This window comes from Budorcas taxicolor, chromosome 19, assembly GCF_023091745.1.
Source record: "Budorcas taxicolor isolate Tak-1 chromosome 19, Takin1.1, whole genome shotgun sequence".
NCBI lineage: Eukaryota > Metazoa > Chordata > Mammalia > Artiodactyla > Bovidae > Budorcas > Budorcas taxicolor.
The window spans coordinates 32,692,578-32,834,932 of record NC_068928.1 but is presented as its reverse complement, the minus strand read 5'-3'; the positions used below and the strand labels follow the sequence as shown (position 1 = coordinate 32,834,932).

The following is a 142,355-nucleotide window of genomic DNA, read 5'->3' as shown; positions in this document are numbered from 1 at the left end:
TTCTTTTGCCTCAGTTCCACGGTTTTGATGCCCAAAGGCCATATTTCCACATTGGGTCACACAGAATCCTCAAAGTTTCTAGAGCAGCTTCCCTCAATGATGAGACTGTTAACTCTAATACCACCTCCGCCCCCCGCCCCTTTTTTCCCTAACAGTTTCTGGCATCTTAGCTCCCCTACCAGGGCTTGAACCCTGGGCCCACGGTATTTAATCTTGGAGTCCTTCTGGTGACTGTTTTTCATGAAATGGAAATAAGATTGCAAAGTCTTATAATTTGTATTATTTGCCTTAATTACAAAATGTATTCAAGTATTGAAGTATAACATACAGCAAAAAGGACAGAAATCATAACTCTACTGCTTAGTGATTTATTACCAAGTGATGAAATTAAAAGGCTTACTCCTTGGAAGGCAAGTTATGACCAGCCTAGATAGCATATTGAAAAGCAGAGACATTACTTTGCTAACAAAGGTCCGTCTAGTCAAGGCTATGGTTTTTCCTGTGGTCATGTATGGATGTGAGAGTTGGACTGTGAAGAAAGCTGAGCACCGAAGAACTGATGCTTTTGAACTGTGGTGTTGGAGAAGACTCTTGAGAGACTCTTGGACTGCAAGGAGATCCAACCAGTCCATTCTAAAGGAGATCAGTCCTGAGTGTTCATTGGAAGGACTGATGTTGAAGCTGAAACTCGAATCCTTTGGCCACCTGATGCGAAGAGCTGACTCATTTGAGAAGACCCTGATGCTAGGAAAGATTGAGGGAAGGAGGAGAAGGGGATGACAGATGATGAGATGATTGGATGGCATCACCAACTCAGTGGACATGCATTTGGGTAGACTCTGGGAGTTGGTGATGGACAAGGAGGTCTGCACAAGGTGTTCTTTGGAAGAAATGATGCTAAAGCTGAAACTCCAGTACTCTGGCCAACTCATGCGAAGAGCTGACTCCTTGGAAAAGACTCTGATGCTGGGAGGGATTGGGGGCAGGAGGAGAAAGGGACGACAGCGGATGAGATGGCTGGATGGCATTACCAACTCGATGGATGTGAGTTTGAGTGAACTCCGGGAGTTGGTGATGGATAGGGAGGCCTGGCATGCTGCAATTCATGGGGTCTCAAAGAGTCGGACACTGAGCGACTGAACATGTTTGTAACTACAACACAGTGTAAGAAAATAGAATAAAACTAGCAACTCAGAGGCTTCTCTCCTCAACCTCCATAAACACTACCCATTCTGTCCTGCCAAAGCTAAGGATCATCTAGTTTCCAACCCTACAGATTAGTATCCTGTGTGTCATAAACGTGTGCATTTAGTATGTATGGATTATTCTGTGTCTGGCCCAACAATGTATTTGGCTTAGTTTTAGTTGTACTTTTTACATGAAGTCCTTCCCTCCCTGGTCTCCCCATCACTCTGAAGTGAGGGATATACTTGGCCTGAGCACGACTTGGTAGGAATAATCTTCCTCGGCTCTTTCACCTTCTCTAGAATAGAGGTTATTAAGCCTAGATGAACAATTAGAAATGCAATTGGTTTCCTGAATGATGTGGAGATATTTTATAGTTGGTCTTTACCTCTCAAAACACGCTTAAGTGAGAATTTAAAAGCATTTTACAAAAGTTTCTGACAACAAATATACAAACGATATCTTTATTGACAGTGGGCCAATAAGAACAATCAAATTTAGTTTACAGATTATCAAAAACATTTGAAAAGCAGGACACTAAAACTTCCGAGATTCCTGTGGAAGTACAAACACGCAGTCAGATTAAACTCTTAAGCATAAAAGGAACAAATACTGATATGAAAAGGGCCAGAGCTCTTAGTAAAACTATCTTAAAGTAAGTCCCTTGATGCTAAACTGCAGTTAGAAGACATACAGGACAGCTCCTGGTTATGTGATACTTACAAGGAAAAAAGACAGATTCCACGAGATCTCCAGGAGGCTGTGTGGGATGGAGCAAGAGCAGAGAGCTGTGAAGCCCTTCTCTACCGTGTGCTGGGAGCAGGGTGGTTACATCCAGATCAATAAACAAAGGGTATGGAAAACACACTAACTTCTGATTGATGCTCAGCCACTTGTTAATAGACAGAATGATTGTGTCCCCACCCCCACCCCCCAATTCACGATGAAACCTAATCCCCAAAGTGCTGGTATTTGGAAGCGGGACCTTTAGGAGGTGATGAGGTCATAAGGGCGGTCCTCACAAACAGAACTCATGAAACATGGACTCACAAACAGGCCCTCATGAAGGAGGCCCCAGAGAGCTCCCCAGCCCTTCCACCGTGGAAGGACACAGCAAACAGATGGCCATCTGTGGACCAGGAAGGGGCCTCATCAGACATCCTACCAGGGTCCTGACCCTGGACTTTCCAGTCTCCAGAACTGTGAGACAGTTGTTTATAAACAAATCACTTAGTGACATTTCGTTACAGCAGACTAAACTGACTCACCACTTCATTAAAATGTTGTCAATCCTTCCTTGAATAGCACAGGTTTGAACTTCACAGGTCCACTTACATGCGTGTTTTTAATAAATACAACCTGCCCTCTGTATTTTGTTTTGCATCAGCAGATTCAACCAACCGTGGATGAAAATTTCCATCCACGGTTGGTTGAGTCTGAGAATGCAAAAGCCTCAGAAACAGAGGGCCAACTGTACTAGATCACTTTCTGTAAGGAACTTAAGCATCCGTGGATTTTAGCTTATGTGGGGGCTCCTGGAAACTCATGAGAGAAAAGAATAATTGTGTGCCAGTTTCTCTACCTGCAATCTTATCCTCACAACAGCCTTGAGAGAGGGATGACCTGTTTCCATTTTACAGATAAGGCTGGGGCTCAGAAAGAAGTAGCTTTTTAAAGTCACATAATTAATTGCCAAGTGGAGGTGACAGAATTCAAGCCCACTAATCTTGTGTTAGCCAAGTATTGGCCGCCAAATGATGAATGAACTTCTCACTCAAACACCTGGAATGTTGAGAAACAGCAAGCGTTTTAGGCTTTCTGGGACATGAAATCTCTGCCTTAACTACTTAACTCCACTATTTTAGTACAAAAACAGCTATACATGACATGTAAATAATGAGTGAGGCCCAGTTCCAATTAAACACTATTTACAGAACAAGGTGGTGGGTCCAGGCCAGTTTGTCAATTCCTGCTTTAGGTTGTTAATCCGAGTATCAAGTGATGAGGGCTGAGCTCCTTTTTATTTTGTCCTATGTCAGCCATTCTCCTAGTATCATCTCTCGAGTTCCAGCTTTTTTTTTTTTTTAATTCTTTTCAAAGCCTCTCCTTAGTCCTTTACACTCTATTTCCTATTGTTTTGGTTTCCATTATTGCTGGGTTTAGACCTGCCCTTGATCTCTATTACCCCACTTTAAACTCTTCCTCTCCTTTTCCTCAACGATAGAACTAAGGTATACGGAGGGAACAATGAGAACTGTAAGGAGTAATGGGGATAACGTGGAGGGGAAAAGCGTGCGCTGGCTGTTGAGTGTTCATCAAGGACAGGATTTAGGAGAGAGAGGAAATCTGCAAATATTTCCTCTTTCTTTTCTATAATCTTCTTTTCACAGTCTCTGTAACAATAAATAAAAAGTCTGTAACAAGACATTTTTGTGGTGTCCTGCTAAATATTTATTTGAACTCTTGCTTTTGTTTCCATCCCACTACTAGGTCTTTGGTCACCCATGTAACTTATGTCAAGATCAGGGTGGCTCTGTGCCTTTTCTACCTTCTCCAGGGCTCTGGGATACGACAAAGACCAATACACAGAAGAACGACGACAAAAAATGTGCATCATGTGAGGTCTGAAGATATATTTCTTGTGCCTCGGAGCTGCTCCAGGTCTTCTTCTTGCCTGGGACTCTAAATGGAACAGCACACTGAATCAGTCAACTTTCTAGACTCTCCATATCCCAGGGGCTTTTTCTCAAAGTGACAAAACTTACTTTACAAACAGCAGAATGAGGTAAAGGAGTGAAATCTCCCTAATTCTGTAGTACAGAAAACCAAGGATTCACTCAATGTCAAAGATAAGGAAAGAGGGACCTGAAACAAAACTACAGTTAAGGTTCCAACTCTTTATCTCAAGGTCACTTCCAAGAAGTGTGAAGTGAGGATGTATCCAGCAGAGGGGTAATAACTATCTAAGTGTCAGCCTAATCCATGTGGGCATAACTCAAACCCCATTGTTCATCAACTGAGACAGCAGCCTTTGGGGCTGGGAGGGAAGCCAGAGTGTATTTCAACTCTAATCTTTAAATTTTTATAGTTAATGTAAAAGAAACAACATTCTCCAGATAGCTGGGTGTCCACTTTGGATTTGAAAATAAACAGCTCTGTGTCTTCCTGATAATTGAGGATATGAACCCTCAGCCTCACCTACAAGGATGTTCTTACACAGTGAGATGCAGTAACAAGCTTTGGTGTGACAAAGAGGGGGAATTGGACTTCACAATGACTGTATTGCTACCCACTCTCAAGGACTTTCTGAATTTCTACAAAAGAGCATTATGGGTAGTGGGATGGTGGTTTAGGGATCAACCTTTGAGATTTCTGGCTGGAAGCACTCAGAATCATCAAATCAATGGATAGAAGAAACATTCTGTTTATGGCTCAAAACTATTGTGTTATGTGAGTAGAATTAGATGCACACAGAACTGTTTCTCAGGCAGCATTTTTTGGGTCTTCCTCCTAAACCACTCAGGTATTTAACACAGTGATAACACCAACTTACATTCCTTAGCACTCAAGTCATTTTTCAGGGCTGCTCTTCCATGTGAATCCTTTGATGTCTGATGAGGGATGAACTGCACTTAAAGCTCTTCCCACACTCGTTACATCTGTAGGGTTTCTCACCAGTATGAGTTCTCTGGTGTTGAATAAGGGCTGACGAATGAATGAAGGCTTTGCTACACTCATTACATTTGTATGGTTTCTTGCCAATATGAATTCTTTGATGTTTAGCGAAATTGGAGCTCCGGCTGAAGGTTTTCCCACACTCATGACACTCGTAGGGTTTCTCTCCTGTGTGAATCCTTTGATGCTGGACAAGGTGTGTGCTCTGACTGAAAGTCTTCCCACATTCGCTGCACTCATAGGGTTTCTCTCCGGTGTGAACCCTCTGATGTTTGGTAAGTGACGAGCAGTGGCTAAAGGCTTTCCCACACTCCTGGCATTTGTAAGGTTTCTCTCCAGTGTGAGTTCTTTGATGTTTAATGAGTGCTGAGGAATGAATGAAGGCTTTATCACACTCGTTACATTCATAGGGCTTCACCCCTGTGTGGATCAGCTGGTGCTGCACAAGATGGGTGCTTCGATTAAAGCCTTTCCCACACTCACCACACTCATACGGTCTTTCTCCAATGTGAATCCTCTGATGAATGGCAAGGGATGCACTTTCGGTGAAGGCTTTTTTGCACTCACTGCACTCGAAGAGAATTCTTGTGTGAGTTCTCTGATGTTTGGTTAAATTAGCCCGGTGGCTGAAAGATTTCCCACAGTCTGCACAGCTGTAGGGCTTCTCCCCCGTATGGACCCTCTGGTGTCGAATGAGCACTGAGTGGTAAGTGAAGAGTTCACCACAGTCATTGCATTTATGAGGTTTCTTTTCCTTATAGGTCCTCTGCTTTTTCATTAAGGTAGATTTCTGCTTCAGTCTTTTTTCAAGGGTGTGGAAAGCATAGGGTCCTTTGGGAATTCTGTCTTGAGTGAGAAGGACTGACTTCTGGCCTAGGGTTTTCCAGTAAACGTCGTGCTCAGGGGCTCTCTCTTCTGGGAGTGAATTCATGTGGGTGAACATTCCTCTCCAGTGTCTCTCCTGACTTCCCTGCTGATTCTCCAACCAGTCTTTACAGTCAAGAGTTGTTTCTGTGCTGGAGATACAGACACTGTCCCTTGTCAGCCTGTCTATGATTGCAACCTGGCATGATTCTTCTTTGCAAAAATCTTGCACTGAAGTTGAATCCTTGCTTCTGGGACTAGTCTCTGAGTCTGAAAGAAATTGGAAATGTAAATTTCTTTCGTCTTCTGAGTTTGACAAAATGGTAGTTCTGTAATGGGTCAGAGTTAATGAAGGTGAAAAGCATGGCTTCAATGAGGAAGTGGATTTGACTCGTGGAAGATGATTTGCAAAGAGAAAATGCAGGGGAACGAATGTACAGAGCTATGCAGATAAATCCGTACACAATCTGACCCAGGAGGCAGAATAAGGCAAAAGATGACCAAAAAGACAAGAAGAGGGATGGAGAGGAAATGCTATATTGCTGGCTGAGCAGGAAATGAGTATCCCAGATCAGGACAGGGGAGGAACAACCTCTAACAGAACATCAACTGCTGTCAATCAGGTACAGCCAGGCAGTCACCACTTTGGTGCAGGCACAGTGATGACTTCTAAGTTTCCAGTCACCCAGCCTTACTCAATCCTACTATGCACTCCATTTTCAGTTTAAAATCTCTCCTAAGAATGCATTTATAATGTCCCTATTCAAAAATCTATGACCTCCCTAAGATATAATGGCAAATATAAAAGACTCTGATGATGGGAGGGACTGGGGGCAGGAGAAGGGGACGACCGAGGATGAGATGGCTGGATGGCATCACTGACTTGATGGACATGAGTCTGAGTGAACTCTGGGAGTTGGTGATGGACAGGGAGGCCTGGCGTGCTGCAATTCACGGGGTCGCAAAGAGTCGGACACGACTAAGCGACTGAACTGAACTGAACTGATACCTGCACAAGGCTAAACATTACAACACTAATTGAGGTAGCAAAACTGGTAACATCTCAAATATTCTACTATAGAGAACTGATTAAATCATGGTGTATATACACAATGGAGTATGTGGAACTTAAAAAATAGTACATTGATCACTTAAATAGACTTAAAAAACCCCAGCTCAGGATGGGGAACACATGTACACTCATGGCAGATTCAAGTCAATGTATGGCAAAACCAATACAATATTTAAAGTGAAATAAACAAAACAAAACAAAACAAAACAAAAAACTCCAGCAAACTGGAAAGGAGTGTGTTTGGTTTGCTACTTTGAGAGATATAGATATTATCGACATATTTGGTTACATTTTCCAAAATCAAGGACAGATACATGAAATACTAGAAAAAAGATTACTTAGAGAGAGAGCACCAGAATACAAGAGAGCAGGGACAGTAGCCAACCTCTCTGAATATTATCTACTATATATCTATTAGAATTTTTATGTTCAATATGAAATTATAAAGCCAAAATAATTTATAAAGACTATAGTTCCAAAGAATAAATAAATAGTTCAGTGAAATCCATTTGACCAGATAAATTCTTGGTTGCCTAAAAAAAGGTCTGGCAGAAAAAGTCTGATTGCTTGATAGGTGGACTTCCCAGGTGGCTCAGTGGTGAAGAATCTGTCTGAAATGAAGGAGACACGGGTTCAATCCCTGGGTTGGGAAGATCTCCTGGAGGAGTAAATGGCAACCCACTCCAGTATTCTTGCCTGGGAAAGCCCATGGACAGAGAAGCCTGGTGGGTTAGTGGGGTCGCAAAACAGATATGATTTAGCAACTAAACAACAACAAACAACAAAAAATGAAACAGAAGAGCAATTCAGAAACAAAATCAAGTATATAAAGGAATTAAGGACAGTACAAAGGTGGAATTTCAGTCAGTGAACTAAAGATAATTGGTTTTTAAAGGAAATGGTCCTGTGACTTATTAAACATTCAGAAGACAAGTTAGACCTGTCCCTCATTCCACACAGCCAGATGAACTTTGTTCATTTATTTACTCGTCTATCCATTTATTCAATGATTATCTAGTGGATATGCTAGGCTCTGGGGAAAAACAAACAGTCCCTATGTACACAAGGGGAGAAAAAAATTTAGTCTGACATCCATGAATACATATAAAAAATGCACCTTAGTAAGAAATAAAAGGCAAATGATGCTGTGAAAGATTATAAGGGGAATCCAGGGGCATGGGGGGTGGGGTCCTCCCTGAGAAGGTATATCACTGAGCTGAAATCCAAGTAGGGCTGGGGTCCGGGTGAGTGTTCCAGGTAATAGGTACAGATGAAAAGGTGAGCCTTCCAGGTAGAGGAAATGATATGTATAGAAGCCCCAAGGTGAGAGGCAGCACTTAGGAAGAGCACAGTGGTTGACAGCATGGACTCTGAAATCAGAACGCATGAATTTAAAACCAGCTTTGTCACTTCCAGCCATGTGACCTGGCCCAAGTTATTTAACTTTCTACTTTAGCTTCCTTATCTGTAAGATGGGGCAAAAACAATACCTGCTTCATGAAGAATAAAAACAACACCTACCTCAAGGAGCATTAAATGAGGATATTTATAAAACACTGAGGACCCTAATACAGCATAGGTGCTACATAAGTTGTTTGTAAAATATAAATTGATATAAGGCTAGTATGGGCAGTGATTTCAAAGTGTGGTCTGTGGACCTCTGGGAGTCTCTAGGTTCAAAACTGTTTTCAAAATAATACTTGGATCTTATTGGCCTTTTTCACTGTCTTGAAATTTGCATTTATGTTGCACAGTAATGGTGGTGAAACTGCCCACACCTTAGGCACAAATCAGGACAAAACACCAGATGTACCAGTAGCTGTTACATTTCCCCCTGCTGTGTACTCTCAGTTAAGGGGAGGGGGGAGCCAGTTTCACCTAAAAATGTCTATGGAAACAACAGGAAACATTATTAATTTAATAAATTAATTTTAATCTATTAAACTTTGACTACACGCCTTTTTAACATTCTAGATGATGAAATAGGAAACATTTATAATGCAAGTCCACTTATATAAAAATATGGTGCTTGTCTTGAGGAAAACCATCCATTGTGGAATCAGTCATTTTTTCCTCTTTAAATAGACTAGCACTTTTACTTGGAAGAATGACTGACAAACTATGTTATCTATGTTGGGTATCTGGCACATATTCTCTCAAAACTGAAAAAAAGATGAGCCTACCATTTCAACGAAAACAACTGACAGTATTTGAAAAAATGTGAGCTTTTAGGCAGAGATTAGAATTTTGGAAAACTTTTACCTCCCACTGAGAGCTTCATAGTTTCCTAATACTTAAAGGCTTTTCTGATAAGGTCAGTGGTGATACTGAAAATTGTGCTTTTAACATATTCCACAATGTGTCAATATTTGGAAGATCTGCCTAACTCAGTAAACAAGATTTTCCAAAAGATCAATAGATTTTAAGAGTATGAAAAGTTCATGGATATGGTTTCAGATGCACCTTGCACCTAACCCTTTAGGAAACTACTACTTGCCCCACTTTGGTGTATAATCAGGAGAAAAGCCAAAATTATCTCAAAAGGCTATAAAATACTCCTACTTCTTCCAACTAAATATTGGCATGAGGCAATATTCTTCATACAGGCCAACCAAAACAATGCATCACATCAAGCTGCATTCAGAAGCAGATATAATTATAAAGCTGTCCTCTATTAGCCATATACAAAAAGACCTGCAAAAATGTAAAACAATGCCATTCTTTTCAATAAATTTTTGTTGTAGAGAAATAATTTTTATTTAAATTGTGTTATTTGCATTAACATGTAATGGGTTTATAATTGTTATTTCTAAATTTATCATACAATAGTTTAAAATCTTTCTCACTTTTAATTTCTAATATGGTAACTACTGGTAGATATAACCCACATAAACAAAAGCATGCTAAGATTCTCAACAATTTTGGGAGTTAAATAGGTTCAATGACGCTAAAACCATTTAGAGTTGCTAAGATAAGGTACAAAATCAGAGGGAAAGTAGGTATGAAGCAGGGCTGGATATTATGAGTAAGGGTCAGATTTTACAAGCGTCTATAGGCCTCTAGGATTTTGGCGGTCATCCTAAGAGCAACAGGAAGCCACGGACAAGCCCTAAGCAAAAGGGTGATGCCATCAGACTTGCATTTTGAAAATATCACTCACTGCCACATAAAGAATGGAGTTTATAGGGGTAAGGGTGGAGTCAGGGAGATGACCTCAGATGAAAGGGAGACAGAGAGATGTTAATGATGAGGAAATACTTAGAAGTGATCAGATAAACACAAGGATGAACTGGATAAAGGCAAAGAGGTTATGTAAAGATTGTTCAGATTTCTGACATGTACAATTTGATAAGCAGCAAGTGCCTTAATACAATTATTGGAAGAGGATCCTGTTAGGGGGATGAAGAATTTGGGCACATACCAGGCATTCAGTTTTCGACATGTTGTACTGTAGCATCTCTGACATAAACAAGTAGAGATAGCATGCGGGATCTTAGTATCTTGACTAGTGACTGGACCCATGGCTCCTGCATTGTAAGCAAGGAGTCTTAACTACTGGACCACCAGATGCTAAAGAAGTCCTGACTTCTTTAGCATCCCATGGGATTGTTCTTTCTGGAGACCCCCATCTATCTGACTCACCTGAGCAGCTGCTTTTGGGGGCTTTTCTCTCAAGCAGTAGTGGTTCTTTTCCATTCTCCAAACTGTGGTTCTCAGGTTTGGAAACTGGAAGCCCTGCTCATTAGAAAAATTAAAAAAAAAAAAAAAAAAAAGGAACTTAGCTCTTGGTGATGGGTATAAAGCTGTGTCCCAGAGCACAGTCCCAACCCCTGGATCCACAAAGACAAGACACCATAGGAAGTTCTGGAATAAGGGAGGTAGAAGCCTATAAATGAAGCTTAAAACATGTGTAGCAAGAGTCTGGGCACAGTAAGGAGTCACACACATTTGAGAAGACAAACATTTAGCCTGTAAAAAATGGAAAGAAAAAAAAAAAAGATTTTCTCACTTGTTTATTACGGGAGTCCCAGGGAGACACTGCTCATCAATCCTCAGCTCAGGGAAAGAGCTGGGTGAAGTGGGACCCCTGCAGCAGCACCATGAGCCTGGGGGTCTATGACTAGTTGTTTCTGATGTTTTCCTTTCTTTTTTCTTCAGTTACTAGAACCCACTTTCTTACTGAATTTATTACATGAGATTTGGGAGGAGCTAAGATAGTTCCTTCCACTACTCATACAAACACATACATGTACATGCATGTGTGTGCATGCACACACTTGCACACAAACACACCACACAGAGGTGGACACAGGATCCAAACTGGCCAGAGTGTTCTCTATTTCCCTGGCTTGAGTAACTGTCTCATGATGGACACATGAGCTTATCTGCTGAAACTCCCAGGACAGAAGCCCTCTTTCTTTCCTCAGCTCTGTAACTGGAAGGACGTAACACTAGAGGGGCTAAAGGCCATCTCTGCCCACAGGGAGATTCGGGAAAACCTATGGCACGTCATTAAAAAATAAGCAGGTAAAAGAAACTCCTGACACCGTATCTGATTCCCTTCCAAGCTAGTGTGAATTCAGTTCTGAATCCAAAGACTCCTAATAAAAGAAAACAAGCCTAGACCTTTCACCAAGACCCTAGAGCATGTACAGATTCTCTCTGGGCCCAAAGGGACCAATACTTTTTCTGGCTTTGTTAAGCTACTTCACCGTCAATAAAACAATGAGGTCCCCATAAGCAGGTCAGGAGTCACAACGAGAGTCTGTCCTTACAGAGTGAGACCAGGTTCCTGTAGTTCTCCAGCATCACGTCCCTCTGGGCGGGATCCAGCCTCCCCCACTCCTCTGGGGTAAAGTCCATGGCCACATCCTTGAAGGTCACTGATGCCTAAGACACAAAACATACTTCTGTTTACCATCCGTCTCTTCGCAGTCTCCCTATCACCTCTCAGTTTCTGCTGGTCCTGGAGTAAGTGCGTAGATGTATTCAACAGGGGGAATGATTGCAGTAAGAGACAACCATTCTTATGTGTCCTGGACTTTCCATGTAAAGTCGCTGGGTAACAATTACGTGCCAGGCACACTGTCCAAGATCCAACATGGGAATCAAAAGAAGACCATGGTTTCTGCACTGAGAGACTATCATTTTTTCTGGGGAATAAAGAATTAAAACAGGAACCAATGAATCAACAAAACAGTTTGGCAAAGTAAATGAAATATAGGCAGAGACAAAAAGCACATCTGTATAATTCTCCTTGGGAGTCCTCAATAAAAAATTTGAAAGATAATTTACACAGAACTTGTGACTGGACAAGCTCAGTGAAGCATGGAATCAATTCAAAGCAAGAAGCATTAAACTGGAAAATGACAGCAACAGATTAAGAAAGGGTACAGATATAAAATGTAAATGTTCATATGTAAACACCTTAGGACTGAATTAATCTAACACACAAAATACAAAAACTCATTAGAAAAAGACATATACCAGTACTGAAGGTTTCTCTTTAAGCGATAGAGAATGGTGGTAATATTCCACATTGTTGAAATAAATATACCAAATGCTATAACTTGATAGAAAACGACTTCTATTTAAATATCCATAAAGCATTTGCAAAAGTAACGAAGTAAATGTTAATAAATTCCAAAAGAGAAATGAAAAAGCAATAACTGATGGTAATTGAAAAAATTAATTACAAAAATATTAAAATTTCAAAATAATGAAATAAAAGGCAAAAATCAATGTCATAAGGCTAAAATTGTACTCAGAAGAAACACTTCCATTTCATTAAAAAAAATTAGTAGAATTAAGTGAACAAAGCATACAAGTCAAATTAGAGACAGAATGAGGGAAAACAGAAGGAATTACAGGATAAAAGCAGAAATTAAGGGGAAGAAAATCAAGAAAAATAAGGGACTGGGAAACATGAATAAGAGCAGTACGTTATAGTACTATAACAACATCAACTTCCTGATTCTGGAAAAAGAAAGTAATAAATGAAGTGAAATGTTAAATCCTGGAGAATCTGAATGGAGTACATATATGAGAAATCTTTCTACCACTTGCTACATAAGTCTCAAATTATTTCAAATAAAGTTTCCCAAAATGGAACTAACCTTAGAGACTTAAAAAAAATAGGAATCATCCTTAGAAAATATAAAAATCATTAATCAGCTACTAAGTAGACAAGATACTATGAGAAAAAATGACTTTGATCTTCCAATCTGCCTATCTGTAGCTAAACTGACAGTGGAAATTAACTTCCAAACCATTAAAAAAAAAAAATCAGAAAACCAAACAAACAAAAAAATCAGAAAAACAAAATGCAAACTACTGCACAAAAGGCAGAAAAAATATAGAAGGAGAAAGCACAGTAAACAGAATTACAAAAATCACACAGCAACAAAAATGTGAAACACACAAGCAATTATATTAATATGAATAAATTCACTTCCCTTATAAAAAGGTTTCTTAAAACAGACACATCCTCTTTACAGAAAAAGAGATCCAGACAAAACCCCCAAAGTTGGGGACTGGGTGGGTGGCTGGGGAAATGGAAGGAAACATAGTATACTACATGTCTGAATATAGTAGTTCAAGTCCAACAAAAACATATGGAAAAATATACACCAAACTGTTATCCTCAGTAGGGAGAGGTAGCAAACAATTTGGTGAGGTTAGTATGCATACTATACTTTTATATTTATACATGTCTGTGCCTTTCACCTGGTTACTGTGAGCAAAATTTTAAAACATTAAAAAAAAAAAATCTGATAAGTAAAAGATCCACAGCCCAGGCAAATTTTAATAAGAAAGACAGTTGCAATATTAGCATCAAACAAAATCTAATTCAATACAAAAAGGACACACGGAGAATTTTCAAAATTTCCATAAAAGGTTTAATCCATCCTGAAGCTGTAACAACTCTCGAAACTAGTCTCTTGTTGAAATGTATTAAGCGTTCACCCTTCTTCTGGTCCTTTATACCCTGACTGTCCTCTGGCTGCCATGCCTAGCCACGTTTAGTCCACACAGTTCAGGCAGTCCTAGCTCACCTCTAACACACGGGTGGGATACAGGTTTACATGTGTGTGCTCAGGTCTATACTCTGATCATCACACTCAGATTTGGTGAATAATGGTCCAAGGAAGGGTATAATACCCATTAGAGTTAACTTTCAGTACTTCTGGAATCTGGAACGACTAGAAAGGAAGATGTTCTTTTCCTCTGATTTTCAACATGGGAAGATGTAAGGCTAAATTTGTTAGGGGCCAGTCTGCACTAGAAGAAAAGACTGAGTGCAAAACACAGAGAAAGGAAAAGGTGACTGAAATGGAGAAAACAGGTTCTAATGTCACTGTCTGAACTTAATTTTAGCCAGACCTGGATTTTCCCTTATAACTGTCAATAAACTTGCTTAGGCCTGTTTGAATTGAGTTTTCATTAGCTGCAACTTAAAAAGCTTCTTGAGTGATAAAATCTTCAATATTCATATAAGATATTCAAGAAACCAACGGACACCACCAAGTACACAAGGATTCTGAGAAATCACTTTGCTAAACGGTAGGAACGTGCCAGGCCCACTTTTCACACTCTGGATTAAAGCAGCCAAGAGAGAGGCTAGTGGAGGAATCTTTGGGTTGTGGTATGACACACATCAGGGAGAACTCTTTTCTCCTACCCAAGTTTAATAAAAATTAAAAATTTTTGGACATGCAAAGAAAGTTGAAAGACTATTATACCAATCACCCATATATTACAACTATCACTTATATCCAACAATTCTAACATATATATATATATTTGGCCACACCACAGGGCATGAGGGATCTCAGTTCACTGGCCAGGGATTGAACTCGAGCCTCCTGTAGTGGAAGCAGTCTCAACCACTGGACTGTCAGTGAAGTCCCAAATTAACAATTCTTAATATCAGCCCTTGGGGAAGGGAGAGATTGGAAAGTGAGCTGCAACTTGATAACACTTCACCTCTAAAATACCTGAGCATTCATCATCTTGGAGGGCTGATTAGAATCTTCTATAGGCTTCCTCTTCCGGTATTTCTTTGAACTATCTGAGTAATTATGTTCATAATTCACTCCAGCACTTACGGTGCTTTCTTAAATTCCTACTTAACAGTCACGTATATGCTGTTTCCCTCTACTGAAACATACATTTTAAGAAGAGTGCACCACACTATCTTTTAAAATCATTTCCAAATACCAGGCACAGAAATTAGCCGCTACATTCAAGAAGGGCAAAGCTCCTTCCATGCCTGCTGAGTGATCAAACTAGATGCACAAGATACTGTCAAGAAGTAGAAAACATTTCTCACCGAATCCACTAGTCACTCGAGCCATCTCTTAGAATCAGTACTCAGCTCTCCAAATGGGCTCTAGCGGGACACAGAAACTCCACTTCAAACAGAAGAGAGTGTGTCCAAGATCTGAGAGATCAGGTGAATTTCAATAATCAGCAGAGATTTCCACTCACCTGCGACCTGGCCATGAGGCGCAAAGCTGCCACTTCTCCCTCTTCTGTGCAGTTTTCTTGGGAAAAGGGAGAATCCTGGGGAGGCAGAGCTAAAGGCAAGAAAGCAGTCATGATAGGACCCAAATATATCTCGTGATGCAGATCTGCAAGTTTAAAACTCCTGCCTTTGTACTACTGGTGCTCCTTACAGACACTGCTACTGAAGGGATCCCAATCTGGAAATAACTCAGGAACGCTGCTCTTCGGGGCTTCAGTTCATTCAGCTGCTGTTACCCTAACAGATCCTGGAAGACAGCATCCTCTGAGCCTGGAAATTAAAAGTCCCAGCCGCACCGACCCCCCCACCCCCGCCCCAGGCTTGATCTACATTAAATTAATATAGGAAAAACAGGCTCAACAGCTCTGAAAGAAATCACTCTGCAACCTTAGTCCAAAGGTAGACTGCTGGATCCCACCTCCAAATAATTATTATTACTTGAGACTGGGGTAGAACTTAGAAATCCAACAAGCAGGGGTGGGGGAGGAGTGTAGATTTGATGTAGGTCACAGAGAAAACTTCAAGAAAGCCTTGATTTAGGAGAACTGGAAGCCAGTCACTGACTCCTATACCTCGTGTCTCCTCTGTAAGACAAAGGATCTGCTCTACCGAAATCAAAGAGTTTTTGTGCAAAGTGGAAAAATAGGTGTGGAAAATGCATGCGTGCTCAGTCGTGTCCGACTCTCTGCGATCGCATGGACTGTAGCCCGTCAGGCTCCTCTGTCTATTGGATTTCCCAGACAAGAATACTGAAGTGGGTTGCTATTTCCTTCCCCAGGGGATCTTCAAGACTCAGGGATCGAGCTTTTCTCTCCTGTGTCTCCTGCATTAGCAGGCGGGTTCTTTACCATTGAGCCAACTGGGAAGATGTGGAAGATACTTTTGTTAACCAAAAAGCTAAACCGTCGGACCCACTGATGAAGCTAGGATGGTATAACCACCCAGGAGAAGAAGAAGGTGTGACACTAAGTGAGAGGCTATGCCCAAGCCTCAGCAGCAATTAATAACATTTCGCTCACATTTTGAGGGAGGCTTTGGAGGGTCTCCTGTGCACCCAGCTGGAGTGGGAAGAGAGGGGATCCCACAGCAAGCTCTCCACTCTCATTCGAAGAGCCCGTCCGTCCCCAGACAAAGGAGCCAGACAACACTGACTCCCGTTCATCAGGAAGGATTCGGCCCGGCCCCCAGCACAAGTTCAACACCAGCCCCTCTCACCTCTCTTCCCGGGCGTTTCGGCCACATTAGTTTCCATGGCCACCGCCTCCTCCCGGCCGCGAAGGTTCTGCTCTCGCCCCAGCGCAGCCCGCTCGGGGCGGAGGGGCGGGAAGCCCCGCGGCCTCGTGGTCCTCCTTCCCGCCGCCCCTCGGGGGGCTCCTCCAAAAGGCTTCGCTCCGTCCCGAGCCGGCTCGGCCCTCGAAGCTGGCACCTGGAAAGCCGGGACAAGCATCCCTGAGGCCGGGCGCTAGCGCCTCGCGCTGCCGCTCCGGGACCGCGCGGCCGGAGCACCAGCGCCCGGGCCGCCGCGGAGGGGCCGCCGCGCAGACCAAGCCCCCCACCCGCCAGCCCGTCCCGCGCCCCCGGGCCTCGTTCCTGCCGTCGACGTCCCTTCCTCCAGCGCGCACTCCAGCCCTGATCGGTGCAGACAGCTGCCCAAGGGGCACCGCCGAGGCCGAGTGAGAGAAGCGGTACCTGAGCGACAACTCACCTCCCACCACGGCCTCACAAAGGCTACGAACTTCTCGGGCCAGCGGGACTGCGCATGCGCAAGAGCAGGGGGTTAGGCTGGCGGGCCTCGTTCGGTCCCGGAACTACGCTTCCCAGAAGGCCCCGGGCGCGGCCAGACTCCCGCTCCTTAGCAGGTGGGAGCACGCGTGGCGCGGTTGGGGGAATCCTAGGAGCCGCGGGCTGCCTCCGTCTCGCGAGAGTAGCGGGCGCTTAGCTCATGCGGGATCCCGCGGACAAGCAAAAGAGCAAACGGCAGAACCGAGATATTGCAAGTCCCGCGCTGTGCCTCCACGTGGCGCTGCTGAGGCGTCCCACTTAAGACACTCCAATGTAAGATGTTCAGAGTACTTGGCTTTCCCCACATTCGTCTCCTTTCTCCCAAACTCATCCTTTGCCGTCAAACAGTGTGAAAGGTGTATTTGCAGACCGATGTGTATGCGTTCGTAGACTACTTGTAATACTGAAAATTCACACATGTGAGATGGGTGAGTTGAAAAGATTCAACCAGTTTCAACTGGCTCAACAGATTTGAGCAACAGGTTCTCTGCAAGCATAAAAATTAACTTTATCAAAGGAGGTGTTCCCTCAAGGGAGCACGATTAGTCTCTGTTAATGGGCTTCCCTATAGCTCAGTTGATAAAGAATCCGCCTGCCATGCGGGAGACCTGGGTTCGGTCCCTGGATTGGGACAATCCCCTGGAGAAGGGAAAGGCTACCCACTCTAGTATTCTGGCCTAGAGAATTCCATGGACTACAGGGTCATATGGAGAAGGCAATGGCACCCCACTCCAGTACTCTTGCCTGGAAAATCCCATGGACGGAGGAGCCTGGTAGGCTGCAGTCCATGGGGTCGCCAAGAGTTGGACACGACTGAGCGACTTCACTTTCACGCATTGGAGAAGGAAATGGCAACCCACTCCAGTGTTCCTGCCTGGAGAATCCCAGGGACGGGGGAGCCTGGTGGGCTGCCGCCTATGGGGTCGCACAGAGTTGGACACTAGTATTGTCCGCTTGGGACTGAAGCGACTTAGCAGCAGCAGCAGCAGGAGGGTCATAAAGAGTTGGATGTAACTGAGCAACTTTCACTTTCTGTTATTGGACAAACCTAGGCACTTCAAACTTTTGTCTACACTGTCCCTCTTCTCAGTGAATAATATCACTGCTTACAAATCATTTGCAAAAGCCAGAACCTGAATATCCTCAACTCTCACTGTTTATTCATCACCAAGTCCTATTCACTGTGTTCTTTAAATCATTCTCCAGTTTGTTCATGTTTCTCTTTTCCCTTCAGTATTACCTTAGTGTAATAGTGGAGTGGGTATCCATTCCCTTCTCCAGCGGATCTTCCTGACCCAGGGATCAAACCTGGGTCTCCTGCATTGCAGGCGGTTTCTTTAATGTCTGAGCCACCATGGAAGCCCTATTACCTTAGTTCTAGACACCGATGTTTCTCTGGTGTTAAGGTACCAGCCTCCCTAGCTGATTTCTGTAAGTCAGGTTTGCTTTCCCACCAGTCTGTTAGCCACATGTTCTGGCCGGTGATCATTCTAAAGTTAAGAATAAGATGTTACGTTCCTGCTTAAAACCCTTCAATGGTTTTCAAAAACTTTTGGGGAAAAGATTTTTAGTTCCTACCATAAGGCACTCCCTGGGATTTCCCTGACAGTCCAGTGGTTAAGACTCCTCACCTCCATTGCAGTGAGCGCAGAATCAGTCCCTGGTAGGGGGAGTAAGATCCTGCAATCCACAAGACACGGCAAAAAGAAGAAGAAGGTACTCCTTATCCAGTTCCCATTTTCCAAAGTGGTTCCCATGATCTGAGCCTCATGGGATTCACACCTTTGTGTTATCCGCTCTGTGACCTTGAGTGTGAGTAGGAGTTCTGACTTACTTTTAACCTATAAAACGGAACAAAGGTGACACGATTCTAATGCTTGTTTTGCTAGGAGAATCCTCCTTGCTGGCATTGGTGAAACAAGTATGATATTGGGGAAATCTGCAAGACAAGAAACTGTCAGCCCAGAAAGACAGATGAGAGCTAACGCCTGCCAACAACCCCCAGATGCTTGGAAGTGGATCAACCCTAGTAGAGTCTTCACATGAGAAACCAGTCTTGGCTGATACCTTGACAGCCCACTGCAAGGACCCAGCTAAGCTGTTCCTGGACCTTCATCCACAGATATTGTGAGATAACAAATGTGTGCCATTTTCAGCCACTAAGTATGTAGTAATATTGTTAGATAGAAAATGGTAACTAACATAGCATCCCAATGTACATGGCTAGATCCTTGTCCCAAACCCAACCTGGGTGCCTCTGGAAGGAGGGAGGTTGTTGAATTAAGAAATGAATGAGAAATGGATTGGAGACCCTCTGGGAGACAGATGGCTACAGTCTGCCCTAGGGTGTGTGTGTGGCGTGTCTAGATGGGGATGGAATGGTAGCAGTGATGAAAAGCTCCAGATGCCACGAGGGGACTCAGGGATGTGCTCTGGGAGTGGGGGTGCTTTCTGATGTCTTGTGTGCTCCTTTCTACTCTCTCTGACATCACTCTGGGGAAATCTTTGTCCACTCACCATAGCACAGGGTAACCTTATAGCTGGACTAGGAGAGGAGTAGATACTAACAGATACAAGCAGCTCCACTTCCAAAGGTTTTATTCACCTTTGTCCCACCCTGATCCACATGAACACCCAAATACGTACGCACATGCAGGAACATACATGCAGTCAGCCAGATGATTACTGCAAAACAGAAGTGAAAATAGATTTATTATTATATAAGATCATCTGGTAGGAAGAGGGTAATAAACGGGGAGTGGTCTTGACCATATTTTAATACCATGGATTCTCTGCTTTGAAAATAACTCAAATTCCTTTGATTTCCCTGATGGCTCAGCTAGTAAAGAACACACCTACCAGCGCAGGAGATGCAAGACACACAAATTTGATTCCTGAGTGGAGAAGATCCCCTGGAGAAGGAACTGGCAATCCATTCCAGTATTCTTGCTTGGGAAACCCCATGGACAGAGGAGCCTGACAGTCCACGGGGTGGTGAAGAGTTGGATACAACTAGCATTGGAGAAGGAAATGGCAACCCACTCCAGATTTCTTGCCTGGAGAATCCCAGAGACAGGGGAGCCTGGTGGGCTGCTGTCTACGGGGTTGCACAGAGTCGGACACGACTGAAGCGACTTGGCAGCAGCAGCAGCAGCAGCAACTAAACAACAGCTCTTGGGTCAACCAATGGTCACATCCTCTTGTTGAAGTCCTCTAACAATAAATAACAAAGAAGAACTTCTGACAACCTCCAAAGACTAAACATGGATCACTTACAAGACAAAAAAAAAAAAAAAACCCCAGTGTCAAAAGCAGTGCCTGGGACTTCCCTGATGGTCCAGTGGTTAAGACTCCATCTGCCGATGTAGGGGACAGTGGTTTGATGTCTGGTCTGGGAAGATTCCACATGCCTGCAGGACAGGTGCTACAACTCCTGAAGCCTGTGCTCCGGAGCCCGTGCTCCACAGTAGAAGCCACCCCAATGAGATGCCCACACACAACGACAGAGTAGCTTCCTCTCATCACAACTAAAGAAAAGCCTGTGGGCAACAATGAAGACCCAGCACAGCCAAAATTAAATTTAAAAAATTAAAAAAAAAAACCAGTTCCTGGCATTTTGTGGTCCCTCAGTGAATAACTGACTGGGTAAATCTGACTTGTCAGTAGCACTGACTACAAAAAGAAAAGGATCTTTTCAAATTGTAAAAGATAAAGCTTTCAATCTAGGCTTTTACGTGTTACTTTCATGTAACTGAGGGTGCTATTTAAAACTTCTGCTTTAGGGCATCGTCACCCTGTTTATAGTAGGTCTCGGTGTAGTTTTGTGGACCGTGGTTTCAATGGCAGTTTAATTTTCAGAGCCTTTGTGGTACTATTTTGGTCAGCTTGGTTGATCTGGTGCTGCTGGAGCTCTACCTGGTCCCTGCCAATGCTGCCTGAGTGGGTGGAAAGGGAATGCAACTGGATGGGTAGGGGATCGTCTGCCCGTGAGGAAGAGGAACTTCCTGGGGAGAGTGCTTTGTTTGGTGGCACCTCCCTGCCAGTACCAGTAGCACCCAGCCATCTGGTGTCTCTAGGGGTGTTTGTGTATGTGTGTGTGTTCGGGGGGCAGTGGGGACTCCCAGGACCGTCTGGGACAGAGTGTACTTCCTGGACCTCTGCCAGTGCCACCTGGAGCCTGGTTTCTCTCTGTGGGTTAGTGGAGTCTCAGGTTTGCGGGGGACAAAGAGGGTTCTCAAGTAGGATCCCCCACTTCACCCTGACTTCAGCTCTAGGTGGGGGAGAGGAGACTCAAGTCCAAGGGGTAAAGCAGCTTTCTGTCTGGGTGAGGTGGCAGTCGCTGGCTCAAGTGCCGTGATGAGGCCGCAGCGTGGTCCGCTGTGAGTTCCCACCGGAGGTCTGAGCTGAGTGTGGGGCGTGTGTGTGCCAGGAGTCACCATGCTTGTTATTTCTGCCTGAGGCAGGTGGGGAGTCACTGGATAAGAATGGATTTTCTTGTTCCCGAATTTAAAGCTCAGAATCTCGCAAAGCTGTGAGAAGCATTCTGTGTGTGAGTGACCCTGGCCAAGAGCTCACTCCTTCCAGCTGACATTAGGAACAAAAGCCTTTGCCCAACGTGAGCTGTTCCTAAGTGAATGAACAAACAGTTTAGTTATTTACTTTGCATTCACGAGACTCAGGTTCTCAGCCAGGAGTGGTTTTGCCCCCAGAGGGGACAATTGCCAGTGTCTGGAGACATTTTTGCTGTCACCACTTGGGAAGAGAGTGTCACTGGTTTCCAGAAGGTGCTGGTTTCCATGGGGTGCTGCTGAGCCTCCCATAGCGTGCACAAAACAGCCCCCTACCCCCTCACAATGGCAACAGTGCAAGGCTGAGAAACCCTCATGTTGGTGGCATGCCATGGCAGCACATGACCACCAGGTGGCAGTCATGCCTGCTGCTAAGATGTTAGATCACAGGCGCTCGCCAGCCCCAGGTGCATTCTCCTGGGGCTCAGTTGTGTCTGACTCTTTGCAACCCCATGGACTGTATAGTCCACCAGGCTTCTCTGTCCATGGAGTTCTCCAGACAAGAATACTGGAGTGTGTTGCCATGCCCTCCTCCAGGGGATCTTAAAGTACAATATAAGGGTTCCTCTGTTCCCCTACAAGGCTTACCCTTAAAGAAAGGAGTTTGGGACTTCCTTGGTGGCCCTAAGGGCTTCCCTGGTGGTGCAGAGGTTAAAGCGTCTGCCTGCAATGTGGGAGACCTGGGTTCGATCCCCGGGTCGGAAAGATCCCCTGGAGAAGGAAATGGCACCCCACTCCAGTACTCTTGCCTGGAGAATCCCATGGACGGAGGAGCCTGGTAGGCTGCAGTCCATGGGGTCCCGAAGAGTCACGCACGACTGAGCGACTTCACTTTCACTTGGTGGTCCAGGGGTTAAGAATCCAGCTGCCAGCGTGGGGGGACACAGGTTCTATCCCTGGTCTGGGAAGATCTCAGCCGCGGGGCAACTAAACTCATGCTCTGCAACAAGAGAAGTCACTGCACTGAGAAGCCTGCACACCACAATTAGAGACTAGCCCTTGCTCACCACAACTAGAGAAAGCCTGCGCACAGCAACGAAGGTAAAAATAAAATAGAACAGCCGAAAATAAAAAAGAATTGAGTTTGAATCTGTGTACCTATTCAGAATCTTTCCTCATGTATGTGTGTCTGTGTATGTATACATGTGTATGTACACACACATGTCACCAGTATTGTACTGTTTCTTTTTACAACTCATTTTTCTCTCAACATATTATTATATATTATATATAAAATTATATTATAAATACTATGATTATATATATTCTTATTGATGGGCACTTGAGTTCTTACCAGTTTTTTTTTTTCCTTTCTTCCAAATGCAAGCAATTCTGTGATTATCCTGCTATTGCTGCAGGATAGGTTTCCAGAAATGTGATGAGTCAGAGTGCATGAAAGGTAGAATCTTGATGACTCAGAAGCACTGATTTGTGCTCCAAAGTGCCAGAGAGAATCCATTTCCCCATAGTCTCACCTATATTGGTATCCATTAGTATCTAATATCTGTATTGAATACTGTCTTTTTTTTTTTTTTTTAAATTTTTAGCTGTGCTGTGTGACATATGGCCTCTTAGTTCCCTGACCTGGAATGGAACCTGAGCCTGCTGCATTGGAAGTGCAGAATCTTAACCCCCTGGACTGCCATGGAAGTCCTCAATATTTGATTATCTTTAATTCATATTTTATTGTATTATTCTTATGAGGTTGGATTTTTTTTCATATCTTTTAAAATATTTTCTAATGTTTATCAGTACATTTCCCAATTTTCTATTCAATTTAGAAAAATCAATTTGAAGTAGCTCTTTATATGTTTTGCTTATTATTGCTTTGTCTGAATTTTGATTTTGAGTAAGTGGTGATCAGTTCAGTTCAGTTCAGTCACTCAGTCATGTTCAACTCTTTGAGACCCCATGAACGGCAGCATGCCAGGCCTCCCTGTCCATCACCAACTCCCAGAGTTTACCCAAACTCATGTCCATTGAGTAGGTGATGCCATCCAACCATCTCATCCTCTGTCATCCCCTTCTCCTCCTGCCCTCAATCTTTCCCAACATCAGGGGCTTTTCAAATGAGTCAGCTCTTCACATCAGGTGGCCGAAGTATTGGAGTTTCAGCTTCAACATCAGTCCTTCCAATGCACACCCAGGACTGATCTCCTTTAGGATGGACTGGTTAGATCTCCTTGCAGTCCAAGGGACTCTCAAGAGTCTTCTCCAACACCACAGATCAAAAGCATCAATTCTTCTGCACTCAGCTTTCTTTGTAATCCAACTCTCACATCCATACATGACTGCTGGAAGAACCATAGCCTTGACTAAATGGACCTTTGTTGACAAAGTGATGTCTCTGCTTTTTAATATGCTGTCTAGGTTGGTCATAACTTTCCTTCCACGAAGTAAGTGTCTTTTAATTTCATGGCTGCAGTCACCATCTGGAGTGATTTTGGAGCCCCCCCCAAATAAAGTCAGCCACTGTTTCTACTGTTTCCCCATCTGATTGCCATATTTGCCATGAACTGATGGGACCGGATGCCATGATCTTAGTTTTCTGAATGTTGAGCTTTAAGAAATGGTATGGACCTAACAGAAACAGAAGATATTAAGAAGAGGTGGCAAGAATACGTAGAAGAACTATACAAAAATGATCTTCATGACCCAGATAATCAACGATGGTGTGATCACTCACCTAGAGCCAGACATCCTGGAATGTGTAGTCAAGTGGGCCTTAGAAAGTATCACTACTGGAGAAGGAAATGGCAACCCACTACAGTATTCTTGCCTGGAGAATCCCAGGGATGGGGAGCCCGGTGGGCTACCGTCTATGGGGTCGCACAGAGACGGACACGACTGAAGCGACTTAGCAGCAGCAGCAGACCCCACCCCCAGGAAAGCCACTGCTAACCCCTTTCTGGAGTTATGATCCACTTTGAGAAAGAGAGAGAGCTAATTGAAAAGCTCTACCTAAAGTGGCAGATTCATAATTGATTAAATACTCTTAATCCTCATTTTGGGGATCTTTTGTAAAGGTATGGATATTATTAATGAGGAAAGACAAGAATTTAACAAAAATATTTTAGTTTCTAAAGTAGCCACACATGCAGCCTTTTCATTGGTATGTGCATATTTTTCTATTTCTCTTCACATTGGAATAAGAGCAGACATTCTTAATTCTTCTAGAATTTGAGTTTTTAACATAATGAAAACTTTACATTGCATTAGTTCAACTGCAAATTTATGCCTGTATGCAGACAGTGTTTGTAATTTCTAGTGTTAAAAATAAAAGTATCTGAGACTGAAAAAAAAAAAAAAGAAAGTATCACTACGAACAAAGCTAGTGGAGGTGATGGAATTCCAGTTGAGCTATTTCAAATCCTAAAAGATGATGCTGGGAAAGTGCTGTACTCAATATGTCAGCAAATTTGGAAAACTCAACAGTGGCAACAGGACTGGAAAAGGTCAGTTTTCATTCCAGTCCCAAAGAAAGGCAATGCCAAAGAATGCTCAAACCGCCGCATAGTTGCACTCATCTCACAAGCTGGCAAAGTAATGCTCAGAATTCTCCAAGCCAGGCTTCAGCAATACGTGAAGCGTGAACTTCCAGATGTTCAAGCTGATTTTAGGAAAGGCAGAGAAACCAGAGATCAAATTGCCAACATTTGCTGGATCATCAAAAAAGCAAGAGAGTTCCAGAAAAACATCTATTTCTGCTTTATTGACTATGCCAAAGCCTTTGACTGGACCACAATAAACTGTGGAAAATTCTGAAAGAGATGGGAATACCAGACCACCTGACCTGCCTGTTGAGAAATCTGTATGCAGGTCAGGAAGCAACAGTTAGAATTGGACATGGAACAACAGACTGGTTCCAAATAGGAAAAGGAGTACGTCAAGGCTGTATATTGTCACCCTGCTTATTTAACTTCTATGCAGAGTACATCATGAGAAACTCTGGGCTGGAAGAAGCACAAGCTGGAATCAAAATTGCCGGGAGAAATATTAATAACCTCAGATATGCAGATGACACCACCCTTATGGCAGAAAGTGAAGAGGAACTAAAGAGCCTCTTGATGAAAGTGAAAGAGGAGAGTGAAAAAGTTAGCTTAAAGCTCAACATTCAGAAAACTAAGATCATGGCATCTGGTCCCATCACTTCATGGCAAATAGATGGGGAAACAGTGGCTGACTTTATTTTTTAGGCCTCAAAAATCACTGCAGATGGTGATTGCAGCCATGAAATGAAAAGACACTTACTCCTTGGAAGGAAAGTTAAGACCAACCTAGACAGCATATTAAAAAGCAGGGACATTACTTTGTCAAGAAAGGTCCATCTAGTCAAGGCTATGGTTTTCCCTGTAGTCAAGTATGGATGTGAGAGTTGGACTATAAAGAAAGCTGAGTGCAGAAGAATTGATGCTTTTGATCTGTGGTGTTGGAGAAGACTCTTGAGAGTCCCTTGGACTGCAAGGAGATCCAACCAGTCCATCCTAAAGGAAATCAGCCCTGGGTGTGCATTGGAAGGACTGATGTTGAAGCTGAAACTCCGATACTTTGGCCACCTGATGTGAAGAGCTGACTCATTTGAAAAGCCCCTGATGTTGGGAAAGATTGAGGGCGGGAGGAGAAGGGGATGACAGAGGATGAGATGGTTGGATGGCATCACCTACTCAATGGACATGAGTTTGGGTAAACTCTGGGAGTTGGTGATGGATAGGGAGGCCTGGCGTGCTACGATTCATGGGGTCTCAAAGAGTTGGACACGACTGAGTGACTGAACTAAACTGAGCTTTAAGCCAACTTTTTCACTCTTCTCATTCACTTTCATCAAGAGGCTCTTTAGTTCTTCATCACTTTCTGCCATTAGGGTGGTGTCATCTGCACATCTGAGGTTATTGATATTTCTCCCAGCAATGTTTATTTCAGCTTGTGCTTCTTCCAGCCCAGCGTTTCTCATGATGTACTCTACATATAAGTTAAATAAGGAGGATGACAATATACAGCCTTGACAAACTCCTTTTTCTATTTGGAACCAGTCTGTTGTTCCACAATCATAGAAAACTAGCCAATCTGATCACACAGACCTTGTCTAACTCAATGAAACTAAGCCATGCTGTGTGGGGCCACCCAAGATGGACGGGTCATGGTGAGGTCTGACAGAATGTGGTCCACTGGAGAAGGGAATGGCAAACCACTTCAGTATTCTTGCCTTGAGAACCCCATGAACAGTATGAAAATGAAGAAAGATAGGACACTGAAAGATGAACTCCCCAGGTCGGTAGGTGCCCGATATGCTACTGGAGATCAGTGGAGAAATAACTCCAGAAAGAATGAAGGGATGGAGCCAAAGCAAAAACAACACCCAGTTGTGGATGTGACTGGTGATGCAAGCAAGGTCCGATGCTGTAAAGAGCAGTATTGCATAGGAAGCTGGAATGTCAGGTCCACTGCTGCTGCTGCTGCTGAGTCGCTCCAGTTGTGTCCGACTCTGTGCGACCCCATACACGGCAGCCCACCAGGCTCCTGTCTCTGGGATTCTCCAGGCAAGAATACTGGAGTGGGTTGCCATTTCCTTCTACAGTGTGTGAAAGTGAAGTCGCTCAGTCGTGCCCGACTCTTAGCGACCCCATGAACTGCAGCCTACCAGGCTCCTCTGTCCATGGGATTTTCCAGGCAAGAGTACTGGAGTGGGGTGCCATTGCCTTCTCCACGAATCAAGGCAAATTGGAAGTGGCCCAACAGGAGATGGCAAGAGTGAATGTCAACATTCTAGGAATCAGCGAACTAAGATGGACTGAAATGGGTGAATTTAACTCAGATGACCATTATATCTACTACTGTGGGCAGGAATCCCTTAGAAAAAATGGAGTAGCCATCATAGTCAACAAAAGAGTCGAAAATGCAGCACTTTGATGCAGTCTCAAAAATGACAGAATGATCTCTGTTCGTTTCCAAGGCAAACCATTCAATATCACGGTAACCCAAGTCTATTCCCTGCCCAGTAATGCTGAAGAAGCTGAAGTTGAACGGTTCTATGAAGACCTACAAGACCTTTTAGAGTAAGGGGTGAGTTAGGGATAAAACTTGATATTTTGTCAAACAGCTAGCCAATTGAACTAACAACCTTCATTACTTCATTCCTTCCTTTCCATCGTAATGAAATGCATGCATCCCCAGGGTCTAATTTTTGACTCTGTTATATCTAATCTTGTGCTGGTTTTAGAGTGATTTTTTTTTTTTTTTTTTTTTTGCCTCAGTGCATGGCATACAGGGTCTTAGTTCCCTGATCAGGGATTGAACCTGTGGCCACAGCAATGGAAGTGTGGAGTTGTAACCACTGGACAACCAGGGTCATCCCAAGTTTTTATATTTAGAATGTAGTTGGAGATACAGATCCGAAAGTGTGAGCTGGAGATGTCAACTTGTCCACTTGGTAACTGAAGGTTAAGGAAGGGATGTCCTCATTGAGGGCAGAGCATCAGCTGGGAGAGAAAGTGATCTTGGCTTGAACTGCCAAGAATTTCTTGTCTTTACAGCCAGGGAGAGGGAGAGGAGCAAGAAGAGCAGAAGGGAAAGTAGTGGCCGTGAGACGGGGCAGTCAGGAGAAAGGGGGGGAGTGTCCTTTGAAGGCTGTCTAGTCATTATCCAGTTTTCTACTACATTATCTTGTTTCTTATTAAATTTTATTTTATTGAAATGTAGTTGCTTTACAATGTGCTGTTACCGGCTACGCTCTCTTGATTTAAAATTTAGAATCTTACAATAACCCTGAGAGTTAGACAAAGCAAGTCCTACTCTTGTTTTTCAGGTGAAGAGACTAAAGGATTGGATGACAAATGACATGCAAAAGAGGCTAATGAACCAGTGGCTGAGTTGAGTGCAGACTTGTCTTCTGATTCCCGACTCTTGGACATCTCTCCTTGGAAGATGACCCCTGAGCTGCCACAGGGGACGTGTCGACAAACAGGTTTATTTTTTTAAAGTTATTAATACTATTTTATGATAATGTATGGTATGAGTTGTTATTTTAAAAGTTGGATAATTTGGCAAAGCACATTCCAGGTAGAAAGCACAACTACCTGGAAGAACTTCATGCATCTCCGGATGGAGTACCTGGAATAACTTCATTCCTGCTGTCTACATGTAGATGTGGTCTGCTTGCTCATTCATTCAGTCATGTCTGACTCTTTGCGACTCCATGGACAGTAGCCCACCAGTCTGCTCTGTCCATGGGATTTTCTAGGCAAGAATACTGGAGTGGATTGTCATTTCCTCCTCCAGGGCATCTTCCTGACCCAGGGGTGGAACCTGTGTTTCCTGCAGTGACACACATATACTAAAGCTGTTCTTTTTGACATAGTCTCCTCGTGTACAATCCACTTTATATAACCTTTAAGAAACTTAATATATTGTGATCCTTCCTCATGCCTTTAAATAATGAGTAACTGGTTTTGAATGAGTTAGAAAAGCAAATAGAACAGCTTGGCAAAAGTAAACAAACCTTGTTGGGTGGATGACCTTCAGTCCTACCCAGCTCCTATGATCTTTTTATATACTTTCTATGGAACATATGCATTCACTTTTTGGAATGAACAGCGGTTCCGGAACTAAAGTCTCCACGGCTCACATCAGTAATCCCCACCGCCCTTATGCAACCCTGGAGGGCATGTGTTCTGTGCCTGGGCCTGACATGATGTTCCTGGCCCTGTGGGTCCACATGGGTTTCTAGTTTATGGGAGCAGAATGAGCACACCCTTTCCCTGGTCCCTAAGAGGAAGCCACACTATTTCAAAGATGAAACTTCAGAAACCGCTATGCTCAGTTCAAGGGAACAAAAAGATAGGTTCATATGGGTGTCAGGATGGGTCCCAGGGAGAATCCAGTTTCAAACCTGACACCGATCCAGAAGGCACCCACACGAAGCCAGAGCGGGAGGGGAGCACATAACCTCAGGGTCAGTGGAAGCCCTGTTTGCCTGTTTGTGGTCGGAGCTGCAGACCTAAGGCACATTCTGCCTTGATCAGACACCACTTAGCGACTGAACAATAAACAACAACCTAGATCCTGAGACTCCTGCCTGACCTAGGAAGTGTCCCTGGTGCATGTTTTCTTAGGACGTGGTCTGTCCAGCTTTGAGATTCCAGGACTGAGACGTCATGCTGGGGAGAGAGCCCAGAAGTCTGAACAGACCCAGGGTGTGTGGTAAGAAGTCAGAGCAGGTCCTCCTCGACGTCTGTCTGGATTTCTTCAGGCTGAACTTTCCCACCTTTGCCCTTGCTCCCGTTTTACATTCATCTACGCTTTTTATCACCTTTGCTCTCCTCCAACTCTCGTATTTATTGTCCCCATCTTAGCATCGTCAGTGAGGAAGACATCTGGAAGCATCACTATGAATAAAGCTAGTGGAGGTGATGAAATTCCAGTTGAGCTATTTCAAATACTAAAAGAGGATGGTGTTAAAGTGCTACACTCAATATGCCAACAAATTTGGAAAACTCAGCAGTGGTCACAGGACTGGAAAAGGTCTGTTTTCATTCCAATCCCAAATAAAGGCAATGCAAAAGAATTCCCAAACTACCACACAATTGCACTCATCTCATACGATAGCAAAGTAATGCTCAAAATTCTCCAAGCCAGGCTTCAACAGTATGTGAACTGTGAGCTTCCAGTTGTTCAAGCTGGATTTAGAAAAGGCAGAGGAACCAGAGATCCAATTGCCAACATCCATTGGATCATTGAAAAAGCAAGAGAGTTCCAGAAAAACATCTATTTCTGCTTTATTGACTATGCCAAAGCCTTTGACTGTGTGGATCACAACAAACTGTGGAAAATTCTTCAAGAGATGGGAATACCAGACCACCTGACCTGCCTCCTGAGAAATCTATATGTAGGTCAAGAAGCAACGGTTAGAACTGGATGTAGAACAACCGACTGGTTCCAAATTGGGAAAGGCTGTATATTGTCACCTTGCTTATTTAACTTACATGCTGAGTACATCATGAGAGATGCTGGTCTGGATGAAGCACAAACTGGAATCAAGATTGTCAGGAGAAATATCAGTAACCTCATATATGCAGGTGACACCACCCTTATGGCAGAAAGCAAAAAACTAAAGAGCCTCTTGATGGAAGTGAAAGAGGAGAGTGAAAAAGTTGGTTTAAAACTCAACATTCAGAAAACTAAGATCATGGCATCTGGTCCCATCACTTCATGGCAAATAAATGGGAAAACAATGGAAATAGTGAGAGACTTTATTTTTTTTTGCTCCAAAATCACTGCAGATAGTGACTTAAGCCATGAAATTAAAAGATGCTTGCTCCTTGGAAGAAAAGCTATGACCAACCAAGACAGCATATTAAAAAGCAGAGACATTACTTTGCCAGCAAAGGTCCATCTAGTCAAAGCAATGGTTTTTCCAGTAGTCATGTATGGATGTGAGAGTTGGACTATACAAGAAGGCTGAGTGCCAAAGAATTGATGCTTTTGAACTGTGTTGTTGGAGAAGACTCTTAAAAGTCCCTTGGACTGCAAGGAGATCCAACCAGTCCATCCTAAAGGAAATCAGTCCTGAATATTCATTGGAAGGACTGATGCTGAAGCAGAAAGTCCAATACCTTGGCCACCTGATGTGAAGAACTGACTCATTTGAAAAGACCCTGATGCTGGAAAAGATCGAAGGCAGGAGAAGGGGATGACAGAGGGTGAGATTGGATGGCATCACCGACTCAATGGACATGAATGAGTTAGAGCAAACTCTGGGAGTTTGTTGGTGGTGGAGAGTGAAGCCTGGCATGCTGCAATCCATGGGGTCAAAAAGAGTCGGACATGACTGAGCGACTGAACTGAACTGATCTGGGTTCTTCTGGCTGGTGTGAGAGTTAAATGAGACAAATTAACAGGAGGAGATCAAGTACGAGTTTAATAACAATACTTGTACTTGGGAGACACCCAGGAAAACTGAGCAACTTACCAAAATGGTCGAAACCCTCACTCTAAATACCATCTTCAACTCTGGTGGTTTAGATGGTAAAGATTCTGCCTGCAATGCAGGAGACCTGGGTTTGATCCCTGGATCAGAAAGACTCTCTCGAGAAGGGCATGGCAACCCACTCCAGTATTCTTGCCTGGAAAATCTCATGGTCAGAGGAGCCTGGCGGGCTATAGCCCATGTGGTTGCAAAGAGTCAGACACATGAGTGACCAACACTTTTAAGTTAAAGACAAAAAGAGGATGTTGTGGGTAGTGGTTTGGGATTTCAGAGGGAAGGAAGTCAGTTTACAAGAAGATGGAAAAGTGAATGTTTGATAAACAAGTGTTTGCTGGGCCAGTGCAGTCAATAGGATGCTGAGTGGAATTCCAGCAAACAGACTCAGCTGGATTCCTCCCTGTCCCACACCTAGTTCTCACTGTAGTTATCTCTGGTGACATTTCCCTTCCTGGAACAGGCCCTCGCTCTACATTCTTTCATACTGTTCAGGTGAGGTAAACAGATAGACTTCTTTTTTAAAAAACTTTCTAAATTTTATTTTTGACTGCTCTGGGTCTTTGTGAAGCTCTGCATGAGCTTTCTCTAGTTGCGGTGAACAGGGGCTACTCTTCCTTGTGGTGCGAGCGCTTCTCATTGTGGTGGCTTCTCTTGTTGCAGAGCATGCACCCTAGGGCGTGTGGGTTTCAGTAGTAGCAGCACACAGTTCAGTAGTTGTGGCTTGCGGGCCCTAGAACGTGAAGGCATCAGTAGTTGTGGCATACGGGCTTAGTTGTTCCACGGCATATGGAAATCCTGCCGAACCAGGGGTGGAACCTGTGTCCCCTGCATTGGAGGTGGACTCCCATCCACTGTACCACGAGGGAAGTCCCAGAAAGGCTTCTTGGCCTGAAATACCTTTATGAAAGTGAACAGGGCTCCTTGGAATGTGTGGTGCCCCAGCCTGTTCTGACTGGGGGCTGTGCAGCTGTCCCAGGTCCAGGAAACTGGCCAAAGCTGCAGCTGTCCTGGGACCTCTGGGGTGAGTCACAGTTGGAGCCCATCTTCCATCCCCAGGGTGGGAAAGAGCATTTGTACTATATTTTAAAAGATTTACTCATTTGGTCAGAATAGGTTGTTTGGCTGTTTTATGCCTAAGCTGTGAAGGGGACTAGCATTTAGTTTGTGTAGTTACTTTGGGTTTTCTCACATGGTTCTTAGAGTTGTTATGTAGGTTGGACAGGGCACAGTTTAAGGCATATGGTAGCCACCTGCCACATAAAGCGTTATGCTCTTGGGATGTATGTCTGGAATGTATGAGGAATGATTGGAGTGTGTGGCCTGGATCCTGGGCTCCCTGTTTCCAGGGCATTGAAAGCTCCCATGGGAGTTATTGGCAGGTCCAGCAGCTAGTTATGGCCCTGAGAGCCTGGGTGGCTTGAGGATTGCTGATCAAGGGGTGCACTGTGACCACACCTCATGGGCAAACAAGAGTGACCTGGAAACAGCCCAGGGCCAGACCTTCTGTGGAAGAGGCAGGAAGTGATCCATGTGCTTCCTTAAGTTGGAGGAGGTCTGTCACTCCAGGCACAGTGAAAGCTGATTTCGGCCGGTTTTCTCTGTCCATCAGCATGAGTTTTGTAAGCTCTGTGGTAGGTGCTCATGAGCAAGCCAGAGCACCCTGTCGGGTTCACAGTCTTATTTCCTGAACCAACATGTGTGTCCCCCATCTTTGTGAAGAGCAAGCATGTGCAGCACCCCGGGACCACCCCTCCTTCCCAAGTGGAACAGTCACTACCCCACCAAGGGACCAGGGGCTTGGGGGTGAGGCTGGGGAGGGGCTGGGGTAGTCACAGCCATCCAGCTCTGAGACTGAGAGCAAAGACTCTTTGAGTCTATTCTCTTCTTCAGTTTGTTCTTTTAGTTTGCAGATTACCAGAATGATCTAAGTCTTTTCATCTTGAGAGAAAGGCAGGGCTGGGGACCAGTTTGCTGATGGTGACCATAGGCTGGAAAGTCCACTGGACCCACATCCCCAGGTGGCAGGAGAAGTCTGGGCTGGTGTCTGGAGAACCACCTCTGTGGTTCTCAGACCCTGGGATTTCACCAGAAAAGCTGCAAAGTGAGTTTGGAGGACTGGTGTAACTCTTCCAGATAACTCTACCCCACTTATTAAAGATAAGACTGGCAGTTCCAGAAAAGGGGAAAGGACACAGCCTCAATTAAGTATTATCCCTAGAGATGGGTCAAATTCAGATGTATAATTGTTTATTATATTATCCTTATTTATCTCAGTCTGATGCCTGCTTTTTCTTAATTTCTTTTTGAAAAATATTTATTTATTGAGCTGCGCCAGGTCTTAGTTGTGGTACACAGGATTTTCCATCTTTGCTGTCGTGGAATCTTTAGTTGGGACAGGCGAACGCTTAGTGTGGCATGTGGGATCTAGTTCCTTGACCAGGGATTGAACTTGGGCCCCCTGCATTGGGAGTGTGGAGTCTTAGTCACTGGACTACCAGGGAAGTCCCCTTTCTAATTTTTGACAGACAGGTATTAGCTAGGTTTATAAATCACAGCTCAGCAGACAAAGATGAGAAACATTCAGTGAGATTGTTTTTAAAAGATGTGTTTATTTACTTATTTTGTCTTTGACTGCACTGGGTCTTTGTTGCTGTGTGCAGGCTTTCCCTAGTTGTGGTGATGGGGGCTACGGCCATCTCACTGTGGTGGTTTCTCTTGTTGCAGAGCACAGACTCTCGGACACATGGGCTTCAGTAGTTGTGGTATATGGGTTTAGTCTCCCTGAAGCATTTGGGATCTCCCTAGACCGGGGATCGAACCCACGCCCTCTGTATTGACAGGCAGGTTCTTAACCCCCTAGACCACCCAGGAAGTCCTCAGTGAGAGTTTGGAAGCTGTTTCTTTAGGGAAAAGGCTGAGAGGCTTCCTTATCCTGAAACTGCCAGACAAGAGTCTTCGGGTGGAGAAAGTTCCTCTTGAGTTCTTCCCCCAGGGGGATGACCTTAAACCCAGAAACCAGGAAGGGGTGTGTTGGCGCTACTGTTCATGTGGCCCTGAGGGAGAGTGTCAGGTTGTGGGGTTATTCATCACAGAGTCACTCATGAAAGATTAACCATTACCTACCTGCCGACTCATTTCCTACCACCGGGGCTCAAATTCTGGGAAGGAAACCTCCCTCAATTCCAGAAAGGAAAACCAAGCTGCAGCTTGGCCCTGAGGACCCCGATGGCAGATGTGATTGAGGGAAGAAGGAAATTATGTTTGTTTTGTGAAGAAGAAAAACATTAGTATTATGCGAGGCTGAATGGTCAGAGGCTGGTGTGGAAGACAGGACAGGGTGGAGTTGTGGGGCTCCAGTCCAGTCGAGTTCAGTCGCTCAGTCGTGTCCAACTCTTTGCGACCCCATGAACCGCAGCATGCCACGCCTCCCTGTCCATCACCAACTCCTGGAGTCCACCCAAACCCATGTCCATTGAGTCGGTGATGCCATCCAACCATCTCATCCTCTGTTGTCCCCTTCTCCTCCTGCCCTCAATGTTTCCCAACATCAGGGTCTTTTCAAATGAGTCAGCTCTTCACATGAGGTGGCCAAAGTATTGGCGTTTCAGCTTCAACATCAGTCCTTCCAGTGAACACCCAGGACTGATTTCCTTTAGGATGGACTGGTTAAATCTCCTTGCAGTCCAAAGGACTCTCAAGAGTCTTCTCCAACACTACAGTTCAAAAGCATCACTTCTTCGGAGCTCAGCTTTCTTTATAGTCCAACTCTCACATCCATACATGACCACTGGAAAAACCATAGCCTTGACTAGATGGACCTTTGTTGACAAAGTGATGTCTCTGCTTTTTAATATGCTGTCTAGGTTGGTCATAACTTTCCTTCCAAGCAGTAAGCGTTTGTTTTAATTTCATGGCTGCAGTCACCATCTGCAGGGATTTTGGAGCCCAGAAAAATATGTGGGGTTCCATCTGACATCAAAGGAGCAGGTGTGATGAGAGGGCTGGAGGGTGGTCTGGACTTCGTGATGGGGGACTTCCACCTCAGCCTGAGATATGGCAGGGGTCTGGGGAAGGGGAGGGGGTCAGTGGGAGAAACAGCACTTTTGGGAAAAGCCAAGCTTGGTAAAGAACCCGCCTGCCAATGCAGGAGACATGAGAGATGCAGGTTCGATCCCTGGGTTGGGAAGATCCCCTAGAGGAGGGCATGGCGCTCCACTCCAGTATTGTTGCTTGGAGAATCCCATGGGCAGAGGAGTCTGGAGGGCTACAATCCACAGGGTCACAGAGAGTTGGACATGACTGAAGAGGCTTAGCACACATGAGCTTCAGTTAAGGCAGGGAAGTGGGGAACTGTGACTAAGAATATTGGGGCACCCGGGGCACAGGGGAGAGAGGGGGGGTGACTGTGGCAAGCTGGGTCAGTAGGGAATTTGGGCTTAGGAGACACATGGGACATTAGCCCCAATCTTGAGGTGCTGGAGCATTGCACCAGGGGGCCTGGGGCATGATGAGATGCGCTACAGCCCTGGGAGGTCAGGTTGGAGCTCAGGTAGCAGTGTTGTCTGGAAGAAGCTGCATCCAGCCCGGCAGTGAAGGGGACTTAGAAGTTGAGGTGGATTTCGTGGTCCTTAGAGGGCCGGGGCCTCCAGATGGTCAGCGTTCTCCAGGCCTGAGCCCAGGCCAGATGTCTCAACTAGACCACAAGTGCTCTTTCCCACAAGCTTGGGCAGATCTCAGGTATAGCAGCACAGTTGCCCCGAGAGCCAAGCCAGGAATATGTTTACTGGCCTTGGCTTTGCCAGCCTGCCCACTTCACAGATGAGGAGACTGAGGCTGAGACAGGACAAATGATTTTCCCGGGTCAGGTTGGCATCGGAATGTCAGGTGTCCTGTTCTCCATGCTGCTGTGGAGTGTCTGCTGGCTCAGGACTCCAATGGGCACCAAGCGTGCGGGCTGCCCTCTGGGTCAGCAGGAGAGAAGGAGCAGGCAAGGTGACCATTCGTGAGGGAGAGGCTGGCTCAGTGCCCTTGGATTGGCACCCAAGGTTGTGGAACAGGTCGGGCCGGGCAGTTACCTCCCCTCCTCCTTCCCAGAAAAATCAGAGGCTCCTGGCATGTGAGTAGACCAGTTCAGTTTCCAGAACCAGGTCATCTAGAGAAAGAAAGGAAAGCAACCCTATTTGTTAAAATTCCAGGAATGATCTGGGCCAGGAGAAGTCATCTCCTTTCCCTCCCACCTGGAGATTTAAAGCCATGAAGTGGGGCTTCTCTGCTGATTCAGTGGTGAGGAATCCACCTGCCAATTCAGGGGACTCGGATTCAATCCCTGATCCAGGAAGATCCCACATGCCACGTGGAGACTAAGCCCTTGTGTCACAACTACTGAACATGTGCTTTAGAGCCCAGGAACCGCAACTACTGAAGCCCAAGCACCCTAGAACCTCTGCAACAAGAGAAGCCACTGCAATGAGAAGGCTGAGCATTGCAACTAGAGAGTAGCCCCCACTCGCTGCAAGTGGAGAAAAGCCCGTGCAGCAACGAAGACCCAGCACAGCCAAAAATAAATAAATAAATAGAATGATGAGGGAAAAACCCATGGAATGAAATTCAGGGAAACCTCTTCTTGGGTGTCTTCACCAGTGGAGAGGGGAGAAGAACCTTCATGTTGCTGAAAAGGAGCGTGTCTAGGCCATCTTGACATGCATGCTCTGTACATGTTGACAAAAAACAGAGCTGTGCCTGACATAGATTTTTACTGCCTGCCTGTCCTCCTACACTAGGCAGGACTTCTTGGTTTATTTGCTTTTATCTGGATCCTGTAGAACTCACATGGGTGGAGAGCCATGGCCGGGGGGTGGTGCCATGACTTGGACTTACCCCAACGCTAATCTCAGGGGCGAACCAGATCATCCCCATCCCATTCTGTCTCTGTTCCATTAACGTTCCAAATCCCTTGAGTGTATCTGGAGAAATCCTTGGGCACGGGGGAGCTGTAGAACAGATACAGATGGGGGCCAGATGCCTTGGAATATCCTGGTTCTGTGATGCCCATCTGGTAGATGCTTCATCTGCTGTCTATCCCCATCTTTCTCCTAAGGAGCTAAATGCTCACGTCTTATCCTCTGGCATCTGTTACGCGGTGAATTGTGTCCCCTCCATTCATATGTTGTAGTCTTAACCTTCAGAATGTGACTAAATTTGGAGACTGGGCTTTTCCAAGAGGGAATTAAGGTAAGAGAGAGGTCATGAGGGTGCCCCTCATCCAAATCTGACTGCTGTCCTTATAAACGGAGGAGATCTGGACACAGGTGTGCACAGAGGGGAGGTCATGTGAACACACGGGAGAAGACGGCCATCTGCATGCCAAGGAGAGAGCCTCGGGAGAGACCAACCCTGCTCAGACCTCGATCTTGAAATTCTGCCCTCTCGGATCGGGAGAAGATAAGCTTCTGTTGCTTAAATCAGCCAATCTGTGTACCTGGAGGAAACCCATCACCGCATCTTATTGTTTAGTCGCTCAGTCCTGTCCAACTCTGTGACCTCACGGACTGTAACCCACCAGGCTCCTCTGTCCATGGGATTCTCCAGGCAAGAATACTGAAGTGGGTAGCCATTTCCTTCTCCAGGGGATCTTCCCAAGGATCGAACCCATGTCTCCTGTGTTAGCAGGTAGATTCTTTACCACTTAGACACATGGGAAGCCCTCATCATATCTAGGAAAACCTTAATAAGTGGCTAAAGAGACCAGCCATCTCTAGGAGCCCCTGGGCAGGTTGTGCAGCCCGAGAGGGCTGTCTGCTTAGTTTTATGTGGAAAGGGACAAGTTCTTCCTGACCCTCCTGATCGCCACTAGGCCCACCTCCTAAACCCTTCTCCTGGAGTGGAGAAGGTCATATACAAAAGGTCAGAGACACAGATCTTGTTCTCAACTGTGTCCCTCCTATTCTAAGAGGTGGGAAGGGATGAAGGGCTGTCCTATTACTTAAATCCTTACATTTTGGGTCCCTTTAAAAATTGAAAAGAAGGGACCACCCTGATGGCTTCCCAGGTGGCTCAGACGGTAAAGTGTCTGCCTGTAATGACGGAGACCCGAGTTCGATCCCTGGGTTGGGAAAATCCCCTGGAGAAGGAAACGGCAACCCACTCCAGTATTTTTGCCTGGAAAATTCCATGGATGGAGGAGCCTGGTAGGCTCCAGTCCGTGGGGTCACAAAGAATGGGATACGACGGATTGACTTCACTTTCACTCTCACTCTGACGGTCCAGTGCTTCTACTGAAGGGGGCTTGGGTTTGATACCTGGTCAGGGAATTTAGATCTTGTATGCTATCTAGCGGGCTTCCCAGGTGGTTCTGCAGTAAAGAATCTGCCTTCTAATGCAGAAGACAAAGGAGATGCGAGTTCGATCCCTGGGTCAAGAAGGTCCTCTGGAGGAGGAAATGGCAATCCACTCCAGTATTCTTGCCTGGGAAATCCCATGGACAGAGGAGCCTGGTGGGATATAGTCCACGGGGTCGCAAAGAGTCAGACACAACTTAGCGACTGAACACATGCTATGTGGCGTGGCCCCAGGAAAGAAAAAGTTGAAGACAAAAAAGTCAAACCTGTCAAGTTATATAAAGCAACATCGGCTGTGACTGCAGATCTCAGGAATCTCCGGTCCTTTCCAAACTGACCTGCCTTGGCTGAGATTATGGGGTGGGGATGGTGGTACGAATGATTCACAGAAGAATAGCTATTTCGGTTCTGGGCTGGAGGAGGAGCGGGAGCCTGGGCCATTGAGCGCGAGGACCCGGGCTCCCTGGTGGCCATCACAGTTGGCCGTCCTCCCAGCTCAGTGGAGTAATGAGCAACCGAGCTGCCTCTGGGGGAGGAAACAGTTAAAGTCCTGCTGCAGCTGCAGTCCTCTGGGCGTGGTTCTGCTGTCTGACTGGGGCTCCGGATCCTGGGCCCAGAGGCAGAGGAAGCCCAGCTCCGCAGTGGCAGACTGTTTACATGGCTGAATTGGATCTGATGGCTCCAGGCCCGCTGAGCGGGGTCCCTGCTCACCCTCCGGCCACTCTCAGCCCAGACTCTGGCTCGGCCAGTCCCGCAGAAGAAGAGAACCTGGGCTCCCCGGGGAACCCCCCAGGGGAAACTGGGGGACAGGGTTCTGAGTGGCAGGGAGCTCCCGAGACAGAGGGCCTGGAGGAGGAGGAGGAGGGCCTGGAGAAGGAGGAGGAGGTCCTGTGTGACTTCTGTCTCGGGGCCAGCAGGGTGAAGGCCGTCAAGTCCTGCCTGACCTGCATGGTGAACTACTGCCCGGAGCACCTGCGGCCACACCAGGAGAACAGCAGGCTGCACGGCCACCAGCTGACCGAGCCCGCTAGGGACCGGGACCTGCGGGTGTGCCCCGCCCACCGCAGCCCACTGATCGCCTTCTGCGACCCCGACGGGCAGTGCATCTGCGAGGAGTGCAGCCAGGTGGAGCACAGGGGCCATGCCTTGGTCTCCCTGGACGCCGCCCGCAGGGACAAGGAGGTGAGTGCTGGGGTCTAGGGGAGAGGGAGGTGGGGAGGCTGCCAGGGCTCTGCCGAGGCTCCTGGGGCTGCGTTCTCTCAGCCTTGCTACCTGGCGGTACACCCAGCCTGAATGTCTCTTGCACTTGGCTTTGGATGCTGTAGTGGCTCACTCTATCCCCATTGGCTCCACTGTCCCTGAAATGCTCCCTGTCTGTCTGTCGCTCCTCTTGCTAGTTTCCTGCTGTTTCTCACTCAGCTTTCAGTGCTGATCTGTTTCTGGGGGTGGGGTATACAAGGTGTATGACTGAGGACAGTGGTGTTCCCCTCTGGTCAGGTCTGAGTGGCAATGAATGAAATGTAAATCTTGGCAGAAATTCTAGAGAAAAGAGCCAAAAATTTCCCCTAATTTCTCTTCTTCCCTTTACCCCAAACAAGATATCAGGAGACAGGGCCCCTCTGGAGGTGCCAGCTATGAAATTCAAGACCTTGAGATGGGCTGAGATAACATAGAACTGGGAACGTCCCTCCTGGATAATGTCAAGGACCACTTCCCTTAGGGAAAATAAACCTCCTCATCAGATAGAAGCATCAGGAGAGACAGAAACACTGTGCTCATAGCCTGTAATTTTATTCCCATCAGATAGGGAAACTGTTTATGGAACAACTGGCTTTTCTCTGCCCTAAAGCTGAGAGCCTGGAGAATTCTTGGGAACGGACTTAAATGCTTTGTTTCTCTTACTTGGACTTCCTACGAGCACTTTGGTTCTGGGGGGTGGGGTGACGTGCAGTTGAACTTTGTCCCACATTTCTTTCTTTCTTTTTAAAATGTTTATTTGTTTAGCTGCTTGAAGCATGCCAGCTTAGTTGCATGTAGGATCTTGGTTTCTTGACCAGGGATTGAACCCTTGTCCCCTGTGTTGAAAGGTGGATTCTTAGCCACTGGACCGCCAGGGAAGTCCTGTGCCACATTTCTTGTGTCTAGATGCTGGGCAGCTCCCTTGTTGGCAATGAGCACAGTGCCTTGGCCCAGGGCTCTGAGACAGCTGAGAAGGAGCTTCCTGGGAGGAGCAGGGTCCTAGCAGGGTCCCTCTTCCACGTCCTCCCTTAAGTATGGATTTTATCTGGTGTTAGTGGGAGTAATTCTGGAAAGTTCTGTATCCCAGATGTCAGTGAGTCACCATTTCCAGCTCTAGAATCCACTTGTTGACTGTTCCCAGCATCTCTAGTGCCAGGAAACGTCTGGTCAGGAGAGAGCTGGTCATTTCCACCCCCTCCTCATGTTCACGGCCACGAGGAGGCTCAGACAGGTCAGAGGACAGGTCAGAGGACAAAGCTCCAGGTAATTGAGGAAACTGGTCTTGGAGCATTGCCATGTGCAACATGCTTCCCTGGAATTTCCCCATTTGGTCCTGGGATGACTCTATGAGGTGGCGACTCTTCATCCCCACCACATTTGTCCAAGCTCATACAGATGGCTAAGTCGTGGAGTGAGGGATGGAAGCTTCTGGAAGGCCACCCACTGGAGGACACAAGGAAGAACTCCAAGGTCACAATATTATAACCTTATTTTTTTTTTTAATGCTTCAAAAACCTGCCATACATGTAGTAAAGAGTTGAAGGCAGAGTGCATTTCCCTTGTTCAGGGTATAATATCTGAATTCTGTCATGTTTAGCTGGAAAAGGAATGCATGTACATACACAACAGAGGAACAATCACCAAATACTGCAATAGATTTTACCAGAAAAGGTCTCCCTCCCATCCTGGATCCACCTATCTCCTTCTTCAGAAGTATAATATGCTCAGTCACCAAGTCGTGTCTGACTCTTTGCAACCCCACAGACTGCAGCCTTGCCAGGCTGCTCTGTCCATGGGATTTTTTCAGGCAAGAATACTGGAGTGGGTTGCCATTTCCTTCTCCAGGGGAGCTTCCCAACCCAGGGGAATAACTACATGGGAATAACATCGATCCCCAGGGATCAAACTGGCATCTTTTGCACTGCAGGCAAATTCTTTACCTTGCAGCCCCCTGGAAAGCTCCTCTTCAGAGGTAAACCCCATCATATACTCTTCCTCCTTGTTCCTTTCAGAAAATTCTGTGCCTGTAGCAACATAGATACAATATAAGTTTTAAATGTAGTGTAAGCTGGTGCGTTACAGAGACATTGAGTAGTTGTCATTCTGAGCAGGGAGAGTTGTTTAGTGCAGGGAACCCCAACCTCTGGGATCTAACCTGACAATCTGAGGTGGAGCTGATGTAATAATAGAAATAAGTGTTAGTTGCTCAGTTATGTGCAACTCTGTGACCCCATGGACTGTAGCCCTCCAGGCTCCTCTATCCGTGGGATTATCCAGGCAAGAATACTGCAGTAGGTGGCCATTCCCTTCTCCAGGGGATCTTCCCAACCCAGGGATTGAACCTGGGTCTCCCTCATTGCAGGCAGATTCTTTACCATTAATAAAAATAAAGTACACAATAAATAATAAAAATAAGTAATGTGCTTGAATCATCCAGAAAACCATCCCCCTATCTATGGAGGACTTTTCTTCCATGAAACAAGTTCCTGGTGCTAATAAAGTTGGGGGCTGCTTATATAGTACATGTGCAGAACCCCAAATTTGGACATCCCAGGACGGAGCTGTGTCAGGTAACACAAAGACACCCAGGACAGTTTTTGGTGCTGAAAGCAGTGGCGGTTATAGGAGCAGTGCGGTAGCCCCGGCTCCAGATCTAGGCTCTGGCCTGTTCACCGCCTCTGCTTGCGGTTCTGCTTGTTTGAGTTTTCTGCTTTTCTGCCCTGTGTCCTTGCTTTCAATTCAGAGCGAGCGAGCCCAATAAGTGTGCTCTCTCTCGGTGGTCCTCACTGCTCAGGAGCCGAAAGATTTCTTGCCAGGAGACTGGCTCAGAAGACACAGTTCCTTGAGGAGGCTGCAACCTCCACCAGGATTATTTGGAAAGCCTTAACAGACCTAAGTAAGGCTCCAGAAGTTCCATCTTTCCTTCAGCCAGCCTGAACTTGCTGGAGCTGCTTGCTGAAGGTCACTTTGGATGGTGTTTAGGGCTGCTTGCTAAGGCAAGCCCATCATGCAGAGGAAGCTGAGAACGGCAGGGTCAGCCACAGGGACAAAGCGCAGCCAGGACCCTGCACAGGGTCTGCATGGCTTCTCAGTTCTCCGACTGAGCCTCTTCTGTGGCTCCTATGCTCTCCAGCTATGCCTGTGGGCAAAAACTCTTGAATTTGGAAATTCCAGGTGTTCTCTGAGTATTTCTTCTGTGCTGCTGGGCTCCTAGGGCCCAGCCCTTTCCTATGGGGACTCACCTCTTCCCCTTCCTGGGGCCAACTTCCCAGGGCCCCTTAACTTAAATTTTTTTTTATTGAAGTATAGCTGATTTACAGTGCTGTGCCAATCTCCATTGTACAGCAATGGAGTGACTCAGTTTTAACATATATATATTCTTTTTAAAATATTCTTTTCCATTAGGGTTTATCTCAGGATATTGAATATGGTTCCCTATGCTATATAGTAGGATTTTGTTGTTTATCCATCCTGTATATAATTGACATAAATTCGAGCAAACCCCAGAAGATAGTGAGGGACAGGGAAGCCTGGCGAGCTGCAGTGCATGGGGTGGCAAAGAGTTGGACATGACTGAGTGACTGAGCTGAACTGAATCCCAAACTCCCAGTCTATCCCTCTCCCTTAGCCTTCAAGAGCAGCTGGTCTTAACTCCTCTCACCTTCTCAGAACTCAGGCTCACTGCCAGGAAGTGGACATGCGTGTATGCATGTTGTGAAGTCTGTACCACTTCTGTGACTGCTTTTCTGTTCTTTTCTGTTCCTCACTGTGTTTATCAAACATTACCGAGAGCTTTTTGTGGGCTCAGTGTGCTGCACCCTCCCAGGGAGTGTGGGCTGTAATCAGGAAGCCAAAGCAGACCCCTGGCTCCCCAGATGTCCAAGGGTTGGGACAGCACAAAAGCTCAGCCGTGTGTTCTGAGGAGGGAGCCCCTGGCAGGTGAGGGGTGGGGGTCTTGGGAGGAGGGAAGGCCTGGGCTGGACCCTGTCTTAGACCTTTAGGTCCATTCGTGGCAGGTCACTGCATCCAACCTCGGCACAGGTTCCAGAAAGCTAAGGACAGGGTAGGGACGTGGACACAGTCTCAAGGTGAAGCAAGAGCCAGGTTTTGAGAGCCGCAAGTGTCCCCAGTTCTCGGGGGAGCAGTTAACCAGTGTTGTTCATGGCCGTCTGCTGCCAGAAGGTGGATGGCTTGAGGCCGTTCAGAAGAATTTCTTCTAGAACTTCTGAAGAGTGTGTTGAACTCAGTATTATCTAACTTGTTTTTTCTTAAACATTCTACTGCCTTCAAGAGCAGGGAGGCTGCCTTATGTAACTGGACTGACATGTAGCGGGTTCCGACCAGCCACCTGAGGAGTGAAGTCAGGGCCCAGGCGGGACTCTTGTGTTCCCAGAGGGACACACAGAGTGCCTGACACCACGTCGAATGTCTTTTTTTCTCTCTCCTCACTCCCTCTGCTGTTCCAGTTTGCATCTCTAACCTGATCCCGGCCACCCAGCTGGGTGCCGCCTGTGCCCTGGAGGAAGAGGCGAGAAATAGTCTGTTAACATTTTCTTGAGGTGCGAGAGGAGATGCTAGAGGGCCTGACGAGGGCCGTGGGGCCCGCCAGTGGCAGGTGTTGGATCACAGACACGGTGTCCTTTGCACAGCATCTGTCCTCTCCCCGCCAAGGTGGGCGGGGCTCTCTGTGCCCCTGGATGTGGGGCATTTATGCTCACTGGCACCCCTGTTCTGCTTTGGTGCAGAGCCTGCCCTGGCCTGCGATGTGTGTGAGGCTGAAGTCTTGGGAAATCCTGGAGCCGGGGTCTGAGGCACCCCGTCATTTTCTAGGAACAGGAATAACTGGAGGTGCTGGTTGCCCAAGTGGTCCCGCCTGTCATGGGGAAGCGGGAGTGCCCGCTGGTGGGGTGACTCAGAGGTCCCCATGAGGCACTTTGGAGTGCTTTTCTCCTTTAATGGCTGTCGGCAGACAGTGGGGAGAAACCCCTCCCTGTATACTCTGGGGATCTCCTGGGTCCCTGGGTCATGCTGGGGCTGGCCCCTTTAACATGTCCACGTCTGTGCTGTTGCTCTTGTGTGTTCTATTGCGTCTCCCACCACCTTTTAAACAAGCACCTCATGTCCTTCCCCCCGCACAACCTGGAGAGGTCACTGGGTAAGCCTTTCTGATAGACCAGGATTCCGCAATCTCCCCCAAACAGGTCAGATCCCCTCCTTCTCCCCCGCTTCCCCCACTCCAGGACATCAGGTCTCAGGTGTGGGAAGTCAGTGGACTCCCATCAGCTCTGAGTCAGTACCCTGGAGCTTGATCAGAACTTCCCGGTTTTTGGCAGAGTGAGGCGGGTCCGCTGCTCGCCTGGGCTTCTGTCCCTGGGGCCTGGGATTACCACGAGCTTTGGTGGGAGGAAGGGGAGACACGTCAGGTGCTCCTCGCCAGTCCAAGACCTGTTAGGGCAAGTGACTCAGAACTCAGTGCTGACACACGCTACTGTGAAAAGCAGTGAAAGCTGTCCTTTCTGTTGCCACTGTCTCACACCCTTGTGGAGGCAGAAAGTGATGGGGGCCTTTGAAGTTCACAAAGGCTCTGGTTTCCTGTCTTGTCAGGTTCTGGGCAGAAAGTGCTTAGGGAGGTGGAGTGGGGCTGGGCGGGGGGTGGGGGTCAAAGCAGGCAAACCCAGAGTTCTCATGTGGGCACTCACCTCGGTGGGGAGGGGTTGCCCTGCCTGTGTTCGGGAGAGGAGATTCTGTGATGGAAAGCAACCAAGGAGGCACCAGTAAAATGACGAAGTCAATGACACCACTGCCACTGATGGAGTACCCGCGAGGTGCCAGCTGCTGTGCAGACTTCCTGCTGCCTCCCATCCTCATAGGAACCCTATGAATTGGACTCTAGCTTTCCCCACCTCACAGTGAAGAAATGCAAGTGGGGAAGCTTTAAGTCAACTTTGTCCCAAAGTCTTGGCTGCTAAGTAGAAACCCTGGGGTCCCCCCCATTGCCAGTTCCAAGCCCCTGTGCTCCCTGTCAGCCTGTTCTAGACCACTGACACCTACATGACCCTCGTGACTCTGTTTTCTCACCTGTGCTATGGAGACAGCGTGTTTACCTGCTGTGGGCATGGTCTCAATGACAGGAGGAGATTCAGCTGGTAATGCTGGTGCACAGCGGACCCTCTCTGCCTCCATGGAGGGCACCCAGCCTGCTCCTGAGAGCAGCTTCCGAGGAAAACTCTCCTTTCTGTGGAAGAAGGGCAGGTGGCACCGTTGCTCCCTGGGACCTTCCGGGTACGCTGGGCACCTTCCTCCCTAACGCTGCTGACCTTTCCTCTTCTTAGGCTGAGCTTCGGAGGACCCAGTTAGACCTGGAGCAGAAATTCAAGTTGAATGAAAATGCTATCTCCAGGCTCCAGGCTAACCATAAATCTGTCCTGGTAAGTCTGGCCGGAGTCACCTGCCAGGCTTTGACACACCTGGCTGGCTGCTGCTGCTGGTTCGATCAGGCCCACCCGGAACCGTGGGACTCGGCTGCAGGCCTGGCCTCCACGTCTGCAGGCCCGGCCTCTGTGTCTACAGGCCCCTTAGGTCTTATCATCTGATGGAAACTGTGGGTACAGATCAGGTTGGCTACACTGTAGGGTGGCATCACCTTGTCTCTGGGATTTGCTGTGAAATTAGTTCAAGGTTGAAAACTGGCAAGTGATTCACTTTTAACAATAGAGAATAGAAGCAAACTAGTCCTGTGATGTGTGTGCATGCTAAGTCACTTCAGTCGTGTCTGACTCTGCGACGCTATGAACTTTAGCCCACCAGGCTCCTCTGTCCATGGGATTCTCCAGGCAAGGATACTGGAGTGGATTACCATGCCCTCCTCCAGTCCTGTGATAGCTCTGGCTTATTTGTATATTTGCATATGCTTTTTTGACCGGGAGCAAATGGTATATGTGGGAATGGAGGGGGGTGGTTAGCTAGAGCTCCAGAAATTATGCATAATCTTGTCTTCTTCCACCATGAAAGGGTGTTCCGCATGCGATTCTCGCCTGTCCTAAGTCCTGGCAGACAGAAAAGAGAGGCGAGAGCGGCTGGATTAGTGGATGGTACTTCGGGTTTGAATCCTCGGTCAGGAAGATCCCCTGGAGAAGGAAATGGAAACCCACTCCAGGATTCATGCCTGGGAAATTCCATGGACATAGGAGCCTGCCATGCCACAGTCCATGGGGTTGCAAAGAGTCGGACATGACTTAGTGACTAAACAACAACAATAGCAACTTGATAAGGCCAGTGGTGTATGTGTGTGCCCAGTCTGACTCTTGGCAACCCCATGGACTTTAGCTCACCAGGATCCTCTGTCCATGGCACTTCCCAGGCAAGAATCCTGGAGTGGCTCTTCATGCCCTCCTTCAGGGGATCTTCCGGACCCAGGGACTGTACTCAAGTCTCTTGTATCTCTGGCATCGGTAGGCGGGTTCTTTACCACTGGGCCATCTGGGAAGTCCCATAACGGTATGCCAGGCTACTTAGTTTTAGTCTCTCTGGTTTCTGACCACTTTCCATAATAAACTCTAAGTGGACCCAAACTGTTTCACAAAAGCTTCTCACTAGTGGCAAGCCAATAACCACAACTCAGAGGAGAATGCAAAACGTGCACACATTGGCAGTTAGGAGCAGCGGCATCTTTGCATATGAAGAATGATTCTACCTCTCCATCCATTCACCCACTCATCCATCCATCCCTCCCCCAACCATCCATCCATCCATCCATCCACCCACTCACCTGTCAGCACCAGTACCTAAGAACTACCAAAGATAAGAGGAAACTGTTGAAAAGAACGTGGATTGAAGTTGTAAATATGACCTTGACTAAGGCATTTACTAAAGATATGGAAGGACAGACTCCCACATACACAGGTGCCATCAGGCAAATCCCTACTGTTCATCACGTGGAGTTAGTTGTATATATTTTTGAATGTGGCATTCCATTCCGTACAGGTAGGCTTGTCCTGCAATGCTCAGGTGCTGTGGTTGCCTTCACATGCCCTAGACGTTTTGTGTCTGGCCCAGACACCAGAGGATGTGCTTTCAGCTCAGATGGATCCAGTGAGCAGTTTGGTGTTGTTCAGTCACTAAGTCGTGTTCGACTCTTTGCAACCCCACGGATTGCAGCACACCAGGCTTCCCTGTCCTTCACTATCTCCTGAAGTTTGCTCAAACTCATGTCCATTGAGTTGGTGATGCCATCCAACCATCTTACCCTTTTTCGTCCCCTTCTCCTTCTGCCCTCAATCTTTCCCAGCCTCAGGGTCTTTTCCAATGATTTGGCTCTTCACATCAGGTAGCCAAAGTATTGGAGTTTCAACTTCAGTATCAGTCCTTACAATGAATATTCAGGGTTGATTTCCTTTAGGATTGACTGGTGTGATCTCCTTGTTGGACGGTTTGATTTCCTTGGTGGGTAGTTTAGCTGGACATAATGAAGTGCTGAGAAAGCAAATTCATGCTACTGATTTGTACAAAGAAGCCAAATTATTAATTTTCTACAAGAAATATGACTCTCAAGTACACTGAACAGCTCCATTGTCCAGGCAGGAAGACTGATGTCACAGACCTGAAGAGGAACCTGACTGTCAGATCTGGCCTCAGCAGACAATGCACAGTCTTGTCCAATGGATGAGAGACAAAGTTAATGAAGAGTAAATAAGGACTCACACCCCAGGGGGTCCTTGTTTTATGGAACCCAGGATTCAAATGAGAATAAAGGCTTTCTTTTATAGTAGGAAATTGTTCCCTAATTTGAGGGTTTCTTGGGTTTATATTGGGATTCTCAGGTGGCGCTAGTGGTTAAAAATTAACCTGCTAATGCAGGAGACTCAGAAGACGCAAGTTTGATCCCTAGGTGGGGAAGATCCCCTCCAGGAGGAAATGGCAACTCACTCCAGTATTCTTGCCAGGGAAAGTCCATGGACAGAGGAGCCTGGCGGACTGCCGTCTGTGGGGTCAGAGTTGAACAGGACTGAGTATGCATGCATGCTTTTTTACATTTCTGTGTGTTGAGCTTTGATAAGATTGATGCTTCACTAATCACTAATGGGTTTTTCACTGATTCTCCCCCACCCCCTTGCCACTAGGTGTCAGTGTCGGAGGTAAAGGCCAGGGTGGAGGAGCAGTTCGGGGAGCTCCGTGCTGCCGTCACGAAGGCCCAGGCCGACGTGATGCTCTTCCTGGAGGAGAAGGAGCAAGCTGCCCTGGGCCAGGCCAACGGCATCAAGACCCACCTGGAGTACAGGAGTGCAGAGATGGAGAAGGCCAGGCAGGAGCTAGACAGAATCGCTGCCATTGGCAGTCCCGTGCTATTCCTGGAGGTATGGGTCACTGCGACGCCGGAGCCAGAGAGACCCTCACTCTGCTAGGTCCGCAGTGGATATGGCAAGGCAGCCACCCTGTTGATAAATGAAGCAGAGAGCAGCAGAGGACAGGAGTAGGAGGGAGGGCTGCCCAGAGCGGGAGGCCAGACCAGGTCGTGGAAGATGCCTTCTATGTGGTCAGGTGCTGAGCTGGACCCATTACATTTTGTGAAGTACATGCCCCTATCAGCCCGTGTCACAGATGCAGAAGGTGCTGTATCGAGTAGGGCAGCCCTGTTTAGGAAGCACAGAAGCCAGGGCAAGTTCCGCTGTGTTTCTTTTCCTGCAGGAGTACTGCAAGTTCAAGAACACGGAGGATGGCGCCTTCCCCAGCGTCTACATAGGGCTCAAGGACAAGCTATCAGGCATCCACAAGGTCATCACGGACTCCACTGCCCACCTGATCCAGCTGCTGCAGAGCTACAAAGAGAAGCTCCAGGAGTTCTCCAAGGATGGTGAGACGCCAGGCCTTGTGACATCTCTGGAGGGGTTGGCAGGGGAGGCGGGGGTCAGGGAAGGAGAACAGAACAGGGGTGGAGAGAATGTCCCATTTTCAGAGCCGTCCTCTGGTTGGACCGTGCAGCTGGTGGACATGTACCTTGATGATGTTAACTTACAACTGATTTCAGAAAACATGGTCTTGGTATGCACTTGGCCCGCATCTCCACTCAAGTGCAGACTAACTTCCGAGGTCACTGATGCCTGTGCTTTCAAGTGAAACCCAGGTTAGGCTGGGATCTTTCCTCAGTGGGTTTTACTTCGATGTGGTCCATTGAGCAGGATTCTCTGAAGCATGACTAGTGTCTGGTCCTGACTTTCCCCAGGAGGCCCAGGGAAGAGCAACTGAAGTGGGGGGTTCCTGTTCCTTAGATTCTCTTGCCCACCTGGACAGGTGAGCATTTACAACTCTTGATTTTCTAGAGGAGTACGACATCAGAACTCAGGTGTGTGCTGTCATTGAGCACAGACATCGGACCTCAAAACCTGAGCCCTGCACCAGGCGGCAGTTCCTCCAGTGTAAGTCGTGAGCTGCTCTGCTTTCCCCGGGGCGGGGAATGTGCATGTGATGCTTCAGAAGCAAGGATACCATCGATACCATCTTTCAGCAGGTTTCAGGTTCTTGCAACTTCAGGTCTATCCCCAAATAGTACATTTAAATTTTAAATAAGCTGAATTTCAAAAAAAATTAGAACTTTAAATTTTGAAACCATTTCAGAGTTAAAAAAAACATTGCACAAAAGAGGACCAAGAATTCTGATACACCTTTCACCTAGCTTTTCCAAACTTGAGCACTTTACATATATATGGTCCATTGATCCAAATCAGGAAGTGAGCATTGCTGGCTGGAATTTATTCAGATTTCACCAGGGTTGCTTCCAGTGTCCTTTCTCTGGTCGGAAGTCCAGTCCAGAGTCACAGAGGTTTTCTGGTCTCCTTAGCTTCCTTCAGCCTGTGTCCAGTCCTTTAGTCCTTCCGTGTCCTTCAAAACCTTGGCCCCTTTAAAGATCCTGGCTGGTTACCAGGTGGCTCCCTTTTAAGTCTGGCTTGGCTGGAATTACCTAGCCCATTGTCCTGTCCTGACATCGAAGTGTCCTGGTCTGTTGGCATTTTTAGAAACACTTATTTCCAATCAATACTTGCTCATGGTTAACAAGACAGGGAGGTCTTGTCTCCCAGGAGAGGAAGGACATGTCTGGGTAATCAAGGCTAATTTTTCTGACTTTCATCTCTTTGGAACTCACTGTTCAACCCTGCTTCTGCTTGCTTTCTGGGGTGAGCTCTGGCTGGCTGACTCCTGAACCCCGTTTTCTCTGGTCTTGATGTGGAGCCTCGGGTTTGATGACCCTGTTCTTGCCAGAGCTCCTCGTCTCCCCCAGGACCTCTTGGTTTCCAGTTTCCTTTATTTATCTTTTGTGCTTCCTGACAGCAGCATATCTATGTTTTACAAACAGACAATGCAGCTAATATAGGGGCTTCCCAGCTGGCATGATGGAAAATAATCCTCCTGCCAATGCAGCAGACGTAAGAAATGCAAATGTGATCCCTGGGTCAGGAAGATCCCCTGGAGAAGGGGATGGCAACCCACTCCAGTATTCTTGCCTGGAAAATGCCATGGACAGAGCAGTCTGGTGGGCTACAGTCTGTGGGGTTTGCAAAGAGTAGGACATGACTGAAGTGACTTAGCATGCGCACATATAGTTGATATAAGAAGCCAACTGATGAGCTGCTGCACGCGTCAGGGGAGATTCAGGGGTGGCTTAGATGGGGGTGAACGGGGTCTCTAGGTGGGACTTGGGGCTTCCAGTGTGAGTTGAGGGGCAAAATGAGGGAGGATGGGGCCAAGAGAAATGTCAAAATAACCTGGAGTGTGACTTGAGCATTTGGGTGTGTGGAGGTGTCCTCTGGGGCCAGGAAAAGAATATCTGTGTACATGTAGGGGGGACTGCTTGAGAATTCCCCTGCTAAATAGTGGCCAAATATTTTAACAAATGAGTGAGTCAGATGTGGGTGTATGACCCTTGCCAACACTGCATAGAAAAGCACCTGAATTCAGGACGTGTTTGTCGAATGAATGAAAACATGAGCCCATCAGTAAATTTTTTTTCTTGATTCAGTTCAACAAATAATACAGTAAATGGCAAGCAGTTTGAGCTTCAAGAAGGAAGGAAGGAAAGAAGTGGGGGTGACTTGTTAAAAGGTGTCTGGGACCACTTACCACATGTGTGGGAGTGAGACCCCCTCCCCGCATCCCCAACCTAGCAATTCCCCCAGACATGGCGGGGCATCCCAGGATTTAACTCTGTCCTGATGCTATCTGCCTGGAGATGGTGTCAGAGCCCACCAGATGGACCCCGCTTCAGATGCCAGTCACAATTATGGGGCCCCCAGAAGACCCACAACTTCTGTCCGACTTGGCTGCAATCCGAGGCTCCCAGGACCCTCCTTGGATTCGAGCATTTGCTAGAACAGCTCACAGAATTCAGGGAGACACTTATGTTCACCAGTTCATCAAAGGGTGTGATGAAGGACACAGATGAGCAGCCAGAGGAAGGGAGAGATGCTCAGAGCGAGGGCTGGGAGGGTCCCCATGGAGGTGGGGTCAATTGCCTGATGTGGATGTTTGTCAGCCTAGAAGTACTCAGAACCCCACACTCCTGGGATTTTATGGGGGCTTTATCCCACAGGCATAATGAACCACTTCCAGCCCATCTCTCTTCCCAAGAGAAGATGAATTAGGGCTGCAAGATCCAAGCAGAACTTGGTTATGACTTGGTCCTTCTGGTGACCAGCCAGCCCCACCCCCTCATCCCCACACACAGAGTCACTTTGTTAGAACGAAAGACACTGGGACTTCCCTGATGATCCAGTGGCTAATACTTCGAGCTCCAAGGCACTGAGGTCCAGGTTCAATCCCTGGTCAGGGAACTGGATCCCACATGCCACAACTGAGATCTGGTGTAGCCAAATAAATAAATAAATAAACATAAAATGAAACCCCCCAAACTCTACCTCTTAAGGAGAAAAAAGACATTTGTTTAACCCAGGAAATTACAAGGGTTTCAGGAGCTCTGTGTCAGGAACTGGTCTCAGCATGGGATTTTATAGGCAAGAACACTGAGTGGGTTGCCATTTCCTCCTCCAAGGGGATCTTCCCGACCCAGAGATTGAACCTGTGTCTCCTGCATTACAGGCAGATTCTTTCTAGGCAAGAATACTGGAGTAGGTTGCCATTTCCTGCTCCAGGGGATCTTCCTGACCCAGGGATCAAAACTTGGTCTCTTGCGTCTCCTGTGTTGGCAGGCAGGTTCTTTACCTCTGAACTGCCTGGGAAGCCTGTCAAAGACCAAACATTAGAACAAAAGATGGTGCTAGTGCTGTTACCACTCAGGAAATTACAGGGAACTCTGTGGTGGGAGCCAGGGGCAGAGACCAAGTCTACAATAACTGTAAGTCACAGAGTCCCGCTTGTGTTCTGTTTCCTGGTTTTCACCCACCTCTTCTCTGGGAGGGGACAGAACTTGGGGAGACAGGGAACAGAGGGATGGATGTCTTCTCATCCCTTGGAGGCTGGCTAGATGTGAGTCAGCTGCTAGCCCCCGACCTTCTATGTCCCCCCCAGATGCCTGTGACATTGTCTTCGACCCCGACACGGCACACAGGTACCTCCGGCTGCAGGAGGACAACCGCAAGGTCACCAACACGGCGCCCTGGGAGCACCCCTACCCCGACCTGCCCAGCAGGTTCTCACACTGGCGGCAGGTGCTGGCCCAGCAGAGCCTGTACCTGCACAGGTACTACTTCGAGGTGGAGCTCTCGGGAGCGGGCGTCTATGTGGGCCTGACGTGCCAGGGCATTGACCGCAAGGGCGAAGAGCGCAACAGCTGTATCTCTGGGAACGACTTCTCCTGGAGCCTCCACTGGGACGGGAAGGGGTTCAGGGCATGGCACAGCGATGCAGAGACCCTGCTCAGCGCCAGCGCTTGCCGGAGGCTGGGGATCTATGTGGACTTCCCCGGCGGGGGCCTCTCCTTCTACGGCATCGAGCCTGAGACCCTGACGCTGCTGCACAGGTTCCAGTGTAAGTTTTCGGAGCCCGTCTACCCAGCCTTCTGGCTTTCCAAGAAGGACAGTGCCATCCGGATTGCGGATCTGGGAGAGGAACCCGAGAAGCCAGGGCCGGCCCCGGAGGAGGCTGCTGCCTAGACGCCGATCCAGGTCTCAGACCTGTGCTAACACACAGACAGGTGGCAGTTTCTATTGGGAGACTGACGAGGGGTCCATGCCAGCACCTGCTGGCTTTAGAAATCATGTGAGGATGAGGGGAAAGGTCTCTGGTCGCCGCCCTGGGCTCCTCACTGCGCTGGTCCCCGTGTTTGCAGTAATCCTCAAACCCTAGGTCCCCCTCACCATATTCTTATGATCTCGCCCTGTCTGCTTGGGTGGACAACATGCTGTGCCCAGAGGTGGTCACCAGGCAACCTCAGAGCTATCAGAAAGACTGCAGAGGAATCAGAACCAATCGCTAACCTTGTCTTACTCCCATGTCCCCTGTTCTGAGCGCCTCCTGGGCCTCAGCCCTCGTGACCTTCTTGGCAGCCCCATGGGGAGGTGCTCAACCACCCCCACTTGGCGGATGGACAGGCTGCGGTCTAGGGAGTTAGTGAACTCAGTCAGGGTCACTGTGGTCACGTGGCGAGTGAGTGGCCGAGCTGGGATTCAAACCTGACATCGAACTTCTAACCACTACCCAACCCTGCCCTCCTCCTTAGATCACAGGTGTTGTGTGTAAGTGAATAAACTACAAGCTGAACTGCATTTGTGAACATGGAGAGTCTGACAGCCTCGGTGGCTTTTCCTGCCCACGTCTGATGGGCCTTGCAGCTGTGCTGTGACAGAGAGCTCACTACCTCACAGGCAGCTCTCCTGGCTTGGGCACAGCGAGAACTGTAGGACTGTCTTCGTAGGGTCCATGTCCTAGTCCCTATGACCTCAGCATATGGCCCTAGCACCTCTCTTCTGGAGCCACCTGGACGGTGGGGAGCTCCTTATCCAAAGGGCAGTTGTCTACACACTGAGGAGTAGCTCTCACAGGTCCCCTGGGAATATGCATGTTTTCACATCCTGTTTCCCAGTTTCCTTGTGGTTTCCAGATTTTTTACCTCTCTGATCACTTTGTCTTCCTTTTGACAGATTGTTCCCTAAAATTAAAGGTGTCTTTAGTCCTTATTCTTGCTCAATTGTGTCTGACTCTGTGACCTCATGGACTGTAGCCTGCCAGGCTCCTCTGTCCATGGGATTTCCCAGGCAAGAATACCAGAGTGGGTTGCCGTTTTCTTCTCCAGGGGATCTTCCTGACTTGGGGATCGAATCCACGTCTCTTGTGTCTCCTGCATTGGCAGACAGTTCTTTACTAACATCAAACCTTTAGGCAAATGACAAACTGTATTTCAATGGGTTTCTGAGGACATAACCTGAAATCCCTTCTGGGATTCACTGGAAATATAACTTCTGGGTCTTTTCCATGACCTGTGTCAAGGCAATCCTCTTCCTCTTTGCCCTGTCTGGTGGTCCTCTCTCAAGAGCACATTATTTCAGCATCACTTGACTTGTTTCTGGAGACCCTGTCAGACATTTGAATCATAGGATTTACACAGTGTAGGATTTTAATTTCCAAACTGAATTTTAAATTTTTTCAGTTTTATTGACTTTAAAAAAAAATTTGAGTTGTAAAACTCATGACATCACCGCTGCTTGTGGAGATAGATTTGTTTCATGATCCTACTGGGTTATAACAGCTCTCCTTCCCATCCTGCAGAAATTGGTGACCTTTTCTTAAGTCTTACTCTTGTTGATACATAAATTGGTGAGTCTTGCAGTCCTCAGTCAATACCTTTGGGTTTTAGTTATTCAATAAGTCATGCATCCGTGTGGGACTTCCCTGGCTGTCCAATGGTTAAGACTTCGCCTTCTAATGCAGTGGGTGCGAGTTCAATCGCTGGTTGGAGAGCTAAGATCCTGCATGCCTCACGGCCAAAAAACCAAGACATTAAACAGAAGCAATATTGTAACATTCAATAAAAACTTAAAAAATAGTCCATGTCTAAAAAATTTTTTTTAAAAGTTATGCACGAGTAGAACTCTTCGATAACGTAGTCCACCTCTGCACCTTTATGCAATGGACACCATGAAGGACGTTTTCAACTGCAAAGGTCAAGATACACTATGTCAGCACTTCCTTCTAACAGTGCTCTGAAAGGAGAAAATGAGATCAGCTTGGCCACCGTGTTTTTTTTAAACCCCTATAGGTTGTTGATGTTTCTTCCTTAAATGCTCACAAACTATTTGATAAAGCATTTTAGAAATCAGGTACAAATTCACATCTAGTCTGCTGTTTGTAGAATCTACCTTATTTTTCTTTTAAAAAATCTAGACAATTTTGCCTGTCTCCATCCTCCAGCATTCTCCCTAGTTTCTCAAAATTTTCTGCTTGGATTTCAGTCATGTTGGTAAATTGTGTCAGTGTCGTGAGATGTCATTTGTTTACGCCACACTCAGACTCAAAAGGAACCCTCTGGGTGTCTCCTCACCTGTCTTCAACACCGGCTTCTCTTTTTGTTCACTCATTAAGGGCTTTCCTGGTGGTTTAGGGGTAAAGAATCGGCCTGCAATGCAGGAGACACAGGAGACGCTGGTTTGATCCTGGGGTCATGAAGATCCCCTGGAGGAGGAGATAACATCTCACTCCAGTATTCTTGCCTGGAAAATCTCATGGACAGAGAAGCCTGGTGGACTATAGTCCACAGGGTGGTAAAGAGTCAGACACGACTGAGCAACTATCACTTTTTTTGTTTCTTTTGGCTTGAAGACCTTTTTTCTTGATGTAAAAAAGTAGAAGTTGCTCTGCTGCTGCTGCTAAGTCACTTCAGTCGTATCCGACTCTGTGTGACTCCATAGACTGCAGCCCACCAGGCTCCCCCGTCCCTGGGATTCTCCAGGCAAGAACACTGGAGTGGGTTGCCATTTCCTTCTCCAATGCATGAAAGTGAAAAGTGAAAGTGAAGTCGCTCAGTCGTGTCTGACTCTTCGAGACCCCATGGACTGCAGCCCACCAGGCTCCTCCATCCATGGGATTTTCCAGGCAAGAGTACTAGAGTGGGGTGCCATTGCTTTCTCCGAGAAGTTGCTCAGTTGTGTGCAATTCTTTGTGATCCCGTGGACTGTACAATGGAATTCTCTAGGCCAGAATACTGGAGTGGGTAGCCTTTCCCTTCTCCAGGGGATCTTCCCGACCCAGGGATCGAACCCAGTTCTCCTACATTGTGGATGGATTCTTTACCAGCTGAGCCACAAGGGAATCCCAAGAATATTAGAGTGGGTAGCCTATCCCTTCTCCAGGGGATCTTCCCGACCCAGGAATCGAACCAGGGTCTCCTGCATTGCAGGCAGACTCTTTACCAACTGAGGTATCAGGGAAGCCCCTTCTTAAATTTTAGTAACACTCAGTTTTTCTGTGATCAAAATTGATTGATCACAGCAAAACTGGGTGTTAGGAACATTTAGTTTCTTTCTATTGTTGCCTCAAGTGACAGTCATATCTTCTTTTACTTGGTCCAAAACTGAAAACTGCCTAAAACAAACAGATAAAAAATAAAAAGATAACAAAGGCCAGTGTTATGTTCTCTGTCATTTTCTCCAAGCTTGGTATATATATCTCCAAGCTGTATGTCATATAGGAGCCTCCACTGTCTCTGGCAGCTCCTTAATCACAGATGGAATGTAGGCCTCACACTAGGACACCCCACCAGTCAGTGGTAAGCACCTGTCTTCTATGACGAGAACGGGGCCCAGAGGGGCTGTAGGGCTTGCCCAAGGCCACAGCTCCAGTAAGAAAACTGTGGGGGATTCCAGCCCATCTCTAACTCCCAAGGTTGGGCCCTCAAGCATGAAGTCAAGGCCAAATTGGATTGTAAAACTGCTTCTTTGGCATATGTCAGCCCCACAGATTAAAACCCCAATTTATTTAGACCTTTAGGAACAAGCTGCTTCCAGTTTGTAGCATATCTGGGGGTAACGTGCCCCCTATACAGGTACTTTGGGCCTCTCTGCTCTGTCTGGCCTTCCTGGTGGATCAGAAGCTAATCCACTCTTGCCTCTTCTCCAGGCTTGAGCTGTTAGCACTGATCTCCTTCTGGGTCCTGTCTTCACCCTAACCTTTTATAAGACCAGCCTGGCCATGACTTCCACCGCCTTTCTCTGGCAGTAGCTAGTTTCCAAATGTGGGTGCTAGAAATGCTCATGCCATTGCCTGCCTTTTGATGGTGTTATAGTTGCTAAGTCATGTCTGACTCTTTGTGACCCCATGGACTGGAGCCCGCCAGGCTCCTCTGTCCATGGGATTCTCCAGGCAAGAATACTGGAGTGGGTTGACATTCCCTTCTCCAGAGGATCTTCCTTCCTCTCCAGAGGATCATCCTTCCATCCAGTAAAGGATGAAGGGGGATCATTTACTGTCTGAGCCAGTGGGGAAGCCCTGCTTTGCATGTAATAATACCTCATTTAATCCTCACACTGACATTGAAGTGACGCTGACACAGAATGATCTCTGTTGGTTTCCAAGGCATACTATTCAATATCATGGTAATCCAAGTCAATGCCGCGACCAGTAACACTGAAGAAGCTGAATTTGAATGGTTCTATGGAGACCTACAAGACCTTCTAGAACTAACACCCCAAAAAGATGTCCTTTTCATTATAGGGGACTGAAATGCAAAAGTAGGAAGGCAAGAGATACCTGCAGTAACAGGCAAATTTGGCCTTGGAATACAAAATGAAGCAAGGCAAAGGCTAATAGACTTCTGCCAAGAGAACGCACTGGTATAGCAAAGACCCTCTTCCAAGAACACAAGAGAGGACTCTACACATGGACATCACCAGATGGTCAACACGCAATCAGATTGATTATATTCTTCGCAGTCAAAGATGGAGAAGCTCTATACAGTCAGCAAAAACAAGACCAGGATCTAACTGTGGCTCAGATCATGAACTCCTTATTGCCAAATTCAGACTTAAATTGAACAAAGTGGGGAAAACCACTAGACCATTCAGATATGACCTAAATCAAATCCCTTATGACTATACAGTGGAAGTGAGAAATAGATTTAAGGGACTGGATCTGATAGATAGAGTGCCTGATGAACTATGGATGGAGGTTCATGACATTGTACAGGAGACAGGAATCAAGACCATCCCCAAGAAAAAGAAATGCAAAAACACAAACTGGCTGTCTGAGGAGGTCTTACAAATAGCTGTGGAAAGAAGAGAAGCGAAAAGCAAAAGAGAAAAGAAAAGTATACCCATGTGAATGCAGAGTTCCAAAGAATAGCAAGGAGAGATAAGAAAGCCTTCCTCAGTGATCAATGCAAAGAAATAGAGGAAAACAATAGAATGGGAAAGACTAGAGATCTCTTCAAGAAAATTAGAGATACCAAGGGAACATTTCATGCAAAGATGGGCTCAATAAAGAACAGAAATATTATGGAGCTAATGGAAACAGAAGATATTAAGAAGAGGTGGCAAGAATACACAGAACTGTACAAAAAGATCTTCATGACCCGATAATCACGATGGTGTGATCACTCACACTCACCTAGAGCTGCACATCCTGGAATGTGAGGTCAAGTGGGCCTTAGGAAGCATCACTACAAACAAAGCTAGTGGAGGTGATGGAATTCCAGTTGAGCTATTTCAAATCCTAAAAGATGATGCTGTGAAAGTGCTGCACTCAATATGCCAGCAAATTTGGAAAACTCAGCAGTGGCCACAGGACTGAAAAAGGTCAGTTTTCATTCCAATCCCAAAGAAAGGCAATGCCAAAGAATGCTCAAACTACTGCACAGTTGCACTCATCTCACACGCTAGCAAAGTAATGCTCAAAATTCTCCAAGCCAGGCTTCAGCAATACGTGAAGCGTGAACTTCCTGATGTTCAAGCTGGTTTTAGAAAAGGCAGAGGAACCAGAGATCAAATTGCCAACATCCACTGGATCATCGAAAAAGCAAGAGAGTTCCAGAAAAACATCTATTTCTGCTTTATTGACTATGCCAAAGCCTTTGACTGTGTGGATCACAATAAACTGGAAAGTTCTGAAGGAGATGGGAATACCAGACCACCTGACCTGCCTCTTGAGAAACCTGTACGCAGGTCAGGAAGCAACAGTTAGAACTGGACATGGAGCAACAGACTGGTTCCAAATAGGAATTGGAGTATGTCAAGGCTGTATATTGTCACCCTGCTTATTTAACTTCTACGCAGAGTACATCATGAGAAACGCTGGGCTGAATGAAGTACAAGCTGGAATCAAGACTGCCGGGAGAAATATCAATAACCTCAGATATGCAGATGACACCACCCTTATGGCAGAAAGTGAAGAGGAACTAAAAAGCCTCTTGATGAAAGTGAAAGAGGAGAGTGAAACAGTTGGCTTAAAGGTCAACATTCAGAAAACTAAGATCATGGCATCTGGTCCCATCACTTTCTGGCAAATAGATGGGGAAACAGTGGAAACAGTGGCTGACTTTATTTTTTAGGCCTCAAAAATCACTGCAGATGGTGATTGCAGCCATGAAATGAAAAGACGCTTACTCCTTGGAAGGAAGGTTATGACCAACCTAGACAGCATATTAAAAAGCAGAGACATTACTTTGTCAAGAAAGGTCCATCTAGTCAAGGCTATGATTTATCCAGTAGTCATGTATGGATGTGCGAGTTGGACTATAAAGAAAGCTGAGCGCCGAAGGTGCTTTTGAACTGTGGTGTTGGGAGAAGACTCCTGAGAGTCCCTTGGACTGCAAGGAGATCCAACCAGTCCATCCTAAAGGAGATCATTCCTGGGTGTTCATTGGAAGGACTGATGTTGAAGCTGAAACGCCAATACTTTGGCTACCTCATGCGAAGAGCTGACTCATTGGAAAAGACCCTGATGCTGGGAAAGATTGAGGGCAGGAGAAGAAGGGGATGACAGAGGATGAGATGGTTGGATGGCATCACTGACTCAATGGACATGGGTTTGGGTGGACTCCGGGAATTCATAATGGATAGGGAGGCCTGGTGTGCTGTGATTCATGGGGTCACAAAGAGTTGGACACGACTGAATGACTGAACTGAACAGTTGTCTCCCTTTTACAGATGAGGAGACTGAACCATAAAGGGTTAAGTAATCCACCTGTGTTCACAGACCTTGTGAGCAGCTGGGCTGGGGTCCAAACCCAGGGGTCTGACCCTAGACTCCCCGCTCTTCTCCACTCAGCTGTGGTGTCCCCTGACACCAGGGTTGGCATGTGATGGAAGCTTGAAGAGACCCCAAATATATGCTCAGGCCCAATGACTTTTTTTCCACTAAGGAGTTTTAACTACAGAGATTTCCATTTAGGATTCTTTTTTTTTTTTAAATTATTATTTATTTACTGTAATATATTTATTTACTTGGCTGAGGTTGGGTCTTTGTTGTTATTTATTTACTCTATTATTTGTATTTACTTGGCTGTGGTTGGGTCTTTGTTGTTATTATTCACTTTATTATTTGTATTTACTTGGCTGTGGTTGGGTCTTGGTCGAAGGCCTTAGGATCTTGTGTTATCAGGGATCTGTCATCGCAGTGCACAGACTCTGTAGTTGTGGCACATGGGCTTAGTTGTTCCTCGGCATGTGGGATTGTAGTTCACGGACCAGGGATTGAACCCACACCCTCTGTGTTGGATGGGCAGCATCTTAACCACTAGACAGCCAGGGAAGTCCCTTGGTTAGCATTCTGAAACACTTAAGTAACTTGAAAAGTGAAGTGAAACTGAAGCAAAAGTTTTAGTCACTCGGTCATGTCCAACTGTAGCCTACCAGGCAAACATATATTAAGCATTTGTGTTTTCACTTTGATGTTAAGAAGATAGCTATAAACATGCAAGATCATTCTAACTAAACAGCCATCCACAGAAGCCTCTAATTTCACATTCATAAATATTTAAAATTCATTCACAACAACAATGGAAGCCTCAACACCAGGCTCCACCATATAATTTTCTCTTTAAAAGGGGTCCATCCACTATCTAGATTTGACCACCTCTCTTCCTGCTGTTCTAGAAATGAGATGACCAGCTCTTTCAGAATATACAGCAACTGCCTCACTCTGAGCAGCACCAGGCTTAGGAGATTTACGGTAAAGGCATGTTTCCTAGGAGGTCAGTACTGAAAGCCAGACTCAACCGGCAGTTTCTGGTAGAGACAAGCTCTCCACCCCATTGGAGCAGTGTACCTTTTCTTCGAGAGATGTTCATGTCGGAAAAGGCTCAACTGGGATACTCATCAGCGTCTACTGTCCGTCTGGGGTTTGGCCGCAGGCAAGGATAAAATGAGCCTGTCTTCTCGGGGCCATGGCAAACCTGGAGTCCAGGCTCAAGAATGCCCCGTACTTTCGCTGTGAGAAGGGGAATGATTCTCTCCCTGTGTGCCAGAAGTGTGAGACGTGCATCCTGGCCTGGAAGATCTTCTCCACGCGAGAGTGGTTCTGGAGGGTGGATGCTGGGTTCCAGAGGAGGTTCCTGGTGAGTGTCCTGCAGCAACTGGACAGCCCGTACTTGTTACACTACTTCCTAACCCTCCTGCAGACCACACAGGGCAAGGACCTCGTCTACCACAGGACCCGGGTCGACCTGAGCAGGAAGGAGGGCAAGATGATCCAGTCCTGGAATCAAACGCTGGATGAGACGGTGGAGCAGAAGATGCGGGAGGCTCTGCGTTGGCTCCAGAACAGCAGCCAGCGGACGAAGGCCAACTACACACTCCTGCTGCTGCAGATGTGTGACCCCGGATTGCTGCTCACCGCCACTGATGTCATCAGAGTCCTGTTTCTGAGAGAGTGGGGTGACGCCTCAGGTAAGCGAGGCCACAGGTAGAGAGACTGGGGGTCCCTGGAGACCAGGAGCCTATGAAGGGATGGGAGGTGTGGACGAGCTCAGGTTGAAGGGGCACTGCCAGATGGCAGGTGGTGGTGGGCTAGTTGCTCAGTCGTGTCCGACTCTTGGCGACCTCATAGACTGTAGCCTGCCAGGATCCTCTGTCCATGGGACTCTCCAGGCAAGGATTCTGAAGTGGGTTGCCATTTCTTTCTCCATGGGAACTTCCCGGGATAGAGCTCAGGTCTCACCTGCATTGTAGGCAGATTCTTTACCGACTGAGCCACCATCGTGGTGCCTGGTCCTGTTGACTGAAGGAGAAGCTGCTGAAATGTGACTTCCTTCTGGAAAATGAGAAATGACACATTCAGAAGGAACTTTCAGCTGTCAAGTGTGGCTCAGGGACTTCTTCATCCCTGAAGCCCAGAAGTGGCTTGTCCCTCTGTCTCTGCTCATTAGTGCCAGGCTGGTTCCCACCTCAGTGCATTCAGGATTGAAGTGGGTTTGGGAGGGGGTTAAGGTTACTGCTGACTTGTTTTGCCCTTCAGTTTGCACTGCACGGAAACCAGGCCAAGAGGTCCAAACCTAGGACTTTTCTCCATTCAGTCAAAGTGTTAGTCGCTCAGTCGTGTCCTACTTTTTGCTATCCCATGGACTGTAGCCCACCAGGCTCCTCTGTCCATGGGATGCTCCAGGCAAGAACACTGAAGTGGGTTGCCATTCCCTTATCCAGGGGATCTTCTTGACTGAGGGATCGAACCTGGGTCTCCTGCATTGCAAGCAGATTCTTTACCGCCTGAGCCACCAGGGAAGCCCTATCTCCATTCATTCCACTGTATTCCTTGCTTGAACATGAAATCGAACCTGGATGTGGAGTTTATCCAAAGCTGGGTCAGATGTTGTTGTTTAGTCTCTAAGTTGTGTCTAACTCTTTGCGACCCCATGGACTGTAGCATGCCAGGCTCCTCTGTCCTCCACTATCTCCCAGAGTTGGCTCAAATTCATATCCCTTGAGCCGATGGTGCTATCTAACCATCTCATCCTCTGCCACTCCCAGCCCCTTGCCTTCAGTCTTTCCCAGCATCAGGGTCTTTTCTAGCGGGTCTGATCTTCACATCAGGTGGCCAAAACATTGGAGCTTCACCTTCAAGGAGCATCAGTTCTTCCAATGAATATTCAGGGTTGACTTCCTCTAGGATTTACTGGTTTGATCTCCTGGCTGTCCAAGGAACTTCTCAAGAGTCTTCTGGAGGCATGAAAGGACTGAATAAGGCTGGGATAGGAGTTCTCCATTATTGTTGTATCAGAATCACTTGGAAGGCTTATTAACACCCAAGTGGCTGTGGTCCTCCCCCAGAGCTCCTGACCCAGCAGGTATGATGTGGGTTATGAGTCTGCACTGCTAACATGTTGCTAGGAGATGCTGATATTGGTCTGTGCACCTCATTTTGGGAGCCAGTGGTCCAGTCTGTTGGTGAGAAGGTATTGGCCAGCTGGACTAGGGCAGCAAAAGCAGCCAGACAGGAGGCAAGGGACTGGGATTGCAGGGGGGTGTCTAGAAAGGCAAGCAGAGGTTTAGCGGCATGGGAGAAGGTTGGAAGGGGGCAAGAGATGGAGAGATTCAGAGGTTGTGCTCTTGAGAGTGGGGGATTCCTGCTGTCCATGATACCTGGAGTGTGGTCCTATTTGCAGACTCATAGAATTTCAAGAAATTTTACAGCTCCCTAGGGGACTATTAGGGGCTTCCCAGGTGGCTCAGTGGGTAAAAATTCCTGGGTTGGGAAGATCCCCTGGAGAAGGAAATAGTAACCTATTCCAGTATTCTTGCCTGGAGAATCCCATGAATAGATACGGGCTATAATCCCTGGGGTCACAAAGAGTCAGACGGGGCTGAAGAGGCTAAGCATGCACGCAGAGGGCTATTAGAACCTGATAAAGGCACTTGCTTTCTTTGGTGTGTCCAGGAAGTAAAAGAATAATCATATGGAATGAAGAAGTGGTGGAGAAAGTCAGAGAATCCCATCAGTTAGGTTAGAGATTGACCAGTCCAGCACCTTTATTTTTGTAGGTAATGATGTTGAAGTTCAGCGAATCTGAGTGACTTGGTTGTGGTCATCCGGTTGGGGGGTGAAAACCAGGCCTCCCATCCTAAGCATCTCCCATGGGCAAGGCTGCCCTCCAGGCAGGGAAGCAGATCTGTCCATATACACGCCCTGCTCTGAGGTCCTTCCCCACCGTAGGAATCAGCTCCTTGTATTTACAGGTCTCCCTCTCCTAGGGAAGTTTCTCTCTTAAAAACGAAATTTTCTAATTTGACTCAAGGGCATTTATTCATATCACCGAAGAAAATTAAAAGTGCTTCGAAAAAGCGATCCCTCTTTCAACTCCTGCCTCTTTTTCTCTCTCTTGTCCTCCTTCCCTGTCTCTCAGTCTCTATCCTCGTGTATATAGAGAACTGATGAGGTTTACAGTGCAGGCAGGGTGGCAAAGGCTAACAGAGGCTTTCTGTGACTTTTGTGTAGAAACTCAGAGGCCCCTAAATAAAAACAGACATGACTGGCCTGGTCTGTTTTGTGTAGATTTAAGAGAAACCGGTAGACCTGAAGCCACTTTTCTTCAGCACTTCCTCTCCATGCACCTGCTTCAAGGGCCGCTCGTCTCGGTCTTTTGTTCTTTAGGGACTGACCCAGACTTTACCAACATGTTTTTAATCCCTGAGAAAGGCCACGTACACTCGTGCGACACCTCACAAGTCTGCTGGGCAGCCAGAACCAGGCACACAACCTTCCCGTTGTCCAAAGCTGCAGGAAAAGCAAGCTTGCATGACTTCGTGCGGCGGGGAGCAGCCACTGCTGGTAAGTCCGCTGGTGGCAGGAAAGCCCAAGGGGAGGGGTCCCCAAGGACCTGGAGGGGCTGGCAGGTGATGGCATCTGAGGAGGACAGATGTGGGCAACTCACACTCATTTGTTGTCTACAAAGTGGGCTGGGCACTCTGGTGTTTATTCCCTCATTTAATCCCATGTCTGGTAAGTGGGCTTCTCCAGTGGCTCAGTGGGTAAAGAATCTGGCTGCAATGCAGGAGACACAGGTGACGCAGGTTCGATCCCTGAGTCAGGAAGATCCCCTGAAGGAGGAAAATGGCAGCCCACTCCAGTCTTCTTGCCAGGAGAATCCCATGGACAGAGGAGCCTGGTGGGCTAATCCACGGGGTCACAGAATCGGGCGCAAGTGAGCGACTGAGCGTGCACACGCTCACTGGTGGGGTGAGAAACAAGGATGATAATCAGTCGGTATGATCCTAAGTCTTCCTCTGCACCAGGCTGTACCCCTTGGTCTCGTCCCCTGACTTCTGGTACAGGGAGGGGGAGGGGCACCTCCAGGATCCAGCCCACCAGGATCTATTTTTGCAGCACTGGATTCAGCCTTTTTATTTATTTGTTTAGCTCTGTGAGGTCTTAGTTGTGGCATGTGGGATCTTTAGTTGTGGCATGAGGGACCTAGTTCCCTGACCAGGGATTGAACTCGGGCTCCTGGAGTGGGAGTGCAGCCTTTACCACTGGGCCACCAGGGCTGTCCCTGGATTCAGTCTTGAGGTGGAAATAAGAGCAGCGGGGAATTGGGCTCTGACCTTAAGGCTGTCCTCAGTTGGTTTTTGAATCAAGACACATACATGGAATAAATATAGGAAACACAAAGCATAGGTTCTAAAATGCTTTTTATATGGAAAATATGAAGTTTCAAAAAATAGGTTTGTTTTTGTTGTTCAGTTACTAAGTCGTGTCTGATTCTTTGTGTCCTCATGGACTGTATCACACCAGGCTCCTTCCTCTCTCTTCCCCTGTCTCCTGGAGCTTGCTTAAACTCCTGTCCATCGAGTCGATGATGCCATGCAACCATCTCATCCTTTGTTGCCCCCTTCTCCTCCTGCCTTCCATCTTTCCTGGCATCAGGGTCTGTTCCAAGGAGGTAGAACAGTGTAATTGTCACCCATGTTAACTGTCTTCCAGGCTCAATAATTGTCACCATCTTGTCCATCTTATTTCGCCCACCCCTCTCTTTTGAAATTGTCTGAGGCTTTTTCTTGTTGAGATCCTTTAAAGGGAACTTTGGACACCATGCCTTTTCACCAGCAGGGCAGTTTTCATGCTGCAGATGTCACCTTGAGCTGGGAACGCTGAAAACTGCTTGGTTTTCAGTTTGGTTAGGGGAAATGGTATTTTCACTTTGGCAGAAGAAATGACCAAAGGTCAGTGGCCTCAGGGTAGACTCTGATGAGCTCTGTTTTGGTGGGGGAGCTTTTGGCAAGGACTTGTTTTGGGCCTGGTGGTGGTGGTAGTTTAGTTGCCAAGTCGTGTCTGACTTTTTGGCAACCCCGCATAGAGTCGGACCCTATTGAGCGACTAAGCACACATACGGATGAGCTGTAGCCCACCAGACCCCTCTGTCCATTGGATTTCCCAGGCAAGGATACCGGAGTGGGTTGACATTTTCTTCTCCAGGGGATCTTCCTGGCCAAGGGACTTAACATGGTTCTCCTGCATTGCAGGCAGATTCTTTACTGGCTGAGCCACCAGGGAAGCCCAAAAGTGCTCGGAGAAAGCACACGTCCCTGGGTGGGCTTGGACCCACCCCAAAGATGCCCCAGCTGTTCCCCCTTCCCCGGATTCCCTCTAGAAATGCAGTGGAAGAGTTCGCTCCAGTGTATTTCCGAGATGAACAGGCTATTTTCTGAAAAAGCCAAATCAGGCTTGGCCCCGGCCCCTGATGTGCTGCTGGAGCTGGATACCGTCAGAGAACTGTCCTCTGGGGTCAGCAGGTACTGCGACTTCATCCGCCAGCTGCCCATCCACCTCTCCAAGTATATTCTAAGTATGTGGGGCCTGTTGGGGGGTTTCTCAAGCACCCCCTCTCCCTCATCGTGGCCCAGGTGGGAGGTTCCCAGGCCCACTTCTTGTTTTTCCAGGTTTGCTGGATAGGAGCACCTTGAACAGGTGTAGCTTTGTGAGCCAGCACTGGGCGGCGCTAGCACAGCAGGTCAAGACCGACCTGTCCATGCACTCCTTCATCCAGCACCAGATCACCTTCCTGCAGGTATGGCCTGTCTGGGAGGGACAGGTCAGACCAGCCTCCTTTCTGCCCAGCCTTCCTGTCTGTGGTGGCCCCTGACTGGCCTCCAGCTCCACGTGGGCTGCTTCTTCACTGCTTTCATGTCCAGATTCCCGATCACCATTGACTCTCTAGTGGGGAGCACCCAGTCTAGAAGCCCCACAGGCAGAGAGAGGCAGAGCCTTCCCCACGCCCCACGGAGCTGTGAGCTTTCCCCAGGGAGCTTTACCAGAGCTTGTGCCATAAGATAGCCTCATGTACACAGATGTTTACAGGGCCACAAAGTGTATTTTTAGGTTATGATGCATTATTCCCTGGCTAGTAACCGCCTCTGGCATTTACAGTTCTGTCTCTTGCCTGAAGCCTGACCCTAAATCAGGGGTTCCTGGTAGTCTGGTTTTTTCCCAGCAGAGGGAGGGGACAGGAGACAGATGAGGAGGCCCTGAGGCAGGCCATATGATGGAGGCTGGGGACCACCCACCGTTTTTAAAAAAAGTTAATTAATTTATTTTAATTGGAGGCTAATTACTTTATAATATTGTAGTGGTTTTTCCTATTCATTGACATGAATCAGCCATGCCACCCACCGTTCTTGCTGGTCCTCCTTGGACGTTTGATGTCATCACCCTCCTCGAGCCAGTCTGCCCATACCACTGGCCCAACTCTCCAGGCCCAGGCCTTCCTGGGCCAGTGCTTGTCCATCTTTCAGACTCTGCCAAGCACTAGTTTTTAGTTTTCTCTTGGAGTGTAAGGACAAAGAATAACTTTTCTGTTATTTCCCCCAGGGGTCCTACACCAGGGGAATAGACCCTAGTTACGCCAGCAAGGTTATTATCCCAATTCCGAAAATGACGGATGATGGGAAGCGCCTACGTGTGAAAAATCAGAAGTGGAAACTGAGAACGAAGGTGGGTTCTGATGGCATCTGGGGTAAGTGACTGTAGGGCGTCCCTTCTTACTGGCCACGGAAGGCTGAAGTCCAGGCTCGGATCTCACATAAGGATGTCAGACATCAGAGGGTACAGGATAGAGCATATTATGGATGTGGGGTATGGAGGATATGGAATAGAGCATATGGATGTGGGGTATGGGAGGTGACGTACCCCAAGAAGGAGGCCAGAGTCCTGTGCTGTGTGTCCGTAAGCAAGTGATTTCCTCTCCTTAAGCCTTATCTTCCTCATCTGTTAAGTGAGGGCTCATTTGGGTGTCTTCTTGGAGTTCTTCCCAACTGCAGCGCCCACGTCAGGTCCTATGTCCATGACACCAAGCATCTAGTGGGCAGCTGAGAGCCAGCAGCAATGTCAGGATCACTGGGTGTCCCCACCACTGGTCTGTCCCTGCATTTCATGGCCGCAGAAGTCTGTGGCTGGGGATGGGGAAGGACATGGGGGCAGGGCTTCTCTGAGGCTACCCTCTCTGAGGCTCAGCTGTCTCATCTGTGAAATGATGAGAATACTTGGTGGGGCAGGTACCATGCTGTGTGATGCAGCTGTGAGGAGATGAGGGTTGCTGATGCATGAAGACCTCGACACATAAGGCCCAGAGTGTGCAGCAGTAATTTCACATGTGCCTCGAGTTCCCACAAGTATACTCTGTACTGTTACATGTACACAACATAAACATAAATCCCTGGGATCCATGAAATGGTCAGTCAAGGGGCACCAGTGACTTTATTTTGCATGCCTCTTGGTCCTGAGCTCAGTTTAAAAAAGTTGTGTTATCGGCAGCACTGGACGTTCACAGAATCAGAGGTGGAAGAGGAATCAGGACCCTCAATTCAGTATTTTCGCACTCAGGGGTTCCTTTTCTCACTAGTCGGCCCCCTCCCCATCACCACGTAGCGGTTGCCACGGCCTGAAGAGGAGGAGGCCGTGGACCCCTGCACCCTTGCCAGGGGGGAATCCCAAGGTGCATGTCTGGGACCCTGGGTCAGGTCGCTGCTGTCTTTTGACTGCGGGTGTTCCCTTGTTAGAATGACTATAACTTGTGGACTGCGTACCAGAACCAGGAGACTCAGCAGGTGCAGATGGAGGAGAGGAATGTCTTCTGTGGCTCTTACAACATCCGCATCCTCTCTGACACGTAGGTACTAGGCTCAGAATCTAGGGCCCAGGGCCCCTGGACTACCCACGCAAGCATCTGAGGATTCCCATGACCCCTTGCTCACTGGAAAAGCAATCCTTCTTCACCTGAAACTCCAGCCCCAAGCCCATCTGGAGACTTGGTGCTTGATTTTTGCACCATTCTCAGTAGAGGGTGGGCTTCCCTGGGGGCTAAGTGGTAAAAGAATCTGCCTGTCAATGCAGGGGACGTGGTTTCGATCCCTGGGTGGAAAAAGACCCCCTGGGGGAGGAACTGGCAACCCACTCCAGCATCCATGCCTGGGAAATCCCATGGACAGAGGAGCCTGGCAGGCTACAGTCCATGGGGTTGCAAAAGAGCTGGACATGACTTAGCAACTAAATAACAACAAACTAGATGGTGGAGGACACTCTGCCCTTACAAACTTTGGGTACACTGACCAGCAACCTTTTGCACAATTCACATGCATGAAATCTTTTAAAACCTTTACTGTTTAATTCTTATTTTAGAAGTAATATGTCCTCATTGGAAAAAATATACACTAAATGCCAGAAAATGTATAGAGAAAAAGAAATCTCTTCTATAATCTCGTCATGTAGAGATAACTACCATTAATATTGATGTCTATCATAGAATTTTTTCTTGGCATGTATAAATACATATTTTAAATAGAAATGGGGCTATGCTATACATATTTTGGTAACCCACTCTAGCAAAGTACTGTGTCTTTTCATGTTAAATGTGAAAATGGCATTTATGGTAACTATGTAGTGTGACATCATTTGAGTATGCCAGAAGAAGATCCTTTCATAATGTCAACTTCCTGACATATTTTAGATCTAGGACTTCACTCTTTACTCAAAAAGTTTTGTGAAGGACATCTTTTATTCTATTTTTGGCTGTGAACCTTACTAACAAATTGCATCTTGACCAAATAGGGGGAGGACAGAACAGATGGGAAAAGGCAGAGCTGAGTGTTTATGAGTAGTATGGTGATACGTGCTCTTTAGCAGAGAGAATGACAAGTTGAACTCTAGATACGACAAATGGAATGAGGGCAAAAATGTCAGGAATTGCTCCTTGTATTCAGAGTGACTATCCATCCCTGTTTATCCAAACAACCTTGCTTTACTCTGTGGTCCTTGAGTAATTAGTAATAGTGTCCCCTTTCATGATAAAAAAAATCTCAGTTTGGACAATAAAATTTTTGGTCATCCTGCTCATATTTAATCTATTTGCTAATAATCTTATGATTGGAAAATTAATTCAACTCACCCTATTTTGTTGGATTTCATACTGATTGAGGGCAGGGTCCATCCACATCTTACTCATCTTTGTATTTCCCATGAGCACCTATTGGCACAAGACTTTGCCCCTAATGTAGTATGCTCACTGGCTATTGGTTAAGGGAAACAGTGACAGCAGTGGGATATGCAGTGGGTATAGGGCTCCTCAGCTGTGTTCCTCTGAGCTTTTCTGTGAAAAAAGGTTTCCATGGTCAAATAAAGCAGAAAATGCCGCATACTCTCTTCTCTGTCCTGGGGATTTCTTATACATTAGCAGAAATTGTTAAAATAGTTGTGCCTTTTGTGTTTAGGTTTTAAATCTAGTTGAAATGCATTTTTGTTACAGTGTGAGGCAGGGATCCATCATGGCTTATTAACGCTAGGCCTTGCCTTCTGCTACATCCCTTGCTGGATGGATTTTCCATGATGGCATTGCTATAGGCGAAAGGCACTGTACTAAATTGTTCCATGGTTCTCTTCTCTCATGGTGCATCTTTTTCCTGGCAACTCAGGTGGGACCGAAACAGAATCATCCACTATTCTGGGGGAGATTTGTTAGCCGTGTCATCCAATCGAAAGATCCAGCTTCTGGACATCATACGTGTAAAGGAGATACCCATCAGGTTTCGAGGCCATGCTGGGAGTGTCCGGGCCCTCTTCTTGTGTGAAGAAGAAAACTTTCTCCTGAGTGGGAGTTATGACCTGAGTATCAGGTAAGTGGTCCAAGAAAGTTGTGGTCCTCAACTTGCCCAGGCTTAAACATAGCTTGTGGAAAAAGCACGTGTGTTTTTATGTTTTTTGTATTTATGCAAAAGTTATCCTAAATGATGCTGACTTCTAGAATAACCCACACTTTTTTTTGGCAAGATAAAAACCAAAAATTTGTATATTGTTTAAACTTTGAGTGAGATAGATTTATAGCAATTATTAGATCTATTTTCTAGCAGAAGGCTACAAATCGGAAAGTGTTTTCTTTAGTATTCTTATATGAAAGCATAATTTATATTTCTTTTCACAGATTCCTTCAGGGGAAAGTAGTTTTTTTGTGGGTGTGAAACCTGGTATGGAAGCCAAATAGTGATAAAAGTGTATATATAAAAATATTTTTAAACAATATAAAACACTCATGTGCTTGTTACTCAGGTCAAGAAGTAGGGCATTACCATTCCCCAAATCTCATTATGTGCCTTTCTCTTATTTTTTCTTTCTTCCTCCTGATCAGTATAAATTTTATATTTAAATTTCTTTATAGTTTTGCTACCTATTTATATGTCTCCAGATATATTCACTACCTTTGTCCTTTCTTGAACTCAACATAAATGTTGTTGTATTTTAAAACTTCATGTGTACTTGATTCTTGCACTAATTTTGAGATTCATCTTTATGAAATAGATGGCAGTAATTAACTTATTTTCACGGAGATATAGTATTTTATTGGATGAATACATCATCATAACTCATTTATTTACTCTTCTGCTGGTGGATATTTGCATTGTTGTTAGCTCTTTATTCTTTCACTGCCATAGACATTCCTGTATGTGTTTCCTGGTACCCATGTGTATGAGTTTAAAAATTTTTTTGTTGAGGTATAATTGACCTACAAATTTGAAAAAAAATTTTTATTGAGGTATAATTGACATACAATATATTAGGTGTATAATATAATGACTTGATATATGCATCTATTGCAAAATGATTACCCCAATGAATTTCGTTATATCCATCACTGCACAGTGACATTTTTTTTTCTTGTGATGCGAACTTTCAAGATTACTCTCAGCAACTTTCAAAAATACAACACAGTGTTGTTGGCTTGCTTTTCTATTCTTGCATCAAAACTACCTTTTTAAAAAAGACAGTTTTTATAGAGCAGTTTCAGATTCACAGCAAAATTGACAGGAAGACACAAAGTTTTCCAATATACCCTCTGCACCCGCACATGAATATATTCTCTTGTCCTCAAGATTCCCCATCAGAGTGGTACATGTGTTACAACTGATGACCCTGCTTTGACACATCATAATCTCTGCTTTCCTGATGGCTCAGTGGGTAAAGAATCCTCCTGCCATGCAGGAGATACAGGAGATGCGAGTTTGATCCTTGGCTTGGAAAGATCACCTGGAGGAGGAAATGGCAACCCACTCCAGTATTCTTGCCTGGAGAATCCCTTGGTCAGAGGAGCCTGGTGGGCTACAGTCTGTGGGGTCACAAAGAGTTAAACACAACTGAGCGACTGAGCATGCATGCAATTACCTGAAGTCTACAGTTTATCTAGGGTTCACACTTGGTGGTGTACATTGTATGCATTTGGACAAATATATAATGACACATAGCCATCATTATAGTATCATACAAAGTATTTTCATTGCCCTAAAAATCCTCTGTCCTCTGCCTATTCATTCTTCTCCCAATCCCTGACAACCATTATTCTTTTTACTGGCTCTGTAGTTGCCTTTTCCAGTATGTCATATGGTTGAAATCATATAGTGTGTAGCTTTTTCAGATCTTCTTTCACTTAGTCATATGCATTTAAGGCTCCTCCATGTCTTTTCATGTCTAGATAGCTCATTTTTTACTTACATTTCATAATAGTCCACTGTCCAGATGGACCACAGTTTATTTATTTCTTCATCTACTGAAGGACATCTTGGTTGCTTCTACATTTTGTCTGTTATGAGTAAATGGCTATAAACATCCATTTACAAGTTTTAAAAAATATTTGTTTATTTAGTTGGCTACAATGGGTCTTAGTTGCAGCATGCAGAATCTTCTTTGCTGCATGTAGGATCTTTAGTTGCAGCATGTGGAATCTAGTTCCCTGACTAGGGATTGAACCCAATCCCCCTGTATTGGGAGCATGGAGTCTTAGCCACTGGACCACTAGAGAAGTCCCCATTCCTATTTTTCTAAAAGCGTTTATCAAATACCTTTTCTGCATAAATTACGAAAACAACCTGGGTATATGGCCAGCCATGCTGCTAGGAAGTAGAAATTCAAAACATGCTTTTTTTTTCAGACCACTGGGACCTTGTTAAACTCAACTATGTATACATAGCAGGCTCTGATGAACAGATAAAGGCCATGGGACCTTTAGGAATATTAGAAGGAAAAGTCTGACAACGCCCACCCCAAATCAAAAAAACCATTTACTTACTGTTTATTATGTGCCAAGTCTTCTAATAACTCTATAGGATAAGTACCATTAATATCCCCAATTTACAAATGAGGGAACTGAGATAGCAGGTGATTCAGTAACTTATTTGAGATCACACAGCCAGTGAGTGATGGATATGGGAGTAGACCTCAGGCAGCCTGGCTCCAGAGCCCAGTCTCTTGACATTATACTTTGTCCTGTCACAAAGTCAGTATGAATGATGGTTGAGAGACCTCAGGCAGGTTTGTATATTAAAAAACAGTATATGCTTTGTGTGTGTGTGTGTTTAGTTGCTAGGTTGTGTCTGACTCTTTGTGACCCCATGGACTGTAGCCCACCAGGTTCCTCTGTCCATGGGATTCTTCAGGCAAGAATACTGGAGTGGGTTGCCATTTCCTCCTCCAGGGGATCTTCTCAACCCAGAGATGGAACCCAGGTCTCCTGCATGGCAGGTGGATTCTTTACCACAGACTCACCTGGGAAGCCCTAGATATGCTTTAGAAATGCACATAAAATAGTCTGAATCCAGTGGCATGTTTCAGTTGTTCTATTGTCCTTGTTTGAAGATCAGCTCTACCACTGAATCAGTGTCGTGGATTCTTAGCCTGGTGATTGTTCTAGGGACCCTTCCATCTGATGAAAAGTGAAATTGTTAGTCACTCAGTTGTGTCTGACTCTTTGCAATCCCATGGACTGTAGCCCGCCAGGATCCTCTGTCCGTGGAATTAAGCCATTCTCTTCTCCAGGGGATCTTCCTGACCCAGGGATCAAACCTGGGTCTCCCACATTTCAGGCAGATTCTTTACCATTTGAGCCACCAGGGAAGCCCAAGTTGTGACAACCAAACATGTCTCCAAACATTGTCACATGTCCCCTGGGAGCGGATGTCACCCCTAGTTGACAACTTCTGCATTACTGTATTTAATTCTTCATAGACCTGTGAGATAATTATTTTTATTATTATTTCCATTGCATCAAGGAGTAAATGAAGTTTTCACCAAAGTTCAGTAGCTTTCTTAAAGTTACACCTAAGAGATGCTGCAAGTGGGATTCAAATCTAAGCCTTGGACTCTGAGCTTAATCATGAAACTCTGATGCCTTCCAACTACCTATCAACCTGAAGGAACTCTATACTGTTGAACTCTTGGGCCCTCAGAAAGTCTCAAAAACATCTCTTTTTTTGTGGTCTGATTCCTGCAGATACTGGGATCTGAAAAGTGGGGCTTGTATACGTATCTTCAATGGCCACCAGGGGACCATCACCTGCATGGATGTGTATAAGAACAAGCTCGCCTCTGGAGCAAAAGATTGCCAGGTAAAAGGTGAGAAAGAAATGCCTCAGACTCTCTAAGATGTTTCCCTAAGCCCATGGGTTGCCAGAAGACTTGTTTTGCTCATTTCTACAGGCAGTCGCTTATTCCTTCATCCATCTGTCTATGGATCCACTGATCCATTCACTCGATGACTATTGGTTGAATGCTAGGAGCTTAAGTGTAAGGGAAGCAGCATATGCCGTGGCCCTTTCGACGTGGCTTTCTATTTCCACAAGAGCCTCGTGGTCTCCTAATGGAGACAGATACATAAATATATCGTGGAGGGAAGAGTAAATATGAGAATGACGACAGTTGCCTTTTATTGAGTACTAACTTTGGGGCTGCGATGGGTGCTTTACATTATCTTATTTCAGTCTCATAAGCATTCTATGGCATGGATGCAGATAAGGGATCCGTGACTCAGAGAGAAAAACAATTAGCCCTGAGTCAAAATTGCTAAGTGGTTGGGTGGGGATTTGAACCCAGGGCTGTCTGGTTCTAAAACGCATACTCCAGTGAGTTTGTGGAGGGCTAAGCCACCATAGAAATAAGAGTAAAAGGGAAAGTACTGCAGGGAGGGTACTGTTTGAGTGTGGTCCTGAGGGTGAGTAGTTCTACATGCAGAGGGAGTGTGTAGGGCATTTCAAGCAGAAGGAACAGTTCAGGCAAATCCCAGAGTATGAAAGAAAATGAAGAATTGAGGGACTTTCCCTCTGCTCAGTTGGCTGAGCTGTTGTGTGTGGTGTTGGCGATCAGGCAGGTATGTTTGTTTGGGGCCAGATTATAAAGGGCCTTCTGTGTTGAAAATTGAACTTTATTCTGTAAGATGTAGGAGGCTGTAAATGCATTCTAAGCTGAGAAGTGATATGATGAAATGTGTATTTGAGAAAGACTGCTGTAGTGATATTGTGGAAGAAAGATTTGGAGAGATGGCAACTCTGTGGGGACAGTATGTCTTCAGAATATTTGAGAATAGGCAAGTGTGAAGTTATCAGATCGATCTGAGTTTCTAGGAGATGGTACATACAGAGGGCGGGGTGGTGGTGGTGGTGAGATTTCCAGAATGAGAACTGGCAGGACTTCAGCACCAACAGGAGATGAAAAGCAAGAAAGAAGGGAGAAGGGTGAGGCCAGACTTTATAACTCAGGCCATTGGGTACACAGAAGTACCACTGATGGAAATGGGACCTTGGAGGAAGAGCAAGGTAGGGGAGGGATGGAGGAGAAGATGATAGCTTGTATTTTGGACACATTGAGTGTGGCAGGCAGAAGAACAGCCAGCCAAAGATGGTCCCATCCTAATCCTGGAAACCAGTGACTGTGTCTCCTTGCATGGCAAGAAGGACTTTGAAGATGTGCTGAAGTCAGGGACCTTAAAATGGGGAGATGACCCAGGGTTATTGGTGTGGGCCCATGGGTCATCACCTGGATCCATAAAAACAGACATTTTTTATGTGTGACCAAAAGGAGACTTGACTGTGGATGAATGGTCAGAGAGATGGAACGTTGCTGGCCTTGAAGATGGAGAAAGGGGGTTGTGAGCCAAGGTGTGTGTGGGGGACCCTAGAAGGTGGAAAAGGCAAGGACATGGATTCCTCCCCCCACCCCCCTGAGACTCCCTAAAGGAGCACAGCCCTGCTGACACCTTGATTTTAGCCTTGTGAGGTTGTGCAGTGATTCTGTAAGATAATCCATTTGTCATTTTCAGGTTCTAAGCTGATAGTAATCTGTTACAGCAGCAATGGGAAGCTAATGCATTGAGTGCAGAGTTCCCGCAGATGCCCAGGGGAGGGCAAAAAATCAGTGTAGAAAAGCTTACTCACATAGTTTGGGTTAATGGTTAGAAACATGGTCTCTGGACCTAGACTCTCTGGGTTCAAATCCCAGTTCAATCTGCTCACCACCCCCGTGATCTTGAGCAGGTTACTGAACCTCTCTGGGTCTCAGTTTCCCCACCTGTACAGGAAGGAGTAATAACAGCTTTGTCCTGTGAAGATGAGTTAATGCATGGCAAGCACTTTGATTGGTCCCTGGCTCATGGCTAGTGTGGGGTGGGTGTGCACTGTGGTTAGTATTTGGTCCCGTGGTACTCATTGCATTGCCTGAAGAAGTAGGTTCTATGAGGGGCTTTAATGTTCTCATCACTGAATTTGTGATGCCTACTTTCAGTCTCTTCCTTCAAGCTCAGTTCTCCCACCACCCATGGACTCTCATATCCACCCAACATTTACGATATGAGAGATGGGGGCTCCAGCACCATCTGTGTAGAAGCAGCAGTAGATCCGCACTCAGCTGTGACAATCTCTTAGAAGTAAAATCCAAAAGTCAGATTCAGAAATACCTTAAAATGTAAATGGAGATAGACAGCTTTCTCTTCTTTGGGGGTGGGTAGGAGGTGAGGGTCAGGAGACAGCATCTGGGAGGAATCATGCCCTGAACACCTGCCATGACTTTCCTGAAATCTACTCTAGCATCTTTCAGGCTTGAGGAGGAGGCTTGCTAGAGATGAGCTGTCCACCTCTTAGACCAGGAGGCTAAGTTCCAGAGTCAGAGCCAAGGTCTATGCATTGCTGGATCTCCCAAGGGCTATGAGAGGGGAGCCCTGGGTTGCACGTACATGGACTGTGGGTGAGCCAGTGGGGGTGCTGGACCAGGTGAAGCCTTCTGGAATCTGACATGATGGGCTCGGCTGGTCTCAGCCTCTGTGATGGGGTATGGAGCCCCTTTGGCACCCTCTCCATGCACCCTCTTTTCTCTCTCCCCTTCCCTTTCAGAGTGGGATATAGAGACAGGGAAGTGCCTAAAGACCTTCAAACACAAAGACCCCATCCTGGACACCAGGATCAATGACACCTATATCGTGAGCAGCTGTGAGAAAGGCTTGGTCAAAGTGTGGCACATGGTCACGGCCCAGCTGGTAAAGGTGAGGGGTGGGGACTGGGGGGAGGGGACTGGGGGGAGGGGCTAGGGATGGGGACTGGGGAGCGGAGTGCTGCAGGTGAGAGGCTGGAGGACACTGACAGACACTGACAGACAGGTAGCTCCCCAGACCACCCTAGGGTGGTTGAGAGGCAGTCACCAAAAGAGGGTGGTCCTGAGAAAGGGAAGGGGAAGAACTCCTAAGAAGGGGCCATTCTGAGCTGGTTGAAGGTCAAGGCCCACGTGAGCCATGTTGTCATCGGTGGAGGTGGTAGAGGGTACGTTCTGACTCTGCAAGATACGTGGATTCAGCGGGGTCTTTTCACAGCAGCACAGGTAAAATACCTTTTCTTCGTCTGGAACATTTGACCCTGATTCTGGCACGGGGTCTGGGAATGAACAAACCATAGTGATCTCCTCTTGCCTCTCTTCTGAGAAGAGAATGTTGGCTGTCTAGAAAGTGATCGAATGTTCAAACACAAGAAGTGTTCTTGCCGGATAGGCAGCCCCTGTCCCTGGTGAGTGGTGCTGAGATATCTTTTGTGCTGAGAACACAGGATCACAGAAAGAAGTGGCTGCCTGGCTGGTGGGCTTTTCTCACCAGTGATGTTACCGTGGTCTAAGCAGCAGTTACTGGATATCAAGCTGCCTCTGGTCCTGGCAGGGAACTGACACATGAGCCTTGCCCTTCTGGCAGCAGAGGAAGGAAGACTGTGTCCCTCTCAAGTACTCCAGGAAGGCAGAGTACACAGACCCACTGGGTACAAGCCCTCTTCTGATCTCCTTCCTTCTTAACTGGGGAGGGAGCTCTGGAGAGCAGGCTGCCTGAACCTCATCAACCTTCTTAGAGCAGACATGGAGTGGGCTCAGGCAGACTCCCAGTGTGGTAGCCCCAGATTGGTGGAGCGTGGCTTTGGGATCCATCTCAAGAAGCCTCCAGCTCTGCTCCTTGAGGAGTCATGATTCGGGCTGAAGATGGGCTGAGAACAGAGGCATCTTTTCTTGCAGACGCTCAATGGCCACGAGGGGGCTGTGAAATGTCTATACTTCGACCAGTGGCATCTCCTGTCGGGAAGCACTGATGGCCTGGTCATGGCCTGGAGCATGGTGGGAAAGTACGAGCGGTGCCTCATGGCCTTCAAGCATCCAAAGTAGGTGCTCAGGACACCCTGGCCAGGTCCCTGCTCCTGAACCCAATTTTCCCATCAGAACCTAGAATTCACTCTTTAGATCAGTCCCTACTGCTCTCTGCTGACCCTCTCGCCTCTGCTCCTCATGCATTTCCACTTTCCTCTTCTTCCACCTGTTGCCCAATATAGTCACCCCCTCTCCTGCCCTCCTTTGCTTCTCTTAAGAAACAACAATACTGTGTGCAGATTTTGAGAAGTTACTGAAAATTTACATTTACAGCACTGTGATAAATTTTATGTTACCTACCAAACTTAAGAATATTGGCGGAGCTGTCCCTCAATGATGCCAGTTTCAGTAAACTTAAGTTCTTGGAATATTGTGGTTGTGAAAGCTTAAAATGACCCAGGTGCCGAAGGTTTAAAAATAACTAAGGGCTTAAAGAAGGCGCTCCCTTAAAGCCTGTGGGCTCAATTCTCTTCTGGGACAGCAAATGGATTTCATTTTGCATTTCCAATCCCAGTTTAGTGATGGTGCCTGCTTGGATCCAATTAAGAAGTACTCTGAGGTTATCTAAGTTTATTTGGAAAGGGCATTGTGGTCAGTTAATGGTTCTGCCATAAGCGTGGGTTTTACAGACTGCTCTATGCCACTCTTGTACTACATGAATATTGCTTCTCCCCCTGAGTGCATTGTAAGAGACGCCAGGAAGCTAAGTGCTATCCTAATTCATTGAGAGAGTAAATGGGTCTTCCAGGAGGATCTGTCAGGGATAGTTATTTAATGAAATATGATCCTAGATTTCACTGTACCCTCACAGGAACTTCTTTTTTAAAATTAATTTTTAAATTTTTTAAAAAGGTTTTAGATTGGAGTATAGTTGGTTAACAATGTTGTGATAGTTTCAGGTGTGCAGCAAAGGGACTCAGCCTTTGCTGAGAATGTACCCATTCTCCCCCAAACTAACTCCCTTCCCATCCAGGCTACCATATAACATTGAGCAGAGTTCCTTGTGCTATACAATAGGCCCTTTTTGGTTATCCACAGGAACTTCTTGAGCAGGCAGACTGGCTTTGTGGGCAGTAGAGGGGGATATGGGCCTATATGTGTATGTTCTCTATCTGGGGTGTATAACTGCATTGTTGACAGGTGGGTAGTATCAGGAAGGGCCAGTGTTCAGTGATTTAGTCAACCCTTGGGTGATTATCGATAAACCTCTCAGCATTTATCATCTGGCTTGTCCAAACTTGACCTCAAGGAGGGACTCAAACTTTGTGATGTCACATTAAAATGATAACGCTACGTTTTTAAAACCTTCCGAGCATGATTCAGTAGGATTTAATTTAGTTGTTGGAAGATAATTGTTTCCAGCAAACTCAGCAGTGTGTTCATCATTTCATCAAACCCATTCTATTAATACTTCAGCTATGAGACCTTCTTAAACCATTTCCATTTCCACTGAATGACAGCCCAACACACCATCCACGTTGGCTTTTGATGCCTTGCACACTTACAGCAAATCCATAGACAGTTGTAGCACATTTGGAGGACATGGGCAGTGTTCTCATTTGTAGGGCCCTTTCTCCCACTCATCTGTAGCAGCACTGTGTATATATAAGTGCTTGATTGTTGTTCAGTTGTTAAGTTGTGTCTCACTCTTTGCGATCCCATAGACTGCAGCAAGTCAGGTTCCCTGTCCTTCACTATTTCCCAGAGTTTGCTCAAACTCATGTCCATTGAGTTGGTGATGCCATCCAATCATCTCATCCTCTGCCAAACCCTTCTCCTCCTGCCCTCAACCTTCCCCAGCTCTAGGGTCTTTTCCAGTGACTCAGTTCTTTGCATCAGGTGGCCAAAGGACTGGAGCTTCAGTTTCAGCGTCAGTCCTTCCAATGAATATTCAGGGTTGATTTCTTTTAGGATTGACTGGTTTGATCTTGCTGGGCAGTTTGATCTCCTTGGTAGGTAGTTTAGCTGGACATAATGAAGTGTTGAGAAAGCAAATTCATGCTATTGATTTGTACAAAGAAGCCAAATTATTAATTTACTGCAAGAAATATGACTATCAAGTACACTGAACACCTTCATTCCATTTAATGTATACATTGTATATTTATGTACATTATATATTTAATACATTAAATGTATATTTATATATTATATATAACATTTTAATATATATTAAGTAAATTGAATATATATATTTACAACTTAAAAATTAAGATAATTCACATGACACAAAATTCACTGTTTCATGAGGTACAATAGAATGTTTTTTAGTATGTCCATAATGTTACGTGGCCATTCCCACTATCTAATTACTCAATATTTCTATCAGTCAGTAGTAATGTCCCTCTGTTTCATTTCTGATTTTAGTAATTTGAATTTTATCTCTTATTTTTGGGGGGCAGTCTAAGCAAAGATTTTGTAATTGTTATATCTCCTTGGTAAATTCATTCTTTTATCATTATTATGTAATGTTCTTTTTTTGTCTCTATTAACAATTTTGTCTAAAAATCTATTTTGTGTTGTATTTGTATAGATACTCTGGTGCTCCTTTGGCAAGGAGTATCTTTTTCACCCACTCTTTCACTTTCAACGTATTTGTGTCTTTGAATCTACAGTGAACCTCCTGTAGGCAGCATTTAGTTGGATCATGTTTTTAATCGTTTCTCCCAATGTCCGCCTTTTAATGGAAGAATTTAATCTATTTACATTAAGTGTAAAATGAACTTAACTCTACCATTTGGCTCTTTGTTTTTCTATAGTCTTTGTTTGTTTGTCTGTTTCATTTCTCAAGTCTTCTATTGTGGTCTTTTGGGGTGTTGAATGGATATTTAGATATTAACAGTGTATCATTTTAATTCTGTCATCATGTTTTTACTATATATTTTTGAATTACTTTATTAGTGGTTTCCCTTGGGTTGCTGCAAGCCTTTGGTTGTTTTCTAGAGTTCCAAATAGTTGATTCTGACAGTTTTTGCCAGTTTTTTCGTTGCTTTTATGGAAGGATGGAATTTTGGAGTTCCTTTGAACGCCACCATTTTCACTGACATCAGCTTCTGCAGTGGTTTTTTTTTTTTTTTTTAAATCAAGGAGGGACAAAGAAAGAGACAAGTGACATTTCTAGAGCAGAGATAAAATATAAAAGGAGACTGGATTATGCCAGAACCATGAAAACCACTGTTGTGTGAAGTATAGGCTTAGTTTTAAAAATACCTTGATTGATTTGATCCCAACAGGAATCCTCTGAAGCAGTTCCCCTTCTCATGGAAGAGAAAACTGAAGACTGAGAGGTTATTTTCTCAAGTTTATACAGTCAGTAAGAGATACGATCAGGTTTTGATCCCAGATTTTCTGATCCCAAAGTCTGTGCTTTAAATCACCAGGCTATATTGGTATATAGGCTGAACCACCAAATGTCACAGGAACCCACAAGAAGTGTAGGCTCAGCTCAGTTCAGTTCAGTTCAGTCGCTCAGTAGTGTCCGACTCTTTGCGACCCCATGAATCGCAGCATGCCAGGCCTCCCTGTCCATCACCAACTCTCAGAGTTCACTCACACTCACGTCCATCACGTCAGGGATGCCATCCAGCCATCTCATCCTCTGTCGTCCCCTTCTCCTCCTGCCCCCAATCCCCAAAGTACTGGAGTTTCAGCTTCAGCATCATTCCCTCCAAAGAAATCCCAGGGCTGATCTCCTTCAGAATGGACTGGTTGGATCTCCTTGCAGTCCAAGGGACTCTCAAGAGTCTTCTCCAGCATCGCAGTTCAAAAGCATCAGTTCTTTGGCACTCAGGTTTCTTCACAGTCCAACTCTCACATCCATATATGACCACTGGAAAAACCATAGCCTTGACTAGATGGACCTTTGTTGGCAAAGTAATGTCTCTGCTTTTCAATATGCTATCTAGGTTGGTCATAACTTTCCTTCCAAGGAATAAGCATCTTTTAATTTCATGGCTGCAGTCACCATCTGCAGTGATTTTGGACCCCAAAATATAAAGTCTGACACTGTTTCCACTGTTTCCCCATCTATTTCCCATGAAGTGATGGGACCGGATGCCATGATCTTCATTTTCTGAATGTTGAGCTTTAAGCCAACTTTTTCACTTTTCACTTTCACTTTCATCAAGAGGCTTTTTAGTTCCTCTTCACTTTCTGCCATAAGGGTGGTGTCATCTGCATATCTGATGTTATTGGTATTTCTCCTGGCAATCTTGACTCTAGCTTGTGCTTCTTCCAGCCCAGCGTTTCTCATGATGTACTCTACATATAAGTTAAATAAGCAGGGTGACAATATACAGCCTTGATGTACTCCTTTTCCTATTTGGAACCAGTCTGTTGTTCCATGTCCAATTCTAACTGTTGCTTCCTGCCCTGCATATAGGTTTCTCAAGAGGCAGGTCAGGTGGTCTGGTATTCCCATCTCTTTCAGAACTTTCCACAGTTTATTGTGATCCAGACAGTCAAAGGCTTTGGCAGAGTCAATAAAGCAGAAATAGATGTTTTTCTGGAACTCTCTTGCTTTTTCGATGATCCAGTGGATGTTGGCAATTTGATCTCTGGTTCCTCTGCCTTTTCTAAATCCAGCTTGAACACCTGGGAATTCACAGTTCACATATTGCTGAAGCCTGGCTTGGAGAATTTTGAGCATTACTTTGCTAGCGTTTGAGATGAGTGCAATTGTGCGGTAGTTTGAGCATTCTTTGGCATTGCCTTTCTTTGGGATTGGAATGAAAACTGACCTATTCCAGTCCTGTGGCCACTGCTGAGTTTTCCAAATTTGCTGGCATATTGAGTGCAGCACTTTCACAGCATCATCTTTCAGGATTTGAAATAGCTCAACTGGAATTCCATCACCTCCACTAGCTTTGTTTGTAGTGATGCTTTCTAAGGCCCACTTGACTTCACAGTCGAGGATGTCTGGCTCTAGGTGAATGATCACACCATCATGATTATCTTGATCGTGAAGATCTTTTTTGTATAGTTCTGTGTATTTTTGACACCTCTGCTTAATATCTTCTGCTTCTGTTAGGTCCATACCATTTCTGTCCTTTATCGAGCCCATCTTTGCATGAAATGTTCCCTTGGTGTCTCTAATTTTCTTGAAGAGATCTCTAGTCTTTCCCATTCTGTTGTTTTCCTCTATTTCTTTGCATTGATCACTGAGGAAGGTTTCTTATCTCTTCTTGCTATTCTTTGGAACTCTGCTTTCAGATGCTTATATCTTTCCTTTTCTCCTTTGCTTTCCACTTCTCTTCTTTCCACAGTAAGGCCTCCTCAGAAAGCCGTTTTGCTTTTTTGCATTTCTTTTCCATGGGGATGGTCTTGATCCCTGTCTCCTGTACAATGTCATGAACCTCATTCCATAGTTCATCAAGCACTCTATCTATCAGATCTAGTCCCTTAAATCTATTTCTCACTTCCACTGTATAATCATAAGGGATTTGATTTAGGTCATACCTAAATGGTCTAGTCGTTTTCCCTACTTTCTTCAATTTCAGTCTGAATTTGGCAATAAGGAGTTCATGATCTGAGCCACAGTCAGCTCCTGGTCTTGTTTTTGTTGACTGTATAGCAAGATCCAAAGAGACACACAAGGAGGAAAAGCCTTCAATCACGAGGCATCTCTCCCAGTGCTGGATTCGCCATAGGTGGACTGAGGTGCACTTAGGGCACCAATAAATTTATTGCAGTTTCATCTTGGAAAAAAATGAGAACTTTGTTGAACTTTCTTACATGTATTTTATACCTTACATTTATTATATATCTATCCATCTGTCCATCTATCCATGTATTCATCACGTGATACATCAAGCCACATTGACTTCTTTGCTGTTCTTTGAATGTCTTCTGTGTTTCAAAGTCTTTGTTATTTTTGTTTTGCTAGTTGTTGGAGCCTTGAAAAGTCTCAGTATGACTCTGGTACCTTGGTCACCTTGGAATCTGACCAAGTCCTGATGATATGTGGTGGATGTCATTCTTTTATTTGTTTTTTAACTTTTCATTTTATATTGAAGCATAAGAGTCAGACATGACTTAGCAACTAAACAACAACAAAAACACAGCTGATTAGCAATGTTGAGATGGTTTCAGGTGCACAATAGAGCAACTCAGCCATATACAGAGAATGCATATACATGTGTTCTCCCCCCAAACTCGCCTCCCACCCAGGCTGCCACATAACATTGAGCAAAGTTCCCTGTGCTACACGGTAGGTCCCTGCTGGTTATCCATTTTAAGTAGAACAGTGTGTATTTGCCCATCCCAACTCCCTATATTGGATGTCGTTGTTTTAACCTACCTCAGCAATGATCATACACTGAAACATGAGCCAACGTTCACTTTTATAATAAATATTTCTTGAGGACTTGCTGCGGGATTGGGCCATGTGCTGGGTGCTGGGTGTGCAAAGGTGGATAAGACAAGCGCTGTGCCCGAGGACCTGGCAATATACCGGAAGTCTATGTATATGAGTGGGGTGAGAGGAGCAGTGGAGGTGAGAGATGGCTTTATGGAGAAAGTAACATATGAATGTGGCCATGGATGGACTTGGATGGGTGGAGGTGGCAGAGATGGATGGACCTGCTTTGCACACAAGGTCTAACAAATTGGTGACATCAAGTTCCATTTTTCAGTAGCATTAATAGCAGTGGGGTAATGGCACTTGTCAGATGTGAATACTCCACTTATCTGGAGCCCAGCTAGGACCCAACTGTTGTCAGGGGGATTTTGTTAGAGGCATTTATCTAAATATTTTCCCGATTCCGCCCCCCTCCCCGCCCCGCCTTTCTCCTGCTGGTAATCACAAAAGAGAGCTCAAAAATCTCAGCTGCTGGGTACAGTTTACCTATGGGATGTTTCACTGAAAGAATAAAAGCCACTAATTTAAGGACCAAGAGAACCTGCTGAAATACCAGGTTTTTGCTTCTTATAAAGATAACCATTTTCCCGTCTGTTTTATTTTTTCTTTATTTGTATAATAATGCTACTTTTAAAAAGATTCAAAACGTCAAATGATTCTGAGCATGACATTTGCAGAAGTCTGATAGCTAGAAATCAAATTGTAAGAGAGAAGCACAGTCATCTATATATCTGACACACACACACAAAATCTTGACGTAAGCCCTTTTGTTTTTCTGCCTTGTGGCACTGTGACCAAGTTGTAGGAACAGTAACTGCAGAGTGAGGGGAGAGAGTACAGCTGCATCTTGAGGGTTAATGGTTTACATCCAGAATCACAAAATGAGGCAAACATTGCTTCAAGGACAGTCATGAGCCCCCCACCCCCTTCCAACCACACACCAAAGTCCCTGACTGCAGACACATCCGAGTGGTTTGCCGGAAGGTGGGTACTGCCCGTTGCTCTGTTCCCTTCCAGGGAGGTTCTCCATGTGGCCCTTCTCTTCCTCCGGGTCATCAGTGCTTGTGCCGATGGCAAGATCCGCATTTACAATTTCCTAAACGGGAACTGTCTGAAGGTGATGAAAGCCAATGGCAGAGGTGATCCTGTGCTGTCCTTCTTTATTCAGGGAAACAGGTGGGTGGTCAGTGTGGAGGTCAGGGTCCTGAGCAAGTCTGTTTAGATGGTTTCTTTTACCCTCCTCTGGGACACTGGCCCCGGATTTGCTGGCAGCAGGAGAGCACAGGTTGTGCTCACCTGCATTTTGGGTTGCGGTGGATGATAGGCTCAGGGGCTCATTTGTTTCCAGGGTCAGATCTGATCACATGATGGGCATGATACAGCTCTGCTGCAGGGACCTGGTTCTGCCAACAGGCAGCCTCCACCTGCCCCCTGATCCCGTGTCCAGCCTGAGCGCTCCTCAGCTCCCTGTGTCTCGTTTCTGATGCAAATAGACTTGCAGGAGGATTGGGGTGGCATTGGCAGGTGGCCCCATGTCCAGCGGGGCAGAACTGAGCAGAGGTGTGTGTGCTCAATCACTTAGTCAAGCCTTTTCTTTGTGACCCCATGAACTGTAGCCCACCAGGCTCCTCTGTCCATGGGATTTTCCAGGCAAGAATACTGGAGTAGGTGGCTCTTCCCTTCTCCAGGGAGCAGAGGAGTTTATGAAACAGAACCATGGTGGCACTAACTGAATATAGCACTGTGTTGTTATATACTAGGTTCACGTGATATTATGTAAAAATACCCAACTAGACTTTTAAATTCTAGCACAGGCTCACTTGAGACATCACCTAGTCGCTCTGAACTACTTTGCCTTCCCTCTGTGTAATAAGGCTCAATAAATGAATACTCTTTCAGTCATGAAGTCAGAAAGCCATAAAGAGAGGTCACCTCTGACCTTTTTTCTCATTTGTGACATCCAAAGAGAGACGTCAGCTTGAGTAAAAATGAGTCTGAAAGATTTCTAACTGGGGTGGTTCCTTAATTCCATTCCAGCGTATCCTACCACAACCAGTCACTTTTATGGAGAGTTTATGCTGACTGTTGATAGCCTTAAAATTACAGCCTTTTGGAGCAGAAAGGAGCCTGCACACAGCATTTCCTTCTCTTGTTTACAGTTATAGGCAACCTAGGAACCAGGGTTGGGGAGCAGCGCCCTGTGAATGCTGTGAACCCCAGGAACAGTGGGTGGGAGGTAATATTTGGGGTCCTGGGTTCAGGGGGCATTAGGGAAGATGGAAACCCTCCTGCTTTTCAAATACAAAATGTCCTGTCTGGACATAGACTATGCACAGAGATCCTGGAGTGATGGAGTGAAGATTGGGGTAGAAGGACAGCAATCGCTTCAAGACTTCCCCCATTAGAGAGCTTTCTCATCCCATCATGACAATAGACATGTGGCATTTGGATGCTGTACTTAAAAAAGGAGTGAACTTCCAGACATCTGTGTGCAGAGTAGCTAAGCTTTCTGTCTCAGGTACCTAGGTCCTTAGCACTTACTCCAGGAACAGAAATTCACTCAAAAATGTTTTAACTCGAGAAGCGAAGTAATCAGGACACGTGTGCTTTGCTCACAACTCATTTTTAAACAAACCAGCTACAGAGCTAATGAGTTCTGCTGCACGGCCTGCTACCTTTCTCCGCTCTAGACCCTACAGCAACCTACACCACCCTGTTTGTGTGGTCTTTGCCCCAGCACTGATCTCTTGGCTCAGGATCCAATGGGACAGTAGTCCTAATTCATATTTGGAAGCCGGGGCAATGGCAGCCTCCACGTTCCTTTTAGGGGTGTGTGGGATCTTAGTTCCCCAACCAGGGATTGAACCCACTCCCCCTCACTGGGAGGTGTAGTCTTAACCACTGGACTACTAAGGAAGTCCCCTTTTGTGGGCAATTATGTTGCTTTGGTTCCAGGATGGTGATCAACACGGAGAGCAACATCCTCCTGTTTCAGTTTGAGAATATCAAGTGGCAGTACTCAGTGGAGCGGGCCAAACAAAAGAAGAAGGACAGAGAGGAGGACAGGGAAGAAAACAGCTTTGCAGAAGTCCTCTCCAAGTCTAGCACCCAGGTCTACAGTCCAAGGGATTCTGTGTCCAGCAAGCAGACAGCCCAGGAGTCCCTGTTAAGCAAACCTCACAGGTCCCGCATCTTCCGGAGGACATCCAGATTACCTACAGGTGAGACAGCTGAACCCAGGCAGCCTCTGTCGTATCCATTGGAGCAGGCAAGGGGCTGCCAGGACCAGCTTCTTTGTGGGATATTTTGGCCAGTGGTTTCTTAATGATGTATATCCAGGTCTTTAGGGCAGGTGGGAACCGTTCTCTTTGACATGACAATCTAATAGGCAGCTCAAGGGAAGCTGCTTAATTTCAAGGCCTAATTTCCAAATGTATTAGATTCTTTCTACAGGAGGTGACGCTAGCCCTTCGTCAGTTCAGTTCAGTTCAGTCACTCAGTCGTGTCCGACTCTTTGCGACCCCATGAATCGCAGCACGCCAGGCCTCCCTGTCCATCACCAACTTCCAGAGTTTACTCAAACTCATGTCCATTGAGCCCTTCATACTTGCCATTAAAACAAGAAACAAGCTACCAACACCCTCCTCCACGCCCTTGATCCAAACGTATGTTGCCGTTGTGTTAGTTGCTCTGTCGTGTCTGACCCCATGGACTGTAGACTGCCAGGCTCCTCTGTCCATGGGATTCCCCAGGCAAGAATACTGTAGTGGATTGGCATGCCCTTCTCCAGGGGATCTTCCTAACCTAGGAATCGACCCTGTATCTCTAGTGTCTCCTGCTTGGCAGGTGGATTTTTTTACCACTGAGCCATCTGGGAAGCCACTTTCCAAACATATAGTTCATGATTTACTTTCCAAACATATAGTACGTGATTATTTCCTTAGGACAGAGACGAGATATATTGCTCTCTTCTCTCTAGACCTCTGGTTGATAACATGTGTACCTGGAAAATACTAGATCAATAGATCACCTCCAAGCATATTATACCACAAATGATCAGCTAGGACAGAGCACTAGAAATTTCAGATAACACTTAAAGCTTCATAATCAGTAGGAAATCAGATTGGGGGTGGGGTTCAGCTGGTGACGTAGATGGACCTTTGGTTCTAGGTGACTGCCTAGCTTCAAGGAATAAGAAACATCAAACAATAAAGTGATAATTTGGGTGAAGATCAGTTGAATTATCAGCTGTGCCCCCAGTAGTCATCCTTGATTGAATCACAGAATTACTACAGTTTCCTCTTCAATCTTAATTTAGGTGTGTTAACGGAAACACCTCCAAGTCCAGGAAAGCCAAAGTCACCCTGGAAAGATGGCAGGAAGAGACTGGGTTCTCAGGAAGCAAATGGCATGGGTGCCGAGCAGGAGAATTTGGAAGCAAAACCTGTTGTCACCGGAGATCAGAAGACAGGTGATCCTTTATTCTGAATCAGTGTGACAGGATTCAGCCCCTCTTTCTCTCTCTGTTCAGTCCAGTTTTTCACCAGGCCAATAGCTTTGTTTATCTTTGATTCAGAACAGATAAATGCCCAGCTCCTCCTAAGAATGACTGTGGTGTTGGTTTAGTGACTGATTTCCCCTAATCATCCCCTACTAACTTGAGGCCACACAGAAAAGTGTGAAAGTGTTTAGTCACTCGGTCGTGTCAGATTCTTTGCCACCCCATGGACTGTAGCCCGCCAGGCTCCTCTGTCCATGTGATTTCCCGGCAAGAATACTGGAGTGTGTTGCCATTTCATTCTTCAGGGACTCTTCCCCACCCAGGGAGCGAACCTGCATCTCCTGCACTGGCAGGCAGATTCTTTACCCCTGAGCCACCAGTGTGCTAGAATGAATCTTTTGTCCTTATCAGTGGCTTTTGGACCTGTTATCATTCAAAACGTTTTGGGATCTCCTGTTTAGGAATTGCTTTTTGGCCATGTGATAGTTTCCATTTTGCAGTGGAGACATATTTTTTGAAGGCAGTTTTGATTCTAAGAAATATCCAAAGATCTTTTGGAATCAAATTTGATTATAATAAAGTGGAGATCAAGCTTTGCTATACAAGTTTTATTTAAAAATCTAGGTATGTTACTAAAAATTTATGGGCTTCCCAGGTGGTACTAGTGGTAAAGAACCTGCCTGCCAGTGCAGGAGATGTAAGAGATGAGAGTTTGTTCCCTGGGGCGGGAAGATCCCCTGGAGGAGGGCATGGCAACCCATTCCAGTATTCTTGCCTGGAAAATCGTATGGACAGAGGGGCCTGGTGGGCTACTGTTCACAGGGTTGTAAAGAGTTCGACATGACTGAGCAACTAACACTTCACTAAAAATTTTTAAGGCCCATAAATGGGGTGTGAAGTTCATTCCCACAGGGGAATTTCAAGAATGTGTGGAACAGAGAGATGTTCCTTCCAAAATATGCATATCTAGATGTTAATGCACCCTTGGACACAAATACTAGCATATCTATTAAAAGCTCATGTTAAATATGTTCTGATTGCTCATCTCATAGAGGATTTTTGTTCACACGATGGTGGCGTGTCCATTGGGCAACAGCGAACTTAGTCTGCATAATAGTTAGAATGGATTCAATTTTCATGCATGAGTATTTAATAGTTTTCATGGAACACTGATTTGCTTTTCTTTTCTGTTTTTGGAAAAAGCAGATGATATGGAGAAATTACCAAAACAAAGGTATCTGGGAATTTCAGGAGACTTGATCAGTCGCTCAAAGAAGTCCTGGGGCATTCCCATGTCACCTGACCAGTTCCTCCTGACCGTGAACGCCCTGCAGAAAGCCCATAATTCTGGGGAGTTTGCCTATCCCCGGAGGCCCCAGGCCCAGATCATCGATGTCTGGGGACCTTCCATTCCATACCCAAGGAAGGTCTTGAGTTTGAAGGGCCAAGTGGTCCAACAAGCAGTTGACCGACTGAGATTCAGCACTCCTCCCATAGAAGTGAAGCAGACCAATATTCCCCTCAAAATCCAGAAGCTTCAGCCCAACCTGAAGAAGTCTGTACATGGCCCCCGAGTGCAGTCCACCATCCCCCAGCCGGTGCTTATCTGCCCCAAGTTCCGTGGTGGCTCGAAGGGCGAAGACCGGGCGACCAGTTCAACTGACGGAGTGCGCAACTTCAGCCCCTTAACCAGCACGCAGGTCATCAAGCCAAACCGCATGCTGGCTCCGCTCGCGAGCACGGCAGCCCAGGCTGCCAAGAAAGAACGGCCCCGCTTCTGCTCTGCCCTTGACCCCTTACGAGTGAACACAGAGTTCATGCTGCTGACTGTGAAGGAGCAGAAAGAGTATAGGGAGGCCAGGATGAAAGAGTTTCAGGCCACAAAGCCAGTTGGAGCGGTCGATCCAGAAAAGGCCAGCAGAGCTGCATGGATCAGGAAGATCAAAGGTCTGCCCATCGACAACTTCATGAAGCTGGGGAAAACTGCGGCCCCTGAACTTGGACAAAATGTGTTTATTTGAACCAGCCTTGGGAAATTACAGTGTCTTATAATAAACAGGAAACCAAGTAGATGTTGATATTTGGCCTCTTTTGTTTTGTTTGTTTTCAACTGTTCCCTGGCATTTACCATGGGGACTCTTTATTATCTTCCTATAAGTCAAAGAACTGATACTTATCAAAGTAAGGAAACAGAGACTAAGAGAGATTGGTATCTGTATTCCCACTGAAAACCATTTAATGAGATGCATGGAAACCCTGTTTCATTGATGGGGGATGGAGAAGTGGTTTTTGGAAATTTAATACCACTTATCGCTACCAATTTCCTGTGCCATTTCTTCTAGCAAATGGACCAAAGGGATTATATCAGAATCATGCACTGGAGTCCCCTGGTGTTTTGTACGGAAGCCTGATGAAGCACAGTAAGTTCAATTAAGTATCAAAAAGGAGCCCTCAAATTGTGTTTCCTTCTCAGGGCTAACTCCTAGGGAGAAGAATTAATATGCCAGCAAATTTGGAAAACTCAGCAGTGGCCACAGGACTGGAATAGGTCAGTTTTCATTCCAGTCCCAAAGAAAGGCAATGCCAAAGAATGCTCAAACTACTGCACAACTGCACTCATCTCACACGCTAGCAAAGTAATGCTCAAAATTCTCCAAGCCAGGCTTCAACAGTACGTGAACCGTGAACTTCCAGATGTTCAAGTTGGATTTAGAAAAGGCAGAGGAATCAGAGATCCAATTGCCAACATCTGTTGGATTATCAAAATAGCAAGAGAGTTCCAGAAAAACATCTACTTCTACTTTATTGACTACACCAAAGCCTTTGTGTAGATCTCAACAAACTGGAAAATTCTTAGAGATAACAGACCACCTGACCTGCCTCCTGAGAAATCTGTATGCAGGTCAAGAAGCAACAGTTAGAACTGGACATGGAACAACAAACTGGTTCCAAATTTGGAAAGGAGAATGTCAAGGCTGTATATTGTGACCCTGGTTATTTAACTTATATGCAGAGTTCAGTTCAGTTCAGTCGCTCAGTCATGTCTGACTTTTTGAGATCCCATGAACCGTAGCACGCCAGGCCTCCCTGTCCATCACCAATTCCCGGAGTCCACCCAAACCCATGTCCATTGAGTCGGTGATGCCATCCAACCATCTCATCCTCTGTCATCCCCTTCTCCTGCCTTCAATCTTTCCCAGCATCAGGGTCTTTTCAAATGAGTCAGCTCTTCGCATCAGGTGGCCAAAGTATTGGAGTTTCAGCTTCAACATCAGTCCTTCCAATGAACACCCAGGACTGATCTCCTTTAGGATGGACTGGTTGGATCTCCTTGCAGTCCAAGGGACTCTCAAGAGTCTTCTCCAACACCACAGTTCAAAAGCATAAATTCTTCAGCACTCAGCTTTCTTTATAGTCCAACTGTCACATCCATACATGACTACTGGAAAAACCATAGCCTTGACTAGACGGACCTTTGTTAACAAAGTAATGTCATCACCGACTCAATGGACATGAGTTTTAGTAGACTCTGGGAGTTGGTGATGGACAGGGAGGCCTGGCGAGCTGTAGTCCATGGGGTTGCAAATAATCCAGCACAACTGAGCAACTGAACTGAACTGAACTGACCCTTTCTACACTGATAGCGTGTGTCGATGTTGCTACTTAAAGCTGTTGAGGGGCCAGGCAGGTAATTTAGAAGCATGCAGCCCAGCACAGGGCCTCTGGCCCATCAGAGAGCTCAAGCCCCATCCGAAGGGGGTACCCTCCACTAGCCCAGCATGGCTGTGGGATGGAAACCATTCAAACAGTAGCAGAACAAAACAACAAAACACCAACCACACACTGGGTGGGCCACCAAAACCCTGGCATGACAGACTAGATGCACGAGACACCTGCTCCCAGCCTCCACTTTCACCTCCAAGTCCATGAATACTAATGTTTGGCAGCCTTTCTCTCCTTGGAGAATTTTTTTCTCCGTTATTAAGATATCAGGTGTAAAGTAGCATTGGCCAATAGCCATACAAAATTGTGATTTGTATGGAAAGAATCCCCTCAATTAAGGAAACGTGCTTCTACATATTATTCTATGAGTCTTCCAAGAGCAGTTTCACATAGGCCTAGCAGGTAGAACACTGTTACCATCTCAGTTTCAGAGACGATGCCAAGTCCCTGAACTCAGCTCCTTCAAGGGGCAAGACCACATCCTTAGCCGCTAAACTTAAAACCATAATAAGAATAACATCTCCTATTGAGTAGGTACCCATCCTGTAGGGACACCCTTTCATCACCTTCCCGAAGAAGGGAAGGAACACAGGGGTCAGTTAGATAATTGGTAAGTGCACATTTATTTTTTCAATTGTTTCCACCATTTAAAGTACAAAAGCAATGCTGTACAGGATTACAGATCATCGTAGAACACTCAAACTAAAACTATGGAACACCCCGTCCCCAAACCTGCCCTGAGGCCGTCCACAATGATGGGAAGGACACCCTGTAGGTACAAGCAACATCTCCACGTGATAAACCATGAAGCTTTCCGCGATATGCTGCACGGTTAACTTCAGCTCCTGCTTGGACCAGTCCGCGAATCCCCGCCCACTTGCTAGCCCCGCCCCACCCCGAGTCCGGGCTTCTCGTCTCGCCCACTCGTTAGCCCCGCCCCACCCCAAGTCGCCCAGTCCCCACACTCGCCCCACCCGACTCGCTCCTCCCCCGAGAGCCCGGATGCGGAAGTAGGGCGGGGTTTCCGCTGTTACTTCGGCTCCTCCTGGCTGGTGGAGTGCTTTTCGCGTCTGGTTGGTCCCTCCCCGCGGCTGCGGCGCTGACGTGGCTTCCGGAAGTGGGGCTGGCGCCTAGCCGTCATGTTGCAGCAGGTATGGGGCTGTGGGCGCCGGGAGAGGGCCTCGGCGGCTGGGCCTGCCAGGTGAGGGCCTGGAGGGGCCCGGCCTGCTGGGTTTGAAGGGGGCAGTAGCGAAGACGCCGAGTGTGGACGGGCGAGGGGAGGGGGCCGCCGCTCTGGACGTGGGATTAGAGGAGTTGCCCTCCCGGGCGTAGCGGTGAAGTTTATGCCGTCGAAGCAGCGTTGGAGGTGATGGACGCTTGGTCCACTCCCGTGACCACATCTGCCCTCAGGGCATCTTCCTGTTTTTGGAAAAATTACACTTTTGCTCAGATTATCGTAGGTGGTGTTTTCGTGTTGAGGAGTTACTGTGGTCGAGGCCACCGTCTTAGGCCCTGGGAAAGAGCTGCGCACAACGCGGTATGCTTCCTGCCCTGAATGGGAGGGTGAAGTGGACTGTGCCGGGGGTAGGGGCTGGTCCAGGGCCGGGGCGCGGAGACAGGATAAGTTACAAGACTAAGGTGTTTTCACATAGTGATAACAAAGCCAGGGTGAGACCTGGGCTGTGAGTTCTAGGTGGCTGTGACCGTGTCTTTCCGTTGTCTTCCGTGTTGACTAGTGGAAGAGGGGATTTCATTTTGCTTCATGAGTGTCTACTTTTCCTATCAGGACAGTAATGACGACACTGAAGATGTTTCACTGTTTGATGCGGAAGAGGAGACAACTAACAGACCGAAAAAATCCAAAATCAGGTATAAGGATAAGTTGTAAGGGATGGGTCAGCGTCTGGTGCTGTTTCGTCTGTTGACTGGTGCCAGCACTGGTTTTCTGGGCAGAATGGTTGTGACTATGCTGGTGAAGATTGTGTACTGCCAGTTCGCTTTTCAGTCTGAGATGAGATGACATCTCATGTTTTCTCTGGGAATGGTTGACATATGGAATTTTACTCAGTACTGAGTTTTCAAATCTGCAAAGCCAATTATTTGGACACCAGTGTTTTTAATTCTGACTTTTGTACCAAGGATGCACCATTTTTAAAGATAATTTCTAAAGATACATTACATTTGGGTTTATTGTGAAAATTTCAGTACTGTATCTTTTGTGTCAATTAATATGAAAACATCAAGCCAAATTTCAGTTCCAAACTTAGTACTCTCTAAAGAAATTCACTTAATGAAATAAAACTCTACCTGAACCTTGAAAACATTACGCCAAGTGAGAGATACCAGTGCAGAAGACCACATTTTATATGATTTCATTTATGTGGAGTGTCCAGAACAGGCAAATCCATAGGGACAGAAAGTACGTTAGTGGTTACCAGGGGCTGGAGGAGGGGTGTAATTGGGGTAAATGGGGGCGTGACTTCCCACATGTATAGGATTTCTTTTGGGGGGCGGGGAATCATGAAAAAGTTCTAAAATTGATTGTGTGATAGTTGCACAATTCTGTAAATATACCAGAAATCACTGAATTATACCCTTTAAACAGGTGAATTGTATGGCACGTGGTTATAGCTCAATGATGCTGTTAATAAAACACCAACTCTGCCTGATAGGTATTTTGTCTTAATGCCTGAAGGGATTTCTGAGGGCCTGGGAATTCTGAGGGCATGCCTTTTAGACAGGTGAAAATAGGAGTTGGTCCTAAGAGTATAGTGTCCCTTATTTTTCCAACCTTGGTAAGGTTTCTTGTTATGTTTCTTGTGAAAGTTTATAGTCAGTGAGGTGTAAAGTCATGTTTACATAGTGTGTTTTCTGTGACAGCAGGGCCTAGTCAAATAATGGGACTTAGGAAAAAAGAGAGGTACTTGGTTTGCTTCTTCCTCAAGTCACCTTTTATTTTGACAAGACTCTGCATGGTTCTGTGGCTGAAACATTTTCATCTACATCTGCAGTATCTGTCATAAAATGTAATTGCATTTCTTTTGTTATGTTTTGGTTTTCAGACACCCAGTGGCATCATTTTTCCATTTATTCTTTCGCGTCAGTGCAATTATAGTCTATCTTCTCTGTGAATTGTTCAGCAGCAGCTTTATTGCCTGTATGGTGACAATTATCTTGTTGTTGTCATGTGACTTTTGGGCAGTCAAGGTAGGTTTGATTGTTTTTATTTTAAAATCGTTTAATGTGATGAGATTGAATGACATATAAACAGTAAAAAAAAAAAGAGACTTAGCATTTTCGATTGGGGTTAATTTATCTTTTTGTTACCTTAGGCTTCATCTGTGTACAAGTGCCAGTTATGTCAGTAGGTTACTACTCTACTGACTTGTCTGTGTGTTATGTTAACCTGCATCAGCTTTAAAGTGAAACACCCAAAAATGCGACCAGCAGCTACAGACCACGCACATACTGCTTCTGGTCCACACCATTGGTTTTGCTTCAGGGGTCACCTCTGGCTGTGCCATGTGTGATTTCTAGATAAGACCCCAGGATAGCCTGACCACAGATAACTGAAGGAGTCCCCACCATTGCGAAGGCTCCCATGGGAGCTCCAGGACAGTGTTTCTTAGCCCGGGTCAATTCCCCCCCACCCCTGCGGGCGTTTGTTGTGTGTCACCGTCCGAAGACATTTTTGGTTGTCGCAGCTCGGGGTGGGGAAGTGTGCTCTTGGCATCACGGTGGAGGCCAGGGATGCTGCTGGCCATCTTAAGGTGCATAGCCGGGACAGCCTCCCATGTCAGAGAATTATCTGGCCCCGAGTGCAGATAGTGCTGGGCCTGAGGAGCCATGTCATACGGGATAGTGAGAAGGTAAGAAATAGACCCAGAGGCCATGGTGGTGGAGCGATAGTTGTACAGGTAGAGGGGCGTGTGAGGAAGTCACTGTGGTCAGATATGAGATGTAGACTCCCGGATTAGGCATATACATATTCACTGTAAAGCTTTTTTGTATGTTTGGAAATTTTAAAATTTTGAATACAGGGGGAAAAAATGCAAAAACTAGTTTTGCAATTTCAGAGATGTGTTTACTGATTCAAAAACCAGTAAGGTGTTACGGGTCTACTCATGCCCACCAGCCCAGCCATTTTAGATCTTTCGATTCTTAGAGATAATCAGAAGTCTTTGGCTTGGTGGTGGCCAGTTTCTGTAGGCCACAAAATGTAGAGAATAAAAATTACAAAGGTCTGTTTCCTGTAGGTACTTATTTTGTACAGTCTTCTTTGGCTTGAATTTCTTTGAATTCCTTTTGTTGCTTTATGTCCTAAAGTGTTTATGGTATCCAGGTCATAGTTTTGTTTTGATGAATGTTTCTTTTTGTTGTTCATGTTATTTCTGCCTAGCCAGATAGAATACTACCTTTTGACTTTTAGTCAGTTCCTCCTGGTAATTTCTAAAAATTAAATAATTAGAACCTTGTGGGTTTAGAGTTTTAAGAAATATGGTCAGAAAATATATTTTCTGATGAACTCTTAAAAAAAAAAAAAGGCTTAAAGAAAGTCACTCTTTGTGTGTGGCAGGATTACATACAGATACACGAATAATTGAGATATGAAATTAAGTCAGGAATGGGGAAACTATTAAATGGACTGCTTACACAATACCAGAGACTGGTTGGCTCGCAAACAACAGGGATTTATTTTCCACATTCTGGAGGCTGGAAATCCAGGTACAGGGTGCCAGCATGTTCAGCTTCTGGCGAGGGCCCTCCACCGGGTTCTAGACTGCTCACTTCTCACACAGCTGAGAGCAGAGAGAGAGGGTAGAAACTCTCCTGCCTCTAAGGGGGACACTAATCCCATCTGCACAGGCTCCCCCCTCCTGACCTCATCTCACCCTCGTCACCTCCCTGAGGCTTTCTCCTGACACTATCACTGGGCGATGCTGTGGGGCTAGACTTTCAGCACGTGAATTTGGGGGAACTCAGTATTCAGTCCAAAAGTAGGTCCCAGTGGCTAAAGAGTCGGGTTTAGAAACAGGAAACCAGAGAAAGGGCGAGAGCTCACGAGGGGGAAGAAGGGCGACATTTGTGGATGTGCTGACCCTGTCACCTGTCCTGCTGGGCCTGCGTGGCCATTGTAGTTACTCTTGTTCAGGCCTCACATGTGCTGGTCTTAACTGGGTGGTATGGATGGAAAGCTGATGATTTGTTGTTTGCGAAATGTTACACTAAGATAGGATGTTAAGGTAGATCTGTTGGTGGTGTTTTTAAAATGTGTGTATGTGTGTTAATCTTCACCAGAATGTCACAGGTAGACTAATGGTTGGCCTGCGTTGGTGGAATCATATTGATGAAGACGGAAAAAGCCATTGGGTGTTTGAGTCCCGGAAGGTAAACAGCCTGTGGTGTTTTGGTTTTCTTGCATGTCATTTAATACATTTTGTATAGATAATATTTGAATATTTAAGGATAAGTTATCTATGTAGACGTAATCAGCTCATAAAGAGCCACCCCAGATCCCTTGGCGGGGCAGCACTAAACTGGATGGCCTTCTGAACTCCCCGTTTTCTTTGGCCGGCTCAGGCTGAAAATGGTGTGTCCAGGAAAGAACCATGAGAGAGGGCTTGGGCTCCGAGTGTATGCCGTGTGCCCGGCTGGCCCCGGGGGCTGCTGCTGCAGGATCTCTTCTGAGCCCCTTGGCTCTGTGGGCTCTGCCAGGGGTAACTGCCTCCAATGGCTCCCTCTTGCCCCCATGGTCCTTCTCCATTCCGGGGCAGGGAAGAAAGAGGATTGCAACTGCATAGAAAATCTGAGTTGATGGAAGCAGTTTGCTCTTTAGGTTTTGCCTTCAGAAGCCCTGGGGGACACTGGTCTCTTTGGGGTTTTAGCCTGCTTCCCTGTAGTGGAATCAGCTTGGGCAGCAGAGGACAACATTCTTGAAGACAGCATGGGTTAAATCTCTCGCCTTCTGCTTGGAAGGGCCCTGACTAGGCTTCTCAGAAAGCAGTGTGTGCTCAGTGAGCCCTAGACCTTTATGTTATAAAACCCACCTGGGGAACAGCACACAACCTTTTACATTCCTGGATATTGCTAAGATGTGGTGGTCATTGTCAGGGTCCTGACTCCTGGACCCTGACTTCACCTTTGAGTCTCCAGGATGACCACAGCCTTGATTTACTGAATCCTTACCATGAAGGCGTTGTTAAAGGGTTGATTATGAATAACCAGTGTAAGTGCAAGAGGCATGACTAGAAGCCTGTCAGAGGCCACCTTTACTGTGTTGGGGGATGACAGACTGTCCACTCTGCCTTGAAAATAAAACATTCTCGATTTAAAACAAAGCATGTTAAGACCAGTTCTAAACATCACAGTGGTGGTACATCTACTGTTTGAACAGGGCAGGGAGTAGGGATTCAAAGTTGGGACTTGGGTTGTCTGTATTAATTTATTTAAATTTGAGGGTAAGGAGTTTTTCACTAAAAATGTTTTAACTTTTTGCCAATAAATATCACAGAACCTTGGTTATTAAATCTATGTTGTTTTGTAGGCCTCCCCTCAAGAGGGTAAAACCGTCTCCGAGGCTGAATCAAGGATCTTCTGGTTGGGACTCGTTGCCTGTCCTGTGCTATGGGTGGTCTTTGCCTTCAGTGCTCTCTTCTCTTTCAGAGTAAAGTGGTTGGTGAGTGTCGGTGACCCACCCAGGTGGCCAGTGGGTAATCGCAATAGGTGACCACCAGTCTTATCAATAACATTAGGGTCCTGTCTCAAACAGGCAGCTTCATCTTGTATTTCCTGAGTTAGGATTCTCAACTCTGCTTTCCTCTGAGCACTAGAAAACAGTCCTGTGAAAGACCCCGTCTTACCAGTTCTCTAGGTGCCCAGCAGTGTGTTGACTTAGCCCATCTAAGTGATTACCACATTGGTAGTCACAGTGCAGTGATTACCACATTGGTCCCAGGACCTTGTCTGGTGTGGGTGGTCCGCATAGTCCCGACGTGCTTAGCTTAGTTTGGAGCTGACGGTGGTCCTTCCTGAAAGTGCTGGTGGTGACCTGTCCTGTCATCTACTGCAGCAGTCATTGTACAGTCTCAGTTTCTCTGGTTCAGGAGGTTGGAAGGGGCTTGTCTGGGAAGTTCTGGCTTGGGATCTTTTGTTTTTTGGATCGGACAGTGGCTGGGGGCTGGTATGGCCCCTCTCTATGAGGTCCCATGGCCTCCCACATGGACTTTGCACACGGCTAGTTGGGGCTTCCTCACAGCCTGGTGGCCTCGTGGCAGTAAGACTGCTTACCCAGGTGAGAGTGCTGGAGCGCACATGCTGAGGTACCTGGTGCAGCTGAACCTGTCTGCTCTGGCTGCCCTGACAAAGTACTCAGACCGGGGGCTGACACGGCAGCACTGTGTTTTCTCCCAATCCCGAAGGTCTCTCTGGCTTATTGGCCGTCTTCTCCCTGTGTCTTTACATGGTCTTCCCTCTGTACATGTCAGTGTCCTAATCTCCTCTACTTGTAAGGACATCAGTCATGTGGGATTAGGGCCATGTTGTCTTTCTCTTGACCATTCTTTTGGAATTCTTAAGGAAATAATTGACATTTGCACTCCTTCTGGGTCTCAGTTACTCTTCTATGTCTACTCACTGAACCATGGAAAATAGTAGGGAGGTCCTGCCACTGTACCCCCGGGTCTGACACACAGCATGCATGTTGATGGCTGCTTGTTGGACAGTGCAGAGCTCGTGGTGGATGAGTCTGTTCTGGAAGGGAGACGGGAGGAGTCTCTGCCACCCTTCACAAAGCTTCCTCCTCTTCTTTCGCGAGCTGGGCTCTATGTGTCATTGATGGCAGAGAGAACGGTCAGTCACCGTCAGGCCCGTAACTGTTGATGGTTGCCTTCCCCCAGGCGGTGGTTATCATGGGCGTGGTGCTGCAAGGGGCCAACCTGTATGGCTACATCAGGTGCAAAGTGGGCAGCAGGAAGAACCTAACCAGCATGGCCACCACGTACCTTGGGAGGCAGTTTTTAAGACAAGTAAGTGTTCTCTGGATGTGAGGATCATTTTGATGTGGTCAGTGACTAATGCAGTGATGATTTCTAACTCTTGTAGAGTTTAATTTCTATGAAATACTTGAAGTTTTTAAAGGGTATATTTAAGTATGAAATGATGATAGTCAAGTTATTTTAATTTGTTTTTGGAAGCTTTTAGGACATTCCAAAAATGTCAGTGTCCTGAAGTTATTTTAAAACCAGAGGGCTAAACTGTTCACTGACAATAATTTTTTTTTTTAGAAAAATTTAGCTGAAGTTCAGTTGCTTTCCATTACTTCTGGTGGCAGTCTTAAAGAATGTATCTTACATGGTTTTAGGGTTTATAGTAAGAGCAAGTTAGAAACATAAGACCGTATCATTAAAGATTATTTTAAAAGTACTCAGATTCTTTTAAGAACATGTAAGTTTTATTACTGTAGTTTCTGAATGTGAAGGTTTCAGAGTTTTCAGTGGGATCAGTAGTATTCTTAGGTAAAAATAGTTGCTGGTAAAATCTTTAGGAAATTGATTAGGTCTTTGTGTGAGTGACGCCTCACGTTTGTGTTTGTGCAGTAGGTTGGGCAGGTAATGATGCGCAGGACAGTTAACGGGTTTTCAGCCTTGGCCCTGCATCAGGATTGCCTGGAGGGCTAGAACACAGATCTCGGGGTCCCACCCCCGAAGTTTCTTACTTACTTGATAACCTGGGGCCAGGTCTCACCAGTTGCATGTTTACACGTTCCCAGGTGGTGCTGATGTTGCTGGTCCAGAGATTACCTTTGTGACTAAGGTCCTGAGAGGCTAAGTGGCGTCTCAGAAATAAACAGCGGCTAAGTGGTTCAAAGTGAGGGCTTAACCCAGCTCTCCTCTCTTGAAATTTGTTGCTCTTTCCTGTATGGTTTCTCTTGTAGAAAAGTTAAGAAGTGGGGAAAACAAGGATTCTTGCAGGGCTATGACTCATCTTGACGGCTTTGGCAGAGTCCTAGTATACTTTTGCTGGGTGAAGTCCACCTTATGGTAATTTTCAAGTGTGCGCTCAATAGGTTTTTCCCTTCAGATTTTGAACTTTGAGCCTAACGTACATGGACAGGGTTGGTAGACTTACATGGCAGCCAGTGATGCTCTGCTCCAGTGAGATTGCTTGCTGGACATCCGGGTGGACTCACTGCTTTACTTCTCCAGCATGACAGTAATTTTTAACATAATGGGGCCATGTAGTAACTGCATCTGCTGACAGATAGGAAATGTTTTCCTAGTGTTTTGAATCTGGTGTTTTATGTAAAATAGCTTTTCTTTATTTTGTAAATCACTTTTGGCATTAAGGAATTGTTTCTCTTTTGCAGACCACTGGCGACACTCAGACCTCCTCAGGAGAGTGAAAGTCTGCGTGCTTTTTTCATGGGGAACCGCCCAAGGGGGTCTTGACTGAACCTTCAGAACTCAGAAGCTACTGCAAAGAGGAGTGTGGGTTTTGTTTTTCCATTTAAAAATGTACTTTAAGAAAAAGGAAAAGTAGTTTTCATATTGTCTTCTTTCTAGCACTTGGGCCTTGAAGGTGTGGTATGGCTAGAAACATTGTCAGCATTTGGTTTATGGTATACATAGGCGTCTGTCCATAGTCTTGTGAGATCCCTGTGTCTTTTAAGTTAAAGTGTTTGTGTTCACGTCCATGTAAATGGAGACCTTTGCATCTTGGTCCATAGAGCACAGAAGGATGTTCTTAGTCTATCTCAAAACTCTCTGTGTTTACACACTGTTTCTGTAGATTATTTTAGAAGTTTTTGCTTCCATGGTAAGAGTGAGCACTTTGGCTAACGTATACGTTAGAAATAATGGTTAATTTCACACTTATATATACTTTCGTGATGAAACTTCTTACCCTAGGCATTCACAGGCAGGTACAAACCACACTTGGGCTGTTGGTGTTAACTAGTTTCTAAAATTTGGTTTACTGATGAGTCTTGTACTCAAGACCCAGTTAACAGGAACATTCATAGTTTATTTTCATGGGATTCCTAGGGATGGCTGCTGTTCTATTTATTTTGGGGGGAGAATAGCCAGATTTTACTTCGAAACCCCCAGAAGCTCTTCAGTGATCCTCGGCCTAATGAAGTCTTTCTCCACTAAAAGAGTATTATTCTTATGTAATAGTGAGAATAATTATTTCAGTACTTGGCATTGTAAATGCCTAAAAGACGTTTTATTTTATGAATCTATTTTTTTTGTCTTGCTGTAATGGGGATATTGTAAATCATGCATTTGTATTAACGGTATTTGTTAAAACAACATATGTAACAATCAGCAAAATACTGTAGGCATCTGAATTCTGTCGTAGGTACTGTAAACTTTGTTTTAATCAGTGGATTATTTTGTGATTGTATTTATACATTGTTAAAAATTTTTTGAAGATGTTTTGTTTAATTGAATGCGTGTCTTTATTGGAGTGAGAGCTTTGAAGGTGCATAACTTTATATTTGTATAAAACTCTACTGTTTACAAAGCACTGTGACGTTTGTGATCTCATTTTATCCTCATGGCAAACCTGTTTTGTGTGACACCAGTGTATTGGTGACAGAGCGGAACCTCAGGTCACTGAGTGACTTGTCCAAGGAGCCACTGATTGCAGGAAGAGCCATCAGGACACGTCTCTGATTTTTGAGGAAATCTTTGTCTCTAAATGTCCTTTCCTTTCTTATGAATCATTAACTTAGTCATTAATTTGGTAAGTGCTTATTTCCCATTTTATTTATGCATATCTGGTGAGGAAAGTGAATGCTGTGTAAAGACATGATATTATTGAACCTGAAAGATCTGACGTCAGTCTGTTGAGTTGGGAGTCTAGCAGGAGACCCAGTGGTGTCGTTCTTGAGGCAGCTGTTGTTATTTGAGGCTGCGATCCTAAACCATACTGATTTTCAGAATGTGCATGTGGCAGCACCTCCTGTTTGCTGCTGTTTATCCCCCACTATTAGTTTCTCCCTTCTGCTCATTTCCCACTTGTTAGCCAGAACATGGCAACAGAGACAGTGTTTCCCAGATTTTTTTTGCCGTTTTGTGGCTGCACTTGCAGGAAGTGTCCTTAGAAGGATGGTATGCCTGTCTCTTCTCCTTTCCACCGCTGTTAGCTGAAATGTACATGGAACAGATGGTGCTTGGATAGTTGTTGTGGTCAATGGGGTGGAAGCCTGGTCTTGTGAACAGCAGAGAAGTAGAGGTTGAGTTCCCTCTGGTGGGGACAGTAGCCCTGAAATGCCCGTCTGAATTTTTAACTGAGAAACAAACTTCTCTCTTTTTTAAGTGTTACTGCTGTTTTCCTTTTGCTGCAGCCTAACTGAATTCTTACCAGTCTGTATTTTTAGCTTCCCCCACAGTTTCTGTTAGTGTGGAATTTGAGATGTAGGAGTTCAGCAGACACAACGTTTGCTCTTTCCACTGTGAGGTGTTTAAGCTAACAAGTCTAGCCCTTCCAGATGCTGTTGTTCCATAAAAATTCACCCCGAAATCAAGCCTTGCAGAGTAGTCATTTCATGACACTTACACAAGCTGGGGATCAGGGGTCTGGGTGAAGCCCATCAGAAACAGCTTTTCACTGCTGCACAGTCTAGGCTCAGCTGAGAGGTTTGAAGGCTGGGGTTTGCATGCTCTCCAGGAGGCAGGAAGCATCTAGGGGTGTCTTCTTGGGTCTGGAAGCTGATGCTGGCTGTCAGCTGGACCGCAGCCAGGTTGCAGTTAGAACATCTATATCTGCAACCTCTGGGTTGTCTCTCCGTGGAGGCTCATCTGAGGTCGTCTCCACAGCCTGGCAGCTGGGGTCTCAGACAGGCTTCCCTAGGGAGCCAGAGAAGTGCGTGACGTTCTATGACTAGCCTCGGGATTCACGTAGTGTCGCTTCTGCTACACTCTGGTTGAAGCAGCCACAAACTCCCCCTGCATTCACAGAGAGGGGACATAGCAACCATCTCTGGAAGGTAAAAATCTGCGCCCCCCACACACTTTAATCATTTCAAGACTGAAAGCTAGTTGGAAGAGACTATGGGGTGCAAATACTGCTTTCCGTTTTGTCTTGCTTGGTCAGCCTTGAGCACAAGTGAATTGGCTGACTGGTGCAGTTAACGTGAAAGCAGCGTTGCATTCCCCAACCTTGCATTCCCCAGCCCCCCCGTACCTGTTCCCTGACCCACACCTTTGAAAGCTGTGTGTTGTGCAGAGCTTATGGCACAGTAAGTCCACTGAGGTGTCGATACTATCATCCGTCAAATTAGTAAAACTCTTTAGAGCTAATTCAGAGTTCTTTTATGTCTATTAACCTCATTTGATTCTCCCTCTGTAACCTCGAGAGGGAGGTGAGACCGTGAAAACCTTGTGTTACTGACAGTTGCATGTAGTAGAGACAAATGATGTTCCCCTGCTATTCCTTTGGTTCTCCTCTGCTTCTCAGCAGCCCCCTATTTTACAGAAGCCATGAGGTCAGTTGTGGCCCTTGTGATGCAAGTGAAGGTGTGACCTGTGTCACTTCGGGGTGAAGAACGTACAGCGGATGTGGGATTCTCCAATCTTCTTTCCTTCTGAGGCAGCCAGAGGTGCTCGAAGTCGTACCTCAGCCAGCCAGGTCCCTGGGGGGCTTGTCGAGCAGAATCTCCCACCTGCTGCTATCAGACGAATGGTGTGAGTGAGGAGTAAGCTCCTGGTGGAGCCACTTGGTCTCCTGGTGAATTTGTTTCCATAACAACACAACACAGTAGCCTGTTCTGATGAATATAGGTGCACAACTGACAAGTAATACTCAGAAAACTTGTAAGTCCCAGTTTGCTGTTGGATTCTGGTCCCTTGGTGCAGGGTTGCCAGTTCTGGTCATACCAGACAGGTAAAGTCAATGAGTGAAAAGTAGGAGAGTCCACCTGCGTCTGAATGAACCGGAAGCTCCTCATTTCCAGCCATTGCTTGCCCCCTTAGGCATGTGGTCCCTGTGTGCCTAGGGTTTTCAGTTTTTGAAGAGAAATGGAAAATTTGGATGCTTGTATGAAATCTAGTCTTTTAATGCTTGTAAATTAAATGTTAAGAGGAAAAAAGAGAACACATGAAGCCAAACAGTTTGTTTGCAGGACAAGTTCAGCTGTGCTAACTTTTGCTGTCGTGTGATCGTGTTCACACTAGTGGGACTCTCTCTTCTGAGTCTTGAGTCAAAGCTGAGCGTCTGTAATGAGCACAGCTGTTCGGCCATCACCTACTCTGCCCTAATCACCGATTTCCAAGGAGCCCGCAAGCCACTGTTTGCAAACCACTGCTAGGAACGTGAAGCCAAAGTCTGTGTGGTTTTGAGGAACACGTTCTCAAATCATGTGTCAGATACATTTTCAATTAAAACTAAAGTCAAAATAATAAGTTCTTGTGAGAAACAGGAAGCATTCTTTCTATCCGTTTTATTGTTATTCTAGAAGGAAAAGAGCAAGCCTGTCATTTCCTGACGAGGTTAAATGTACCAAGGAAAAGGGTAATCTAACCTTTACCCACTTTTAATTCATGAAGAAATAATAATTAAAGTACGATGGTCAGAGAATCAAATAGTACCGAAGGGCTACTAAGAAATGCAAGTCTTGCCCACTCTCAGTTCTGCTATCAAGTAGTAGACATCTTTAGGTGCGACAGTTTTTGTATTTGGGGGTATTTACCTCCATACTGAATAAAATGCTTATTGTTTTTACAGTGTTTCTTGACTTACCAACTGTCTCTATTAGGTTTTGGCTTCCTGCTATGAAAAATGAAGATTTAACTCAAACCCCTCAGGTGGTGCTAGAGGTCAAGAACCTGCCTGCCACAGTCCCTGGAGGAGGTCATGGCAACCCACTCCAGCGTTCTTGCCTGGAGAATCCCATGGACAGAGGAGCCAGGGGGGCCACAGTCCATAGCGTCACACAGAGTCAGACACTACTGAAGTGACTTGGCACACAGTATGCACCTCCCCCTCATAGTTTGAGCACTTTTTTCCCTAGTTGTTTGTAAAATTACAGGCTTAACATAAACCTCCATTTGCTAACTCCTTAAGTTGTCCGAAGGTAAAGTTAGTTTTCTCTGTTAGTAATTTGTTCGACTGCAAATAACAAATAATAGTGGCTTATTATATTACAAATAAATATTTATATATTATAAATAATAGTGGCTTAAAAAAAAGAGTTTGTGTGGTTTTCTACAAAGGAGGTCTAAAAGTGGGCACTTGGTGGTGTTGATGCACTTACTAAACAGTTCTCAGAAAGCTGGTTTTTGTCCCCATGCTTATTGTTTCAGGGTCACAAGATGACTGTCACAGCTGAAGATGACTCATCTGTTTATAAGCAAGGAAGGAGAAGGAGGTTCTGGTCCTGTCTGTCCTCTTCTATCAGAAAATCAAAAGCTTTCTCAGCAATCACAGTAGGGTTTTGCTTCTGCTTACATCTCATTGGCCAGAGTGGTGTTGCTCAGGTGTGTAAAGTCTGGAAAAACAGGTAGGTAGGTGGACATTGCTTCTTTGAGTAAAAGTGAGGGCTTCTCCCATGGCTCAGACAGTAAAGAATCTGCTTGCAATGCAAGAGACTCAGGTTCAATCCCTGGGTCAGGAAGATTCCCCTGGAGACGGAAATGAAAACCCACTCCAGTATTCTTGCCTGGAGAAGTCCATGGACAGAGGAACCTGGTGGGCTGCAGTCCATGGGATCGCAAAGAATTGGACATGAGTGACTAACACTTTCAAAGGAGAAAGGGACATGGGGTAGGGAACTGGCAGTGCCCACCACACACTTCTCATGGGAGCTTTATGTAGGGGACACACTGCTGCTGTCAGCATTGCTTCTATAATAAATAGGTAGGTGAGCATGTTGCTACATTGGATCTGGACAGCTTTTTAAATGCCAACTTTTGCTGTAAAGCTATTGAAGCACAACTTGGTGAGTTCTGTGAGGGCATAGGCTGCTGTGCTGTTACATAGGTATTCTTCAGTGTGATTTGGGGGTTGGATTTAGAATATTCAGAGCCTGCTCCCTCAAGAGTTCTCTCGAGGTGGTGCCACCCCCAGGGGAGGGTGTTTTTGTAAATACATGAATCATTGGTTTGCACAGTGATGGGTTATTTCATGGGTAGAGAACAGTTCTGTACAACCCCAAGTTGTCTGGCATCTCTATAGCTTCCATATGCCCCAGGAAAATTATGTACATGCAAATCCTCCTTTAAAGAGAAGGGAAAAGCAACCCCTGACAGCTGTCAGCTGGACACTGACCTGGCCCTGACCGCTAGGCTCTGGGGTTCTCCTTGAACATAGATAGTCCTCTATGACACTGACATCTGACAGGGTCATTCTGTGGCCCTGAGAGAGCAAGACAAAAATGTGGACCCTGTGTAATCGTGTTGGAGCATAGAAACAACCTTTAGAATTGCAAGTTAAAGTCACTGCAGCAGCATTAGTCTGCTTTGCTGTGGCCACATTCACAGGAATTTTATGTGTATTTGCAAGCTCCTGACTGTGCCACGTGCATGTACAGGGTCTGCATGTCCAGGAAAGACCTGAAAAGGTGCTAATCTCTTGCCTCTAGACTGTCTTGAGGTTCTACACAAACAGGAAATCAAAGCTTAGGTAGAGATGTAAATTACTAGTGTTACGCACCCCAGTGCACATGAGCCCTTCAGCAAAAGGCTTACTTCAGATGCTTAAGGAAATCGCTGATTATTAGCTGAAGATGAACCTAGCTGAGTAGAGATTTCAGTGACTACACATGACAAAGAATACTACAGATGTTCAGAGTTCTGAAAAGTCACTGAAAGACCCTGCAACCTCCACCACAACAAGCATTAAAGGAAAGAGGCAACAAATCTGATTTCCAGAGTTGTCTCCTTATATTACTGAAATTGTCCAGTTTTCAACAACAACAGCAACAAAAATTGGCAAGACACACAAAAAAACAAAGACAGTATGGCTCATACACAGAAAAAGAATTCAACAGAAACCTTGCCCAGACTTCAAATCAGCTGTCATGTATGTTCAAAGAGCTAAAAGGCACTGTGGGCAAAGAACTGAAAGAAATTAGGGAAATGATCTATGAACAAAATGCGAGTATCAGTAAAGATAAAAATTATAAAAAGGAACCAAATAGAAACTTTGGAACTGAAAGTTTAGTCACTGACATGAGAAATTCAGTGGAGAAGTTAAACAGGTGAAAGAACAATTGAAAATAGGACAATTGAAACATTGCAGTTCGAGGAGCAGAAAGAAGACTGAAGAACAGTGTACACAGCCTGTGGACCTCAGACACACCCTAGGGGAGTTCCAGGAGAAAGGCGGAATATTTGAGGAATTAATGGCTGCAAACTTCTCAAATTTCATGAAAGATTTTGGAAAAAAAAACAACCCACATTAATCTGCACTTCCAAGAAGTGTAACGAATTCTAAGTAGGATAAATTTAAAGAGGCCACATCTAAATACATTCATAGTTGAATTGTCCAAAGCCAATGCCAGAGAATATTAAAAGCAAGGGAAAACAATCCACCACGTGTAAAGGATGCTCGGTGAACTTAAAAGCTTGCTTCTTATCAAAACCATGAGGTCAGATGACACTTTCAAAACAGACTTTAAGACAAAATGAATTGTTACAAGAGACAAGGACATTACATATTGGAAAAAAAAGGGTCAATCCGTCAGGAAGACGTGACAGTTATGAACATATATGCAGTTGGTGTCAGAGCTCCAAAATGCATGATGCGAAAGCTGAGAGGATTGAAGGGAAAACTCAGTAATCATTACTGATGATTCACTATTAATAATTTAATGATCAAGTGAGATGATCCATGTAAAATATTCAGCATAGTCCCAAATACTCAGTAAGCACTCCATAATGGAAACTCAGAAAAACAGAGTTGCTTAGCTGGTTGAAAGTAGAGCAGTCAGGAGGCCTAACCCCTAGTTGAGTGACTATATGGTTTGGATTCCCATTCAGGATGTGGCATGGAGAATTCAAGTGGAAAAAAGCCATCAGTTGCAGGAAAGACTTTTTTTTTTTCCCTATATTCTGTAATTTATTATACTATTGATACATGATTCCATATTCTAACATAGGGAAGTTATTGTAATAGAACTATACTGTATATATCCAAATTTTTTTAAAAAAAATTTTAATTGGAGGCTAATTATAGTATTGTGGTTTTTGCCATACATTCACGTGAATCAGCTATGGGTTTACATGTGTTCCCCATCCTGACCCTCCCTCCCACCTCCCTCCCCATTCCATTCCTCAGGGTCATCCCAGTGCACCAGCCCTGAGCTCCCTGCCTCATACATCGAACCTGGACATATTTCACATATGATAATATACATGTTTCAGTGCTATTCTCTCAAATCATCCCACCTTGGCCTTCTCCCACAGAGTCCAACAGTTTTTTCTTTACATCTGTGTCTCTTTCGCTATCTCATATATAGGGTCATTGTTACCATCTTTCTAAATTTCATATATATGTGTTAATATACTGAATTGGTGTTTTTCTTTCTGACTTACTTTGCTCCGTATAATAGGCTCCAGTTTCATCCACCTCATTAGAACTGATTCAAATGCATTCTTTTTACTTGCTGAGTAATATTCCATTGTGTATGTGTACCACAGCTTTCTTATCCATTTGTCTGCCTGTGGACATCTAGGTTGCTTCCATGTCCTAAATATTGTGCTGTGATGAACATTGGGGTACACGTGTCTCTTTCAATTCTGGTTTCCTCAGTGTGTATGCCCAGCAGTGGGATTGCTGGGTCGTATGGCAGTTCTATTTCCAGTTTTTTAAGGAATTGTTCTCCATAGTGGCTGTACTAGTTTGCATTCCCACCAACAGTGTAAGAGGGTTCCTTTTCTCCACACCTTCTCCAACATTTATTGTTTGTAGACTTTTTGATAACAGCCATTCTGACAGGCATGAGAGGGTACCTCATTGTGGTTTTGATTTGCATTTCTCTGATAATGAGTGATGTTGAGCATCTTTTCATGTGTTTGTTAGCCATCTGTATATCTTCTTTGGAGAAATGTCTGTTAGTATTTGGCCCATTTTTTGATTGGGTCGTTTATTTTTCTGGAATTGAGCTGCATGAGCTGCTTGTATATTTTTGAGATTAATTCTTTGTCAGTTGCTTCATTTGCTATTATTTTCTCCCATTCTGAAGGCTGTCTTTTCACCTTGCTTATAGTTTCCTTCGTTGTGCAAAAGCTTTTAAGTTTAATTAGGTCCCATTTGTTTATTTTTGCTTTTATTTCCATTACTCTGGGAGGTGGGTCATAGAGACTCCTGCTATGATTTGTGTCAGTGTTTTGCCTATGTTCTCCTCTAGGAGTTTTACAGTTTCTGGTCTTACATTTAGATCTTTAATCCATTTTGAGTTTATTTTTGTGTATGGTGTTAGAGTGTTTTGGATGTGAGGGTGATCTGGTTGTGAAATCTGTCACCCCATTGATTGCCAGGGTTGATTCGGCTGATCTAGGCGGGTGTCCCCTTTTTCCGTCACTGCTCCATGTGCGTCCCTCCCGAAGCTGCGTGCTTGGTCGAAGAGGATGACCGTCCCTGACAGAGGAGGACCAGTCTTTGGTCAAGGGTATATGAGTATCTGCACTTCCCTGTGAGAACCTCCAAACAGGCTCTCAAGGAAAGATTCTTTTGCAGGCTGATTCTTCTATTTTTCATTTTGCTTAGACCAAGTTAGAGATTGTAAGATAAGCTGGTAACTTACTATAGTGTTTATTTACAACTTATATTTAGAACACATATTATTATTTAAGTTTTTCAGATAGTCACTGAAATTCAGCAATGCTATGGACCAGTGTTCATGGTGAACATTTCTTTTAGGGTATTGCCTTTCTCTGCGCGCCCTTTTCCTCTTTTGCTTGTAACTTTTGCAGGGTCCACTAGATGGCAATACATCAACGTAAAATGCAAAGAAAAGAGCCAGACTGGAGCATCTTGTTTACTTGGTTTGGTGGGAAATAATAGTTTTCCTGGAAAATTAGCCTGCAAGTAGTGAGTTAGGACTAAATCCATGTTTCCTGTTGTGAAATTAATTAAAACCAGTGCCTATGAATGAGTAGATGCTGAATGAATAAGTGCAATTATTTAGTACTTACAGCGTACCAGGCACTGAGTTAGGCACTCCATACATGATACATGTCTGCTTTCCTCATACCACCAACGCCCTCTCCCCCGGTTGAACAGTGGAACTCTGAGGATTAAAAGGTCAGCAGCTTTCCCTGGGTCATACAACTAGAGACAGGTGAAGCCAGGACTGGTCAGTGTCAGGGGAAGGTGATGAGTTTGAATCTAAGATATGTTTGGTTTGAAGCCAGTGTTTACATCCAGGTACCAGAATGCAATGGAACGATGGATTTCCATTAGGACTGGGCAAAAGCTATGAATTTATGAGGCCTCTCTGCAGAGCAGAGTTGAAGCCATAACAATGTATGGGCTGCCTTTGGCAAACGTGCCTGTTGAAGGACAAACAGCTGTGGGACTTCCTGGCCATCAGGTGGCTCAGAATCTGCAGGGGATGCAGGTTTGATCCCTGGTCAGGGAACTGAGATTCCACATGTAGGGCAAATAAGCCCAGAGCTTCAGGTACTGAGCCCATGCACTCTGGAGCCTTGAAGCCACAATTAGAGAGAAGCCTGCACACTGCAGTGAAAATCCCGTGTGTCACAACTAAGACCTGACACGGCCAGATAAATAAATATGAAAAAAAAGAACAGCTGAAGTGTAATTCCCAAGGAGAAGGTGATTCAGCAGAGGGCTAAGGGAACATGCACTGGAGGCAACCTGGCTTTGTCCTTACTGGTGGTGTGTTCTCAAGCAAGATAAGAACCTCTTTGACCCCTTGCAATAACCTCAAGAGGGAGATACTCTCACCATTTTACAGATAAGGAAACTGAGGCCTGCAGAATGTAGGAATTCACCCAAGTTCATGGTGCGTCTGGTACATGATGGTGCCAAGACTCAGATCTGGCGAGTCTGACTGAGGCTTAAGTTACACTGCCAGGTACCATGTACGATGCTTCCCCAATCATAGCGCATAGGACACTGCCTAGTAATTCCTTGTGTATGTGTGTATCTGCTTGTATCAGTCAGAGAAACAGACCAGCAGGAGATATGAACGTGAGCTACCCAGGTGGCGCTAGTGGTGAAGAACCTGTCTGCCAATGCAGAAGAGATAAGAGACGCAGTTTCCATCCCTGGGTTGGAAAGATCCCCTGGAGGAGGAAATGGCAATCCACTCCTGTATTCTTGCCTGGAGAACCCCATGGACAGAGGAACTTGGTGGGCTGCCATCTTTGGGGTCACAAAGAGTTGGAAATGACTTGAGTGACTAAGCTCACACACACATTCTATGCTGAAAACCTAACCACTGTGACTATTTGGAGGCAGAGCATTTAGGAGGTAACTAAGAGGTTAAATAAGGCAGGATGGGTCCTTATAGGTGGCCTTAAAATAACAGGAAGAGAGATCACTCCCTGTGCCCACGCCGAGGAAAGGCCATGTGAGGACACAGAGAAAGTGTCTGTCTGCAGGTCCAGCTGAATCCATTGGCACTCTGATCTTGGACTTCCATCCTCCTGGAACTGTGAGAGGTGAACTTCTGTTAGCTTAAGCCACCTTGTCTATGCTGCTTTGTTACCGCAGCCCAAGCTGACTGCTACAGTCCTAACCGGAATGAACAGTAGTATTTTTAAAGCTTGTCTCATAGAGGATGTGAAATGAGCCAGAGAAGCATAAAGGAAGGAAACACTAATTTTCATGAAGGCTTTTCCAGCTCCAGGAACAAAATAGAAGCTCTTTCTGCATCTAATTGGGTCCCGCCTTCTCAGTGTCCAAATTCCTGCCTTGTGGTGTGGGGCCTCATCACTTTTTGTTGTTGTTGAAACTCACTTTATTTTTAAAAAGTCATGAACAATAAGTTATAATTATTTCCCCTTTTTATATCTCCATCACTTTTAACCTAGCTAATCCCTTCAAGGGCTTCCCAGGTGGCTTAGTGGTAAAGAATTTACCTGCCAATGCAGGAGACGTGGGCTTGATTCCTGGGTTGGGAATATCCCCTGGAGAAGGAAATGGCAACACACTCCAGTATTCTTGCCTGAGAAATCCCATTGTCAGAGGAACCTGGCAGGCTATACAGTCTCTGGGTTTGCAAAGTCAGACACAACTTCGTGACTAAACAACAACAATCCCTTCAAGCCTGGTTTCCTTGTCTGAAAAACTCGGTTAATGAAACCCACCTCACAGAATTGTGGGAATTAAATGATAACTTATGTGCCAGCCACTTCCCTGGTGGCTCAGACGGTAAAGCGTCTGTCTACAATGTGAGAGACCCAGGTTTGAGTCCTGGGTTGGGAAGATCCCCTGGAGAAGGAAATGGCAGTCCACTCCAGGACTATTACCTGGAAAATCCCATGGACAGAGGAGACTGGTAGGAGCCTGGTATAGCCTCCTCAATACATAGGATTGATTTAGACATGCTCCTGGACCAGGCATTCTCACACATCACTGGTGGGACTCTCAACTGGATGAATCTCTAAAAATGCTCGGAAATAACTATTGTTGTTTTGTAGTTTAGTCACTAAGTTGTGTCTGACTGCCTGTGACCCCATGGACTGCAGCCCATCAGGCTTTCCTGTCCTTCACTGTCTCCCAGTGTTTGCTCAGACTCATGTCCATTGAGTTGGTGATGCCATCCAACCATCTCATCCTCTGTCACCCCCTTCTCCTGCCCTCAATCATTCCCAACATCAGGGTCTTTTCCAATTAGTCGGTTCTTTGCATCAGGTGGCCAAAGTATTGGAGCTTCAGCTTCAGCATCAGTCCTTTCAGTTAACATTCAGGGTTGGTTGGTTTCCTTTAGGATTGACTGTGCTGATCGAAACACAGACTAAACTACAAATACATGTTGTGGGGGACTTCCATGATGTGGTAGCAAGGACTGGACTGAACCTCTCATTGTAAACAATGGGAAAGCTGAACAAGATACATAAAATAATTTGCTCCGCTACCTTGGCATCGTAACACAAGTGGTGCACAATGGTGGTGCCTGAGAAAAAGGATAAAAATGAAGTGAGCCTTTTAGTTGCCTTGGATTTCCACCTGCAGGCAGTTTCTGATGCTGAGATGGGGAGGAGGAACCCAGAGAGAGAGGCAGGCAGTCCCTCCCAGACTTTCCTGGTAGTCCAGTGGTTAAGAATCCACCTTTTAATGCAGGGGACAGTTTCCATCCCTGGTAGGGGAACCAAGATCCCACAAGCCTCAGGGCAGCTAAGCCTGCATGCTCTGGAATCTGAGCTCGCTATCCCACATGCTGCAACTAAGACCCGATGCAACCAAGAGGAAAAAAACGCATATTGAGAAAACTAGAAGAAAGTCCCTGAAAAACCCACACCGTAAAAAATTCAAGTACAAAGGAACAGAGCAATTTTCCCTACACATCATTGGCATTTATATTTTTATTTGATTTCTCACCTCCGTGCATTCCTTGTTGAAGGCAGAGACCACTGTCACGCGTCTCCCCCCACCCCCCGTGACAAATCCCGTGTGTACCACGTGTTTCCTCAATACCTGACTGTCCTCATGTGTAGACCCTTGGCCTGAAGAAGGGCTGGCAAATGTGTACCTATGTGCTGCCCACCTTCCTGGGCCCTGACAGACATCACTAGTCAAGCCTGGAGTACTTCCCCAGTGAGCTTGGTTGTAGCCAGGGTTCTATTAATAGGTTCTATTAATAGATGGTTGCTTCTAATTCACTAGCATTAGTGCTGACAGTGTTTAACTGTTTGGCGTCCTGGGCCTGAAGGAACGCTTAGGATTCAGAAAGGCGCAGTAACATCCTGTCCCGGACATGGTCTAAGTTTTCTGCCAGCTGTCATCTGCTTTCCAGTACGTGGGCACGGCTGGCATGCTGGCGGTCTGGCTGAGAGCCGGCGGGCGGGGGGGCAGACATTCTGGGGGCACTGGAGGCTTGGGATGCCTTGGGGCTGATGGAATGAAGAGGCTTTTGAGCTTGGCTGGGGTGCTGACAGAGTGTCCAGGGTTGCAACCACGGCGGGTGGAAGTTGGGACTTGATCACAGCTCTGAACCCCTTGTTTTGGGGGTGGAGCCTGATGTGATGTTGGCGCCTGCTTTGGACTCTTAGTGCCTGAGGGGTCCTCTGTGAGCACCTGCAGTTGTTCTTCTCGGCTGAGGATTATCTCGGCCTAATTTGCAGACGGAATAGAAAGAGACTGGGTGTGAGACCCGGCTCGGAACTCACGTTCTGTCTCTGCCGCTTACCAGCCAAGCAGTCCAGCTTCTACCTCTGTTTTTTTTTTTTTTTTTAATTTACTTATTTTTTTAATTGAAGGATAATTGCTTTGCAGAATTTTGTTGTTTCCTGTCAAACCATAACATGAATCTCTAAGGAGGGGTTGGCGACATCAACTCAGGAAGTTGTTTGGAGATTTAATGAGACAAAGTAGGTAATATATGAAGCACACAGTGGATATTAAAAATAATCAGCACTGGGACTTGCCTGGGGGTCCAGTGGTTAAGAATCTGCCTTGCAATACAGGGGATGCGGGTTCCCTCCCTAGTTAGGGAACTGGAACTAAGATCCCACATGCCTTGAGGCAACTTACCTTTGGAGCTCTAGTGCCACACTGAAGACCTGCCACAGTCGAATAAATGAATAAACGAGCAGCACTGACATACTGTTTACTGTGTGCTGCACTGTGAGGTAGCTTCCCTCATAGCTCATCTGCCTGCAGTGCAGGAGACCTGGGTTTGATTCCTGGGTCGGGAAATCCCCTGAAAAAGGAAATGGCAACCCACTCCAGTATTCTTGCCTGGAGAATCCCATGGACAGAGGAGCCTGGTAGGCTACAGTCCATGGGGTTTCAAGCGTCGGATACGACTTAGCGACTAAACAACTACTACTACTGGACTAATTCAGTTAACGTTCATGACATTGCTCATGCCGTGAGGTTCTATAAGTATCATCGTAACTTGATAAGGTGAGAGGAGCTCAGAGCGGTTGGTTCTGCCCAGGGTCATGCAGCTGTTCCCTGCTAGAGACCTGAGTGTTCTGACCGCTGGCCTGCACTCTCAGCCACTGTTCTCCCCGTGGAGGCCAGTCCCCTTCGCCACAGTATGGCCAGCAACTCGTATTCATTGACCACCAGCTTTGTGCCAGCACCTGTGTTAGGTGCTGGGAAATACAAATATTAATGTTACATTTGGGAATGAATGAATGGGGACATGAAGTTGAGTGGGATATGGTTTTGGGGTCATGGAAAGCTTGTAATTGGTGTAGGGTGATGGGATGGGAGAGAGAAACCCAAACAGCAGCAAAGAAGGGTCCTACAGAAATGACTGGCAAACTCAGTGTCCTTTCAGAGATCTCCGCGGGTAGATTATTAGACGTGCTCAGTTGCTCATTCATGTCTGACTCTTTGTGACTCCATGGACTTCAGCCCACCAGGCTCCTCTATCCATGGGATTCTCCAGGCAAGGATACTGGAGTGGGTTGCCATTCCCTTCTCCATCTTCTCTCTTCTTGCTGTTGCCTCTGCACTGATGACCTGCTGTGGGCGTCCCTGAGCCTCCCTGTGCCTGGAGACCCCAGAGCAAGGGAGAGGCCGATGAAAGATGGATTTTAGGATAATTGCGGTCTCGACCCCTTGGAGTGGTGTTGAGAGGCTCATGTCTTTATGACCTGGCCTTTCTGGATTCTGCTTCTCCACAAACAAAAATGAGTATGAAAAAAAAAATCCCATTCTTTCTCTCCTCTGAATCCAAGTGACCCTGGTAACATTTCATCATGAAAGTCACATCCAGGGAGGGAAATTGAAGGGGGAGGGGACACATGTGTACATATATTAATGTATGGCAGAGACCAATATTATAGACCAAAAGTGAAGTGAAGTCAGTCAGTCATGTCCGACTCTTTGCGACCCCGTGGATTGTAGCCTGCTAGGCTCCTCCAACCATGGGATTTTCCAGGCAAGAATACTGGAGTGGGTTGCCATTTCCTTCTCCAGGGGATCTTCCTGACCCAGGGATCAAACCCTGGTCTCCCGTACCTCAGGCGGACTGTTTACCATTTGAGCCACCAGGGAAACCGTGTGGAGCAATTCCACGTAGCTGGCATCTCACTGCTCAGGCCCCGAGGAGGCCTCCTGGGTGGAGAGACGCTGCAAGGCTGGGTGGCAAGTCTTCCATGGAGCCTGGCTCCAGGCCCCCTTCACCCAGCTGGTCATCCTGGGTCAGGTCCCCCAGGAGGGACACTGAGATGATAGTTCTCCTGCAAGCTGTATTCCTGGTTCCTGGAGAAGCATGAGAGGAGCTGGGTGGGAGAGGGTGTGACTTCAGACTAAGTTCCAAGGAAGTGACTTTAGCCTATTTCTGCAGGGGGTTTGTAAACAAGGGGTTTTTAAGTGCCCAGGAGCAAAGGATGGGAGGCTGGGTTCTCTCTGCTCCTTCCCATCAGTCACTGGGTATGCCCCCCCACCAGTGAGGAAGGGGTTCACCCCACCATTTCTGACTGTTTCCAGTAGCCCAAGGGCAGCTGTTCAAAAAAGACTTGCATTTGCAAGCTGTTGGAAGGAAAAAAAAACCCTGAAGTTGGGTAAAGTATGCCCCCATACAATGATGGGGTCCCTGGGGTGGGGGCAAAGCTCCTACAGCTGGGACCTCCCCAAGGCCAGGACCTGTGAGTCATCAAACTGTTAGTCAGAAGGGAGAGAAGCCTTTCACCCTTTTTTACTTTGAAAATGTAAATTGAGAGATTGAAGATTATACGTCAAGGTCCTCTGGGTAGAATCTTGGCTATTTGGATAGACTCTTACGACTGGATGACCTTTTGGGCCTTGATGTTTGGTCCCCCATCGGAGGCTTGAGCACCCTATTTCTTATTATTTTCAGTAGTGAAAAATCTAAATAAAGAAAATGCATAACGGTTTTAAAGAAGAAATGCCTGATTGTTTTCACATAGAATGTTTCTTAAAGCCCAATTTAAAATTCAGTTCACTCTTGGGATATTTTTAGCATCTTGAGAATGTTCCAGATCGCTGACTCAGTAAGCCCAGGCTCTTAAAAATGCGTGTTTTTAAACCCCACAATGTAACATTGTCTGAGCTCCTTACCATTTCAGTCTGCTCGTACAGCCTGAAGTCGGCCTTGGTTTCCTAGGGGATGTATCTGAGCATCCAACAACCCCAACTCAAATCTGATGACAGAGCAAGTTCCGGGCATAGCACAGGGTAAAGGGGGCCTATGGTGGCATGAGAAGGAACAGAAGTTTACTGTGTTCATGGCAGCCAGAGCTGCCAGGGCTCCAGAGCTAGTGCAGGTCAGCATCCTCACTTTGCAGAGGAAGAAACGAGAGCCCGGGGATGGCCAGGCTTGTCCAGACTGCCTGCTGCCCGCTTACTTCCTTCCCCTTGGCCACCTGAGAGGGGAGTGGGTGTGCCAGCTCCCCCTTGATTCAGTGGAGCTCCTTCCTTTGGTGCAGTTAGGTTTGATCATGGTGGTAATGGTGGTTTACTTGACACACATGGATGCTTCAGGAGGTGGTAAGACAGAGTGTGACACTATTTCCAAATCTGAACTATGTTGCATTAATAAAAATATCTCAGGCTTCCCTGATGGCTCAGTGGTAAAGAATCTGCCTGCCAATGCAGGGGACACAGGTTCAATCCCAGGTCAGGAAGGATCCCACATGCCATGGAGAACTAAGCCAGTGAGCCACAACCACTGAGCCTGTGCTCAGGAGTCCAGGTTCTGCAACTACTGAGCCCGTGTGCCACAACTACTGAAGCCCGTGTGCTCTAGAGCCTGAGCTCTGCCAACAAGAGAAGCCACTGCAACAAAGAGTGTGGTACAATCTATCTATCTATTCATCTGTCCCATCTATTCACCTATCCATCTATTCACCTATCTATCCATCTATCTATCTATCCATCTATTCACCTATCTATCTATTCCTCTATCCATCTATTCACCTATCTATCCATCTATCTGTTCATCTATCTTTCTATCCATCTATCTATCCATCTATTCACCTATCTATCTATCTGTTCATCTATCCATCTATCTATCTATCCATCTGTTCACCTATCTATCCATCTATCTGTTCATCTATCTATCTATTCCTCTATCCATCTATTCACCTATCTATCCATCTGTTCATCTATCTGTCTATCTATCTAGGGCTTGTCTTGTGCTTGTGCTCAGTCGTGTCTGACTCTTTGTGACCCCATGGACTTTAGCTCTGTGACTTCTCTGGTGGCTCAGATGGTAAAGAGTCCGTCTGCAATATGGACTGCAATAGACCTGGATTTGATCCCTGGGTTGGGAAGATCCCCTGGAGAAGGAAATGGCAATATTCTTGCCTGGAGAATCCCATGGATAGAGGAACCTGGCGGGCTACAGTCCATGGGATTGCAAAGAGTCAGACACAACTGAGTGATAAGCACAGCACAGCACAGGACTATAGCCTGCTAGGCTCCTCTCTCCAAGGAATTTTCCGGGCAAGAATACTGGAGTGGGTTGCCATTTGCTACTCCAGGGGATCTTCCTGACCCAGGGATCGAACCTGTAACTCTTGCGTCTCCTGCACTGGCAGGCAGATTCTTTCCTACTAGCGCCACCTGGGAAGCCCCATGTCTATCTATAATCTATAATGTTTATCTAATAATCAATATGCAGCAGAGAGGGAATGCTCCCAGCAGTTTCAGATTGTAGTGACATAGATCACTTCCCTCTCAGGGGCTGGGTACTGACAGCTGGGACAACATATTCTAGGTTTTTTTTTTTTTTTTTTTTTAATGAGCCCCTGAGCACTGCAGGGGTTGTATGGGCTGTCATGGATACCAATACAGGAGACTTTCCCCCTGGAGCCTTGGCTTCTCTGAGCCACATCAGGAAAAGTTCCTTCCAGGTAGACAGACAGAACATGGTCTTTAAAGAAAAACCTTAAATCTCATGCTGTCTAGCCCACCAGTGGAAAATGCCAGGGTGTACCTACAACCTGACTTAGAGACATCAGGGCAAAGCTATGTCTGGGATCCTACCCCAGTTTTCTGAGGATGGCCCAGAGAAGGTCTGTGTTCAACAAATGGTTCAGGGGTCCTGGTGCTCACTGTGGTTTGAGAATCACTGTTCTAAAGGACCACTGATGAAGCCACACTCTCCAACTCTTTGAGTCTTCCTTATCCTTCTGTGAGTTAAGTCTGATACAAAGCTTTAGCTTATTTAACTATATCAGACTTCTGAGTTTTTACATATTAGCTATTGTAAGTTATTTCTCCAAAGTCACACATATTGTTGAAAAGGGGAAATGAACAAGATTATGGTGGGTCCTGAGCTATCAGGTGAATAAAGGAAGCCCACTTGTAAACTCAGGGCTATTCTGATCGGGAGAAAGATGGGGGACTGAAGTGATTTTCTGATTAGAACAAAGAGAAAAGGGAAAATGGGACTAATTAAAAGCTCCTCTGTCTTTGTAGGGCCAGGATCTCTATTGTTTCTGTATATTTTATTCTATTATATTCTGTATATTTCTTAATGGTTCTAATTCATCAGTTCCTCTGGGTTCCTGGAGTCTGTAGAAACATTTAGGATGATTTTTACTAAGGACTTAAGATTGGCATACTCTATAGACTGAAGGCTTCACTGGGGCAGATATATGTCTTGAGATCAGGGATTGTCTCTCTCGTGGCGATGCAGGGAGTGAAACAGGACCCTTGTTCTCAAGGGCAGTGAGCACTTCCCGGTCTGTAATGTCATTGTTTGCCCAGAATAACTCCTCACATTTGTCTGGCTCTGTGGTTTTCAAAGCTCTTCGACATCCAGTCTTGTATTTTGTCTTCCCTAATGGAGATGAAGTACCTGTGATTAACTCTTGCCATCCCATTTCTTTTAGGGGCTTCCCTGGTGGCTCAGCTGGTAAAGAATCTACCTGCAATGCGGGAGACCTGGGTTTGATCCCTGGGTTGGGAAGATCCCCTGGAGAAGGGAATGGCTACCCACTCCAATATTCTGGCCCGGAGAATTCCATGGACTGTATGGTCTATGGAATCGCAAAGAGTCGGACACGACTGAGCAACTTTCACTTCACTGTCATCCCATTTCCTTAGCTGTGAAGGGCAGGAGGTGGTTTGTTCAAGGTCAGGTAATCTGTGGGCTGCCCCGCCCATTTTTTGTTGTCATTTAAGTGGCTCAGTCATGTCTGACTCTGACTCTTTGCAACCCCATGGATTGTAGCCCGCCAGGTTCCTCTGTCCAAGGAATTCTCCAGGCAAGAATACTGGAGTGGGTTGCCATTTCCTTCAGGGGATCTTCCCTTCTTAAAATGAAAAGGGCAAGGGACCCTTGTTTCCATTTTTAAGGAAACTATGTTAATATCTGAAAAAGCACTGGTGTAGTTAAGATTTGGTAAAGGTTGTGTGTGCCAAGTCGCTTCAGTTGTGTCCAACTCTGTGCGACCCCATGGACTGCAGCCCACCAGGCTCCTCTGTCCCTGCGATTCTCCAGGCAAGAACACTGGAGTGGGTTGCCATGCCCTTCTCAAGAGGATCTTCCCGACCCAGGGATCGAACCTGCATTGGCAGGCAGGCTCTTTACCACTACTGCCACCTGGGAAGCCCTGGTGGAGGTTAGTGGTTACTAACTGGTCATCACTCAACATGGGGCATGACAGAGGAATGAAGTGGCTTTCTAGGGACAGCCATGCCATCACAGAGCTGCAGCTCTGGTGGGGGTGACTGGGCCCTCAGCCCTGAGCTCTCTCCCTGAGCTACGGGGAGCAGACATGTCTCATGTGGGGACGGCTCCTCAGATTTCCCCTCATCTGGCTTCCTCCCTTTCTTTTACCCACGCTCTGCTCCACCACTCCCTTCGGAGCACAAAGTTACTTACTGAACACCTACTGCATGCAAAACACTGTGCTGGACATGGGGCAAGACAGGTACGAACTACTCGCGTTAACTGTACACAGTGCGCAGTGCTCCAGGCGCTCAGTCCAGTCCCACTCTTTTGAGACCCCATGGACTGCGGCCTGCCAGGCTCCTCTGTCCATGGACTTTTCCAGGCAAGAATACTGGGTGGGTTGCCCTTTCCTCCTTCGGGGGATCTTCCCGACCCAGGGGTTGAACCTCTGAGCCACCGAGGAAGCCAAATAGAACTAAGGGGGCTGCAAATGAGGCAAAGATAGCTTTCTGGGCACCCCGCCCCCGCCGGACCCTACATTTTCAGAGCTCTTCACTGCTCATTTCTAAGGACTGAGGCATTCTGTTAACAGTTTCTGTGATCTTCTGCCTCGAGGATGTATCCTCAGATAAGCGGGCTTCTTCACCCAGGACGCGTGACCAGAGCCGGTTACTGGAACCCCCGGCCCCACCCTACGGTCCCCCTCGTCTCCGCGAGCTTCAGGCTGCGGACGTTAGGTGGCGCTAGCCGCCTGGCGTGGGGCCGGGGGAGGTCCGAAGACCGGGCTGCGGAGGCTGCGCCCGGAACTCTTCCGGCAATCTGGACCGCATTGCCGACGCCCTGGCTCTGCCTCTCATCTCCGAGAGTGAAAGAGAGAGAGAGAGAGAGAGAGAGACGGAGAACTGCGTAGTGGAGAGAAGGGCTTGGCCCTGCCCTCGCTGGGCCGTCCAGCGGCTCCCCCACCCCCGCACGTCCGCTCGGGGTGGACAGGGGGCACGGGGTGCACGGCCGGAGGAAGGAAGCGGTGAGCCAGAGGGTTCCAAACAAAGGATGACAAGACAGGGTCCCAGAGCGCTGGGCCTGCCAGCCCCCTTCTTCCCGGCACGGCTGACCCTCCCAGGAGGGGACCCAGAGGGAAGGGTGGAGGCCGGCCACCTTCCTCCCCTGCCGGAAGTATCCTCGCGTTTCAGGGTGACTAATGGGTACGGCTGAGGGGTCCAATTCCAGAAACGATCCTTGTCCCTCAGTCACCCCTCCTCTGAGTTGCTTCCCCCAGTTACTGTTTTCTGGGCTGTGATTGTGACAAGTGGTTACTGCTCAGCAGCTAACAGGCCGTGTGATCCACTGGCCAGTGGTGATGGGTTGGGAGTGGGGGTCCCAGGAGGATGGACGTTGTGGCAGTGAGGTAGGCAGTGAGGTCTGGTTCTCTCTCCCACTCCTGGGGGTCAGAGACGCCATCCTGACTAAGGTGGACAGGAGCTCCATCTAAAAGCCTGCCCACTGAGGGGGTGTACTTGCTTTCAGGAGGGCACGGCCCCCAGAATCAGGTCATTGCATCCATTCTCACCTAATCCAGGTGGTTTCCAGCTGAAGCCCCCTGCAGCTGGCTGCTCACTTCAGTGCACAGCCTCAAGGTTCCTTCCCTGTACTTGTAGGCTGTGTTTTGGCAGAGGCATGTGAAAGGGTGTTCCGAACTCTGAGCAGAGCCCCAGGCTGGGCCAACCTGGCTTCTTGTGAGACTCTTCTCTGCCCCCCTTCCCCAAGGGCTCCCCAAGGAAGTAGCAGGAGGCTTTGAATCGGAGGCCTATTGCACACAAATGTGATGTCCCCAGGTGACACGCTGAATGAAATAGGAACTACCGTTAATAGGTCACCAAAGTCAGCCCAAGACTGGGGAGGAAGGCTTTATGTCTGTGGAATTAAATAATCTCCAAGTGGTCAGAATGAACTCCAAGCAGAATAGAGGACAGAAGAAAAGGATCCAGTGATCGCAGTGAGTGCCAAGTTAAAATGAGTCATTGGGGATGGATCAGTGATGACCAGGAAGGGACACTGAGAAAACCCCCACAGAAATGCTCGAGCAGCCTCCGGCACCTTCCTCCTGTTACTAGAAGATGCTCAAGTCCTGGTCATTGGAAAAGACCCTGATGCTGGGAAAGACTGAGGGCAGGAGGAGAAGGGGACAACAGAGGGTGAGATGGTGGGATGGCATCACAGACTCAGTGGACATGAGTTTGGGCAAACTCCGGGAGACAGTGAAGGACAGGAAAGCCTGGTGTGCTGCAGTCCATGGGGTCGCAGAGTGGGACATGAGTTAGTGACAGAGCAGCAAAAACTCCTTTCAAAACCTCAGGAAAGTGCTTCCTCCCCGAGTGCCTTCATTCTGCAGGATGCGCAAGGAGGACCTTGTACTTGGGCTCATTTCCTCACAAGATATGCTGGAAAGGTGAGCTCTCAGTGGCCACAAGGTGACCATACTCATGATTTTATGTCCATCACTGAGTCGCGGTGGGAGGACGCTGGCCGGCTCACCCAGCAGAGGCTGTCCCTGCAGCGGAGCATTGTGGCTCAGGACAGAATCGTCTTAGCAACAGTACCACTCTATCTGGAGGATGGATTTGCAAGAAAAGACAGAACCAGGAGTCTTCGAGCTCTTCCTGTAACCCCCCTTTCCCCTCCCCGTCCTCCTCCCTTTTCCCTTCCATCATCTCCTTTCTCCTCCGTGCTCTCCATCTGCCCACATAGCTGACCCTCCTTTCTGCATATTAGGGGTTTAGACTACAGCTTCTCAATTATCTTCACTACTGACATTTGGGCAGATAGTTCTTCGTCGTGGGGACCATCTTTGCATCCTAGGATTTTAGCAGCATCCCTGGTTTCTACATGTAGATGACAGTAGCACTCCTCCCCTCTCCGGCGATAACAACTCAAAATATTTCCAGATATTGCCAAATGTTCCCCTGGGGAGGGAGAGGTGTGCAAAACTGATCCCCAGTTGAGAACCACCAGTTTAGACAAATCACAGATGGAAGTATCTGCTGTCACACTCAGCAGTAATTGCTCTTACACATAATCACTGACATTTTTGTGTCCAGTAGGATCATCTGATAAAGGAACTTATTGATGAAAGCATGCTTTTATTCCAAGCCTGACATCTGTCATGATCTTCTGGTCTTCCCTGCCCCCCTCCCTCAGCATCTTTGAAGTAGTGCAAACTGTTTTTTGCTACTCTAGTATCACTCAGAATGGTGTCTCTGTGTTTTGGGTCTCTGCCATGAGTGAAATAAGTTTGTTTTCTTTGGGAAACATGATCTCACATTTTTTTCTACAAAAAATTAATTGATTTACCTGGAAGTGATTTAATAGAGTGTTTTTGACTGCCAGTCTGCTGGAGATTGGCTGAATCATTGTTCCAGAGCATTCAATTATGAGATTAATTCCTATTCATGTGTTTCTCTTTTTTTTGGCAATCTGTTGGGAATTGTGAATTTGCAGATTTACTGGTCACAGTGCTTATAGATTCTCCATCTGTATTCTCACCGAGGTCCTGCTTGTGATGCATGACTATTATGTCATACTGAGATGTGGTCCATGTTCCTATTACTTTTTTCTGAGTGTACTCCGTGCTCTGCTTTCAGTCCTGCCTTTATCCCACCATGAATTGCTTTTGGATCCTTGATCCATTTTGTACTTTGGGACTATTGCATGAGACAATTGTAAACCGCAGTAGAAAGGAAACCTAAGCATTATGAGAAAAACCCTGCAAATAATGAGAAAATGTTGGTTGAGGTACACCACACCTTGCCAGGTGAGAGTTAGCCAGGACAGATGACCTGGTGCTGTGGTGTGACTTGTCCTCAGACTTCCCTGCAGTGATTTCAGTTGTAACATCAACTAGGAGCACACCCTTATGTTAGAGTCACCTGTCAAACGTGTGACATGCAGTGAAGGAGGTTTGCATCAGAGTTTTCCCAGAAGAGCAGCATCTGCATTCCCACCTTCAGGTTCCTGCCAGCTGCTTCCAGGGACAGGTGGATTTCAGCCCTGTTTAGGGAACACTGAGCTCAAATCAGCAGCCTTCACTCAGAGGCTGCTGCTGCTGCTAAGTTGCTTCAGTCATGTCCGACTCTGTGCGACCACATAGACGGCAGCCCACTAGGCTCCTCTGTCCCTGGGATTCTCCAGGCAAGAACACTGGAGTGGGTTGCCATTTCCTTCTCCAATGCATGAAAGTGAAAAGTGAAATTAAAGTCGCTCAGTCGTGCCCAACTCTAGCGACCCCATAGACTGCAGCCCACCAGGCTCCTCCATCCATAGGATTCTCCAGGCAAGAGTACTGGAGTGGGGTGCCATTGCCTTCTCTGCATTCAGAGGCTGGTAGAGGGAGAACGACTCCAGATGCCCAGGGGTCCTTCTCTGGGTGGGACAGCAGGACCTGTGGGCCGGGGGGAGGTGTCTAGTTCTGGGAGCACTGCCCCCCGACTCCACCCCACCCCAGATCACACAAAACTCTTGGCAGAAAAGGGTGAGGCTGTTGTTTCTGCTCTGGATGTGTGGTGACGGGATCGGTTTCAGCAGAGGGTGAAGCCCAGGGCTGAAATGCAGTTGGACAGCTCCACAATGCCAGGCCCTGGGGGTTTTCCCCGTACAAATCCCTGCTTTTGACAAAGACCAGCACTCTGGGCTGAAGGACAGCTCAGCAGTGGTGGCTGGCCCCAGCAGTGGCTCCACCGCCACCCAGGGCGGGCTCTGGACCCGTGCCCCTCTCCTGGGGCCCTGGAGGTACCAGGCTGTCTTCCCCGCCAGCAGCCCCTGCCCTGGCCCCCGCTTTTGTGCCAGGACCACGCTTGGGTGGGGGATGTAAAAAAATGAAGTTAGGTTCATTTAAGAACAATTATTTATTTGTTTGGCTCTGCTGGGTCTTAGCACATGGCATCTAGGTCTCTGACCAGGGATAGAACCTGGTTCCCCTGCACTGGGAGTGAGGAGCCTTAGACACTGACCACCAGTAAAGTCCCAAGAACAATTTCATATTCAGTTCAGTTCAGTTGCCCAGTCGTGTCCGACTCTTTGCGACCCTATGGACTGCAGCAGGCCAGGCTTCCCTGTCCGTCACCAACTCCTGGAGCTTGCTCAAACTTATATCCGTTGAGTCAGTGATGCCATTGAACCGTCTCATCCTCAGTCATCCCTTCTCCTCCTGCCTTCCATCTTTCCCAGCATCAGGGTCTTTTCTCCCAATGAATCAATTCTTTGCATCACGTGGCCGAAGTATTGGAGTTTCAGCTTCAGTTTCGTATTACCTCCGTTAAAAAAAAATTTACTGAAGGACCAGAAGGGCAGGTAGGAGGATGCTTCTGGAGGGAGATCTTGTCAGGAGAGCTGGGTGGCCTTATTCACTGCTATTGCAATTGTTGTCATCCCGCCAGAGCTCGCTGCACTGATACCTGCCTGATGCGGCGTGCCGTGTCTCGCTTATCCCCACAATCCTCCGGTCACTCTCACTGGACAACTGAGCAGCCTGCCACCTGGCAGGTTGAGTGTTGGCCCAGAGTCCTGAGCCGCTGAGCTGAGCTTCTGGGTACTATTCCTGGCTTTGGGAACTTTCCTAAGGCTGACGTCATGGTCTCCTACTTGGAAAATTCAGGGTGGGTTAGTTGACCTTCAGTGACTGTTTTTTTTTTTTTTCTCTCACACACATCCCCTAATGTCCTAATTTCTGAAAGTCCCTTTCCTTGGGCCATATCCTAAAAATGCATGAAGCAGACTCTTCTTTCTGAGTTTCCTTCCTTCCCCAGTGTCCCCCAGGGCTTCCTCCATCCACGGAGGGGCAAGGAACAAGTGCCTTTGTGAAATTTAGTTGCTCCTGCTTCCATCAGAGATCATGAAGGAGGGATTTCCCCGGTGGTCCAGTGGTAAAGAGTCTGTGTGCCTTGCAATACAGGGGACTTGGGTTCAATCCCTGGTCGGAGAGCTAAGATCCCACATGCCTTGGGGCAACTAGGCTTGCATGCCACAGCTCCTGAGCCTGTGAGCTCTGCAACTAAGACCCCAGCCAAGTAAATAAAATAAAAAGAACCCATGAAGGAAAACAGCTTCAAGTATTTCCTTTCTATTCAGTGATGGAATGGCAGCTACCAGCCAGCAGGTGACGAATCATTTGCTGGACACGTAAGGGTCTTAGTATCACCCCACTGCTAAAAATCCCCAGATTGTCCCATCCTGCCCCACACCCCCAATTAGGTAAATGAGGAAATAAGGTTTTGCAGAGGCCGGGCGTGGGGTGGGGGGCTTGACTACGAGCATCAGGACCTTGCAGACCTGGACCAGAATTCAGTTCTCTGCTTCCTCATCAGGAAATCCCATACAGAGATGAATACCCTGAAGCCGCTCCCCACTTTTGGAATGTTCAGATTCCTGTCACGGAGCACTCCAGGGGGCCTGGAACATTCCAGAGGAAACAACCGCAAGATGAGCAGAGGGACAAAGACCTCTGAGCACCAGGTTCACAGTGCCAGGGTGAGGGTGGCTGGAAACCTCCCAGGGGTGCTGGCTGCCCGGATCAAGTGATACCAACAGGAAATGCTGCCTCCCGGGGCCCCTAGGCTGGGAGGAAGCCCAGGCTACACAAGCTTGGCGGTCCCCCTGCTTCCAGAGACACTCTGCCCCAGGTGACTCAGGCTTCCTGAGAAGCTGCTTATCGCTGCCAGCAAGGACATCTGTGCCTTCCTCGCCCACGACATCACCAAGTGGCGTCACCTCCTCCCCCAGCCAGGTCAACATCAGGGAAAGGAGGCAAAGCTGGGCTTTGCCAGGAGCGCCCCCAGGACGAGACGTGGTGACTGTCTCCCCAGTATTTCTGTTTCTGCTTCCCTGTCCTCCTCCTTCTGCCCAGAGGCTGCTGGAAGTCCGGGAAGAGCTGACTCACTTGCCCATGAGCTCCTGGCTGCGGGGGGACAGAGCCATGGCTATAGCAACCATTAGCGTCCAGACTCAATCAGGGCAGGAGGCCTGGATGGAGCAAGAGTGCTGAAGGGGTGATAGGACCACCACACATGTTGAAAATTAGTCTCCTGGATGGGTTCTCTGGACGAGGTTTGCCCACAGGGAGGCATTGTAGGGTGGGTGCAAGTCATAGCCCAACTCTCCAACCCAACCACGTGTGTCCCGTCAGGTAGAGGATGACTGCACCCCTCCTCAAAGTCCATCCTGGAAGGGGCTAGAGAGAAGGGGGTGAAAATCCTATCTGAGTTTTCTTATTGATGGTGGTGGAGACCATGGAGCATCAGACAGTTCTGTACCGTCATCAGGGTTCCCACAGCATCCTCCTGAGAGACCATGAGATGCTTCCGGATGGCAGGAGCCCTGCTTGCCTCTCCTCGGGTGGTGCCTCTAAGGCTTAGTCCTTGGAACTCATCCTTGGAAGCCAGCCACCACCTCCCCACCCCCCACCAAAGGGGCACATGGTCACAGGCTCCACCACACAAGGAAGTGAATGGAAGCCTCTTGGCAAAACAAATGAAAGGAGACATGACCTGTTTAACTGTTTATAAGCAAAGGAGCCTCCCTTTATCGTTTCAGAAAACATTCACTTTTTTTAAAAAAGGAATTCTTGGCTGATTTACTTTATTCAAACTTTGTATAACTGTGGTCTTCGTTCAGTCACTAGGTTGTGTTCAACTCTTTACGGCCCTGTGGATTGCAGCACTCCAGGCTTCCCTGTCTTTCACTATCTCCTGGAGTTTGCTCAAACTCAGGTCCATTGAGTCGACGATGCCATCCAACCATCTCATCCTCTGTCACTCCTCCTGCTTTCCATCTTTCCCAGCATCAGGGTCTTTTCCAATGAGTTGGTTCTTCACATCAGGTGGCCAAAGTATTGGAGCTTCAGCAACAGGTTGATTTCCTTTAGGATTGACTGGTTTGATCTTCTTGCAGTCCAAGGGACTCTCAAGAGTCTTCTCCAGCACCACTGTTCAAAGGCATCAATTCTTCCATGTTCAGACTTCTTAGTTTCTTTTTTTTTTTTCTAATTATTTAGCTGGATTGAATCTTATTTGCAGCACTTGGGATCTTCGTTATGTCATGCGGGATCTTGCGTTGAGGCTCACGGGCTCTCTGGTTGCGGTGGACAGGCTTAGTTGCTCCGAGGCATGTGGGATCTTAGTTCCCTGACTAGGGATTAAACCCACGTCCACTGTATTGCAAGGTGGATTCTTAACCACTGGACCACCAGGGAAGTCCCAGAAAACATCTACTTTTATCTCGGGGAAACCAGAGCCATGCAGACACATCCCAGCCTCAAGTGGCAGAGGGGAGGGGGAGCTGGCCTTTTAGAAAAACCAGGATCTCCTGAGGAGCTGGAGATTTCATCCTATGAACCGTGGAAGGCAGTGGCGGGATTCTTTTCCCCCTTATATAACATTCCCCTTGACTGCATAAGTAATGCATATTCATTGTAGAAAACTTCGAGAGCCTCATCAAGTTCTGCCTGCTTCCATCTTGACTCCCTGCAGTCCCTTTTTGGATCCATCACTGCTTCAAAACACAGATCTGAGCCTATGCGTCCCTCTTTGACACCCTCCTGTCGCTCTTAGGAGGGAGACAAAGCTTCTTCATTTGGCTTCTCTCCAACGTCTGCTCTTCCCTGTTTTTCCAGTTCATTTACCTCCACACCCTCGTGTGTGTTTCAGGCAGACTAGGGCCCCTTGTTTCACTACTAACTTGGGACATTTTGTTCCTTTTCCTGGAATGACTGCTTCTCTTTCTTGTCATCATGGATCTTCCACTCCATCCTTTGCATTTCAGTTGAGTTATCACTTCTTCAGAGCCATCTTCTCTGACACCTTTGATTGGCTCACATCTCCATATTTATGCCCCGTGCAACTTGAGATTGTATGTTTCCTTGTGATGTGTTGGTGTGAGTCTATAGGCTGTAGAAACTGTAAGTCAGTGTAGGTCGTAAGCTCCGTGGGGGTAGACTGGGTCTGTTTTTGCTCATCATGCTGGAACACAGTGCTCAGAAAAAGCTGAGTTGATGAGCAAATACATAAATGAGTAAAATGCCACTGACAGTTTGAAAGGTGGTGGATTCCACTAAAGCTGTCGCCAGTGGCACCATTTGCCCTTGGCTTAAAGCAAACAAAGAGACTGTGTCCTTCTCTCGGGGAGCAGGACCTGCTTCAATGGTTCAGAATTTCAGCAGGAGCTGCATATGATGGGGCCCTTATTTTAGAGTTCTGCTTTTTCTGAAAGCTCACCAACCCAGCTGCCAGTTCTCACTCCCTCTGTGATCTCATTAGGGAGGGAGTGTTTTGGATTTAAACACGTTTGGCTGTTGAAGAACCCTGATTGCAAAACAGGGTGACTTCACGGTCTTCTTTTTTCTCCTCAGAAGCCCAGTTCTCTTCACACTGGGGAGGCCTGGCAAGGGTTCCCTGAAAGAACAGGAAAATAGTGTTTCAGAAGCATCCTGTTTTCACTCCTTAAAAGGACCATTGTAACATGGCATTTCATTGCGTGTATGTGTTTGTGTTCACGTTTATCGTGTTCCCATGTGTCTGTCACAGAACATCACAGCACCAGGCATTGGGTGCTCCAGTTTGGGTGAAGTTAAGCATTTTCATCTCTGACCTGCTTGATTGTGGACAGAAGTCCCCTCCCACTTAGCTTGTGCGAATCTTATAACCCCGTCTCCGTGGGCCTTCAGACATCGCCAGCATTCACTTGGCGGAGTCACTTGTCCTCATTTCCCTTCATTTATTCATTCAGCAAACACTCAGAGCCCACAGGATGGATTACTGGCTCCAAATTTGCCACAGTGATTTCCTTGGCTTTGGATGACTTAGTCTCCCTCTTACGAGAGTGTAAGCTCCAGGAGGGCCAGGATCTTTATCCACTTTGCTCACTGACATACCTTAAGGACCTAGAATAACGCTTTGCACTCAAGAAAAACTTGTTGACTGAATGGATGCATGTTACTATGTGCTCCAGGGACCTCTCTGGTGTCCAGTGGTTAAGAATCCACCTTGCCATGCAGGGGCCCTGGGTTCGATCCCAGGTTGTGGAACTAAGATCCCACATGCTGCAGGGCAACTAAGCCCACATGCCAGAGCTAGAGAGAAGCCAGCACTCTGCAATGGAGAGCCCAAGTGTGCAACTAAGACCTGATGTAGCCAAAAATAAATTTAAAAAAATATGCTCTGGACGCCTTCTTATGTTTTACCTGTCTAGCACTCAGCATCTATGCCCCCACCCACTGCCACTTGGGATGAGAACCCTAGTTTTCCATGAGGAAAAATCCTCTCACTTTCAGACTCTAGGGTGTGGAAAGAGACTCATCTTTTTGTTGTTGTTGTTGTTGGCTGAACCACATGTCATGTGGGATCTTAGTTCCCCTAACCAGGGATTGAACCTATGCCTCTTGTGGGTTCTTAAGCTCAGGTACTTAATAACTGGGCCACAAGAAAAGTCCCAAGGGAGAAGGCTAATCTTGCGCCTAAGACTCAAGCTGTTAAGACTGGACCCCAGGTCTACTGTTGGGTTTCCTGGGAGGAGAGGCTCTCCCCCCAGAGGACGTGAAATGGGAAGGCTGTCACTGTTGGGGCCACCATGTAGTGACTGCTTGCCTGGGAGTGGAGCCCAGACTGAGGATGGCAGAGCTTAGAGAAACTGAGAATCACTGAGTTCTGATGACATTGCTTTTTCTGCTTCCGCTAGTGTCCATCTGTATTAGTTTTCTAGAGTTGTCATAACAAAGTACCTCAAACTGGTTGGCTTAGAGATCCAGGCATTTTGGATTTGGGCCCACCCTAATGACCTAATTCTAGCTTGATTACCTCTGTAAAGACCATATTTGCAAATGATGTCACATACACTGGTACTAGGGCTTAGAACTTCAACATTTTCTGGGGGGGTGGGGAGGGACATGATTCAGCCCTTAGCTCCTCTCTTGCAGCTGGGAGCTTTACACAGTTAATGTTTCATGAAGCAAATCAAGTTCCATAAGGCAAATCAATAATATCAAGTTTGTCTTCCTATGATAAACTACCACTTTCTGGCGTTGGTCCATCTCACAGAAGTTTGCAATAGAGTAGCCAATGACCAGCATTTATTTCCTGAACATCTTCTGCATGGACTTTGATGTGGGCACAAGGTCCACTGGAGGTCAGGAGAGCCACAGGCCGCTTCCAGCTTCCTGGACTTATGAAAACCAGAAATGAGAAAGCAAGTGGCTAGATTCATTGTGAGAGTTTTCATGTTTATGTGGAAAAAGTAAAGATTTTATGCTCTGCATGATATGTCATCGGGGGGGGAATTGCGAATTAAAACACACACTTATTAGAATGGCCAAAATCCAGAACACAGACAACAAGAGGGGCTGGAGAAGATGTGGAGCCAAGGGAACTCTCGTTGGTTGCTGGTGGGGATGCAAAGAGGTGCAACCTCTTTGGAAGATATTTGGTAGTTTCTTACAGAATGGAACACTTTTGCTGTGTCGTTGTTCAGTTGCTAATTTGTGTCTGACTCTTTGTGACTCCATGGACTACAGCACACTAGGCTTCCCTGTCCATCACCAACTCCTAGAGTTTGCTCAGGCTCATGTCCATTGAGTCAGTGATGCCATCCAACCATCTCATCCTCCAGCCATTGTGCTCCTTGGTATTTATCCCAATGAACTTAGATCTTCATTCACATAAAAAGCTGCACATGGTCATTTACAGCACTGTTATTCATAATTGCCAAAACCTGGAAGCAACCAAGATGTCCTTCAGTAGATGGATGGGAAAACTGTGGTCCATCCAGACAATGGAATACTATTCAGTACTAATAAGAAATGATATATCAAGTCATGAAAAGATACAGAGGAATGTTAAGTGCCTATAGCTAAGTGAAAGAAGCCAACATGAGAAGGTTTCATATTGTATGGTTCCAACTATAGGACATTCTGGAAAAGGCAAAATTATGGATACAATGAAAAGATCAGAGGTTTCCAAGGGCTTGGGGAGTGAGGTGAATATATAGAGTATTTTTAGGGCAGTGAAAATATTCTATATGATACTATAATGATAGACACAGGTCCTCTATACGTTTGTCCAAACCCATGGAATGTGCAGTGTCAAGAATGAACCTTAAGGTAAACTATGGACTTTGGGGATTCTGATGTCTCAGTGTAGATTCATCCTGGGTGAAGCATGTCTCACTCTGGAGGGTGATGCTGATTATACAGAAGCTATGCATATGTGGGGGCTGAGGGTGTATGGGAACGCTGTACCACCAGTGTGTTTAAACAGGAAATCATCCTAGAAAATAAAGTCCTTATACAGAGGGCCTCCCAGGTGGCGCTAGTGGTAAAGAACCTGCCAGTGCAAGAGACTGAAGAGATGTGGGTTCGCTCCCTGGGTGGGGAAGATCCCCTGGGGGAGGGCATGGCAACTCAACTCCAGCATTCTTGCCTGGAGAATTCCATGGACAGAAGAGCCTGGTGGGCTACAGTCCACAGGGTCGCAAAGAGATGAATATGACTGAAGGGACAACACAAACACACACATACATACAGGGTGAAGTCGGTCAGAAAGAGAAAAAAAATATTGTACATGAATGCATATATGTGGAATCTAGAAAAACGGTATAGATGATCGTATTTGCAAAACAGAAGTAAAGACACAGATGTGGGGAACCAACATATGAATATCAAGGGGGAAAGTGGGGGTGGGATAAATTGGGAGATTGGGATTGACGCATATACACTGCTGCTGCTGCCGCCACCGCCGCTAAGTCGCTTCAGTTGTGTCCGACTCTTTGAGACCCCATAGACGGCCTCCTACCAGGCTCCTCTGTCCCTGGGATTCTCCAGGCAAGAACGCTGGAGTGGGTTGCCATTTCCTTCTCCAATGCATGAAAGTGAAAAGTGAAAGTGAAGTTGCTCAGTCGTGTCCAACTCTTAGTGATCTCATGGACTGCAGCCTACCAGGCTCCTCTGTCCATGGGATTTTCCAGGCAAGAGTACTGGAGTGGGGTGCCATTGCCTTCTCCGGCATATACACTACTGTGTATAAAATAGTGAGAACCTACTATGCAGCACAGGGAACTCTACTTAGTGCTCTCTGGTGACCTAAACTGAATGAAATCCAAAAAAGAGGAGATATGCATATATGTATAGCTGATTCACTTTGCTTTATAGCTTTAAGCAATAAAAAGCAATGCTTTTTAGTTTTAAGCAACTCCAATGAAATAAAAATGAAAAAATGTATTTAAAAAGGACCCACCTCCCAGAGTAATGGAAATAAACACAAAAATAAACAAATAGGACCTAATTAAACTTTAAAGCTTTTGCACAATGAAGGAAACTATAAGCAAGGTAAAAAGACAGCCTTCAGAATGGGAGAAAATAATAGCAAACAAAGCAACTGACAAAGAATTAATCTCAAAAATATACAAGCAGCTTATGCAGCTCATGGAGCAGGAAATGGCAACCCACTCCAGTGTTCTTGCCTGGAGAATCCCAGGGACAGAGGAGCCTGGCGGGCTGCTGTCTATGGGGTCGCACAGAGTCTAATACGACTGAAGTGACTTAGCAGCAGCAGCATGCAGCTCAATACCAGAAAAATAAACGACCCAAGCAAAAAATGGGCCAAAGAACTGAACAGACATTTCTCCAAAGAAGACATACAGATGGCTAACAAACGCAAGAAAAGATGCTCAACATCACTCATTATCAGAGAGATGCAAATCAAAACCACCATGAGGTACCATCTCATGCCGGTCAGAATGGCTGCCATCAAAATGTCTGCTAACAATAAATGCTGGAGAGGGTGTGGATAAAAGGAAACCTTCTTACACTGTTGGTGGGAATGCAAACTAGTACAGCTACTATGGAGAACAGTGTGGAGATTCCTTAGAAAATTGGAAATAGAACTGCTTATGACCCAGCAATCCCACTGCTGGGCATATATACCGAGGAAACCAGAATTGAAAGAGACACGTGTACCCCAATGTTCATCACAGCACTGTTTACAATATCTAGGATATGGAAGCAACCTAGATGTCCATCTACAGACAAATGAATAAGAAAGCTGTGGTACATATACACAATGGAATGTTATTCAGCTGTTAAAAAGAATGCATTTGACTCAATTCTAATGAGGTGGATGAAACTGGAGCCTATTATACAGAGTGAAGTAAGTCAGAAAAACACCAATACAGTATATTAATGCATATACGTGGAATTTAGAAAGATGGTAACAACGACCTTATATGCAAGACAGCAACAGAGACAAGGTTGTGAAGAACAGACTTTTGGACTCTGTGGGAGAAGGCGAAGGTGGGATGATTTAAGAGAACAGCATTGAAACATGTATATCACCATATGTGAAATAGATCAGCAGCCCAAGTTCAATGCGTGAAACAGGGCACTCAAAGCTGGTGCACTGAGACTACCTAGAGGGATGGGATGGGGAGGGAGGTGGGAGGGAGGGAGGGTCAGGATGGGGAACACATGTACACCCATGGCTGATTCATGTGAATGCGTGGCAAAAACCACCACAATATCATAAAGTAATTCAGTTCAGTTCAGTTCATTTCAGTTGCTCAGTCGTGTCCGACTCTTTGAGACTCCATGAATCACAGCACGCCAGGCCTCCCTGTCCATCACCAACTCCCGGAGTCCACCCAAACCCGTGTCCATTGAGTCAGTGATGCCATCCAACCATCTCATCCTCTGTCGTCCCCTTCTCCTCCTGCCCTCGATCTTTCCCAGCATCAGGGTCTTTTCCAATGAGTCATCTCTTCACGTCAGGTGGCCAAAGTATTGGAGTTTCAGCTTCAACATCAGTCCTTCCAGTGAACACCCAGGACTTATCTCCTTTAGGAGGGACTAGTTAGATCTCCTTGCAGTCCAAGGGACTCTCAAAGAGTCTTCTCCAACACCACAGTTCAAAAGCATCAATTCTTTGGTGCTCAGCTTTTTTTATAGTCCAACTCTCATATCCATACATGACCACTGGAAAAGTAATTAGCCTCCAGTTAAAATAAATACATTAATCTTAAAAAAGGTAATGCTTTTCAATATACTTAAGTCCCAGTGTGATACAATTGCAATATGTTAAATTAGTTATAGGATTTCCAAAAAATGAGCTCAGTCATTTAGTCGTGTCCGACTCTTTGTGACCCTGTGAATATAGCCCGCCAGGCTTCTCTGTCCCTGGGATTCTCCAGGCAAGAATACTGGAGTGGGTTGCCATTTCCTTCTCCAGGGTTCTAAGAAATAGTTCAGTAATGTACAGCAGGAGTGTGCCAGGTACATCGAGAGCCCTTTATGGCTCAGATGTAGCTGCCAACTACAACACAGCTGCTACCCTCAAGAAGCCATTGACCATTTCTACCTTATAGCGAAGTGAGTCAGCCATATGTATACATATGCCTCTTCTTTTTTGGATTTCTTTCCCATTTAGGTCGCCACAGAGCGTTGAGAAGAGTTTCCTATGCAACATTGTAAAGCAACTATACTCCAATAAAAGTTAATTAAAAAGATAAAGGCAAAATTAACTTCTCTGATAAATATTACTGTGTAGTAAACGCTTTGACTGTATTTATAATATTGTTTTCATGCCTTTATTTTTTTATGTGTAGTTTATTTGTATTTACACACTTCTGTAACTATTAGGAGGGAATTGCTCGATCTAATATACCAATGAATGTGTGTGTGTGTTAGTCGCTCAGTTGTGTCTGACTCTTTGCAACCCCATGGACTGTAGCCCCCCAGGCTCCTCTGTCCAGGCAATTCTCCAGGCAAGAATACTGGAATGGGTTGCTGTTTCCTTCTCCAAGACCAGTGAATACATAATGGCCAAAAAAAAAAAAAAAAGAAAGAAAAGAGGAAGAAGCCATTGACCCACTGGGGGTAAACATGCCTATGAAGAGGTGATGCTGTTACCGTGAGACAAGTATGCATGGCACATCGGGAACCTCCAAGGGGGAATTAGGGGCTCTGCCTGGTGGGATGAGAAGCCTCATAGAGGTGAAGTGAGCCTTGAAGAATGAGCATTTTTGCATGTAGAGAAGAGGGCTTTTTGGGTGGAGGCCCCAGCATGAACACACCTGATGGAGCTGGGAATGGGTAGCATTCTGGAGCCTCATTGGCTCAGCTCAAAAGGAAGCAAGTCCCCACCCCAAATTTCCACTTGGTTTCTACAGGGCAAGATTTTGCTTTCATGTCCCCAACCCATCATGAGGCTTTTGAGTCTCACCTCCTGCTGGACTGTGGGGGGCTGTTGGATGGTGGGTGTCTGTAGTTGATGGGTCACTCAGGGTCCACAGCTGAGATCAGGTTGGCCAGAGTCCCTTGCTCTCAGGGTTGCGGGACTCCCACTGTGGACTCGGCTCCCTCCCCATCTCTCCTCCGTCCCCTCCACCTGCACCTGCTGTGGCTCCAGAGTTTCACCTGGGAGCAGTGGGAACTCCTATTAATAGACACCAAAAGACTCTGCCCACAAAGCGGGAGACCTGGGTTTGATCCCTGGGTTGGGAAGATCTGGTGAAGGGAATGGCTACCCACTCCAATATTCCTGCCTGGAGAATTTCACGAACAGAAGCTACAGTCCATGGGGTCGCAAAGAGTCGGATATGACTGAGTGACTACATACAATAAGAGGTGGAATTAGGTGTGTGGATCTCTTGTGAAATAAATTATGCAATGTTCCAAAGAGAAAAATTCCTGTGGGCTTGCCGGGGTCTGGAGCACTGTACACAGCACTTTGTCCTGAGTTGAGAGTGAGGGCTGACTGGGGGAAATCCGTCTTGTGCTCTGACCTGATAACACGATTCCGAGCTGGGGGCAGCGATGCACAGAGCAGCAGTCTACCCGGACCACTTTGGGTGCCGGGACTGGTCCGAAAGCGCTGCGTGTATGTGGCTTGGTGTCTAACGTACTCTCTGCTGTTTGCTATCTTCTTAATAACTTAGCGACTCCCATGATTTATTGATGAGCCTTCCATTTTCTTACACTGATGATCTCGAAAGGTAGGACATGAGGAAGAACATAGCCAGGAAACATATCTATTATCTACCTATCTAGGTGTCTGTCTAGGTGGCTTGCTAGCTAATCTATCATTGCCTGTTTTTTTTATTAACTGTAACTTTCATCTATTCTCCTTCTTATCTAATCTTTGGCATATACTTGGAAAGATAACTCAGAAGGTGGTTTTCTTCTTTTTTTTAAATAGCTTTATTGAGATATGATTCATATGCTGTAGAATTCATCAGTCTAAATTGTACAATTCAATGGTTTTTTTCAGTATAATTAGCAGAGTTGTGAAACCATCTCCACAGTCAATTTTTGGGGGGCATTTTCATTACCCTAACAAGAAACCCCATAGTTTTTAGCTGTCATGCCTCCAACTTCTCCATCCTGCCCAGCCCCTGCCCAGGGCAACCCCACTTTACTTTCTGTCTTTATGGATTTATCTATTCTGGATGTTTCGTATAAATGGAATCAGCATATGCTGTCTTTATGACTATCACATAGCCTTTATCCATGTATGTTCTGTAGTTGATTCTTCTTATAGACTGTGTGTCCATAGACAACTCATTTACCAGCTCTGTGCCTCATTGTGTTCACTTGTAAAATGGGGATTGAAGTAGTGAAACCTGCCTGTTAGCACGTGGAGAAGATTTTGAATGGTGGATTGGGGAGGCCCTGGTGAGTTGAAGACAGTCCCTGGCATGGGGGGCATGTACCCGGAGCTGGCGCTTGACCCCTGGGTGTCCTATCTCATTGTGCGCCCAGTGAAGGGAGGGTGGGGCTGAGCACGTGCTGCAGGGCGATCACAGCGGAGCCAGGGATGAGGCTGGCCCTCCCCCATGGGGGGACGCTGGAAGCCTTGGGGCACCGGGAGGCCCATGGCTCGCCCTGCACGTTCCCTTAGGGGTCCCTCTTGAGGTGACAGCAGTGGGTGTGTGACTGCAGAGGCACAGC

At 46.3% G+C, this 142,355-nt stretch overlaps 4 protein-coding genes across 7 annotated transcripts; 3 read left to right on the top strand and 1 right to left on the bottom strand.

Annotated features, from left to right (window-relative positions):
• Positions 1–3,631: 3,631 nt before the first annotated feature.
• Positions 3,632–17,092, bottom strand: ZNF286A (zinc finger protein 286A). Its single transcript, XM_052658355.1, has 7 exons — positions 17,029–17,092; positions 16,539–16,749; positions 15,287–15,375; positions 11,572–11,686; positions 10,439–10,531; positions 4,739–5,994; positions 3,632–3,867 (listed from the first exon to the last, which is right to left on the bottom strand). Exons 2-6 carry the CDS (start codon positions 16,573–16,575, stop codon positions 4,763–4,765), a joined length of 1,566 nt encoding a protein of 521 aa, XP_052514315.1. The 5' UTR covers positions 16,576–16,749; positions 17,029–17,092; the 3' UTR covers positions 3,632–3,867; positions 4,739–4,762.
• A 22,503-nt stretch (positions 17,093–39,595) lies between these two features.
• Positions 39,596–56,216, top strand: TRIM16 (tripartite motif containing 16). Its single transcript, XM_052657314.1, has 6 exons — positions 39,596–40,171; positions 46,561–46,656; positions 49,348–49,581; positions 49,913–50,078; positions 50,545–50,640; positions 53,744–56,216. Exons 1-6 carry the CDS (start codon positions 39,647–39,649, stop codon positions 54,325–54,327), a joined length of 1,701 nt encoding a protein of 566 aa, XP_052513274.1. The 5' UTR covers positions 39,596–39,646; the 3' UTR covers positions 54,328–56,216.
• Positions 56,217–62,507: 6,291 nt separating this feature from the next.
• FBXW10B (F-box and WD repeat domain containing 10B) lies at positions 62,508–92,945 on the top strand. The gene is made up of 14 exons (XM_052658614.1): positions 62,508–63,048; positions 65,747–65,923; positions 67,743–67,937; positions 68,032–68,159; positions 68,960–69,082; positions 70,147–70,256; positions 72,055–72,255; positions 75,897–76,018; positions 78,784–78,932; positions 79,937–80,079; positions 87,441–87,599; positions 89,379–89,644; positions 90,742–90,798; positions 92,128–92,945. The coding sequence occupies exons 1-14, from the start codon at positions 62,547–62,549 to the stop codon at positions 92,943–92,945; spliced, it is 3,150 nt and encodes a 1,049-aa protein (XP_052514574.1). The 5' UTR covers positions 62,508–62,546.
• Positions 92,946–95,691: 2,746 nt separating this feature from the next.
• On the top strand, positions 95,692–105,159 carry TVP23C (trans-golgi network vesicle protein 23 homolog C). 4 transcript variants are annotated; one of them, XM_052657485.1, is made up of 7 exons: positions 95,692–95,798; positions 96,434–96,516; positions 97,710–97,854; positions 99,946–100,035; positions 101,192–101,323; positions 102,543–102,671; positions 104,012–105,159. In XM_052657485.1, exons 1-7 carry the CDS (start codon positions 95,787–95,789, stop codon positions 104,045–104,047), a joined length of 627 nt encoding a protein of 208 aa, XP_052513445.1. In that variant the 5' UTR covers positions 95,692–95,786; the 3' UTR covers positions 104,048–105,159. The 4 variants fall into 4 exon arrangements, with proteins under 4 accessions (XP_052513445.1, XP_052513443.1, XP_052513442.1 ...); XM_052657483.1 differs by having other exon boundaries at positions 95,795–95,848; XM_052657482.1 differs by lacking the exon at positions 95,692–95,798 and adding an exon at positions 95,888–96,184.
• Positions 105,160–142,355: the final 37,196 nt, after the last annotated feature.

What these genes read in the sequence shown, in the direction of transcription:
- ZNF286A (XM_052658355.1), bottom strand. Translation starts at nt 16,575, where the DNA reads ATGGAAACTAATGTGGCCGAAACGCCCGGGAAGAGAG. An exon ending in CAGGAACCTGGTCTCACTCT is followed by an intron (nt 10,532 to 11,571) that starts GTAAGGACAGAC and finishes TCTAATGAGCAG; the next exon opens with GGCTTCCAGTTTCCAAACCT. An exon ending in CCCCAAAAGCAGCTGCTCAG is followed by an intron (nt 5,995 to 10,438) that starts GTGAGTCAGATA and finishes AATTTCTTTCAG; the next exon opens with ACTCAGAGACTAGTCCCAGA.
- TRIM16 (XM_052657314.1), top strand. Translation starts at nt 39,647, where the DNA reads ATGGCTGAATTGGATCTGATGGCTCCAGGCCCGCTGAGCGGGGTCCCT. An exon ending in CTAACCATAAATCTGTCCTG is followed by an intron (nt 46,657 to 49,347) that starts GTAAGTCTGGCC and finishes CCTTGCCACTAG; the next exon opens with GTGTCAGTGTCGGAGGTAAA. An exon ending in CAGGCGGCAGTTCCTCCAGT is followed by an intron (nt 50,641 to 53,743) that starts GTAAGTCGTGAG and finishes TGTCCCCCCCAG; the next exon opens with ATGCCTGTGACATTGTCTTC.
- FBXW10B (XM_052658614.1), top strand. Translation starts at nt 62,547, where the DNA reads ATGGCAAACCTGGAGTCCAGGCTCAAGAATGCCCCGTACTTTCGCTGT. An exon ending in GCGGGGAGCAGCCACTGCTG is followed by an intron (nt 65,924 to 67,742) that starts GTAAGTCCGCTG and finishes GATTCCCTCTAG; the next exon opens with AAATGCAGTGGAAGAGTTCG. An exon ending in CCTCTCCAAGTATATTCTAA is followed by an intron (nt 67,938 to 68,031) that starts GTATGTGGGGCC and finishes TTGTTTTTCCAG; the next exon opens with GTTTGCTGGATAGGAGCACC.
- TVP23C (XM_052657482.1), top strand. Translation starts at nt 96,017, where the DNA reads ATGGACGCTTGGTCCACTCCCGTGACCACATCTGCCCTCAGGGCATCT. An exon ending in GGGTGTTTGAGTCCCGGAAG is followed by an intron (nt 100,036 to 101,191) that starts GTAAACAGCCTG and finishes GTTGTTTTGTAG; the next exon opens with GCCTCCCCTCAAGAGGGTAA. An exon ending in GGAGGCAGTTTTTAAGACAA is followed by an intron (nt 102,672 to 104,011) that starts GTAAGTGTTCTC and finishes TCTCTTTTGCAG; the next exon opens with ACCACTGGCGACACTCAGAC.